This window comes from Cajanus cajan, chromosome 1, assembly GCF_000230855.2.
Source record: "Cajanus cajan strain Asha chromosome 1, NIPB_CcT2T_4, whole genome shotgun sequence".
Taxonomy (NCBI): Eukaryota; Viridiplantae; Streptophyta; class Magnoliopsida; order Fabales; family Fabaceae; genus Cajanus; species Cajanus cajan.
In genome coordinates, this window is record NC_138517.1 from 80,987,938 (window position 1) to 81,132,116 (window position 144,179).

Consider the following 144,179-nt stretch of genomic DNA (forward strand, 5'->3'; position numbering starts at 1 on the left):
CCTAGAGAAGTAAGCGATAAAATGTTTTAGGTACTTAAAATAAACATAGGTCCAGAAATTCCTAATATGGGTTAGCCTTTCAAACTACTGTTGAATTCATGGGTAGGCAAACGACAACTTAGTGAACTGAAACGTCTTAGTAGCTAGAGGAAAAGAAAGCAAAAGCGATTCCTGTAGTAGAGGCGAGTGAAATGAGAGTAGCCTAAACCTCTAACTGCTACCTTAGACATTTACTTAATAAATCTCCTATAAATTATCCTAAGAAAACTCTTAATTTTACTAATTGAATTAGGTATCTCTCACTTAAGAACAACTTCTACCTTAGATAGCTCTATGTTATACCTTCGCAAGAAATTACATAGCCTAGAACACTCACCTCATACAATCAAAATCATAATCTAGCTAAGTTTATCTTAGATATATCTTCACACTTAACTCTAATATGATGGTATCACATCCTAAGGTCAAAACCTCTCATTAACACACAAATATCCACTAATTGATCCATAAGGTCACATACTTGCATATCAATTCATATTAGAATACCTCTTTCACATATATCATCCCTAAATATGTATGAATTTATCACCATGAACCAATCATATCATTTGAATCAACCTTTCAGTGACCAGACCTTAAAACATCATCAAATCCATTTTTATCCTTGTTATGCCTAAAATCTCAAAAATATCATGATAACATATATCTACCTGACACATAGAGTTATACTCATCCAAATGATCTCAAACCTATCTCAAACGAAAGGTAAATGAATAAGCTACAATTCTTATGAAGGCATAAGATTTCAAAAAGATCACCTTCCTAACTAAAAATTCAGAAATCATTTCAAGTATATTCAGCTCTTATAACTAAACTTCTGATCACCAAAGTAGTCATAACTAAGGTTCTAGACCTCTGTTTTATCTTATTCTAGTTCCATTGGAAAAATAATATCCCAAGCCACAATTCTCATGAAGACCACAAAATCTGAGTCTGTCATATGATACTCATACTAGCACAACAGAATTTCAACGAAAATAATCCCCATATCATAAAGCAGTAGTGTACTAACATTTCACAAAATACCTCAACCATTTCAAATTCACTCCTTCCCACCTTAACTCATATTCAAGTTTTTCATTACAAATCCTAGACCAAAACAGCTCACAAAGGACTTAGAGAATAAAATTCACATACTACCTCAACCATAAAAGTTAACATGCAAGCACCAACACTCAAGGAACGTACCAATCTCTCATCAAAATATCAAAACTCCAATTCTCAAATACAACCTCCTTGGATTCAACCACTACTACTATAGATTCCTAACTTCCATTAACCGTAAACTATTGAAAAATCATCCAAATCTAAGGTCTCAATAATTTCTAGTTGATTATCAAGGCTTTGTCCGTACTATTGGTACATAAGCTCACCATACGAGTGATACTACTCAATCACTACTTCTTACGTAAGCAAAAAGTATCAAACAAATAAGCAATTATGAAAAGATCAATCAAAAATAGCATCATCAATTTATATCATGTCTATCAGACAAATCCTGAGAATACAATACATACAAATAAATAAATAAGAACATAATTAATCATCACATTAGCACATCAATCATCTCATCACATTATTAATCTACCAAACAAGCATAGTAGACTCATAACTCACGGCCGATTGGATCGGCCTGCTCTGATACCACTAAATGTGACACCCTCTACCCCAACATAATTACTTAATAAGCATTAACTATATTAAAAAAAATATATTAGAGTGATAATAAATATCATAAGGTAGAAGATGCACATTCGTAATTAACATTTATACCAAACTCAAGAAGTCATAATAAGATCAAAGATTATAAATTAATCCCAGTAAAGGTGGCAGTGCCTCCTAGTTAGGAATCAATTTATAATCTTTTTTATATCATACAAATATATTTAAATTTCAAAAGAAGGAAAATAAAACATTATTATCCCAGAAAGAAGCCTAGCTAAGCCCGATGTCACATCCTATCAGAGCATGCCCACTTAAGCCTCTAGACTTCATTACCAACATCCTCATGATTAAGATTACCTGCAACATAAATTTAAACATATACAAGAATAACAAGAGGAGTGAGAAACTTCTCACTTAGTTGCAGGTATAGAAATAAAAGTTAAATAGCACACACACATACAATATAATCAATATCATATATATATATATATGTACATTTATAAATCATGCAATGATTTTATTGACTCGACTCACAAAATGCATGCATGTGGCGCCATACGGAAGTTTCAGAATTTATCACTGGTGACCCAAAGGTACACCTATCACTGGTGTTCATACACCTCGTTAGCATGTTACATCACTGGTGTCCCGAAGGCACACCTATCACTGGTGTTCATACACCTTGTTAGCATCACTGGTATGCGGCCTCAGCGGCACACCTGGAATAATATATGCATATGATGCATGTCATACATTCATAGACTCAACATTTAGCATATTACACATATAAGATTCATATTTCATAATTATGATTTATTTTATTAATCCAACTTGAATAGTCCAATAGTCCAACGGTCCAATGGTCCAATCAGTCCAATAGTCCAACGGTCCAATAGTTCAACAGTTCAATGGTTCATTCATGGATCATAGGTCACAAGTCATGAGTACATATTTCATACAGTCATATCCTCATAGGTCCGCACAGGTCTCATATATACTTCATATACTCAAGTCATAATAAGATCTTCATAAGTTCGTATAGGTATTTTTATTTTAAAACTTATTCATTTTTAACATCAATTACATATTTATTAATTAATAGGAGGCTTAGCCTTCCATATCTTTATTAATAAACAATTTATTTATTTTTCTTTTATAAAAATAGTATAGTTATTATTTACTACAGACAAGAAATCAAGTAATATAAAAAGCAAAGCACATTAATAACAATATTTCATACAAACAACAGACATAAGATCGGGAGCCAATCTACAAACAACTATTTAACGATTACTCCCACACCCCCAAGCGAGGTTTCCCACTCCCCCCCTTACCTGGATATACAGAAATTTGGGCAGAATCTCGCTAAAACTTAGAGCAGAACTTCTTCCCCTAGGCTCCTTCAGTCTAAGCAGAACGTAGAGAGAAAAATTACAAGAGAAGAGAAATGAGAAGTGTTTTAGGGAGGTTCTGAAATGAAGAATTGAGGGGCTATTTATAGCCTTCAAAAGACATTAAAATATAAGGAAATTAGGTTTAGTGGATGAGTTAGTGGAGTAATATGAAATAGACCAGAGCTTCCTCCTATGGATTCCTCTTGGTCTTCAAAGAGAAGAAGAGGAAATGAGAGAGAGTAGAAGAGAAGAGAGAATGAGAATTGAGGGATGGTTTGCAATGGAGAAGTGAAGGGCTATTTATAGCCTTCATAACACATTAAAATATAAGTAAAATGGAGTAATATGAAATGAATTAGTGGAGTTGGTGGAGTTGGTAGAAGAATTAGTGGAGTTATTGGATGAGTTAGTGGTGCTGGTGGATGATTTAGTGGACACGTTCTTAAGCACGATGATTTAGACCTTCTAGATGGCAGAATTTGGTCAGGTGGTCTTCATGAAAGTTTTAGCCGTGGCTGTTATCTTTTCAGTCGTTTTGGAATCACCGAAAATATATAATAGTAAAGGTGGCAGTGCCTCCTAGTTAGGAATCAATTTATAATCTTTTTTATATCATACAAATATATTTAAATTTCAAAAGAAGGAAAATAAAACATTATTATCCCAGAAAGAAGCCTAGCTAAGCCCAATGTCACATCCTATCAGAGCATGCCCACTTAAGCCTCTAGACTTCATTACCAACATCCTCATGATTAAGATTACCTGCAACATAAATTTAAACATATACAAGAATAACAAGAGGAGTGAGAAACTTCTCACTTAGTTGCAGGTATAGAAATAAAAGTTAAATAGCACACACACATACAATATAATCAATATCATATATATATATAAATGTACATTTATAAATCATGCAATGATTTTATTGACTCGACTCACAAAAGACATATTCATTTACAGGCATATTCATTTGTCATATAACATCAAAAGACACATGTATGGACACGGACTACATTTTATCATGCATGTGGCGCCAGTCACTTATCACGTAGTATATTGCCGCTAGCAATACACAAAGAGTAGTCTAGGAGTACATGCCGGGACACAACCTCTGCGCACTCTCACTAGAAGGACATACTACCAGAGTCTCGTCGGGATAGCTAAGCCGCGCAAGATACATCCCATGCACACAATGGGCGAGACTGGGACTTCCAAACCGAGCCATCCCCAAGGACTGATCCCCACAGCTTTTACACTAGGGGGCCTTCTCTGGCGGCGTATTCCATATCGTACCCTTATCACTTTATGCAAATGATGCATGTCAAACAAGACTCTATGCATTCTCATATCACTTTATCACTTTCCATGGTCATTTCTCTTTATCACATTTCATATCTCATTGTCACATTATCACATTATCTATCTCATGGTCAATCATATCTCATGGTCATTTCACATCATATTTCATCATCACATCATATCATTAGAAACATCACATTCACATTATCATATCATATTCATAACTTTCACAATCATAATCTCAACAGAATTTCTATTCATACACACATATTAACCAAGCAATTAGAACATACAAACAATATAACATACAACAAACACAGGATTGGGGGCCAATCCCACTACCCAGCATACAATCCCACACCCAGAGCGAGATTTCTCACTCCCCCCCCTTACCTGGATAACAGGCACTGAAACTAAAGAAGAGTTTCCTCCTCTAGGCTCCTTCTACTAGGGTAGAACCACCTCCTATGGATTCCACATCACATACACATCACATATTATTATTATTATTATTATTACATAGTATTTGGTCATAATTTGAGGATTATCTTTTATTTCAATTGTAGCTAATTTACACTCCATTTATGATTAATTGTAGGTTTTAGAAAGATAGGTGTGTTATAATTTATACCAAACTCAAGAAGTCATAATAAAACAAAGATTATAAATTAATCCCAGTAAAGGTGGCAGTGCCTCCTAGTTAGGAATCAATTTATAATAATTTTTTATTTATATCATATATGTATTAATTATGTGTTATAATTTATGATTATTTTTTTTTTCTTAATTGTAGGTTTTATCACATATTTAACTCACGCTGGCAGCCTGACCCCTGTTCACTAAAACAGTCATATCTGGAGTTATAGATCTCCTTTTTCGGTGATTCCAAAACGATTGAAAAGATAACATCTTAAGCTACAACTTTTATGAAGACCTCGTGACCAAATTCAGTCGTCTAGAAGGTCAAAATGGGAGTGCCAAAGGACGTGTCCACTAAACTCCACTAACCATCCACCATCACCACTAACTCCTCCACTACCACCACTAACTCATCCACTAAACCTAATTTCCTTATATTTTAATGTCTTTTGAAGGCTATATATAGCCCCTCAATTCTTCATTTCAGAACCTCCCTAAAACACTTCTCATTTCTCTTCTCTTGTAATTTTTCTCTCTACGTTCTGCTTAGACTGAAGGAGCCTAGGGGAAGAAGTTCTGCTCTAAGTTTTAGCAAGATTCTGCCCAAATTTCTGTATATCCAGGTAAGGGGGGGAGTGGGAAACCTCGCTTGGGGGTGTGGGAGTAATCGTTAAATAGTTGTTTGTAGATTGGCTCCCGATCTTATGTCTGTTGTTTGTATGAAATATTGTTATTAATGTGCTTTGCTTTTTATATTACTTGATTTCTTGTCTGTAGTAAATAATAACTATACTATTTTTATAAAAGAAAAATAAATAAATTGTTTATTAATAAAGATATGGAAGGCTAAGCCTCCTATTAATTAATAAATATGTAATTGATGTTAAAAATGAATAAGTTTTAAAACAAAAATACCTATACGAACTTATGAAGATCTTATTATGACTTGAGTATATGAAGTATATATGAGACCTGTGCGGACCTATGAGGATATGACTGTATGAAATATGTACTCATGACTTGTGACCTATGATCCATGAATGGATCATTGAACTGTTGAACTATTGGACCGTTGGACTATTGGACTGATTGGACCATTGGACCGTTGGACAATTGGACTATTAAAGTTGGATTAATAAAATAAATCATAATTATGAAATATGAATCTTATATGTGTAATATGCTAAATGTTGAGTCTATGAATGTATGACATGCATCATATGCATATATTATTCCAGGTGTGCCGCTGAGGCCGCATACCAGTGATGCTAACAAGGTGTATGAACACCAGTGATAGGTGTGCCTTCGGGACACCAGTGATGTAACATGCTAACGAGGTGTATGAACACCAGTGATAGGTGTACCTTTGGGTCACCAGTGATAAATTCTGAAACTTCCGTATGGCGCCACATGCATGCATTTTGTGAGTCGAGTCAATAAAATCATTGCATGATTTATAAATGTACATATATATATATATATGATATTGATTATATTGTATGTGTGTGTGCTATTTAACTTTTATTTCTATACCTGCAACTAAGTGAGAAGTTTCTCACTCCTCTTGTTATTCTTGTATATGTTTAAATTTATGTTGCAGGTAATCTTAATCATGAGGATGTTGGTAATGAAGTCTAGAGCCTTAAGTGGGCATGCTCTGATAGGATGTGACATCGGGCTTAGCTAGGCTTCTTTCTGGGATAATAATGTATCACTGGTGATCATACACCTTGTTAGCATCACTGGTATGCGGCCTCAGCGGCACACCTGGAATAATATATGCATATGATGCATGTCATACATTCATAGACTCAACATTTAGCATATTACACATATAAGATTCATATTTCATAATTATGATTTATTTTATTAATCCAACTTTAATAGTCCAATAGTCCAACAGTCCAATAATCCAACGGTTCAACGGTCCATTCATGGATCGTAGGTCACAAGTCATGAGTACATATTTCATACAGTCATATCCTCATAGGTCCGCATAGGTCTCATATATATACTCAAGTCATAATAAGATCTTCATAAGTTCGCATAGGTATTTTTATTCTAAAACTTATTCTTTTTTTTTTTTAACATCAATTACATATTTATTAATTAATAGGAGGCTTAGCCTTCCATATCTTTATTAATAAACAATTTATTTATTTTTCTTTTATAAAAATAGTATAGTTATTATTTACTACAGACAAGAAATCAAGTAATATAAAAAGCAAAGCACATTAATAACAATATTTCATACAAACAACAGACATAAGATCGGGAGCCAATCTACAAACAACTATTTAACGATTACTCCCACACCCCCAAGCGAGGTTTCCCACTCCCCCCCCTTACCTGGATATACAGAAATTTGGGCAGAATCTCGCTAAAACTTAGAGCAGAACTTCTTCCCCTAGGCTCCTTCAGTCTAAGCAGAACGTAGAGAGAAAAATTACAAGAGAAGAGAAATGAGAAGTGTTTTAGGGAGGTTCTGAAATGAAGAATTGAGGGGCTATTTATAGCCTTCAAAAGACATTAAAATATAAGGAAATTAGGTTTAGTGGATGAGTTAGTGGTGGTAGTGGAGGAGTTAGTGGTGGTAGTGGAGGAGTTAGTGGTGATGGTGGATGGTTAGTGGAGTTTAGTGGACACGTCCTTTGGCACTCCCATTTTGACCTTCTAGACGACTGAATTTGGTCACGAGGTCTTCATGAAAGTTGTAGCTTAGGATGTTATCTTTTCAATCGTTTTGGAATCACCGAAAAAGGAGATCTATAACTCCAGATATGACTGTTTTAGTGAACAGGGGTCAGGCTGCCAGCGTGAGTTAAATATGTTGCGGTTTTTAGAATATTCAACATGGTAGATGAAGGAATTTGAAAATGGTTTCTTCATAAAAGTTATAGTATTTTATCTTAGCTTTCCATTGATATAAAGTTTGTATCATTTGGACAACCACAGACCGAGTTATGCCCCAAAAATCGAGGCTTGCCAGTCAGCCCAGCGAAAACGATTTTAACAAAAAAGAAAGTTTACAACTATCTAATTAAGCCTAACAATATACATATGTTTCTAAAGCCTATAATTAAGCATAAATAGAGTGTGAATTAGCTACATTTGGAATAAAAGATAACTATCAAATATAATAATAATAACCATTTTGGAAAACTGGGGTGTTACAATTCTCCCCTCCTTTTAAGAAATTTCGTCCTCGAAATTTACCTGAAAATAGGAATGGTAAACTCTTTGTATTCTTACTTCTAATTCTTATGCAACATCACTACCTTGTTGATGTACAACTTTTATCAATTTCCTCAAAGGATTTGCTTAGGGAAAGATCTTGACGAATTTATCCACTTAAACACAAACAAAATCAATTTCTTAAGCGTCTTAGACAAATCTTCCACTAGGGTCTATCTATTCACCATCTTACTTCCAAAATGGAGCATCTAAGTGCTACAAGATTCTTAAAAACTTCTAGTATGCTAACCATAAATATACAATTGCTTTACTCCTCTCTTCATCTTAGGTCACAAAATATCTTCTTAAGATTTTGGTACATCTTAGTAGTTTCTGAATGGATACTAAAGATACTCTTATGACCTTCTTCTAGGATTGCTTTATTAAATTCTAGCACACTAGGAATGCACAACTTATCCTTAAATCTCAAAACTCCATCCACTCCAAATTTAAACTCACTCTCCATACCTTGATTCAAGTTCTTTACTTCGCTTTCCATATTAGACCATCACGCTTCCCTTGCGCCACTCTGATACATTTTAGTAACTCTTAAATAAATGTTAAGAGTACTCTTATGTCCTTTCAAGTTTTATAACTAAACATCCAACTGTGTCCTTTCTAATCTCTTGCTTATTTGGGTCACTAATAAAGGATCTAACTCCTAGTTCCTCTAATCTCATCTATTAGTTACTTCCAACATAAATAATTCAATGCTACTATGGTAATCTTACACATCAAGCATAAGTTTCTAAATTCTGCAATCAAATTCAATCCTTAAATCATCAAAATAATAATTTGGTTATCATTGTAATCCAGATATTTGCCACAACATCAACACCTAAGCATTAGATACACATATCAGATCACTAATTTTACTACTCTATCTACAACCAATTCAAACTCTTCTATGATCAATTCTAAAGATCAGGTACCTAAGCATAATGTACACTCGGTATCCATATCAGTTCTCAAGTTTCACCATTTCATCTTCACCCAAGTCATAATCATATCCATCACCTTAACCTATAGCCTTATAACTTGTTACCAAAATAAATCAACTAATTATGCTCCTATAATTTTCTTCAACAATCCATTCGCTATTCATACTTAATCTCACAATACTAGAAGTAACCTTATAATCCAAACTTAAATTTCTAATTTAAGCCAAAAAGATTCATCTCTCTAATCATAATGAAAGATAAAGATTTCCTCAAAACATCAATCACCACAATGGCTTTAACCAAATAATAAGATCAAAATTTTACTCCTTAAGAAATTTCAACTATTTCTTTTATCTCGTATTCAACCCCTTTGGTCAAAATATATTTAAGGTTCTTATGATCACTAAATACCTCAACCATAGAATCATATAGTTAGTGTCTCCAAATCTTAGTATAAATGACAAAGTCGCTAACAAGGTTATGGGTAAGGTAATTTCTCTCATGAATTTTCAATTTCTTAGAAACATAAGCTACTATCTTTTCTTCTTGCCACAATATTCTTCCTAAACCTATTTTCAGAGACATATTTATATATCACAATAATCTTACTAAAATCTAGTAATATTAACACTAGTCAATCTTTCCTTAAGAGTTTGAAAACTACTTCCTCAATTGTTATCCCATACTAATGTAACTCCTTTCTAGTCAATTCAGTCAAAGGTAATAGTAAGTAATTCAAAGAAGTAAGCAACGAAATGATTTGGGTAGTTAAAAATATACATAGGTTCAAGAATTCCTGATATAGATTATCCTTACAGTTGATTCCAAGGGTAGGCAAGAAACAACCTAGTGAACTGAAATATCTTAATAACCAAAGAAACGAAGGCAAAAGCAATTTTTATAGTGAGAGCAGTTTAAACCATGAACAGCTGTTAAAAAAAAAAAAAAAAAAAAATTACTCACTGAATTTTCATATAAACTATCAAACAAGACTCCTGATTTTACTAATTGACTCAAGTATCTCTCATTTAAGTACAACTTAGGTAGATCTTCCTCCGCAAGAAATTTCATGGTCTAAAATACTCACCTCATACAATCCAAATTCATACTTAGACAATCTAGTTTAAATCTATACTCTAATATGATCATCTCACATCCTAAGGTCAAAAACATTTTATTATCACAACCCTACACTGATTGATCCATAAGGTCATCTATTATTATTTCTACATACATGTATATCAAATCATATTAGAATACCTTTTTCATAAATATCATTCCTAAGCATGTATGACTTGATCATTGCTTACATCCTATAGCATGTACAAGAACCAACTTTTACTACTTTGCATTATTTCATTTTAATAGACCTATCAAATACAAAACCTCAAAATATCATATTTAAATCTATTTTTATGCCTAACAACTCAAAATATCATGATAGCATATATCTACCTGACACACAGAGTTGTATTCATCCAAGTGATTTCAAACCTATCTCAAACGAAAGTTAAGTGAATAAGCTACAACTCTTTATGAAGACATAAGATTTCCAAGAGATCATCTCTTTAGCTAAAGATTCAAATATCACCACTAATAAATTCAGTGCTTACTAAATTTCTAATCACCAAGGCAGTCATAACTTGAAGTTCTAGATTTTTGTTTCATCTTATCCTAGTTCTATTGAAAAGATAATATCTAAAGCCATATTCTTCATAAAGACCTCAAAATATAAATTTTGTCGATATAATACTCATACTATCATAACAAACTATAATGAAAATATTTTCGACACCAAATAGCAATAATGTATCAATATATCTAATGCCACAAAATACCTCAACTTTTTCCAAATTCACTACTTAATTTCTCATTCAAGTCTCTCCTTACTTTTCTCAATCAAAACAACTCACATGCTACCTAAACCATAAATAATTAACATACCAATAATAACACTTAAGGGAATTAACATCATTTCGATCTCTCACCAAAGAGACAACCACCTTTAGATTCAACCTGCTACAACTATAGATGTCAGAAACTTCACCAATCATAAACTCTTAGTACACTCAATATATCACCTCCCATCCAAGGTTCTAATAATTCGAGTTGGCTAACACTATCATGATTATCATTCCTCTGATTACAAACTAACTTAACAATCTCAAACTCCACTAAACTCCACTAACCATCCACCATCACCACTAACTCCTCCACTACCACCACTAACTCCTCCACTACCACCACTAACTCATCCACTAAACCTAATTTCCTTATATTTTAATGTCTTTTGAAGGCTATAAATAGCCCCTCAATTCTTCATTTCAGAACCTCCCTAAAACACTTCTCATTTCTCTTCTCTTGTAATTTTTCTCTCTACGTTCTGCTTAGACTGAAGGAGCCTAGGGGAAGAAGTTCTGCTCTAAGTTTTAGCGAGATTCTGCCCAAATTTCTGTATATCCAGGTAAGGGGGGGGAGTGGGAAACCTCGCTTGGGGGTGTGGGAGTAATCGTTAAATAGTTGTTTGTAGATTGGCTCCCGATCTTATGTCTGTTGTTTGTATGAAATATTGTTATTAATGTGCTTTGCTTTTTATATTACTTGATTTCTTGTCTGTAGTAAATAATAACTATACTATTTTTATAAAAGAAAAATAAATAAATTGTTTATTAATAAAGATATGGAAGGCTAAGCCTCCTATTAATTAATAAATATGTAATTGATGTTAAAAATGAATAAGTTTTAAAATAAAATACCTATACGAACTTATGAAGATCTTATTATGACTTGAGTATATGAAGTATATATGAGACCTGTGCGGACCTATGAGGATATGACTGTATGAAATATGTACTCATGACTTGTGACCTATGATCCATGAATGAACCATTGAACTGTTGAACTATTGGACCGTTGGACTATTGGACTGATTGGACCATTGGACCGTTGGACTATTGGACTATTCAAGTTGGATTAATAAAATAAATCATAATTATGAAATATGAATCTTATATGTGTAATATGCTAAATGTTGAGTCTATGAATGTATGACATGCATCATATGCATATATTATTCCAGGTGTGCCGCTGAGGCCGCATACCAGTGATGCTAACAAGGTGTATGAACACCAGTGATAGGTGTGCCTTCGGGACACCAGTGATGTAACATGCTAACGAGGTGTATGAACACCAGTGATAGGTGTACCTTTGGGTCACCAGTGATAAATTCTGAAACTTCCGTATGGCGCCACATGCATGCATTTTGTGAGTCGAGTCAATAAAATCATTGCATGATTTATAAATGTACATATATATATATATATGATATTGATTATATTGTATGTGTGTGTGCTATTTAACTTTTATTTCTATACCTGCAACTAAGTGAGAAGTTTCTCACTCCTCTTGTTATTCTTGTATATGTTTAAATTTATGTTGCAGGTAATCTTAATCATGAGGATGTTGGTAATGAAGTCTAGAGGCTTAAGTGGGCATGCTCTGATAGGATGTGACATCGGGCTTAGCTAGGCTTCTTTCTGGGATAATAATGTTTTATTTTCCTTCTTTTGAAATTTAAATATATTTGTATGATATAAAAAAGATTATAAATTGATTCCTAACTAGGAGGCACTGCCACCTTTACTGGGATTAATTTATAATCTTTGATCTTATTATGACTTCTTGAGTTTGGTATAAATGTTAATTACGAATGTGCATCTTCTACCTTATGATATTTATTATCACTCTAATATTTTTTTTTTAATATAGTTAATGCTTATTAAGTAATTATGTTGGGGTAGAGGGTGTCACATTTAGTGGTATCAGAGCAAGTCGATTTTATCAACCGTGTGTGTTATGTGCTTATCATGACTCTGTTGTGTACTCTGACTATGTCTTGTTTGTTGTGTACTATGATGATGATGTTCGTCCTGTGTTGATATTGTTGAGTTTGAGATTGTTAAGTTAGTTTGTAATCAGAGGAATGATAATCATGATAGTGTTAGCCAACTCGAATTATTAGAACCTTGGATGGGAGGTGATATATTGAGTGTACTAAGAGTTTATGATTGGTGAAGTTTCTGACATCTATAGTTGTAGCAGGTTGAATCTAAAGGTGGTTGTCTCTTTGGTGAGAGATCGAAATGATGGTAATTCCCTTAAGTGTTATTACTGGTATGTTAATTATTTATGGTTTAGGTAACATGAGAGTTGTTTTGATTGAGAAAAGTAAGGAGAGACTTGAATGAGAAAATTAAGTAGTGAATTTGGAAAAAGTTGAGGTATTTTGTGGCATTAGATATATTGATACATTATTGCTATTTGGTGTCGAAGATATTTTCATTATAGTTTGTTATGATAGTATGAGTATTATATCGACAAAATTTATATTTTGAGGTCTTTATGAAGAATATGGCTTTAGATATTATCTTTTCAATAGAACTAGGATAAGATGAAACAAAAATCTAGAACTTCAAGTTATGACTGCCTTGGTGATTAGAAATTTAGTAAGCATTGAATTTATTAGTGGTGATATTTGAATCTTTAGCTAAAGAGATGATCTCTTGGAAATCTTATGTCTTCATAAAGAGTTGTAGCTTATTCACTTAACTTTCGTTTGAGATAGGTTTGAAATCATTTGGACGAATACAACTCTGTGTGTCAGGTAGATATATGCTATCATGATATTTTGAGTTGTTAGGCATAAAAATAGATTTAAACTAGATTGTCTAAGTATGAATTTGGATTGTATGAGGTGAGTATTTTAGACCATGAAATTTCTTGCGGAGGAAGATCTACCTAAGTTGTGCTTAAGTGACAGATACTTGAGTCAATTAGTAAAATCAGGAGACTTGTTTGATAGTTTATATGAAAATTCAGTGAGTAATTTTTTTTTTAACAGCTGTTCATGGTTTAAACTGCTCTCACTATAAAAATTGCTTTTGCCTTCGTTTCTTTGGTTATTAAGATGTTTCAGTTCACTAGGTTGTTTCTTGCCTACCCTTGGAATCAACCGTAAGGATAATCTATATCAGGAATTCTTGAACCTATGTATATTTTTAACTACCCAAATCATTTTGTTGCTTACTTCTTTGAATTACTTACTATTACCTTTGACTGAATTGACTAGAAAGGAGTTACATTAGTATGGGATAACAATTGAGGAAGTAGTTTTCAAACTCTTAAGGAAAGATTGGCTAGTGTTAATATTACTAGATTTTAGTAAGATTATTGTGATATATAAATATGTCTCTGAAAATAGGTTTAGGAAGAATATTGTGGCAAGAAGAAAAGATAGTAGCTTATGTTTCTAAGAAATTGAAAATTCATGAGAGAAATTACCTTACCCATAACCTTGTTAGCGACTTTGTCATTTATACTAAGATTTGGAGACACTAACTATATGATTCTATGGTTGAGGTATTTAGTGATCATAAGAACCTTAAATATCTTTTGACCAAAGGGGTTGAATACGAGATAAAAGAAATAGTTGAAATTTCTTAAGGAGTAAAATTTTGATCTTAGCCATTGTGGTGATTGATGTTTTGAGGAAATCTTTATCTTTCATTATGATTAGAGAGATGAATCTTTTTGGCTCAAATTAGAAATTTAAGTTTGGATTATAAGGTTACTTCTAGTATTGTGAGATTAAGTATGAATAACGAATGGATTGTTGAAGAAAATTATAGGAGCATAATTAGTTGATTTATTTTGGTAACAAGTTATAAGGCTATAGGTTAAAATGATGGATATGATTATGACTTGGGTGAAGATGAAATGGTGAAACTAGAGAACTGATATGGATACCAAGTGTACATTATGCTTAGGTACCTGATCTTTAGAATTGATCATAGAAGAGTTTGAATTGGTTGTAGATAGAGTAGTAAAATTAGTGATCTGATATGTGTATCTAATGCTTAGGTGTTGATGTTGTGGCAAATATCTGGATTACAATGATAACCAAATTATTATTTTGATGATTTAAGGATTGAATTTGATTGCAGAATTTAGAAACTTATGCTTGATGTGTAAGATTACCCTAGTAGCATTGAATTATTTATGTTGAAAGTAACTATCAGATTAATAGATGAGATTAGAGGAACTAGGAGTTAGATCCTTTATTAGTGACCCAAATAAGCAAGAGATTAGAAAGGACACAGTTGGATGTTTAGTTATAAAACTTGAAAGGACATAAGACTACTCTTAACATTTATTTAGAAGTTACTAAAATGTATCAGAGTGGCGCAGGGGAAGCGTGATGGTCTAATATGGAAAGAGAAGTAGAGAACTTGAATCAAGATATGGAGAGTGAGTTTAAATTTGGAGTGGATGGAGTTTTGAGATTTAAGGATAAGTTGTGCATTCCTAGTGTGCTAGAATTTAATAAAGCAATCCTAGAAGAAGGTCATAAGAGTATCTTTAGTATCCATTCAGAAACTACTAAGATGTACCAAAATCTTAAGAAGATATTTTGTGACCTAAGATGAAGAGAGGGGGAGTAAAGCAATTGTATATTTATGGTTAGCATACTAGAAGTTTTTAAGAATCTTGTAGCACTTAGATGCTCCATTTTGGAAGTAAGATGGTGAATAGATAGACCCTAGTGGAAGATTTGTCTAAGACGCTTAAGAAATTGATTTTGTTTGTGTTTAAGTGGATAAATTCGTCAAGATCTTTCCCTAAGCAAATCCTTTGAGGAAATTGATAAAAGTTGTACATCAACAAGGTAGTGATGTTGCATAAGAATTAGAAGTAAGAGTGCGAAGAGTTTACCATTGCAAAAATTTCGAGGACGAAATTTCTTAAAAGGAGGGGAGAATTGTAACACCCCAGTTTTCCAAAATGGTTATTATTATTATATTTGATAGTTATCTTTTATTCCAAATGTAGCTAATTCACACTCCATTTATGCTTAATTATAGGCTTTAGAAACATATGTATATTGTTGGGCTTAATTAGATAGTTGTAAACTTTCTTTTTGTTAAAATCGTTTTCGCTGGGCTGACTGGCAAGCCTCGGTTTTTGGGGCATAACTCGGTCTGTGGTTGTCCAAATGATACAAACTTTATATAAATGGAAAGCTAAGATACAATACTATAACTTTTATGAAGAAACCATTTTCAAATTCCTTCATCTACCATGTTGAAAATTCTAAAAACCGCAACATATTTAACTCACGCTGGCAGCCTGACCCCTGTTCACTAAAACAGTCATATCTGGAGTTATAGATCTCCTTTTTCGGTGATTCCAAAACGATTGAAAAGATAACATCCTAAGCTACAACTTTCATGAAGACCTCGTGACCAAATTCAGTCGTCTAGAAGGTCAAAATGGGAGTGCCAAAGGACGTGTCCACTAAACTCCACTAACCATCCACCATCACCACTAACTCCTCCACTACCACCACTAACTCCTCCACTACCACCACTAACTCATCCACTAAACCTAATTTTCTTATATTTTAATGTCTTTTGAAGGCTATAAATAGCCCCTCAATTCTTCATTTCAGAACCTCCCTAAAACACTTCTCATTTCTCTTCTCTTGTAATTTTTCTCTCTACGTTCTGCTTAGACTGAAGGAGCCTAGGGGAAGAAGTTCTGCTCTAAGTTTTAGCGAGATTCTGCCCAAATTTCTGTATATCCAGGTAAGGGGGGGGAGTGGGAAACCTCGCTTGGGGGTGTGGGAGTAATCGTTAAATAGTTGTTTGTAGATTGGCTCCCGATCTTATGTCTGTTGTTTGTATGAAATATTGTTATTAATGTGCTTTGCTTTTTATATTACTTGATTTCTTGTCTGTAGTAAATAATAACTATACTATTTTTATAAAAGAAAAATAAATAAATTGTTTATTAATAAAGATATGGAAGGCTAAGCCTCCTATTAATTAATAAATATGTAATTGATGTTAAAAATGAATAAGTTTTAAAATAAAAATACCTATACGAACTTATGAAGATCTTATTATGACTTGAGTATATGAAGTATATATGAGACCTGTGCGGACCTATGAGGATATGACTGTATGAAATATGTACTCATGACTTGTGACCTATGATCCATGAATGAACCATTGAACTGTTGAACTATTGGACCGTTGGACTATTGGACTGATTGGACCATTGGACCGTTGGACTATTGGACTATTCAAGTTGGATTAATAAAATAAATCATAATTATGAAATATGAATCTTATATGTGTAATATGCTAAATGTTGAGTCTAAGCTGATGGGTAGCGTGACCTTGGCACAGTATTATGTCAGGGGTGAGCACGGCCCTAGGCTACTAAAAAGGGTAGCGTGACCTTGGCACAGTGTTATGTCAGGGGTGAGCACGGCCCTAGGTTGGAAAAAGGGTAGCGTGACCTTGACATAGTGAAATTTGTGTGGATTATGAATGAATTGTAATGTTCAAGTGGATTGTGATGGATTGATGTAATTGTGAATTGAGATGTGAATATGATGAATGGTTGATAAATTATGATACACACACACACACACACACACATATATATATAGATAAATGCTTATGAATATTTTATTAAATAATGAGTTATTATGAGATTATATTGTGATGTGTTTGTATGTACTTTGCATATAGATATTTTCTTTTCTCACCGTATAAACTGTGGATATTTTAGGAGAAGAAGATCCAGCTACGAGTGGCATCTAGGATGCCAACAGTTAAAATTCTGGGAATGCTCTCATCGGGGCAGAGGATTTCTAGGATGAAATATTTATGTGTATTTGGCACTGTAATATTGTTTTGAAAACAATTTGTAAAACTCTTGTGTTTTATGTTTTATATCTCTATTAATGTGTTTTATTATAATCTTTGTTTTACTGGTCCCTATCTAAGAAGAGAAGGTTCTGCTCAAGTTACTATTCATCCAGGTACGGGGGAAAAGGGGATTATTTATATGTAGAGTACATGAGGGAATTGGGTAGAGGAAGAATTTCTTAGGATTATGATTTTATAATTATTTTATTTGAAGAATCATTAGTTCTATTGAAATTATGTGTTGAGGTCTATAGATATGCCAAATTGTAGGAATAATGATCTGGGAAGAAAGAAGAAATCATAAGTGCTGTGAACTAGAATTTGGAATAATTATGAGTTTCACTGTTATATTAAATTGATTATCTTATTGATTATTATAATTTATGAATATTATTGCTATATTACTCGTTAAGAATGGATGATCTTGATGTGAATTGCTTGAGGGGTGTGTAAACCCTCATTTTGTTGGGCTTATCTGTTGTGTATGTGATGTGTATGTGATGTGGAATTATGTACGTGATGTGAATTTGAGTTATGAAATGAGAAGTGTGGAATGTGATTGAGATGTGAATGAGATGTGATTATGGTACTGATGACCAGGGGTGAGCACGACCCTAAGCTGATGGGTAGCGTGACCTTGGCACAGTATTATGTCAGGGGTGAGCACGGCCCTAGGCTACTAAAAAGGGTAGCGTGACCTTGGCACAGTGTTATGTCAGGGGTGAGCACGGCCCTAGGTTGGAAAAAGGGTAGCGTGACCTTGACATAGTGAAATTTGTGTGGATTATGAATGAATTGTAATGTTCAAGTGGATTGTGATGGATTGATGTAATTGTGAATTGAGATGTGAATATGATGAATGGTTGATAAATTATGATACACACACACACACACACATATATATATAGATAAATGCTTATGAATATTTTATTAAATAATGAGTTATTATGAGATTATATTGTGATGTGTTTGTATGTACTTTGCATATAGATATTTTCTTTTCTCACCGTATAAACTGTGGATATTTTAGGAGAAGAAGATCCAGCTACGAGTGGCATCTAGGATGCCAACAGTTAAAATTCTGGGAATGCTCTCATCGGGGCAGAGGATTTCTAGGATGAAATATTTATGTGCATTTGGCACTGTAATATTGTTTTGAAAACAATTTGTAAAACTCTTGTGTTTTATGTTTTATATCTCTATTAATGTGATTGTCGAATTTTTTTATGTGAACCCTTTTACCAACTTAGAAAATTTAACCTTCTTAAATGTATTATAAATTTTTTTTTTCATATATGTGTTGGGGTAGTAAGGGTGTCACATTTAGTGGTATCAGAGCAGGCCGATCCAATCGGCCGTGAGTTATGAGTCTACTATGCTTGTTTGGTAGATTAATAATGTGATGAGATGATTGATGTGCTAATGTGATGATTAATTATGTTCTTATTTATTTATTTGTATGTATTGTATTCTCAGGATTTGTCTGATAGACATGATATAAATTGATGATGCTATTTTTGATTGATCTTTTCATAATTGCTTATTTGTTTGATACTTTTTGCTTACGTAAGAAGTAGTGATTGAGTAGTATCACTCGTATGGTGAGCTTATGTACCAATAGTACGGACAAAGCCTTGATAATCAACTAGAAATTATTGAGACCTTAGATTTGGATGATTTTTCAATAGTTTACGGTTAATGGAAGTTAGGAATCTATAGTAGTAGTGGTTGAATCCAAGGAGGTTGTATTTGAGAATTGGAGTTTTGATATTTTGATGAGAGATTGGTACGTTCCTTGAGTGTTGGTGCTTGCATGTTAACTTTTATGGTTGAGGTAGTATGTGAATTTTATTCTCTAAGTCCTTTGTGAGCTGTTTTGGTCTAGGATTTGTAATGAAAAACTTGAATATGAGTTAAGGTGGGAAGGAGTGAATTTGAAATGGTTGAGGTATTTTGTGAAATGTTAGTACACTACTGCTTTATGATATGGGGATTATTTTCGTTGAAATTCTGTTGTGCTAGTATGAGTATCATATGACAGACTCAGATTTTGTGGTCTTCATGAGAATTGTGGCTTGGGATATTATTTTTCCAATGGAACTAGAATAAGATAAAACAGAGGTCTAGAACCTTAGTTATGACTACTTTGGTGATCAGAAGTTTAGTTATAAGAGCTGAATATACTTGAAATGATTTCTGAATTTTTAGTTAGGAAGGTGATCTTTTTGAAATCTTATGCCTTCATAAGAATTGTAGCTTATTCATTTACCTTTCGTTTGAGATAGGTTTGAGATCATTTGGATGAGTATAACTCTGTGTGTCAGGTAGATATATGCTATCATGATATTTTTGAGATTTTAGGCATAACAAGGATAAAAATGGATTTGATGATGTTTTAAGGTCTGGTCACTGAAAGGTTGATTCAAATGATATGATTGGTTCATGGTGATAAATTCATACATATTTAGGGATGATATATGTGAAAGAGGTATTCTAATATGAATTGATATGCAAGTATGTGACCTTATGGATCAATTAGTGGATATTTGTGTGTTAATGAGAGGTTTTGACCTTAGGATGTGATACCATCATATTAGAGTTAAGTGTGAAGATATATCTAAGATAAACTTAGCTAGATTATGATTTTGATTGTATGAGGTGAGTGTTCTAGGCTATGTAATTTCTTGCGAAGGTATAACATAGAGCTATCTAAGGTAGAAGTTGTTCTTAAGTGAGAGATACCTAATTCAATTAGTAAAATTAAGAGTTTTCTTAGGATAATTTATAGGAGATTTATTAAGTAAATGTCTAAGGTAGCAGTTAGAGGTTTAGGCTACTCTCATTTCACTCGCCTCTACTACAGGAATCGCTTTTGCTTTCTTTTCCTCTAGCTACTAAGACGTTTCAGTTCACTAAGTTGTCGTTTGCCTACCCATGAATTCAACAGTAGTTTGAAAGGCTAACCCATATTAGGAATTTCTGGACCTATGTTTATTTTAAGTACCTAAAACATTTTATCGCTTACTTCTCTAGGTCGCTTAGTATTACCTTTGACTGGATTGACTAAGAAAAAGTTGCCTTTGTGTGCATAACAAAGGAGAAGGTAGTTTTCAAACTATTAAGGAAGAATTGGCTAGTGTTAATACTACTAGATGTTAACAAAGACTTTTGTGGTATATAGTTATGCTTCTAAAGATAGGATCAGGAAGAGTGTTGTGGCAAGAAGAAAGGTAGAAGCTTATGATTCTAGGCAACTGAAAATTCATGAGAGGAATTACTTTACCCATAACTTTGAGTTAGCAGTTTTAATATGAATACTAAGATTTGAAAACACTACGTATATGATTCTAAGCTTGAGGTATTTAGCGATCATAATAGCTTTAAATATCTATTAACCAAAAGAAATAGTTAGAATTCGTTGAGAAATAAGATTTTGATCTTATTGATTATTCGGCCAAGCCATTATGGCAACCGATGTTTTGAGTAGTAAACCTTTATATTTATCTTCCTTTATGATTAGAGAAATGGATTTTTTTAGATTACTCCTAGTAGTGTGAAACTAGGTATGACTCGAGTAACAAGTGAATTCTTGAAAGAAATTGGAAAAGCATAATTAGTTGATTCATTTGGTGATAAGATATGAGGCTATAAGATAAAGTGATGAATAAGAGTTTAACTTGGGTGTAAATGGAGTGGTGAAATTAGAGATCTGATATGTACATGTAGTGAACTTACGCTTAGGTGGTTAATCTTTAGAAATAATCTTAATATCGTGACAGACGCCTTAATTATGTTGATCTTTGATATATCACTTTTGATGATTTAAGGGTTGGATTTGATTGAAGAATTTAAGACTTATGATTGGTGTTTGAGATTATCCTTAGGAGCATTGAATTGATTATATTTAAAGTGACTAGTAAATTAATGGATAAGATTAGAGAAGCCTAGGAGTCAGATCCTTTCTTAGGGAATCAAATAGAGAAGATTGGTAGTAGTACGTATAATCATTTCTGAGTAGAATCAATATTGTTTTAAGGAGCAAATTTGAATGCTAAGTAAACTTGAAAGGACATAAGAACTCTTCAAATTTATTTAGGAGTTACTAAAATGTATCAAAGTGGCGCAGCAGAAGCGTGATGGTCTAAGATGAGAATAGAAGTAGAGAAGTTGAATTAAGGTATGGAGAGTGAGTTTAAATTTGGAGTGGATGGAATTTTAAGATTTAAGGATAGGTTATACATTCATAGTGTGCTAGAGTTTAATAAAGCAATCCTAGAAGAAGGACATAAGAGTATTCTTAGTATCCATCCAGAAATCACTAAGATGTACCAAAATCTTAAAAAGATATTTTGGTGGCCTTAAGTGTAGAGAGGAATAGAGGATGGTGTGTACTCATATTTAGTATAGTATAAGTCTGAGACAAAACATCAGAAGCCTTTAGGACTTTTGTAGCCTTTAGATGTTCCTATTTGGAAATGAGATAATGTGTCTAGACCTTGTTGTGGGTTTTCCTAGGAAGTTTAGAAAGAATCTTGAACAAGTCATAGTCAAACCTCTTCGTTGCGGAAATTCGAGGACGAATTTCTTAAAAGGGGGGAAGTATTGTAACATCCCAATTTTCAAAATGGTAATTACTATTATTATTATTATTATTACATAGTATTTGGTCATAATTTGAGGATTATCTTTTATTTCAATTGTAGCTAATTTACACTCCATTTATGATTAATTGTAGGTTTTAGAAAGATAGGTGTGTTAATGGACTTAATTAAATAGTTGAAAAACTTTCTTTTTGTTAAAATCGTTTTCGCAGGGCTGACTGGCAAGCCTCGGTTTTTGGGGCATAACTCGGTCTGTGGTTGTCCAAATGATGCAAACTTTGTATCAATGGAAAGCTAAGAGAAAATAGTATAACTGTTATGAAGAAACCATTTTCAAATTCCTTCATCTACCATGTTAAATATTCTAAACACCGCAACAGCTTTGACTCACGCTGGCAGCCTGACTCCTATTCACTAAAACGGTCATATCTGGAGTTATACACCTCCTTTTTCGGTGATTCCAAAACGACTGAAAAGATAACAGCCACGGCTAAAACTTTCATGAAGACCACCTGACCAAATTCTGCCATCTAGAAGGTCTAAATCATCGTGCTTAAGAACGTGTCCACTAAATCATCCACCAGCACCACTAACTCATCCAATAACTCCACTAATTCTTCTACCAACTCCACCAACTCCACTAATTCATTTCATATTACTCCACTAAGCCCATTTTACTTATATTTTAATGTGTTATGAAGGCTATAAATAGCCCTTCACTTCTCCATTGCAAACCATCCCTCAATTCTCATTCTCTCTTCTCTTCTACTCTCTCTCATTTCCTCTTCTTCTCTTTGAAGACCAAGAGGAATCCATAGGAGGAAGCTCTGGTCTATTTACAGTTCTGGTCCCTATCTAAGAAGAGAAGGTTCTGCTCAAGTTACTATTCATCCAGGTACGGGGGAAAAGGGGATTATTTATATGTAGAGTACATGAGGGAATTGGGTAGAGGAAGAATTTCTTAGGATTATGATTTTATAATTATTTTATTTGAAGAATCATTAGTTCTATTGAAATTATGTGTTGAGGTCTATAGATATGCCAAATTGTAGGAATAATGATCTGGGAAGAAAGAAGAAATCATAAGTGCTGTGAACTAGAATTTGGAATAATTATGAGTTTCACTGTTATATTAAATTGATTATCTTATTGATTATTATAATTTATGAATATTATTGCTATATTACTCGTTAAGAATGGATGATCTTGATGTGAATTGCTTGAGGGGTGTGTAAACCCTCATTTTGTTGGGCTTATCTGTTGTGTATGTGATGTGTATGTGATGTGGAATTATGTACGTGATGTGAATTTGAGTTATGAAATGAGAAGTGTGGAATGTGATTGAGATGTGAATGAGATATGATTATGGTACTGATGACCAGGGGTGAGCACGACCCTAAGCTGATGGGTAGCGTGACCTTGGCACAGTATTATGTCAGGGGTGAGCACGGCCCTAGGCTACTAAAAAGGGTAGCGTGACCTTGGCACAGTGTTATGTCAGGGGTGAGCACGGCCCTAGGTTGGAAAAAGGGTAGCGTGACCTTGACATAGTGAAATTTGTGTGGATTATGAATGAATTGTAATGTTCAAGTGGATTGTGATGGATTGATGTAATTGTGAATTGAGATGTGAATATGATGAATGGTTGATAAATTATGATACACACACACACACACACATATATATATAGATAAATGCTTATGAATATTTTATTAAATAATGAGTTATTATGAGATTATATTGTGATGTGTTTGTATGTACTTTGCATATAGATATTTTCTTTTCTCACCGTATAAACTGTGGATATTTTAGGAGAAGAAGATCCAGCTACGAGTGGCATCTAGGATGCCAACAGTTAAAATTCTGGGAATGCTCTCATCGGGGCAGAGGATTTCTAGGATGAAATATTTATGTGTATTTGGCACTGTAATATTGTTTTGAAAACAATTTGTAAAACTCTTGTGTTTTATGTTTTATATCTCTATTAATGTGATTGTCGAATTTTTTTATGTGAACCCTTTTACCAACTTAGAAAATTTAACCTTCTTAAATGTATTATAAAATTTTTTTTTCATATATGTGTTGGGGTAGTAAGGGTGTCACATTTAGTGGTATCAGAGCAGGCCGATCCAATCGGCCGTGAGTTATGAGTCTACTATGCTTGTTTGGTAGATTAATAATGTGATGAGATGATTGATGTGCTAATGTGATGATTAATTATGTTCTTATTTATTTATTTGTATGTATTGTATTCTCAGGATTTGTCTGATAGACATGATATAAATTGATGATGCTATTTTTGATTGATCTTTTCATAATTGCTTATTTGTTTGATACTTTTTGCTTACGTAAGAAGTAGTGATTGAGTAGTATCACTCGTATGGTGAGCTTATGTACCAATAGTACGGACAAAGCCTTGATAATCAACTAGAAATTATTGAGACCTTAGATTTGGATGATTTTTCAATAGTTTACGGTTAATGGAAGTTAGGAATCTATAGTAGTAGTGGTTGAATCCAAGGAGGTTGTATTTGAGAATTGGAGTTTTGATATTTTGATGAGAGATTGGTACGTTCCTTGAGTGTTGGTGCTTGCATGTTAACTTTTATGGTTGAGGTAGTATGTGAATTTTATTCTCTAAGTCCTTTGTGAGCTGTTTTGGTCTAGGATTTGTAATGAAAAACTTGAATATGAGTTAAGGTGGGAAGGAGTGAATTTGAAATGGTTGAGGTATTTTGTGAAATGTTAGTACACTACTGCTTTATGATATGGGGATTATTTTCGTTGAAATTCTGTTGTGCTAGTATGAGTATCATATGACAGACTCAGATTTTGTGGTCTTCATGAGAATTGTGGCTTGGGATATTATTTTTCCAATGGAACTAGAATAAGATAAAACAGAGGTCTAGAACCTTAGTTATGACTACTTTGGTGATCAGAAGTTTAGTTATAAGAGCTGAATATACTTGAAATGATTTCTGAATTTTTAGTTAGGAAGGTGATCTTTTTGAAATCTTATGCCTTCATAAGAATTGTAGCTTATTCATTTACCTTTCGTTTGAGATAGGTTTGAGATCATTTGGATGAGTATAACTCTGTGTGTTAGGTAGATATATGCTATCATGATATTTTTGAGATTTTAGGCATAACAAGGATAAAAATGGATTTGATGATGTTTTAAGGTCTGGTCACTGAAAGGTTGATTCAAATGATATGATTGGTTCATGGTGATAAATTCATACATATTTAGGGATGATATATGTGAAAGAGGTATTCTAATATGAATTGATATGCAAGTATGTGACCTTATGGATCAATTAGTGGATATTTGTGTGTTAATGAGAGGTTTTGACCTTAGGATGTGATACCATCATATTAGAGTTAAGTGTGAAGATATATCTAAGATAAACTTAGCTAGATTATGATTTTGATTGTATGAGGTGAGTGTTCTAGGCTATGTAATTTCTTGCGAAGGTATAACATAGAGCTATCTAAGGTAGAAGTTGTTCTTAAGTGAGAGATACCTAATTCAATTAGTAAAATTAAGAGTTTTCTTAGGATAATTTATATCTCTATTCGTTGGACTATTGGACTATTGGACTGATTGGACCATTGGACCGTTGGACTATTGGACTATTAAAGTTGGATTAATAAAATAAATCATAATTATGAAATATGAATCTTATATGTGTAATATGCTAAATGTTGAGTCTATGAATGTATGACATGCATCATATGCATATATTATTCCAGGTGTGCCGCTGAGGCCGCATACCAGTGATGCTAACAAGGTGTATGAACACCAGTGATAGGTGTGCCTTCGGGACACCAGTGATGTAACATGCTAACGAGGTGTATGAACACCAGTGATAGGTGTGCCTTCGGGACACCAGTGATGTAACATGCTAACGAGGTGTATGAACACCAGTGATAGGTGTACCTTTGGGTCACCAGTGATAAATTCTGAAACTTCCGTATGGCGCCACATGCATGCATTTTGTGAGTCGAGTCAATAAAATCATTGCATGATTTATAAATGTATATATATATATATATATGATATTGATTATATTGTATGTGTGTGTGCTATTTAACTTTTATTTCTATACCTGCAACTAAGTGAGAAGTTTCTCACTCCTCTTGTTATTCTTGTATATGTTTAAATTTATGTTGCAGGTAATCTTAATCATGAGGATGTTGGTAATGAAGTCTAGAGGCTTAAGTGGGCATGCTCTGATAGGATGTGACATCGGGCTTAGCTAGGCTTCTTTCTGGGATAATAATGTTTTATTTTCCTTCTTTTGAAATTTAAATATATTTGTATGATATAAACAAAAATTATAAATTGATTCCTAACTAGGAGGCACTGCCACCTTTACTGGGATTAATTTATAATCTTTGTTTTATTATGACTTCTTGAGTTTGGTATAAATGTTAATTACGAATGTTTGTTAAAATCGTTTTCGCAGGGCTGACTGGCAAGCCTCGGGTTTTGGGGCATAACTCGGTCTGTGGTTGTCCAAATAATGCAAACTTTGTATCAATGGAAAGCTAAGAGAAAATAGTATAACTGTTATGAAGAAACCATTTTCAAATTCCTTCATCTACCATGTTAAATATTCTAAACACCGCAACAGCTTTGACTCACGCTGGCAGCCTGACTCCTATTCACTAAAACGGTCATATCTGGAGTTATACACCTCCTTTTTCGGTGATTCCAAAACGACTGAAAAGATAACAGCCACGGCTAAAACTTTCATGAAGACCACCTGACCAAATTCTGCCATCTAGAAGGTCTAAATCATCGTGCTTAAGAACGTGTCCACTAAATCATCCACCAGCACCACTAACTCATCCAATAACTCCACTAATTCTTCTACCAACTCCACCAACTCCACTAATTCATTTCATATATCCCTAAAACACTTCTCATTTCTCTTCTCTTGTAATTTTTCTCTCTACGTTCTGCTTAGACTGAAGGAGCCTAGGGGAAGAAGTTCTGCTCTAAGTTTTAGCGAGATTCTGCCCAAATTTCTGTATATCCAGGTAAGGGGGGGAGTGGGAAACCTCGCTTGGGGGTGTGGGAGTAATCGTTAAATAGTTGTTTGTAGATTGGCTCCCGATCTTATGTCTGTTGTTTGTATGAAATATTGTTATTAATGTGCTTTGCTTTTTATATTACTTGATTTCTTGTCTGTAGTAAATAATAACTATACTATTTTTATAAAAGAAAAATAAATAAATTGTTTATTAATAAAGATATGGAAGGCTAAGCCTCCTATTAATTAATAAATATGTAATTGATGTTAAAAATGAATAAGTTTTAAAATAAAAATACCTATACGAACTTATGAAGATCTTATTATGACTTGAGTATATGAAGTATATATGAGACCTGTGCGGACCTATGAGGATATGACTGTATGAAATATGTACTCATGACTTGTGACCTATGATCCATGAATGGACCATTGAACTGTTGAACTATTGGACCGTAGGACTATTGGACTGATTGGACCATTGGACCGTTGGACTATTGGACTATTAAAGTTGGATTAATAAAATAAATCATAATTATGAAATATGAATCTTATATGTGTAATATGCTAAATATTGAGTCTATGAATGTATGACATGCATCATATGCATATATTATTCCAGGTGTGCCGCTGAGGCCGCATACCAGTGATGCTAACAAGGTGTATGAACACCAGTGATAGGTGTGCCTTCGGGACACCAGTGATGTAACATGCTAACGAGGTGTATGAACACCAGTGATAGGTGTACCTTTGGGTCACCAGTGATAAATTCTGAAACTTCCGTATGGCGCCACATGCATGCATTTTGTGAGTCGAGTCAATAAAATCATTGCATGATTTATAAATGTACATATATATATATATATATGATATTGATTATATTGTATGTGTGTGTGCTATTTAACTTTTATTTCTATACCTGCAACTAAGTGAGAAGTTTCTCACTCCTCTTGTTATAAGGTAGAAGATGCACATTCGTAATTAACATTTATACCAAACTCAAGAAGTCATAATAAAACAAAGATTATAAATTAATCCCAGTAAAGGTGGCAGTGCCTCCTAGTTAGGAATCAATTTATAATCTTTTTTATATCATACAAATATATTTAAATTTCAAAAGAAGGAAAATAAAACATTATTATCCCAGAAAGAAGCCTAGCTAAGCCCAATGTCACATCCTATCAGAGCATGCCCACTTAAGCCTCTAGACTTCATTACCAACATCCTCATGATTAAGATTACCTGCAACATAAATTTAAACATATACAAGAATAACAAGAGGAGTGAGAAACTTCTCACTTAGTTGCAGGTATAGAAATAAAAGTTAAATAGCACACACACATACAATATAATCAATATCATATATATATATAAATGTACATTTATAAATCATGCAATGATTTTATTGACTCGACTCACAAAATGCATGCATGTGGCGCCATACGGAAGTTTCAGAATTTATCACTGGTGACCCAAAGGTACACCTATCACTGGTGTTCATACACCTCGTTAGCATGTTACATCACTGGTGTCCCGAAGGCACACCTATCACTGGTGTTCATACACCTTGTTAGCATCACTGGTATGCGGCCTCAGCGGCACACCTGGAATAATATATGCATATGATGCATGTCATACATTCATAGACTCAACATTTAGCATATTACACATATAAGATTCATATTTCATAATTATGATTTATTTTATTAATCTAACTTTAATAGTCCAACGGTCCAATGGTCCAATCAGTCCAATAGTCCAACGGTCCAATAGTTCAACAGTTCAATGGTCCATTCATGGATCATAGGTCACAAGTCATGAGTACATATTTCATACAGTCATATCCTCATAGGTCCGCACAGGTCTCATATATACTTCATATACTCAAGTCATAATAAGATCTTCATAAGTTCGTATAGGTATTTTTATTTTAAAACTTATTCATTTTTAACATCAATTACATATTTATTAATTAATAGGAGGCTTAGCCTTCCATATCTTTATTAATAAACAATTTATTTATTTTTCTTTTATAAAAATAGTATAGTTATTATTTACTACAGACAAGAAATCAAGTAATATAAAAAGCAAAGCACATTAATAACAATATTTCATACAAACAACAGACATAAGATCGGGAGCCAATCTACAAACAACTATTTAACGATTACTCCCACACCCCCAAGCGAGGTTTCCCACTCCCCCCCTTAATCTACAACTTTCATGAAGACCTCGTGACCAAATTCAGCCATCTAGAAGGTCTAAATCATCGTGCTTAAGAACGTGTCCACTAACTCATCCAATAACTCCACTAATTCTTCTACCAACTCCACCAACTCCACTAATTCATTTCATATTACTCCACTAAGCCCATTTTACTTATATTTTAATGTGTTATGAAGGCTATAAATAGCCCTTCACTTCTCCATTGCAAACCATCCCTCAATTCTCATTCTCTCTTCTCTTCTACTCTCTCTCATTTCCTCTTCTTCTCTTTGAAGACCAAGAGGAATCCATAGGAGGAAGCTCTGGTCTATTTACAGTTCTGGTCCCTATCTAAGAAGAGAAGGTTCTGCTCAAGTTACTATTCATCCAGGTACGGGGGAAAAGGGGATTATTTATATGTAGAGTACATGAGGGAATTGGGTAGAGGAAGAATTTCTTAGGATTATGATTTTATAATTATTTTATTTGAAGAATCATTAGTTCTATTGAAATTATGTGTTGAGGTCTATAGATATGCCAAATTGTAGGAATAATGATCTGGGAAGAAAGAAGAAATCATAAGTGCTGTGAACTAGAATTTGGAATAATTATGAGTTTCACTGTTATATTAAATTGATTATCTTATTGATTATTATAATTTATGAATATTATTGCTATATTACTCGTTAAGAATGGATGATCTTGATGTGAATTGCTTGAGGGGTGTGTAAACCCTCATTTTGTTGGGCTTATCTGTTGTGTATGTGATGTGTATGTGATGTGGAATTATGTACGTGATGTGAATTTGAGTTATGAAATGAGAAGTGTGGAATGTGATTGAGATGTGAATGAGATGTGATTATGGTACTGATGACCAGGGGTGAGCACGACCCTAAGCTGATGGGTAGCGTGACCTTGGCACAGTATTATGTCAGGGGTGAGCACGGCCCTAGGCTACTAAAAAGGGTAGCGTGACCTTGGCACAGTGTTATGTCAGGGGTGAGCACGGCCCTAGGTTGGAAAAAGGGTAGCGTGACCTTGACATAGTGAAATTTGTGTGGATTATGAATGAATTGTAATGTTCAAGTGGATTGTGATGGATTGATGTAATTGTGAATTGAGATGTGAATATGATGAATGGTTGATAAATTATGATACACACACACACACACACATATATATATAGATAAATGCTTATGAATATTTTATTAAATAATGAGTTATTATGAGATTATATTGTGATGTGTTTGTATGTACTTTGCATATAGATATTTTCTTTTCTCACCGTATAAACTGTGGATATTTTAGGAGAAGAAGATCCAGCTACGAGTGGCACTCCATTTATGCTTAATTGTAGGCTTTAGAAAGATATGTGTATTATTGGGCTTAATTAGATAGTTGTGATTTTCTTTGTTAAAACCGTTTTTCGCTGGGCTGATTGGCAAGCCTCGGTGTTTAGGGAATAACTTGGGCTGTGATGGTCCAAATGATGCAAAATTGGTGTCAATGGAAAGCTAAGAGAAAAACGCACAACTTTTACAGAAATAGCCATTTGCAAAATCGGTCGTTTAGGAGGTCAAAATTGGAATTTGATTGATACAATTGTTTCTCGCTGGACTGATTGGCAAGCCTCGTTTTTTGGGGTATAACTTGGTCGGTGGTTGTTCAAATGATACAAACTTGGTGGCTATGGAAAGATAAGAGAAAATACTACAACTTTCATGAAGGAAATATTTTCAGATTCGGCTGTCTATAAGGTCCAAATCAGTAGCTAAAGTCGGTGAGGAAAAGAACATGGCACCAACTCCATTAATTCACACCAACTCCATTAATTCATCCCACCAACTTCTATAATTCATTCCACTAATTCATTCCACTTAGTTTTGTCTATCTTTTTCTCCATTATTTTACATTTTTTTAATGTGTTTTGGAGGCTATAAATAGGCCTTCACTTCTCCATTGCAAACCATCTCAAGAAACACTTCTCATTCTCATTCTCTCTTCTCTTATACTCTCTTCTTCTCCTCTTCTTCTCTTTGAAGACCAAGGAAAGTCTAGAGGAGGAGGTTCTATCCTAGTTTTAGCTCCGGTCCCTGTTTTAGACGGAAGAAGCCTTGGGGAGGCAGCTGTGCTATAGTCTCAGTTTCTGCTTATCCAGGTAAGGGGGGAGTGAGAGATCTCGCTCTGGGTGTGGGATTGTATGCTGGGTAGTGGGATTGGCCCCCAATCCTGTGTTTGTTGTATGTCATATTGTTTGTATGTTCTAATTGCTTGGTTAATATACGTGTATGAATAGAAACTATGTTGAGACTATGATTGTGAAAGTTGTGAATATGATGTGATAATGTGAATGTGATGATATGATATGATGATAATATGATATGATGTGATGATGAAATATGATGATGTGAAATGACCATGAGATAATATGAAATATGATTGAGACATGAGATATGAAATGTGATAATATGTTAATGAGATATGAAATGACCATGGAAAGTGATAAAGTAATATGAGAATGTATAGAGTCTTGTTTGACATGCATCATATGCATACAATACTCCAGGTGTGCCGCTGAGGCCGCATACCCACGATATGATAACCAGGTGTACCTTTGGGTCACCCACGATATGATAACCAGGTGTACCTTTGGGTCACCCACGATATGATAACCAGGTGTACCTTTGGGTCACCCACGATATGATAACCAGGTGTACCTTAGGGTCACCCACGATGATATGAGAATCTTCCGTATGGCGCCACATGCATGCATTTGTGAGTCTAGTCAAGAAAACCATTGCATGATATATGTGCAAATATGAGATATTTTTATTTTACGTATGTATTGTTTGTGTTTGGCTATCTAGTATATATTCCTACACTGTGAGCCGAGTGAGATGTTTTCTCACTCCCTTTTTCTTTGTGTTGTTTTTCTTTAACCGTTATACAGGTGATTATCAGCATGAGACTGAGGATGTTGGTGGTGAAGCTTAGGCTTCTTTATGGGCTATGCTCTGATAGGACATGTGACATCGGGGTATAGATAAGATTAGATTAGGTTGTTAATGTTATTTTAAATTACTTTGAAAACTTTGAGATTTATTTCTTTGTAATTTCCGCTGATTATGTTTGTTAAAAATGTGATACTCTGTAAACATGTTTGATTATTAAAGTTATATTATTTAAATTTATTGATTTATGATATGCGGGGTAGAGGGTGTCACATTTAGTGGTATCAGAGCAGGCCGATCCAATCGGCCGTGAGTTATGAGTCTACTATGCTTGTTTGGTAGATTAATAATGTGATGAGATGATTGATGTGCTAATGTGATGATTAATTATGTTCTTATTTATTTATTTGTATGCATTGTATTCTCAGGATTTGTCTGATAGACATGATATAATGATGCTATTTTTGATTGATCTTTTCATAATTGCTTATTTGTTTGATACTTTTTGCTTACGTAAGAAGTAGTGGTTGAGTAGTATCACTCGTATGGTGAGCTTATGTACCAATAGTACGGACAAAGCCTTGATAATCAACTAGAAATTATTGAGACCTTAGATTTGGATGATTTTTCAAGAGTTTACGGTTAATGGAATTTAGGAATCTATAGTAGTAAGCAATTGAATCAAAGGTGGTTGTATCTGAGAATTGGAGTTTTGATATTTTGATGAGAGATTGGAATGTTCCTTGAGTATTGGTGCGTGCATGTTAACTTTTATGGTTTAGGTAGTATGTGAATTTTATTTTCTAAGTCCTTTGTGAGCTGTTTTGGTCTAAGATTGTAATGGAAAGCTTGAATATGAGTTTAAGGTGGAAAGGAGTGAGTTTGGAATGGTTAAGGTATTTTGTGAAATGTTAGTACACTAATGCTATATGATATGGGGATTATTTTCGTTGAAATTTTGTTGTGTCAGTATGAGTATCTTAGTGACAGAATTAGATTTTGTGGTCATCATGAGAGTTGTGGCTTTTGATATTATCTTTCCAATAGAACTGTAATAAGATAAAACGGAGGTCTAAAACCTTAGTTATCACGGCTTTGGTTATCAGAAGTTTAGAGCTGAATATACTTGAAGTGATTTTGAAATTTTAATTAGGAAGGTGATCTTTTTGAAATCTTATGTCTTCATAAGAGTTGTAGCTTATTCATTTAGCTTTCGTTTGAGATAGGTTTGAGATCATTTGGATGAGTATAACTTTGTGTGTCAGGTAGATATATGCTATCATGATGTTTTTGAGATTTTAGGCATAACAAGGATAAAAATGGATTTGATGATGTTTTGAGGTCTGGTCACTGAAAGGTTGATTCAAATGATATGATTGGTTCATGGTGATAAATTCATACATATTTAGGGATGATATATGTGAAGGAGGTATTCTAATATGAATTGATATGCAAGTATGTGACCTTATGGATCAATTAGTGGATATTTGTGTGTTAATGAGAGGTTTTGACCTTAGGATGTGATACCATCATATTAGAGTTAAGTGTGAAGATATATCTAAGATAAACTTAGCTAGATTATGATTTTGATTGTATGAGGTGAGTAATTTCTTGCGAAGGTATAACATAGAGCTATCTAAGGTAGAAGTTGTGCTTAAGTGAGAGATACCTAATTCAATTAGTAAAATTAAGAGTTTTCTTAGGATAATTTATAGGAGATTTATTAAGTAAATGTCTAAGGTAGCAGTTAGAGGTTTAGGCTACTCTCATTTCACTCACCTCTACTACAGGAATCTCTTTTGCTTTCTTTTCCTCTAGCTACTAAGATGTTTCAGTTCACTAAGTTGTCGTTTGCCTACCCATGAATTCAACAGTAGTTTGAAAGGCTAACCCATATCAGGAATTTCTGGACCTATGTTTATTTTTAAGTACCCAAAACATTTTATCGCCTACTTCTCTAGGTCGCTTACTATTACCTTTGACTGGATTGACTAAGAAATAGTTGCCTTTGTGTGGGATAACAAAGGAGAAGGTAGTTTTCAAACTCTTAAGGAAAGATTGGTTAATGTTAATACTACTAGATTTTAGCAAGACTTTTGTGGTATATAGTTATGCTTCTAAAGATAGGTTCGGGAAGAGTGTTGTGGCAAGAAGAAAGGTAGTAGCTTATGATTCTAGGCAATTGAAAATTCTTGAGAGGAATTACTTTACCCATGACTTTGAGTTAGCAGTTTTAATATGTATACTAAGATTTGAAAACACTACATATATGATTCTAAGATTGAGGTATTTAGCGATCATAAGAGTTTTAAATACCTATTGACCAGAGGAAATAGTTAAAAGTCCTTAAGGAATAAGATCTTGATATTATTAAGTTATGTGGCCAAAACCATTATGGTAACCGATGCTCTGAGTATGAGACCTTTATATTTACCTTTTTTTTTCCTGATTAGAAAGATAGATCTTTTAGCTCAACTTAGAGATTTAAGTTTTTCTGATAAGGTTATTCTTAGTAGTGTAAGACAAAATTTAAATTGAGTAACGAAAGGATTGATTAGATGATTTATTTGGTATGAGGTTATAGGATAAGGAGGTGGATAAGAATTTGACTTGGGTATAGCTAGAATGGTGAAATTAGAAATCTGGTATATGTATCTAGTGAACCTATGCTTAAGTGCTTAATCTTTGGAGAAGGTCGTAGAAATAAAGCTATTATTCTAGCAGATACCTTGAGTAGGATGATCTTTCACCTACCATATTTGACGATTTAAGGGTTGTATTTGATTAAAGAACTTAGCGACTTAAGCGTGATGTGTGAGCTCACCCTTAGGAGCATTGAATTTAGTATGTTGAAAATGACTAATGAATTAATGGACGAGATTAGAGAAGCTTAGGAGTTAGATTCTTTCTTAGTGAACCAAGTGGAGAAGATTGGTAGAGGTATAAATAGCCCTTTATGAGTAGAAGTTGATGGTATTTTGGGGTTCAATGATAGGATCTATAGCCTAGTAATCTTGAATTTAGGAATATGATCTTAAAGGGAGTTTTAAGAGCTACTAAGGTGCATCAGAGTGGCGCAGCGGAAGCGTGGTGGCCTTAAGTAAAGAGAGGAATAGAGGATATTATGTACTTATATTTAGTATGGTATAAGTATGAGACAGAACATCAGAAGCCTTTTAGGACTTTTGTAGCCTTTAGATGTTCCTGTTTGGAAGTGAAATAATATGTCTAGACTCTGTTGTGGATTTTCCAAGGAAATTTAAGAAGAATCTTGAATGAGTCATAGTCAAACCTCTTCGTTTCAAAAATTCGAGGACGAATTTCTTAAAAGGGGGGAAGTATTGTAACATCCCAGTTTTCAAAATGGTTATTATTACTATTATTATTATTATTATTATTTAGTCATAATTTGGTGATTATATTTTACTTCAATTGTAACTAATTCACACTCCATTTATGCTTAATTGTAGGCTTTAGAAAGATATGTGTATTATTGGGCTTAATTAGATAGTTGTGATTTTCTTTGTTAAAACCGTTTTTCGCTGGGCTGATTGGCAAGCCTCGGTGTTTAGGGAATAACTTGGGCTGTGATGGTCCAAATGATGCAAAATTGGTGTCAATGGAAAGCTAAGAGAAAAACGCACAACTTTTACAGAAATAGCCATTTGCAAAATCGGTCGTTTAGGAGGTCAAAATTGGAATTTGATTGATACAATTGTTTCTCGCTGGACTGATTGGCAAGCCTCGTTTTTTGGGGTATAACTTGGTCGGTGGTTGTTCAAATGATACAAACTTGGTGGCTATGGAAAGATAAGAGAAAATACTACAACTTTCATGAAGGAAATATTTTCAGATTCGGCTGTCTATAAGGTCCAAATCAGTAGCTAAAGTCGGTGAGGAAAAGAACATGGCACCAACTCCATTAATTCACACCAACTCCATTAATTCATCCCACCAACTTCTATAATTCATTCCACTAATTCATTCCACTTAGTTTTGTCTATCTTTTTCTCCATTATTTTACATTTTTTTAATGTGTTTTGGAGGCTATAAATAGGCCTTCACTTCTCCATTGCAAACCATCTCAAGAAACACTTCTCATTCTCATTCTCTCTTCTCTTATACTCTCTTCTTCTCCTCTTCTTCTCTTTGAAGACCAAGGAAAGTCTAGAGGAGGAGGTTCTATCCTAGTTTTAGCTCCGGTCCCTGTTTTAGACGGAAGAAGCCTTGGGGAGGCAGCTGTGCTATAGTCTCAGTTTCTGCTTATCCAGGTAAGGGGGGAGTGAGAGATCTCGCTCTGGGTGTGGGATTGTATGCTGGGTAGTGGGATTGGCCCCCAATCCTGTGTTTGTTGTATGTCATATTGTTTGTATGTTCTAATTGCTTGGTTAATATACGTGTATGAATAGAAACTATGTTGAGACTATGATTGTGAAAGTTGTGAATATGATGTGATAATGTGAATGTGATGATATGATATGATGATAATATGATATGATGTGATGATGAAATATGATGATGTGAAATGACCATGAGATAATATGAAATATGATTGAGACATGAGATATGAAATGTGATAATATGTTAATGAGATATGAAATGACCATGGAAAGTGATAAAGTAATATGAGAATGTATAGAGTCTTGTTTGACATGCATCATATGCATACAATACTCCAGGTGTGCCGCTGAGGCCGCATACCCACGATATGATAACCAGGTGTACCTTTGGGTCACCCACGATATGATAACCAGGTGTACCTTTGGGTCACCCACGATATGATAACCAGGTGTACCTTTGGGTCACCCACGATATGATAACCAGGTGTACCTTAGGGTCACCCACGATGATATGAGAATCTTCCGTATGGCGCCACATGCATGCATTTGTGAGTCTAGTCAAGAAAACCATTGCATGATATATGTGCAAATATGAGATATTTTTATTTTACGTATGTATTGTTTGTGTTTGGCTATCTAGTATATATTCCTACACTGTGAGCCGAGTGAGATGTTTTCTCACTCCCTTTTTCTTTGTGTTGTTTTTCTTTAACCGTTATACAGGTGATTATCAGCATGAGACTGAGGATGTTGGTGGTGAAGCTTAGGCTTCTTTATGGGCTATGCTCTGATAGGACATGTGACATCGGGGTATAGATAAGATTAGATTAGGTTGTTAATGTTATTTTAAATTACTTTGAAAACTTTGAGATTTATTTCTTTGTAATTTCCGCTGATTATGTTTGTTAAAAATGTGATACTCTGTAAACATGTTTGATTATTAAAGTTATATTATTTAAATTTATTGATTTATGATATGCGGGGTAGAGGGTGTCACATTTAGTGGTATCAGAGCAGGCCGATCCAATCGGCCGTGAGTTATGAGTCTACTATGCTTGTTTGGTAGATTAATAATGTGATGAGATGATTGATGTGCTAATGTGATGATTAATTATGTTCTTATTTATTTATTTGTATGCATTGTATTCTCAGGATTTGTCTGATAGACATGATATAATGATGCTATTTTTGATTGATCTTTTCATAATTGCTTATTTGTTTGATACTTTTTGCTTACGTAAGAAGTAGTGGTTGAGTAGTATCACTCGTATGGTGAGCTTATGTACCAATAGTACGGACAAAGCCTTGATAATCAACTAGAAATTATTGAGACCTTAGATTTGGATGATTTTTCAAGAGTTTACGGTTAATGGAATTTAGGAATCTATAGTAGTAAGCAATTGAATCAAAGGTGGTTGTATCTGAGAATTGGAGTTTTGATATTTTGATGAGAGATTGGAATGTTCCTTGAGTATTGGTGCGTGCATGTTAACTTTTATGGTTTAGGTAGTATGTGAATTTTATTTTCTAAGTCCTTTGTGAGCTGTTTTGGTCTAAGATTGTAATGGAAAGCTTGAATATGAGTTTAAGGTGGAAAGGAGTGAGTTTGGAATGGTTAAGGTATTTTGTGAAATGTTAGTACACTAATGCTATATGATATGGGGATTATTTTCGTTGAAATTTTGTTGTGTCAGTATGAGTATCTTAGTGACAGAATTAGATTTTGTGGTCATCATGAGAGTTGTGGCTTTTGATATTATCTTTCCAATAGAACTGTAATAAGATAAAACGGAGGTCTAAAACCTTAGTTATCACGGCTTTGGTTATCAGAAGTTTAGAGCTGAATATACTTGAAGTGATTTTGAAATTTTAATTAGGAAGGTGATCTTTTTGAAATCTTATGTCTTCATAAGAGTTGTAGCTTATTCATTTAGCTTTCGTTTGAGATAGGTTTGAGATCATTTGGATGAGTATAACTTTGTGTGTCAGGTAGATATATGCTATCATGATGTTTTTGAGATTTTAGGCATAACAAGGATAAAAATGGATTTGATGATGTTTTGAGGTCTGGTCACTGAAAGGTTGATTCAAATGATATGATTGGTTCATGGTGATAAATTCATACATATTTAGGGATGATATATGTGAAGGAGGTATTCTAATATGAATTGATATGCAAGTATGTGACCTTATGGATCAATTAGTGGATATTTGTGTGTTAATGAGAGGTTTTGACCTTAGGATGTGATACCATCATATTAGAGTTAAGTGTGAAGATATATCTAAGATAAACTTAGCTAGATTATGATTTTGATTGTATGAGGTGAGTAATTTCTTGCGAAGGTATAACATAGAGCTATCTAAGGTAGAAGTTGTGCTTAAGTGAGAGATACCTAATTCAATTAGTAAAATTAAGAGTTTTCTTAGGATAATTTATAGGAGATTTATTAAGTAAATGTCTAAGGTAGCAGTTAGAGGTTTAGGCTACTCTCATTTCACTCACCTCTACTACAGGAATCTCTTTTGCTTTCTTTTCCTCTAGCTACTAAGATGTTTCAGTTCACTAAGTTGTCGTTTGCCTACCCATGAATTCAACAGTAGTTTGAAAGGCTAACCCATATCAGGAATTTCTGGACCTATGTTTATTTTTAAGTACCCAAAACATTTTATCGCCTACTTCTCTAGGTCGCTTACTATTACCTTTGACTGGATTGACTAAGAAATAGTTGCCTTTGTGTGGGATAACAAAGGAGAAGGTAGTTTTCAAACTCTTAAGGAAAGATTGGTTAATGTTAATACTACTAGATTTTAGCAAGACTTTTGTGGTATATAGTTATGCTTCTAAAGATAGGTTCGGGAAGAGTGTTGTGGCAAGAAGAAAGGTAGTAGCTTATGATTCTAGGCAATTGAAAATTCTTGAGAGGAATTACTTTACCCATGACTTTGAGTTAGCAGTTTTAATATGTATACTAAGATTTGAAAACACTACATATATGATTCTAAGATTGAGGTATTTAGCGATCATAAGAGTTTTAAATACCTATTGACCAGAGGAAATAGTTAAAAGTCCTTAAGGAATAAGATCTTGATATTATTAAGTTATGTGGCCAAAACCATTATGGTAACCGATGCTCTGAGTATGAGACCTTTATATTTACCTTTTTTTTTCCTGATTAGAAAGATAGATCTTTTAGCTCAACTTAGAGATTTAAGTTTTTCTGATAAGGTTATTCTTAGTAGTGTAAGACAAAATTTAAATTGAGTAACGAAAGGATTGATTAGATGATTTATTTGGTATGAGGTTATAGGATAAGGAGGTGGATAAGAATTTGACTTGGGTATAGCTAGAATGGTGAAATTAGAAATCTGGTATATGTATCTAGTGAACCTATGCTTAAGTGCTTAATCTTTGGAGAAGGTCGTAGAAATAAAGCTATTATTCTAGCAGATACCTTGAGTAGGATGATCTTTCACCTACCATATTTGACGATTTAAGGGTTGTATTTGATTAAAGAACTTAGCGACTTAAGCGTGATGTGTGAGCTCACCCTTAGGAGCATTGAATTTAGTATGTTGAAAATGACTAATGAATTAATGGACGAGATTAGAGAAGCTTAGGAGTTAGATTCTTTCTTAGTGAACCAAGTGGAGAAGATTGGTAGAGGTATAAATAGCCCTTTATGAGTAGAAGTTGATGGTATTTTGGGGTTCAATGATAGGATCTATAGCCTAGTAATCTTGAATTTAGGAATATGATCTTAAAGGGAGTTTTAAGAGCTACTAAGGTGCATCAGAGTGGCGCAGCGGAAGCGTGGTGGCCTTAAGTAAAGAGAGGAATAGAGGATATTATGTACTTATATTTAGTATGGTATAAGTATGAGACAGAACATCAGAAGCCTTTTAGGACTTTTGTAGCCTTTAGATGTTCCTGTTTGGAAGTGAAATAATATGTCTAGACTCTGTTGTGGATTTTCCAAGGAAATTTAAGAAGAATCTTGAATGAGTCATAGTCAAACCTCTTCGTTTCAAAAATTCGAGGACGAATTTCTTAAAAGGGGGGGAAGTATTGTAACATCCCAGTTTTCAAAATGGTTATTATTACTATTATTATTATTATTATTATTTAGTCATAATTTGGTGATTATATTTTACTTCAATTGTAACTAATTCACACTCCATTTATGCTTAATTGTAGGCTTTAGAAAGATATGTGTATTATTGGGCTTAATTAGATAGTTGTGATTTTCTTTGTTAAAACCGTTTTTCGCTGGGCTGATTGGCAAGCCTCGGTGTTTAGGGAATAACTTGGGCTGTGATGGTCCAAATGATGCAAAATTGGTGTCAATGGAAAGCTAAGAGAAAAACGCACAACTTTTACAGAAATAGCCATTTGCAAAATCGGTCGTTTAGGAGGTCAAAATTGGAATTTGATTGATACAATTGTTTCTCGCTGGACTGATTGGCAAGCCTCGTTTTTTGGGGTATAACTTGGTCGGTGGTTGTTCAAATGATACAAACTTGGTGGCTATGGAAAGATAAGAGAAAATACTACAACTTTCATGAAGGAAATATTTTCAGATTCGGCTGTCTATAAGGTCCAAATCAGTAGCTAAAGTCGGTGAGGAAAAGAACATGGCACCAACTCCATTAATTCACACCAACTCCATTAATTCATCCCACCAACTTCTATAATTCATTCCACTAATTCATTCCACTTAGTTTTGTCTATCTTTTTCTCCATTATTTTACATTTTTTTAATGTGTTTTGGAGGCTATAAATAGGCCTTCACTTCTCCATTGCAAACCATCTCAAGAAACACTTCTCATTCTCATTCTCTCTTCTCTTATACTCTCTTCTTCTCCTCTTCTTCTCTTTGAAGACCAAGGAAAGTCTAGAGGAGGAGGTTCTATCCTAGTTTTAGCTCCGGTCCCTGTTTTAGACGGAAGAAGCCTTGGGGAGGCAGCTGTGCTATAGTCTCAGTTTCTGCTTATCCAGGTAAGGGGGGAGTGAGAGATCTCGCTCTGGGTGTGGGATTGTATGCTGGGTAGTGGGATTGGCCCCCAATCCTGTGTTTGTTGTATGTCATATTGTTTGTATGTTCTAATTGCTTGGTTAATATACGTGTATGAATAGAAACTATGTTGAGACTATGATTGTGAAAGTTGTGAATATGATGTGATAATGTGAATGTGATGATATGATATGATGATAATATGATATGATGTGATGATGAAATATGATGATGTGAAATGACCATGAGATAATATGAAATATGATTGAGACATGAGATATGAAATGTGATAATATGTTAATGAGATATGAAATGACCATGGAAAGTGATAAAGTAATATGAGAATGTATAGAGTCTTGTTTGACATGCATCATATGCATACAATACTCCAGGTGTGCCGCTGAGGCCGCATACCCACGATATGATAACCAGGTGTACCTTTGGGTCACCCACGATATGATAACCAGGTGTACCTTTGGGTCACCCACGATATGATAACCAGGTGTACCTTTGGGTCACCCACGATATGATAACCAGGTGTACCTTAGGGTCACCCACGATGATATGAGAATCTTCCGTATGGCGCCACATGCATGCATTTGTGAGTAATGTGACACCCTCTACCCCAACATAATTACAATAGATATAAACCATCTATATATAAATTCTTTCTTAGTCTAATATAAAATAATTATCTCAAGTATCATTGGGTAAAAGATGCACATTCATAATTTTCAACTGTAAGTATCAAATTGTCAAGAAATAATAAAATAAAGATTATAGATTAATCCCAGTAAAGGTGGCAGAGCCTCCTAGTTAGGAATTAACTTATAATCTTTTAGTAAAATTATAATATGACAAAAATACACACTTTCAACATAAATAACATAAAAATTACAAAAGAAAAATAATAATAATTTAACAATAAGTCTAGCTAAGCCCGATGTCACATCCTATCAGAGCATGCCCACTTAAGCCTCTAAACTTCATTACCAACATCCTCATGATTAAGATTACCTGCAACATAAATTTAACATATACAAGAATAACAAGAGGAGTGAGAAACTTCTCACTTAGTTGCAGGTATAGAAATAAAAGTTAAATAGCACACACACACGCAATATAATTCACATATATAATCAATCTCACATATATGCTTATGTATAATGATTTTCTTGACTTGACTCACTAATGTATGCATGTGGCGCCATACGGAAGTTTCAGAATTTATCACTGGTGACCCAAAGGTACACCTATCACTGGTGTTCATACACCTCGTTAGCATGTTACATCACTGGTGTCCCGAAGGCACACCTATCACTGGTGATCATACACCTTGTTAGCATCACTGGTATGCGGCCTCAGCGGCACACCTGGAATAATATATGCATATGATGCATGTCATACATTCATAGACTCAACATTTAGCATATTACACATATAAGATTCATATTTCATAATTATGATTTATTTTATTAATCCAACTTTAATAGTCCAATAGTCCAACAGTCCAATAGTCCAACGGTTCAACGGTCCATTCATGGATCGTAGGTCACAAGTCATGAGTACATATTTCATACAGTCATATCCTCATAGGTCCGCATAGGTCTCATATATACTTCATATACTCAAGTCATAATAAGATCTTCATAAGTTCGCATAGGTATTTTTATTCTAAAACTTATTCTTTTTTTTTTAACATCAATTACATATTTATTAATTAATAGGAGGCTTAGCCTTCCATATCTTTATTAATAAACAATTTATTTATTTTTCTTTTATAAAAATAGTATAGTTATTATTTACTACAGACAAGAAATCAAGTAATATAAAAAGCAAAGCACATTAATAACAATATTTCATACAAACAACAGACATAAGATCGGGAGCCAATCTACAAACAACTATTTAACGATTACTCCCACACCCCCAAGCGAGGTTTCCCACTCCCCCCCCTTACCTGGATATACAGAAATTTGGGCAGAATCTCGCTAAAACTTAGAGCAGAACTTCTTCCCCTAGGCTCCTTCAGTCTAAGCAGAACGTAGAGAGAAAAATTACAAGAGAAGAGAAATGAGAAGTGTTTTAGGGAGGTTCTGAAATGAAGAATTGAGGGGCTATTTATAGCCTTCAAAAGACATTAAAATATAAGGAAATTAGGTTTAGTGGATGAGTTAGTGGTGGTAGTGGAGGAGTTAGTGGTGGTAGTGGAGGAGTTAGTGGTGATGGTGGATGGTTAGTGGATGTGGCATATATATATATATTCTCAATTCTTATATATATATATGTAAGGGGGGGAGTGGGAAACCTCGCTTGGGGGTGTGGGAGTAATCGTTAAATAGTTGTTTGTAGATTGGCTCCCGATCTTATGTCTGTTGTTTGTATGAAATATTGTTATTAATGTGCTTTGCTTTTTATATTACTTGATTTCTTGTCTGTAGTAAATAATAACTATACTATTTTTATAAAAGAAAAATAAATAAATTGTTTATTAATAAAGATATGGAAGGCTAAGCCTCCTATTAATTAATAAATATGTAATTGATGTTAAAAATGAATAAGTTTTAAAATAAAAATACCTATACGAACTTATGAAGATCTTATTATGACTTGAGTATATGAAGTATATATGAGACCTGTGCGGACCTATGAGGATATGACTGTATGAAATATGTACTCATGACTTGTGACCTATGATCCATGAATGGACCATTGAACTGTTGAACTATTGGACCGTAGGACTATTGGACTGATTGGACCATTGGACCGTTGGACTATTGGACTATTAAAGTTGGATTAATAAAATAAATCATAATTATGAAATATGAATCTTATATGTGTAATATGCTAAAAGTTGAGTCTATGAATGTATGACATGCATCATATGCATATATTATTCCAGGTGTGCCGCTGAGGCCGCATACCAGTGATGCTAACAAGGTGTATGAACACCAGTGATAGGTGTGCCTTCGGGACACCAGTGATGTAACATGCTAACGAGGTGTATGAACACCAGTGATAGGTGTACCTTTGGGTCACCAGTGATAAATTCTGAAACTTCCGTATGGCGCCATATGCATGCATTTTGTGAGTCGAGTCAATAAAATCATTGCATGATTTATAAATGTACATATATATATATATATATGATATTGATTATATTGTATGTGTGTGTGCTATTTAACTTTTATTTCTATACCTGCAACTAAGTGAGAAGTTTCTCACTCCTCTTGTTATTCTTGTATATGTTTAAATTTATGTTGCAGGTAATCTTAATCATGAGGATGTTGGTAATGAAGTCTAGAGGCTTAAGTGGGCATGCTCTGATAGAATGTGATATCGGGCTTAGCTAGGCTTCTTTCTGGGATAATAATGTTTTATTTTCCTTCTTTTGAAATTTAAATATATTTGTATGATATAAAAAAGATTATAAATTGATTCCTAACTAGGAGGCACTGCCACCTTTACTGGGATTAATTTATAATCTTTGTTTTAATTTACTAAAATGTATCAGAGTGGCGCAGGGGAAGCGTGATGGTCTAATATGGAAAGAGAAGTAGAGAACTTGAATCAAGATATGGAGAGTGAGTTTAAATTTTGAGTGGATGGAATTTTAAGATTTAAGGATAGGTTGTACATTCATAGTGTGCTAGAGTTTAATAAAGCAATCCTAGAAGAAGGACATAAGAGTATTCTTAGTATCCATCCAGAAATCACTAAGATGTACCAAAATCTTAAAAAGATATTTTGGTGGCCTTAAGTGTAGAGAGGAATAGAGGATGGTGTGTACTCATATTTAGTATAGTATAAGTCTGAGACAAAACATCAGAAGCCTTTAGGACTTTTGTAGCCTTTAGATGTTCCTATTTGGAAATAAGATAATGTGTCTAGACCTTGTTGTGGGTTTTCCTAGGAAGTTTAGAAAGAATCTTGAACAAGTCATAGTCAAACCTCTTCGTTGCGGAAATTCGAGGACGAATTTCTTAAAAGGGGGGAAGTATTGTAACATCCCAATTTTCAAAATGGTAATTACTATTATTATTATTATTATTACATAGTATTTGGTCATAATTTGAGGATTATCTTTTATTTCAATTGTAGCTAATTTACACTCCATTTATGATTAATTGTAGGTTTTAGAAAGATAGGTGTGTTAATGGACTTAATTAAATAGTTGAAAAACTTTCTTTTTGTTAAAATCGTTTTCGCAGGGCTGACTGGCAAGCCTCGGTTTTTGGGGCATAACGCGGTCTGTGGTTGTCCAAATGATGCAAACTTTGTATAAATGGAAAGCTAAGAGAAAATAGTATAACTGTTATGAAGAAACCATTTTCAAATTACTTCATCTACCATGTTAAATATTCTAAACACCGCAACAGCTTTGACTCACGCTGGCAGCCTGACTCCTATTCACTAAAACGGTCATATATGGAGTTATACACCTCCTTGTTCGGTGATTCCAAAACGACTGAAAAGATAACAGCCACGGCTAAAACTTTCATGAAGACCACCTGACCAAATTCTGCCATCTAGAAGGTCTAAATCATCGTGCTTAAGAACGTGTCCACTAAATCATCCACCAGCACCACTAACTCATCCAATAACTCCACTAATTCTTCTACCAACTCCACCAACTCCACTAATTCATTTCATATTACTCCACTAAGCCCATTTTACTTATATTTTAATGTCTTTTGAAGGCTATAAATAGCCCCTCAATTCTTCATTTCAGAACCTCCCTAAAACACTTCTCATTTCTCTTCTCTTGTAATTTTTCTCTCTACGTTCTGCTTAGACTGAAGGAGCCTAGGGGAAGAAGTTCTGCTCTAAGTTTTAGCGAGATTCTGCCCAAATTTCTGTATATCCAGGTAAGGGGGGGGAGTGGGAAACCTCGCTTGGGGGTGTGGGAGTAATCGTTAAATAGTTGTTTGTAGATTGGCTCCCGATCTTATGTCTGTTGTTTGTATGAAATATTGTTATTAATGTGCTTTGCTTTTTATATTACTTGATTTCTTGTCTGTAGTAAATAATAACTATACTATTTTTATAAAAGAAAAATAAATAAATTGTTTATTAATAAAGATATGGAAGGCTAAGCCTCCTATTAATTAATAAATATGTAATTGATGTTAAAAATGAATAAGTTTTAAAATAAAAATACCTATACGAACTTATGAAGATCTTATTATGACTTGAGTATATGAAGTATATATGAGACCTGTGCGGACCTATGAGGATATGACTGTATGAAATATGTACTCATGACTTGTGACCTATGATCCATGAATGAACCATTGAACTGTTGAACTATTGGACCGTTGGACTATTGGACTGATTGGACCATTGGACCGTTGGACTATTGGACTATTCAAGTTGGATTAATAAAATAAATCATAATTATGAAATATGAATCTTATATGTGTAATATGCTAAATGTTGAGTCTATGAATGTATGACATGCATCATATGCATATATTATTCCAGGTGTGCCGCTGAGGCCGCATACCAGTGATGCTAACAAGGTGTATGAACACCAGTGATAGGTGTGCCTTCGGGACACCAGTGATGTAACATGCTAACGAGGTGTATGAACACCAGTGATAGGTGTACCTTTGGGTCACCAGTGATAAATTCTGAAACTTACGTATGGCGCCACATGCATGCATTTTGTGAGTCGAGTCAATAAAATCATTGCATGATTTATAAATGTACATATATATATATATATGATATTGATTATATTGTATGTGTGTGTGCTATTTAACTTTTATTTCTATACCTGCAACTAAGTGAGAAGTTTCTCACTCCTCTTGTTATTCTTGTATATGTTTAAATTTATGTTGCAGGTAATCTTAATCATGAGGATGTTGGTAATGAAGTCTAGAGGCTTAAGTGGGCATGCTCTGATAGGATGTGACATCGGGCTTAGCTAGGCTTCTTTCTGGGATAATAATGTTTTATTTTCCTTCTTTTGAAATTTAAATATATTTGTATGATATAAAAAAGATTATAAATTGATTCCTAACTAGGAGGCACTGCCACCTTTACTGGGATTAATTTATAATCTTTGATCTTATTATGACTTCTTGAGTTTGGTATAAATGTTAATTACGAATGTGCATCTTCTACCTTATGATATTTATTATCACTCTAATATATTTTTTTTAATATAGTTAATGCTTATTAAGTAATTATGTTGGGGTAGAGGGTGTCACATTTAGTGGTATCAGAGCAAGTCGATTTTATCAACCGTGTGTGTTATGTGCTTATCATGACTCTGTTGTGTACTCTGACTATGTCTTGTTTGTTGTGTACTATGATGATGATGTTCGTCCTGTGTTGATATTGTTGAGTTTGAGATTGTTAAGTTAGTTTGTAATCAGAGGAATGATAATCATGATAGTGTTAGCCAACTCGAATTATTAGAACCTTGGATGGGAGGTGATATATTGAGTGTACTAAGAGTTTATGATTGGTGAAGTTTCTGACATCTATAGTTGTAGCAGGTTGAATCTAAAGGTGGTTGTCTCTTTGGTGAGAGATCGAAATGATGGTAATTCCCTTAAGTGTTATTACTGGTATGTTAATTATTTATGGTTTAGGTAACATGAGAGTTGTTTTGATTGAGAAAAGTAAGGAGAGACTTGAATGAGAAAATTAAGTAGTGAATTTGGAAAAAGTTGAGGTATTTTGTGGCATTAGATATATTGATACATTATTGCTATTTGGTGTCGAAAATATTTTCATTATAGTTTGTTATGATAGTATGAGTATTATATCGACAAAATTTATATTTTGAGGTCTTTATGAAGAATATGGCTTTAGATATTATCTTTTCAATAGAACTAGGATAAGATGAAACAAAAATCTAGAACTTCAAGTTATGACTGCCTTGGTGATTAGAAATTTAGTAAGCATTGAATTTATTAGTGGTGATATTTGAATCTTTAGCTAAAGAGATGATCTCTTGGAAATCTTATGTCTTCATAAAGAGTTGTAGCTTATTCACTTAACTTTCGTTTGAGATAGGTTTGAAATCATTTGGACGAATACAACTCTGTGTGTCAGGTAGATATATGCTATCATGATATTTTGAGTTGTTAGGCATAAAAATAGATTTAAACTAGATTGTCTAAGTATGAATTTGGATTGTATGAGGTGAGTATTTTAGACCATGAAATTTCTTGCGGAGGAAGATCTACCTAAGTTGTGCTTAAGTGACAGATACTTGAGTCAATTAGTAAAATCAGGAGACTTGTTTGATAGTTTATATGAAAATTCAGTGAGTAATTTTTTTTTAACAGCTGTTCATGGTTTAAACTGCTCTCACTATAAAAATTGCTTTTGCCTTCGTTTCTTTGGTTATTAAGATGTTTCAGTTCACTAGGTTGTTTCTTGCCTACCCTTGGAATCAACCGTAAGGATAATCTATATCAGGAATTCTTGAACCTATGTATATTTTTAACTACCCAAATCATTTTGTTGCTTACTTCTTTGAATTACTTACTATTACCTTTGACTGAATTGACTAGAAAGGAGTTACATTAGTATGGGATAACAATTGAGGAAGTAGTTTTCAAACTCTTAAGGAAAGATTGGCTAGTGTTAATATTACTAGATTTTAGTAAGATTATTGTGATATATAAATATGTCTCTGAAAATAGGTTTAGGAAGAATATTGTGGCAAGAAGAAAAGATAGTAGCTTATGTTTCTAAGAAATTGAAAATTCATGAGAGAAATTACCTTACCCATAACCTTGTTAGCGACTTTGTCATTTATACTAAGATTTGGAGACACTAACTATATGATTCTATGGTTGAGGTATTTAGTGATCATAAGAACCTTAAATATCTTTTGACCAAAGGGGTTGAATACGAGATAAAAGAAATAGTTGAAATTTCTTAAGGAGTAAAATTTTGATCTTAGCCATTGTGGTGATTGATGTTTTGAGGAAATCTTTATCTTTCATTATGATTAGAGAGATGAATCTTTTTGGCTCAAATTAGAAATTTAAGTTTGGATTATAAGGTTACTTCTAGTATTGTGAGATTAAGTATGAATAACGAATGGATTGTTGAAGAAAATTATAGGAGCATAATTAGTTGATTTATTTTGGTAACAAGTTATAAGGCTATAGGTTAAAATGATGGATATGATTATGACTTGGGTGAAGATGAAATGGTGAAACTAGAGAACTGATATGGATACCAAGTGTACATTATGCTTAGGTACCTGATCTTTAGAATTGATCATAGAAGAGTTTGAATTGGTTGTAGATAGAGTAGTAAAATTAGTGATCTGATATGTGTATCTAATGCTTAGGTGTTGATGTTGTGGCAAATATCTGGATTACAATGATAACCAAATTATTATTTTGATGATTTAAGGATTGAATTTGATTGCAGAATTTAGAAACTTATGCTTGATGTACATTATAATCAATATAATCAATATCAATAAAAGTTAAATAGCACACACACATACAATATAATCAATATCATATATATATATATATGTACATTTATAAATCATGCAATGATTTTATTGACTCGACTCACAAAATGCATGCATATGGCGCCATACGGAAGTTTCAGAATTTATCACTGGTGACCCAAAGGTACACCTATCACTGGTGTTCATACACCTCGTTAGCATGTTACATCACTGGTGTCCCGAAGGCACACCTATCACTGGTGTTCATACACCTTGTTAGCATCACTGGTATGCGGCCTCAGTGGCACACCTGGAATAATATATGCATATGATGCATGTCATACATTCATAGACTCAACTTTTAGCATATTACACATATAAGATTCATATTTCATAATTATGATTTATTTTATTAATCCAACTTTAATAGTCCAATAGTCCAACGGTCCAATGGTCCAATCAGTCCAATAGTCCTACGGTCCAATAGTTCAACAGTTCAATGGTCCATTCATGGATCATAGGTCACAAGTCATGAGTACATATTTCATACAGTCATATCCTCATAGGTCCGCACAGGTCTCATATATACTTCATATACTCAAGTCATAATAAGATCTTCATAAGTTCGTATAGGTATTTTTATTTTAAAACTTATTCATTTTTAACATCAATTACATATTTATTAATTAATAGGAGGCTTAGCCTTCCATATCTTTATTAATAAACAATTTATTTATTTTTCTTTTATAAAAATAGTATAGTTATTATTTACTACAGACAAGAAATCAAGTAATATAAAAAGCAAAGCACATTAATAACAATATTTCATACAAACAACAGACATAAGATCGGGAGCCAATCTACAAACAACTATTTAACGATTACTCCCACACCCCCAAGCGAGGTTTCCCACTCCCCCCCTTACCTGGATATACAGAAATTTGGGCAGAATCTCGCTAAAACTTAGAGCAGAACTTCTTCCCCTAGGCTCCTTCAGTCTAAGCAGAACGTAGAGAGAAAAATTACAAGAGAAGAGAAATGAGAAGTGTTTTAGGGAGGTTCTGAAATGAAGAATTGAGGGGCTATTTATAGCCTTCAAAAGACATTAAAATATAAGGAAATTAGGCACACCCATATATATGGCATGCTTCGTTCACCTTACTAGCCGATGTGGGACTTCACAATCCACCCCCCCTCGGGGAGCCCAGCGCCCTCGCTGGCACACCTGCCCGGGTCCCGGCTCTGATACCAAATGTAACAGCCCGCGCAACCCGCATGAGGATATTGTCCGCTTTGGCCCACGGCCTCACGGCTTTGTTCTCGGGAATGGCCAACACCACCCCAAAACGCGTCCTCAAGAGTAAGGTATCCACACCCATATATATGGCATGCTTCGTTCACCTTACTAGCCGATGTGGGACTTCACACTTATAGTCTACAATCTTAGAATTTAAAAGATTATGTATTACATGTTGGAGACATGGAAACAAATATTTTGGATGAATTCATTGTGAGCATTTGAAAGTTGAAAAATTATTGATAGAATTTATACTAATTTCTTTAATTTTTTTCGTAAAAAATATTCCTGCAAAATTTCTTACGAAAAAATTTGCAGGACTTTTCCTGCGAATTTTTTTCGCAAGAAATTTCGCAAGAAAATTTTCTTCGAATTTTAAAATTCGCAAAAAAATATTATCCACGAAGGTATTACCTGCAGATAAAATTTTGCAGGAAAATTTGCAAGAATAACGTTTCCTGCAAATTTTTATGAAAAATTCGCAGGAAAAATCGCATGTAATAAGAGAAATTCTAGTAGTGTGTGGATTTTTATTTAATTATTAAGGCTTGTAAAAATATATGTTTATGATATAAGTTATTTGAGAGAGATGTTTTTATTATGCTTAGTTATATTTTATTTTGATTATTAAGAAAAGGGGAGTTTTATGTTTAAAAAGGAGGTTATTAGAAAACTGATCAGTTATGCACTCCTCCTTTCACTCAATGATTCTTTGAAATCTAAGACCTCTAATGAAGAGAATGTAGAGACTACAAGAACACATCCCATAGATCTCTTTTCATTATTCTATCGAGGTAAAGAGGAATGAGTAATTTTATTATGAGACGTGGATGTGTGTTGGATAATGAGATTGACTCTAAATTAATCTCTTTCTCTATCTTATATGTTATATGAAGAAGCAATTCCAATTTTGGATTGTGGCTTGAACTTTTGTGCTCTATATGCTTATTTGCTTAGAATCATGAATTTGTAGGTTTTTATGTGAAACATGTGTAATTCTATATAATTGCTTAGAATCATGAATCTCTTCTCTTCTTACTCTCTCTTTCGTAAACTTTTCCATGATGATGGTCCCTTCCCCTTTCTTATTTATGGGGAAATTTGTAATAATTACTTTTTTTAATTAACTTAGTTAAAATTGAATTATACTTTACACTCCTAGTTATTAAGAGATAAACATAGTTATTTAAAGATAAAGTCCCGTATAATGCAACAGATAAAATCTGTTGCAGATTTTTTTTTAAAAAAATCAATTTTAATTTTTTTCCTCTTTTCTTATAACTATCTATATTATAAGAGATTATTTTTAAAAATAATTTTATTACTTATATTAAACTTTTAAAATTTAACATAATTAAAATATTATAAATAAGATTTTAAAATTTTATAATATAATTAAATATTATATAATTCCATTTTAGTTTATTGAAAATATTATAATAAAATTTTTAATGTATTATAATTATATAAAAATATTGTACTTAATCTCTATTTTAAAACTAGAAATTTAAACTATTATTTTAAAAATTAGATAACAATAATAAAATTGAGAATATTATAATATTGTATCAAAAATTTAGGATATTACACTCTTAAAATGAAGCAACCTGAAATGTGGGGCCATGATTCTTGTCGTAATCGAAATCACGAAAGGTTGACGCATGAATTAATTTTTAATGAAGTTGCCACCAATATTTTATTTTGAGGTAAAAAAAATTGGAAAATCCTTAGAAAGTGTTGTCATTGAAAACAAAGTTGGGTTTGTGACACCCTCTACCCCAACATTAATACACAATGAATGTAAACAATAATTTTTTTTCTTTTTTAGTAAATAAAATCTTTCATAGTTGACAACATCTTTCATGGATAAAACAATTGTCTCAAATATCATAAGGTAGAAGATTCACATTCGTAACTCATAAATCATAAAAAGTCAACATGTAAGTATTAAAACTCAAGAAATCATATAAAGGAAAATATAGATTAATTCTAGCAAAGGTGGCAGTGCCTCCTAGTTAGGAATTAATTTATAACTTCTAAATCATGTAATAAAATAATATGACAAAGATGCACATTTTGATCTTTTATCAAGAACGTTCAAAATTACAAAAGAAAAGAAAACTAAGGCTTTTAAAACAATAACATTCTAAACTAAGCCTAGCTATGCCCGATGTCACATCCTATCAGAGCATGCCCAACTGAAGCCTTTAGCCTCATCACCAACTGATGATCACCTGCAACATATTTTAAACATATACAAGAACAACAAGGGAGTGAGAAACATCTCACTCAGTTTCAGGTGCAAAAATAAAGGTTAGATAGCACACACAACAATCATAAATCATAAACACTAATCACATATAAACAATACCCATACATGATCAGTATCACATGTACACTCATTTATCATGCTATGATATCATGGACTCGACTCATAAAAGCATGCATGTGGCGCCATACGGAAGTTTCACATTTCATCACTGGTGACCCTAAGCTACACCTGGTTACATCACTGGTGACCCTAAGGTACACCTTGTTAGCTTGTTACATCATTGGTGACCCTAAGGTACACCTGGTTACATCATTGGTGACCCTAAGGTACACCTTGTTAGCTTGTTACATCACTAGTGACCCTAAGATACACCTGGTTACACCACTGGTGACCCTAAGGTACACCTGGTTACATCACTGGTGACCCTAAGGTACACCTTGTTAGCTTGTTACATTATTGGTGACCCTAAGGTACACCTTGTTAGCTTGTTACATCACTGGTGACCCTAAGGTACACCTGGTTACATTACTGGTGACTCTAAGGTACACCTTGTTAGCTGGTTACATCACTGGTATGCGGCCTCAACAACATACCTGGAGTTATATATGTATATGATGCATGTCATGCATTCATTATTTCATTGACTTATTACAGAATTTCATTTAGTACATCATGTCATCATTTTTCATATTCTCATAATCATAACTTGTCTCAATAGTCCATTCTTATGTCTCATGTTATTTGTGCATATTTCACATAATCATGTCATAATTATTCCTCATAAGGTCTGCACAGGAATCCACAGAGAGAATTTTTATTCATATTAAAACTTATTTATTTTTAACATTAATTACATATTCATTTATTACTTCCAACAAGGAACAAAGTAGAGCAAACAGAAAGTAAAATAGTACACATTCATACTTTGCATGTTCCTAGAAGCATGCAACAGGCAAGGGATTGGGGGCCAATCCGACAATCAGACTATCCAACAATTATTCTCAGACCCCCGAGCGAGGTTTCTCACTCCCCCCTTACCTTGATAAGCAGAAGTTGAAACTAGAGCAAAACCTTGCTAATCTCCTTCCTTAGATTCCCTCTTTCTTTTTCTCTCTCTTTCTTTCTCTTTCTCTTTCTCTCTCTCTCTCTCTCTCTCTTTCTCTCTCTAAGATTTTACCTTCTCAGTTATTTTTTTTTCACCCCATGCCTCCTATTTATAGGCATTCAAGGGTACCCAGAACGGCCCATTCTAAATCCGAACGGCCCGTTCTAGAGCCATTCGTTATATGCAAAATTTACAACTGGAACGACCCATTTCAAAAATCATAACGGCCCATTCTCAAAATTAGAACGGCCCGTTCTGGGGTTCATTTTAACACACATTGGCCATAATTGGAACGACCCATTTCCAACTAAGGTTTTTAGGCATTTTTTAGAATCTTAGAACGACCCGTTTCACTTTGGGAACGAACCGTTCTGGAATAACTCAAATGGGCCTCTTTACTAATTTGGAACGGCCCGTTCTGGTCCTTCAAAAATAGTTTACTTTCATCGTTTGGAACATCCCGTTCTACTTTTTGGAACAACCCGTTCTAGGCCTAAAAAAATAATTTCATATAAAAATTAATTTTTTATAAATATTTAAATTATTTAAAAAAAAATCTCTAAAATGTTCTATAAAATCCCTTTAATTAACTAAAATAACTATAAGAAAATGATCTTCATAAATATAAAAATAAATAATAATTAATATTGTATTAGTAGAAAATTCGGGGTGTTACAGGGTTCGGAAGTCAATTACGTGTAAGGGATGTATTAACACTGTAATATCCCAAATTTTATTAAATAAAACAGGTTATTTTGATTTTAAATATTTATTGAGATTATTAGAAAGTTTATCATATTTTTATATACGTATTTTACTATTTATATATACGTATTTTACTATTCACATATACATATTTACGTATTTATGAATAGTAAATATATTATTATTTTAATAAATAGTAATTTCCAAAAACAAGAACGTAAGCACTTACGTTTGTTTCAAATTATTATATTATTTTTTAATGAATAGTAATTTATAATATTATAATAATGAATAGTACATAGTAACTTATAATATTATTTTAATGAATAGTGCATAGTGCATAGTAACTTCAAAATTTCTATAAATAGGAGCCTAAGGTTTTGAAAATTCAGAATTCTAGAGAGAAGGTGTGACACCCTCTACCCCAACATCATTAATAAACATAAACTATATTTATAAAAGATTTTCATAGAATGATATAAAACAATAAGTATCATAAGGTAGAAGATGCACATTCATAATTCATACACATAAATATTAAACTCAAGAAGTTATTATAAAACAAAGATTATAAATTAATCCCAGTAAAGGTGGCAGTGCCTCCTAGTTAGGAATCAATTTATAATTTATTAAATTACACAAGAAAAGAAAATATTTTTAGAACAATAAAGACATAAGAGAAATCCTAGCTAAACCCGATGTCACATCCTATCAGAGCATGCCCCAAGAAGCCTTTAGGCCTCATCACCAACATCCTCATGATGATGATCACCTGCAACATAAATTTAAACATATACAAAAAAAAATAACAAGGGAGTGAGAAACATCTCACTCAGTTGTAGATGAAGAAATAAAAGTTAAATAGCACACACACATAATCATTATCATATATAATAATTATTTATCATGCAATGATGTCATAGACTCAACTCATAAATATATGCATGTGGCGCCATACGGAAGTTCACATATCATCATTGGTGACCCTAAGGCACACCTAGTTAGCATATCGTGGGTGACCCAAAGGAACACCTGGTTACATCATTGGTGACCCAAAGGCACACCTTGTTAGTCGTGGGTATGCGGCCTCAGCGGCACACCTGGAGTATATATGCATATGATGCATGTCATACAATCATAAACTTAACATTTCACATGTTACAGAATTTCCTATAATATACCATATCATAAGCATAATTCATACTTATATTATATTTTATTAATCCAATAGTCCAAAGGTCCAATAATTCAATAGTCCCATAGTCCAAAGGTTCAATAGTCCAATAGTCCATTGTCCAACAGTCCAACAGTTCAATAGTCCAAGGTCATTAAGTCAAGGGTCCAATAGTTCAAAGGTCTTTAGGGATCATATAATTTATATTTCCTGGTATAATTATATCCTTAAGTAAAATAGGAAGCTTAATGAAAATAAGGAGGCTCGGCCTTCCATTTAGATAATAAAGTCTAAATTTATAAGTTAATAGGAGACTTAGTCTTCCATTCAATGAATATTTTAGAATAGTAAAAGTGAAGTTATCCATTAATTATAATTATTAATTACCGCAACAAGAAAATCAAGTAGTACAAACAAAACACAGTAATAATATATATTCAAATAATCAAACAACAGACAAGGGATCGGGAGCCAATCCAACAAACAGACTATTTAACAATTATTTCTACACCCCCAAGCAAGGTTTCCCACTCCCCCCTTACCTGGATAAATAGGAATTTGGGCAGAATCTCCTCTCTTTCTCCTTAAACCGGAACCGGAACTAGAGCAGAACCTTCTCTATTCTCCTCCTCTTTTCACAACCTAGGCAGAACCTTCTCTCTTACTTTCTCTCTCTATTTCTCTAGAATTTCCTTCTCTCTAGAATTCTAAATTTTCCAAAACCTTAGGCCCCTATTTATAGAAATTTTGAAGTTACTATTCATAAATACGTATACATAAATAGTAAAATACGTATACATAAATAGTAAAATACATATACATGAATAGTAAAATACGGGAATAAAATACTTATTCACATAATAAATAACTCTTTTCATTTGAATAAAATTTTGGGATATTACAGAAGGAAATTCTGGAGAAATAGAGAGAGAAAGTAAGAGAGAGAGAAGGAGAAAGAAAAGGAGGTTCTGCTCTAGTGCCTTGTTTAAGGAGAAAGAGGAAGAGATTCTGCCCAAGTTTTTAGAGAGATATTGCACTAGTTTCAACTCCTACTTATCTAGGTAAGGGGGAGGAGAACCTTATCTTTTTAAAATTTTATATACTATTATGTATATTTATTTATGTCATTTACTTGATTATATTTATTTAGTGGGGTATCTCTAACCTCATCTATTTGCTTATATTTATTTAGTGGGGTGCCCCTAACCTCATTATTGTTATATTTATTCAGTGAGGTGTTACTAACCTCATCTAACTCCTTAACTTTTAATTACTTTATTTATTTATTTATTCAGTGAGGTGTTCCTAACTTCATCTAACTACTTAACTTTTAATTACTATGTTATTATTATAATTATTCAGTGAGGTGTTCTTAACCTCATTTAACTACTTAACTTTTAATTACAATGTTTATTTATGTTATTATTATATTTATTCAGTGAGGTGTTCCTAACCTCATCTAACTACTTAACTTTTAATTATTATGTTTATTTATTTACGTTATTATTTAGTGGGGTATTTCTAACCTCATATATTTGTTTAACCTTTAATTACTATTACTTATTCTATGATTATTCTTAAATCTATTTTGAGTAATTTTTTTTATGATTAATATAATTTGTTAAAATGTCTTTTACTCATTTTAAAGATAATTAATACTCTATGGCCATAGACGATAAAGTTTGAATTATTTGTAGCTGGAGGTTTAACCTTGGGGATTTAAATGAGTAAGAAATGGAGGTGGAATATCTTTTGGTTGGTGTTATAATGATGCTCATTTATCCTGACTAGTCACTACAAGTATAATTCAAATTTTATTGTATCAAGAAAATCTAATATTTAATCTGTATAAATATATATTTATATATATATATGTTAAAATTTTATTTATAAATAATTATGTTTATTCGTTCGAATTATTGTATTTATTGGATATTGTTCTTACTCCTTTCTTTTCTTTGTTTTTTTTTAATTAAATATATTATAAATAGATGGATCAACTTGAGATTCCAGATCATTTTGCTGTTATTGTTACTACTGTCCTACATGGAAGGAAATTGGAATACGGAGGCTATTTGATGGATCTGTTATAACTTTACTTGTCAATCATATTATTTTAATTGTAATTTTCTTTCTGTTATGAATATATATATTGTATTAAAAGAGTAAGGAAAAGGAATAATGTGTAAAATAATACGTTATTCTAAATATTTTAGAACGATATGTTATGTATTAAATTCACAAGATATTCTTTTCTTTACTTTTATTTTTATTAAATAAATATATAGATATTGTTAATGATATAATTGCGAAAATATTATAAAATTATATAATTTGGGTATTAGAATTAGGCGTTACATTAAATGGTATCAGAGCAACGTTCCATGTGTAACTTGGGGAAATGTGCTAACCATGTTTCTATTATAAACTGATCTATAAAATTACAGATGGCAGGAAGAAGGAATACCGAACTAACAGAGGCTGTACAAGCTATTAGGGACATGGCTGCCGCCTTGTTAAGGAATCAACCACCAGGAAGAACAGGAGAGTCACAAGGACTTGTAGAATTCAGAAGCAATAACCCTTCCCAATTTGATGGAGGATACAATCCTGAAAAAGCTGAATTATGGATTAAAGAAATAGAAAAAATATTTCGAGCTATGAACTGTCCTGACAACCAAAAAGTAAATTATGCAGTATTTATGTTAGTAGGAGAAGCAGAATATTGGTGGGATAGTACCAGGAGATTATTAGAAGGAGGGGGAATAATCATTACATGGGAAGTATTTAGAACCAAATTTTTTGAAAAATATTTTCCTAATGATGTTAGGAGGGCTAAAGAAATAGAATTTATGCAGTTAAAACAAGGGAATATGACAGTGGGAGAATATGCTTCTAAGTTTGAGGAATTGGGAAAATACTCTACTTTCTTTTATCACCCTGATGAGAGGATGAAGTGTATTAAATTCGAGGATGGACTTAGATCAGAATTAAGAAAGGCAGTAGGGATATTGGAAATCTCTGATTTTCCCACATTAATACACAAGTGTCGATTTTTGGAAGGTTTTGATCATAATAAGGATAATAGACCAAAATCTTTTGGCCCTCAATTTAGTAAGAAAAGGGATAATGAAAGAAAACCTTATGTTCGACCACAATGGAAACCCCAATCTTCTCAATTTGCAGGAAATTCCAGTAGGTCCATTAATAATCAAGCCAAGTGTTTTAAGTGTGGACAGGGTCATTATACTAAAGATTGTCATCTCAAAGGACCTATTTGTTTCAAGTGTGGAAAGCGTGGTCATGTATTTTCTGAGTGTGGACAACCAAAGACGCACGTGAATACTTCCGGATCCAAACCAAGACCTTCTACAACTGGAAGAGTTTACACCATGACCGGAACTGAAGCTGCTCAAAACAACGATCTAATACAAGGTAAATGTTTCATTAAAGGCAAAACTTTAAATGTACTGTATGATTCAGGCGCAACTCATTCTTTTATCTCCAATAATTGTGTTCAATACCTCCAATTACCAATTTCTTCTTTAGAGAATAATTTGATTGTTTCAACCCCTACAAACAAATCTGTAATTACCAATAAGGTTTGTTCAGACTGTCCTATTTTTATTGGCGATAAAAAATTTCTTGTAAATTTGATCTGCTTACCTTTATCACAATTAGATGTGATTTTAGGTATGAACTGGTTATCTTCCAACCACGTTCTTCTTAATTGTGCAGAAAAGTCTATAATATTTTCTGATCCTAAGGACCTATCGATTTCATTATCTAAACCAATAAACAAGTTTCCTTGGGGTAAAGTTCAAGGATATTTAATCTTATCCTCTATGGAAGCTAAAGAGGAAGTCAACTTGAAAGATATAGCTGTCGTTCAAAATTTTCCTGAAGTCTTTCCTAATGATATTCCTGGTTTGCCACCTGACAGAGAGATTGAATTTTCGATTGATTTAATACCTGGAACTGGACCAATTTCAATGGCACCCTATAGGATGTCACCTTCTGAATTAGCTGAGTTGAAGAAACAATTAGAGGAGTTACTTGAAAAACAATTCATACGCCCTAGTGTATCACCTTGGGGGGCTCCTGTTTTGTTAGTCAAAAAGAAAGATGGAAGCTTTAGACTGTGTGTGGACTATCGGCAATTAAATAAGTTTACCATAAAGAATAAATACCCTCTTCCTAGGATAGATGATTTGATGGATCAATTAAGAGGAGCCACTGTATTTTCTAAGATAGATCTAAGATCAGGATACCATCAAATCAAAGTGAAAGCAGAAGACATACAAAAAACTGCATTTAGAACAAGGTATGGTCATTATGAATATCAAGTAATGCCTTTTGGAGTAACCAATGCACCTGCAGTGTTCATGGAATATATGAATAGGATTTTTCGTCCGTATTTAGACCATTTTGTGGTGGTCTTTATAGATGATATCCTCATATATTCTCGAACTCATGAAGAGCATGAAGAACACCTTCAAACTGTTCTCCAAATCCTGAAAGACAAACAACTGTATGCCAAACTTTCTAAGTGTGAATTTTGGTTAAAGGAGGTTAAGTTTTTAGGACATGTGATTTCCAAAGATGGAGTGTCTGTGGATCCATCTAAGGTAGAAGCAGTTCTACTATGGGAACCTCCAAAGACGGTAACAGAAATCCGTAGTTTTTTGGGTTTGGCAGGATATTACAGAAGATTCATTGAAGGATTTTCTAAAATAGCTATGCCTTTAACTCAACTCACCAAGAAAGGACAACCCTTTGAGTGGACAGAAAAATGTGAGAATAGTTTTCAGGAGCTTAAGAAAAGATTAACTACTGCACCAGTCTTAGCCTTACCCAATCCTAATGGACAATTTGTCGTATTTTGTGATGCCTCAAAAATGGGATTAGGGTGTGTTCTTATGCAAGATAGAAGGGTAGTAGCATATGCTTCTAGACAGTTGAGAGCTCATGAAAGGAATTACCCAACCCATGATCTAGAACTAGCTGCCATTGTTTTTGCACTCAAAATATGGAGACATTATGTGTATGGTGGTAAGTTTGATGTTTTTAGTGATCATAAAAGTTTAAAATATTTGTTTGATCAAAAGGAACTGAATATGAGACAAAGAAGGTGGATGGAATTTTTGAAAGATTATGATTTTGAATTACATTACCATCCAGGGAAAGCCAATGTTGTGGCTGATGCACTGAGTAGAAAATCCTTACATGTCTCCTCATTAATGATTCAAGAGATGAATTTGATAGAAAAATTTAGAGACATGAGTTTATCAACTACGGTAAGTCAAGATAAAATACAATTGCATGCGGTTCAAATTACTAGTGACTTACATGGACAAATTGGTGAGGCTCAGGTAGTTGATAAATTCATTCAGAAGAAAAAGAGGTTGATAGGTCAAAAGGATGGTGAAAAGTTCGATTTAGATCAAAGAGGAGTTTTGAGATTTAATAATAGGATATGTGTACCCAATGATTCAGAAATTAAGAAAATAATTTTAGGTGAGGCACATAAGAGCAAGTTGAGCATACACCCTGGGGCAACAAAGATGTATCAAGATCTCAAAAGAATGTTTTGGTGGCCCAAAATGAAAAAGGAAATAGCACAATATGTGGCTACATGTTTGATTTGTCAAAAAGCTAAGATAGAACACCAAAAGCCGGCAGGAATGTTACAACCCTTAGATATACCTGAATGGAAATAGGACAGTATAGCAATGGATTTTGTAGTTGGTTTACCACGAACAATTCATAAGTTTGATTCCATATGGGTTATTGTGGATAGACTAACAAAATCTGCTCATTTCTTACCCATCAACATTAGGTATTCTCTAGAAAAATTGACTGAACTGTATATAAGAGAGATTGTAAGGTTGCATGGGGTACCATCTAGCATAATATCTGATAGGGATCCTAGATTCACTTCTAGATTTTGGGGAAGTTTACATCAAGCATTAGGAACTAAGCTTCATCTTAGCTCTGCATATCATCCTCAAACAGATGGACAATCAGAAAGAACCATACAATCCCTAGAAGATTTATTGAGAGCTTGTGTGCTAGAGAATTCTGGTAGTTGGGACAAATATTTGCCTCTGATTGAATTCACTTATAACAACAGTTTCCATTCTAGCATAGGTATGGCACCCTATGAAGCTTTATATGGAAGAAGGTGTAGAACTCCTTTGTGTTGGTTTGAGACAGGAGAGAATTTAATCTTGGGTCCTGAATTGGTGCAACAAACCACGGAAAAGATCAAAATGATTCAAGAAAAATTGAGAATGACTCAAAGCAGACAAAAAAGTTATGCTGATAAAAGAAGACGACCTCTTGAATTCCAGGAAGGTGATCATGTATTTTTGAAAGTTACACCAACAGCTGGTATTGGTAGGGTAATGAAACCAAAGAAACTCACTCCTCGATTTATTGGTCCTTATCAAATCCTTAGAAAAATAGGTCCTGTTGCTTACCAAATTTCTCTACCACCTTTTCTTTCTAATCTCCATAATGTTTTCCATGTGTCTCAGTTAAGAAAATATATTTCTGACCCTTCTCATATAATAATGCCTGATACAGTACAATTAAAGGATAACCTTACATTTGAAACAATGCCTGTACAGATCGTAGACAGGAGGATCAAGCAGTTGAGAGGCAAACAGATTGCATTGGTAAAAGTCATTTGGAATAAAGACACTGGAGATGCTACTTGGGAACTCGAAGAAGAAGTTAGAAAAAATTATCCTTATCTATTTTAAGCAATAAAAATTTCGAGGACGAAATTTCTGTAAGTAGGGGAGAATTGTAATATCCCAAATTTTATTAAATAAAACAGGTTATTTTGATTTTAAATATTTATTGAGATTATTAGAAAGTTTATCATATTTTTATATACGTATTTTACTATTTATATATACGTATTTTACTATTCACATATACGTATTTACGTATTTATGAATAGTAAATATATTATTATTTTAATAAATAGTAATTTCCAAAAACAAGAACGTAAGCACTTACGTTTGTTTCAAATTATTATATTATTTTTTAATGAATAGTAATTTATAATATTATAATAATGAATAGTGCATAGTAACTTATAATATTATTTTAATGAATAGTGCATAGTGCATAGTAACTTCAAAATTTCTATAAATAGGAGCCTAAGGTTTTGAAAATTCAGAATTCTAGAGAGAAGGAAATTCTGGAGAAATAGAGAGAGAAAGTAAGAGAGAGAGAAGGAGAAAGAAAAGGAGGTTCTGCTCTAGTGCCTTGTTTAAGGAGAAAGAGGAAGAGATTCTGCCCAAGTTTTTAGAGAGATATTGCACTAGTTTCAACTCCTACTTATCTAGGTAAGGGGGAGGAGAACCTTATCTTTTTAAAATTTTATATACTATTATGTATATTTATTTATGTCATTTACTTGATTATATTTATTTAGTGGGGTATCTCTAACCTCATCTATTTGCTTATATTTATTTAGTGGGGTGCCCCTAACCTCATTATTGTTATATTTATTCAGTGAGGTGTTACTAACCTCATCTAACTCCTTAACTTTTAATTACTTTATTTATTTATTTATTCAGTGAGGTGTTCCTAACTTCATCTAACTACTTAACTTTTAATTACTATGTTATTATTATAATTATTCAGTGAGGTGTTCTTAACCTCATTTAACTACTTAACTTTTAATTACAATGTTTATTTATGTTATTATTATATTTATTCAGTGAGGTGTTCCTAACCTCATCTAACTACTTAACTTTTAATTATTATGTTTATTTATTTACGTTATTATTTAGTGGGGTGTTTCTAACCTCATATATTTGTTTAACCTTTAATTACTATTACTTATTCTATGATTATTCTTAAATCTATTTTGAGTAATTTTTTTTATGATTAATATAATTTGTTAAAATGTCTTTTACTCATTTTAAAGATAATTAATACTCTATGGCCATAGACGATAAAGTTTGAATTATTTGTAGCTGAAGGTTTAACCTTGGGGATTTAAATGAGTAAGAAATGGAGGTGGAATATCTTTTGGTTGGTGTTATAATGATGCTCATTTATCCTGACTAGTCACTACAAGTATAATTCAAATTTTATTGTATCAAGAAAATCTAATATTTAATCTGTATAAATATATATTTATATATATATATGTTAAAATTTTATTTATAAATAATTATGTTTATTCGTTCGAATTATTGTATTTATTGGATATTGTTCTTACTCCTTTCTTTTCTTTGTTTTTTTTTAATTAAATATATTATAAATAGATGGATCAACTTGAGATTCCAGATCATTTTGCTGTTATTGTTACTACTGTCCTACATGGAAGGAAATTGGAATACGGAGGCTATTTGATGGATCTGTTATAACTTTACTTATCAATCATATTATTTTAATTGTAATTTTCTTTCCGTTATGAATATATATATTGTATTAAAAGAGTAAGGAAAAGGAATAATGTGTAAAATAATACGTTATTCTAAATATTTTAGAACGATATGTTATGTATTAAATTCACAAGATATTTTTTTCTTTACTTTTATTTTTATTAAATAAATATATAGATATTGTTAATGATATAATTGCGAAAATATTATAAAATTGTATAATTTGGGTATTAGAATTAGGCGTTACAAACACCCTTACAACGTCAATCAAAAACAATACTTTTCATTAATTGCGTAAAATTATACAACCTTACAAATACTAATTTTACTCCTAAGAAATGTATTTTTCCTTTAAAAAATCAGATGTGAAATAGGCTTTTTTTGTACTTTTATTTATAAAAAAAACTTGGATAAGAGTGTAAGCTAGCAAGAGGCTAGTCATTAAACTCTAAAATTTGATAACATTAAAGATAGAACTTTCTATTCAAATAATATTATCAATAATTATTATTGTTGATTTTTCGTAAAAGACAACTTTTATTTTACTTTATGCGTAAAAGCTTATGATATATAGTAGATGACTGTAATGTAGTGAGTAGATTTCAAAGTTTAGTTAATTCTAGGGAGAAGAGTATATAAGGGTTTCTATAAGAAGGGAACTTTATAAGTTCATTCTCAAGGAAACTTAGAGAGAAGGACTCTGGGTTTGTGAGCTCCTTTCTCTCCCAAATTTCTCTATTTGATCATATGATATGGCATGTGTATATGTTCATATGAGGATGATATTGATCATGATGGTGGATTGACCATGTATGATGTATGATACATTATTGCATGTGATGCCTTATGGCATGTGTCTAGCCTAGGACTTGAGGAGAGGAAAATATATTTTCGAACTGGAAGAGCTCACATAGAGTCTCTTGAGAGTGGTGCCTGGATAGGTGACTGATATAAATGAGAGTGGTGCTTATATAGGCCACTAGTTTTGGATGACAGTGGTGCTCAGGTAGGCCATTAGTTTGGGTGAGTCTCCTCTAAGTCCTTAGCTAGTGTTGAAACGGAGTATGAGGTTGAGGGTTATTCCCTTAACCAAGTACTGGGGAAGGTGCATGGTTCCTTGCGGATAGTCGGTGGACGAACTCCACAAGTGACTTGGTAATGCATGCCAAGGTCGCGGTAAGCCTGTACCCAGCTATGTTATACCTGATGGTGGAACTGGACTTCCAATTGTGTAAGTGACATCATCCGAGTAAACCCGAGTGAGGATTTATATCCTGTTTAACTGTGACCGAACGGGCGCATTGGGCGTGAAAATGGTTGGGGTTTCGGTAGGATTGGGATGTCACTTATACTACTCTGCTATTAGGGAGATCTCCTAGGGGTATGCGTGACGACGCATTTGATGATAGATATGCATTGATATCTTTATTGTGTTACTTAATCGCATGATTGTTGTTATGATGAAGTGTATGGTGTTTGACTTCATGATTTGATGATTTGATAGTTGAGTAGCATAGATATCATTATTATGCTTGTACGGTGATTTATTGAACTCTAGCTTACCCTTCTGTTTCCATGTGGTTGGACTGCGATGATCATACTTTGTATGGGAGAAAATCAGGGCTAGTTAGGAGTTAAGGTGACCGCTGCGCGAGATGATGAATTTTGTCCTAGTGTCAGAGTTACCTTCTTGGGTAACTGTTGTTTGTGCTTAACCGGTACTAAGGTTATATTATTTGGATGAATGTACATATTTAGTGTCGTATTTGTACATAGAAACATAGTTCTATTATATATATATACACACCTGTATGTATGAGTTATCCAATTTTAATATTTCTCCTAGTTCACTATTAGTAGTGCAATTCCACTAAGGGTAGGGACCATGGCGGGTCGTTACAATGATTATTCTACAAACTTTCATGACTCACGATATTAAAAGTAGAGGAATGTTACTCAACTAATATTGCAAACCATTGCAAAAATTAAAACAATTTATAGGTGGAATATGTTTTAATATTTTAGTTAAAGAAGCAAAATTTTCATAGGGATATGAGTTAGCAAATGACTAATTGATAAACCCTTGCAATAACATTAAACATAGAATTGTTATTCAATTAATGAAATTGATATTTATTTTTTAATATTATATTAAAATAAAACTTTCGTATTTGTACATTTTATTTTATTTTAGAAAAAAACTTACACAAGAAATTAAGTTAGCAAATGGTTAATCATTAAACTTGATGGAATCATGTCAAGGCCAAGAAGACCAATAGGTGATACATTGAAGGACCCAAGAGGAATGAGTTAGTCTTGAAGACCACAGGAGGATTGGGCCTACTTTTGGGTTAGTGGGCCTAATTAACTCACCTTGGGCTATGGGCCTCTAACTAATAAAAGCCCAATACCTCTCATATGATTATATATATATATATATATATATATATATATATATATATATATATATATATATAGTTGTCCATATTATAGGTATCATATATTTTAGCCTTGTATTTTGGGCACCTAGATTACGGTTTTTAGCCTAGTAGCCAATTTGGGCCTATTAGTGGGTTTCATGGGCTTTGGGCTTTTCATGGCCAATATTGGTCTTGTTTTGCTTGTCTTTTTATTTTAGACATGATTGTATAGGAATTTTAGACCATGTATTCATAGGTCTCTAAGTATAGGAGTTTTTAGGTTAAAGGGTTTTAACTTGAAGATAAATGTAATTTAGAGTGCATTTACATCTAATTTGAGTCATGCCTTCCATGCATGACCAAATTAGATGCAAAGGCAACCCAAATTACATTTATATATAACTTCAAATTTGGGTGAGTCGGGCGTGAATGAGAGAGCCAAGGAATTTGGACAACTAGAGTTTAAAGTGACCATACCATGGTTCACTTTAAACTCTAGTTAACCTAGCTTCTCCTACAAGCTTCCCCACTCTTATAAATACCCTACACACTTGTAGCTGACTACCTTTTGATGATATATGAATTTCACTTCAAAATTTTCTCACAGAGAGTCCTTAGAACCTTAAGGAAGTTCTCTATCCTTAAGCACCTTTACAAAGGAATCCTTCCTTTGTGCTTTGGAGCTTCTTCTTCCTTCTCCAGGAAGACAAAAACAGCCATGGATTTAGCTGCTTCTACACCATCTTTGGAGTTTTTTTTTCTACCATTGGAACCTCAAAGAAATATCTCATGGATTCGGAGGGAGCTAGGAGGAGCTCATTCTTCCACTTCTTCAAGTGTTCCTCCATCAAAACCCTTATAATAACATTAAAATAGAATTGCTACTCAATTAATTTTATAGATAACTATAACCATTAATTTTCTATAAAAGGCAATTTTTATTTTACCCTATGCGTGGAAGTTTATGATAGCAAATAACTATTCTATAAACTTTCATGATTTACATGATATTAAAGGGAGAAGTGTTATTCAATTAATATCACTAGTCATTGCACAATTGTTTTAAAACAACTTATACGTGAAATATATCTCTTTTTTTATTTATTTTTGATTAAGGAAAAAAATATTGCATAAGAATTTAAGTAAGCAAATGACTAATCATTAAAGTCTCATAACAATATTAAAGATATAAATGTTATTCAATTAACGTTATTAATTGTAGTATATTTTCATTTTTTAATATTTTGAAAGATAACAACTTTCACATTTTATGCATTTTTATCTAAAAGAGAATATGAATGCACAAAATTTTATGCTAGCAAATGGCTAATTAACAAATTCTCGCAATCAAATAGTGTTAAAGATAAATTGTTATTCAATTGACACTATTAATTATTATTTATTGAAATAAAATTTTAAAGAATATTTTTTATAAGAAAACAAACTCTATTTTACTCTATGCATAAAAATTAGCGATAGCAAATCGACTATTCTATAAATTCTTGTGATTTAAGTGATATTAACGGTATAATTGCTACTCAATCAATTTTACAAATATGCACGAGTTAAGGTAAATATTTAATTTAAAACTTTAAATACCATGATTGATTTTATATAATAGAAATACAATTTAAAATTTTAAAAATTGTGCTACTTTTGAATCAAAAAGAGTAAAAAGTAACAAAAAAAAATTAAAATCAATAAATAAAATAAATTTTTTTAATAGGCATCTCCCATTACTCACAACGTTAACAATTTTTCGCAATTATTTATTTTATTCCTAAAACATGCAAATAAAGCTATCTATTTGCGTGTTCGTATTTGTGATCATACATTTTTTTATTGTACTAAAAATTACTGTTCAGTATCAACAAATAAATTAACAGATTAGATTATTTATTGAATATATAGGAACAGTAGTTTAAAATTTAATGTTTGTTATTAAAAATTAATATGATGAATTCCAAAAAATGTTTTAAAGATTTTTTTTATTAAGGTAGAGGATTGGGTAAGAATCAATAAAAGCTTTTAGGAGCCCATTATTTATAGTATATAAGTAATTGATTTTAAGTCCCATATTAATCGGTGAAGTATTCATGTGGATGTAGGTAATCAATTTCAAAAAGAATAAAATAAAAAGAATTGGGGAAACTAAAATATATGCAGTGCTACAATTATTAAGTATGCAAAAAGAAATGTAATACTTTTACCTGACAAAATCAAATCATGGTTCAATGAAAAAGAAAAAAGGAATAACAGCTAAAAAAGAAAATTAAAACTTTAATAAACCTCGAAATGTATAACAGATTAATCCACGAATCATGCAATACCCACGTCTGCAAAACTATGAAATTGATTTGTTGTAGTCACCAGTAAACAATTGTACAGCAGAAACCCTAAACAATTGTACGTAATAGTTATTCGCTCAAAAGAAAACTTCTTTCCTTTGTATCCTCTCCAAATACGCGTTCAAAAAAAAATCCCCCTCCCTCACAATGTGTATCCCTTTTTATAATCCATTTTATTTGTAACCATTATCCATTATATGTAATCTTTCCATTTTTTTTGTTAACAAAATTTATTCATAATCTCCGTATTTCACTCTCTTTAATTAACTGAACTTATCCTTTTCTTTCTCTTTTACCCACTTAACTGTCTAATATTTTTTAATGTTCTCAGTTTTAAAATTTGTATTCATAGTTCCATTGTCATATTAATTCTTTTTATTATTGCAGCCTTTCTTCTGCTTGCTCCACTTTTCATGGTTCCTCTTTCACCACCAGGAATTCCTTTGCTTTTGGTCTTTCCAGTGGTTCTTGCTGCCATATTAACCTTTCTTATTGTATTCTCAAACTGATGTATCAGTTTGGTTATGTTTTTGTTGAGTAATAATGTTATTTAGGCCTTCAGTTTTTTATTTTTATTTTTTTTAATTATGCTTAGAATGATATATAGGAAAGCACAATTGTATGTTTAATATTTTTTGTGCTATTGTGAAGATTATTCTATATCAATTGAAGCATATTCTAAACAAATTCCTTTTCTCAATAGCTTCCAATGCAGTTGTTATATGCATATGCTATCCTTTTTCTGTCAATTTATTTTCTGCTGTCCTTGTTGTGGATCAATTCGTTGTTCTGTATCCTTGTCTCTCGCTTTTTCTGAAGTTTGAACTTGAAATGTATTAATTGATATTTTGCTCCGTGGAAAGCAACTACATCGTTCTCGTTTGGTATACAACAAAGTAAACCTTTTAATCTTAATTGGAAGGGAGTTTCAATTTAATACAATTACGTTTCATTAGTCTTCTTATTATATATGGTTGCAAACACAAACATTCACAGTGCCCCCATCGCTAGTTTCACGAGGAACCAAATCCCCAGAAAGATTTCCACTCCCCCTGCTTTGAATTATTCTTTGATTAATTAATCGTATCTTAGAATAGTAGATTTAAGCCTAACTCAATCTTACAAAACCCTAGCTTCTCATTTTCTTTGCAAGATTATTATATCAAGGTAATATTCTAATTTTTTTCTCATGGACTGTGTGTTGGTAAATTTTGAATTTGGAACGACCCGTTCTGCAATCAGAATGGCTTGTTCTGGTTGCAGCACGGCTCGTTCTGCGATCAGAACGGCCTGTTCTGGTTGTAGAACGGCCTGTCCTACAATCAGAACGGCCCTTTCTAGATGCAGTACGGGTCGTTCTGCAACCAGAACAGGCCGTTCTGATCATAGAACGTGCCGTTCTAATTGCAGTACGGGCCATTCCAGACTACAGTTTTAGGCCTTTTAAGGAAACTGGAACGACCTGTGCCAATTTAGAAGTCTAACTTTTAAAATCGGTTTATGCATGACCGATGTTAAAAGTCTTACTTTTAAAATTAGTTGATGCATCACTGATATTAAAAGTGCAAATTTTTAAAATCGGCTCTTTTAGAATCGGCCAGGGAACCAATTTTAAAAGTAAAAAATGACCGATTTTAAAAGTGTTTTTTTCACTAGTGGATATGAAAGTATAGTTTTATATGATCTAAGACTTAGATTATTAATGTAAGAAAAAAAAAAGACTTAGATTATTAATTACATGAATTACTGAATTTCAATGTGTTTTTTTTAATATCAGTTGCAGTTGGAATTTTTTTTAATATTATTGTATATCTTTACAATTGATCACTAACAAAAAAAAATTTGATATAAAAATTATAGGTTAAAATCCTTATTTGGTCCCTTATAATATTTTTTGTTTCAATTTAGTCCCACTTTAATTTTTGGTTTCAATTTAGTCCTCAATAATTTAAATTATTACAATTTGGGACTTCCGTCCAAATGATTTAAACGGAGTTAATTGTTGGCCACGTGGATGTTAGGTGTATGCCACATAGATGCAAACGTGGCTGCCAAATTTCATGAATACACATGGAACCAGAACGACCCATTCTGAAACCAGAACGGCCCGTTCTACTTGTACATGTTATGTGTTAATTTTGCAATTGGAACGATCCGTTCCAAATGCAAATTTAACACACCATGAGTGCACCAGAACGGCCCGTTCTGAAACCATAACGGGCCGTTCTGGTGTTAGAACGGGCCGTTCTATATTCAGAACGGCCCGTTCCAGAACGCCAACTTCGTTTTTCAAAATGTGATTCAAAAATTGAAATTAAAAATTCAAACATATCATAAATTCAAAGACAGAAACATGGTTCAGAAACTGAAAACAAAAATTCAGAACATAACATATACTAAAAAAGTTGAAAGAAATTACTGAGAAAGGAAATCATCTGGGTAACGCTGAAGGGAAACTCTAAACCACAAAAATTCAGGTTGTACCTCCTCAAGAACAGGTTGTTATTGTTGGTGTAACACCCCAGCAACCCGCATGTGGATATTGTCCGCTTTGGCCGCAGCCCTCACAGTTTTGTTTCTGGCAATGGCACGCATGCCACCCCAAAACGCGTCCACACAAGGAAGGTATCCACACCCATATATATGGCATGCTTCGTTTTCCTTCCTAACCGATGTGGGACTTCACAATCCACCCCCCTCAAGGGAGTCCAGCGCCCTCGCTGGCACACCGGCCCGGGTCCCGGCTCTGATACCAAATGTAACACCCCAGCAACCCGCATGTGGATATTGTCCGCTTTGGCCGCAGCCCTCACGGTTTTGTTTCTGGCAATGGCACGCATGCCACCCCAAAACGCGTCCACACAAGGAAGGTATCCACACCCATATATATGGCATGCTTCGTTCTCCTTCCTAACCTATGTGGGACTTCACAGTTGGGGTACATCGTCAATGACTTCAAGGGGAAACACCGTTTCGTTTCATCCTTGATTGTATAATGTCAATTTGATAGTATGTGGTTCACTCCAGTTTGACTAACAATAAAATAAAACCTGCTACCATCGTCCTTAATGATACACTGTATAGCCCAAATGTTTAACAATTGAAGTTATCAATCTCCATTGACAATATTACCAAATTTAGTGTTTGAAATGCTTTGTACCTTGGATCTTTTTTCGTGCACAATTTACAACCGTGAACGACAATTATCGACCATTCTGTAACCAGAATGGCCCGTTCTGAAACCAGAATGGTCCGTTCTGAAACCAGAACGACCCGTTCTGGTTACATTATTGGTGTGTTAATTTTGCATCTGGAATGACCCGTTCCAGGTACAAAATTAACACACCAATAATGCAACCAGAACGGCCCGTTCTGGTTTCAGTACGGGCCGTTCTAGTTCTAGGTGTATTCAAGAAATTTGACATCATCTATGTGGCATCCACCTAGCATCCACGTGGCCTACAGTTAACTCCGTTTAAATCATTTGGACGAAAATCCCAAATTGTAATAATTTTAATTATTGGGGACCAAATTGAAACAAAAAATTAAAGTGGAACTAAATTGAAACAAAAAAAAATATTATCAGGGACTAAATTAATAAGAATTTTAACCAAAATTATACAATCACAAAATTAAAAATAATTTGAGATATGTGATAATATTATGTTTAAGAACTTATCCGCGTGATGCGTAAGTCCTCAAAATATAACAAGTCCTTTTAAATAATTTGAAGTAACAGAAATTAATAAGTTTTTAAGTGAGAACAATTCGTGAGAGAATAATATAATAAAGGAAAAATGTGTCAAAGTCTTCAGTAAGTTATATTTACAAGAAAAACTACTTTCCTCCATAAATCCCTTATTCGTGGCATCTTGATACTTTCCTTCCCTATCTTCTTTCTAAGTCTCCTCTTATAGCTTTTGCTATTAACATTTCTCTTAATTGATTTTTTATTGTGTTGTAGCATATATATGTTTTTTTTTTCTTATTATCTTGACCGAACTTTCTTGCTTTAATCAAAAGATCAGCAAACTGATTTTAACATGTCATGATGAATGCTCCTGTTTGCTGAAATGGTTATATATTGAAAGAATATAAAGGGAAAAGAAAGACTAAAAGATAATTAACGAAATTAAAACATCTTGCAACAAAATAAAGGACTTTTATTTAACAACTTTCAGAAACAAGACGATGAACAAAGATAGCGGGGAGAGATAATATCCCCATATATATATATATGGGTGATAACAACATCAGCACAATATTGTATTATTGTATAGTACTCCATTATTCATTATTATCTATATATGGACGTTTAACGGTAACGTCCTAATTAACTTAAACACACAAACACACACCATGATAGACGATTGACAGAATACGTTGTTAATTGCAAATGAGGTTGGTGGTGTTGCGTCCACAAGCGTTGAATATAGCGATGAGGTTAATGTCAAGATTAATGGGAAGTCCAAGGATTCGGGACCTGAGTTGGTCGCAAATGCAAACCACTGCGTCTATGTCAGCAAGACCATCTAGGAGGGGGCAACAATCTGATGGGGACCCAATAATGTTGCCACCCAAAATATTTAAGCATAAACCTAACTCGGGACACTCCTCACCTTGTGCCGGAGGAGCAGCGGTTTGGGAGCTAACCATGGAAAAGAAAAAGAGGTTGAGAGAGAGAAGGATAATGGATGCAACACTCTTCGAACCCATTTCTTTAACTGATCGATACATGTTCAATTTCTTTACAATTCTTAATCAAACTGCTCTTGCTTCTGCTACAATATCAACTTTGCAAGAGAATTTATAGGCCAAGGATTTGTACTTTTTTCTTTTTGTTTGTTTTACTTTTTTGCTGAATGGGTTAATTTCTTAAATTAATGGAGGTTGAATCTTTAGGCATATATGTTTACGCAACTTGGTACCCCCCAAAATAATGAAAACAAGACAAGTATTATTTCTTTAATTGACTGGACCATTCCTTAATTTTAATCCTCCGGATTAATCCGGTTATGCATCATGAGTTAGATTAATTTATGTTACTTTATTTCAATATTTTAGTTTGTTAAAATGAAATGGATGTGTGGCAAATAATATTTACTAATGCATTCTATCTAAAGTTTCAGTTTATAACTACTTGTTTATTAATTATTAGTTTTTTTAAAAAAAATTTAAAATACACCTATTTATTTTGGAGAGATAAAATGAAAAAAAAATTGTATAGACTAAAACCATAATTAGTAACATATATTTTTAGTTCCTATATTGAAATTTGTTTTTAGTTGTTCTAAAAATAAGAGATTTACGCAGAGGCATAAAAAAAGGATTTTATAAGCAGGTGCATATAATTTAATTTACACTTTAATTTATGGTGTAAAAAGAAAAGAAAAAAAAAAAAACCATCTTCAATTTGTAAACACGAAAGTCGTTTACTTCATTCGCCCTATTTTAAATTAATTAAAGGACAGAGGAGAGTTTCGTTTCACTAGGTACTGGCTCCCGCTCCTCCTTATGCAGAGTCTCTGATATCACTTCAGAGAGAGCCTTATCGTCTACACCAGGCCTCAGTTTTTCCACCAAATACTCCTTCACAGAAACACCCTTGTCTTGTTCCACTTTGGACCTCGCATCCACACCAGCAACAGCAAGTTTATCTGTCAGATCGCTGATACCCTCTTCAAAAAATTGAAGTTTCCAAACACAACCCTCGCCTCAGCCGCCGACATTTCCGCCGCTGGATTTGACGGCAAAGACGAAACCACCTTCCCCCACGCCACTCTCTCGTACTTCGCAATCAACCGTTTCACCTTCGCATCGTGATTCAACACCCAATCGTTTTTTTCTATTGCGGTTCCGTCCCGGGTTTCTTCTTCTGCCGCATCCGCTACTGTACGGTTCTTCTGCTGTTGCCAAACTTCCGCTGTGCTAGAACGGCCCTTGAAGACTTCCATTGCCTTTCTTCCATGTGAAGGCTGATTCTCCATGCTCCTCCCACCCCTCCCTCAGCGCCGCCGCCTCCTCCTCCTCCTTCAAAATCTCCACCAGCAACAAATCCTCCAGCATACTAGGCACCCACCGTTTCCCTCGGTCCCGATCCTTGTAGATCCAGCTTCCCTCGGCTCCGATCTAGCTTTCCCTCGGTCCCGATCCATGTAGATCCAGCTTCCCTCGGTCCCGATCCATGTAGATCCAGCTTCCCTTGGCATGGCAGTCGGGAGGTAGGTTCAGAGCCGGTTTCAACGCTAAAAAAAAAAAAAAAAAAAAAATCTGAAGCGATATGGAATATCAACGGAGTAGAACTGCTGGACGACGTCATGGACAACGGCATGACAACAAGGAACTCAATGGTAGGTGTACAACCTTTTATGTTCAGAACTTTCCAGAAGAATATAATGAAATTGATTTGCGTAGAATTTTTCAAAGGTGGGGGAGGGTGTGGGAAGTTTTCGTAGTTAGAAAAAGGAATAGATGGGGCAACAAATTCAGTTTTGTTAGATTTCTAGATGTAAAAGATGTTAAGAGACTTGAACGAGAACTAGATAATGTTCGGATAGGAAGTCAAAAGTTGTTTGTCAATTTGCCTAAATTCCCAAGGAATGACTCCGTATTCATGCCTAGTAACAAAGAAAAAATTGTTAAGATGAAGATTTCACACAAGGACACAAGGAAGGTTTCATCTAAGATTGACAATAGGGGATTGAATGGGAAAGAATTACCAGTAGGAGATGATAAGAGGAAATCTTATGCTCAAATTGTAAGAGGAAGTGATAGAGGAAAAATTTCTCAAGTATGGAGAGTTAAACATTCGTCTAATCCTGAACAGTGGAATGGAATACATATCAATGTACCTGAATATGTAAATTCAGAGTGGATTAAGGAGTGTTGGGTGGGTAGACTGAAGGATTTAACTTTATTCGACAAAATACAAGAAGCTAGGATCCTTTGTGGAAGAGAACAAGCAAAAGTTCGGTATATGGGAGATGATATGGTCTTAATTTCTGGGGTGAATGAGGAGGTTTTGAACGATCAACTTGAAGTCTGGTCTTTCTTTCACTCTATTCAAAAGTGGGAACCAAACTTACTTCCTGGTAATAGGTTGGTATGGGTGAAGTGTAATGGTGTTCCTATTCATTTATGGAGTTATGAGTGCTTCTCAAAAGTCATAGCGACGATGGGCACCTTAGTTGCGATGGACGATCAGATAAACACCTTTTCTAGACTGGATGCTGCAAGGCTGTTAATCAAAACATCCTCTTTCAATTTGGTGGATTCACATTTCTCGGTGAAGATCAATGACATGGTCACTAAGGTTCGTATTCATGAAGAAAATGCAAGTGTAGCTAGTCAATGCAAATGCAGGTTGTGGTGCAATCAAAGCTCACTCATGTCATCGATAGGTAGTGAAAGAGAGGTAAATAAGATATCATCATCAGCAGAATGTTCAGAAGACAGTGTAACTGAGAAGGATGAGTTATCAGAGAATGAGGAAGACAGTGACGAATTTGTGGGGGAAAAAACATATGGGCCTATTGGGGTGTCGAACTTACGTGAAGAAGTGTTCAATGGTGTGTTTCCTCGTGCTCCATCTACATTTGAGCTTGGAGAATCAAGTTTCAGACAAGTCATAGTGAATAATCAGGATATTTGTGAAGGTGAATCTGGAAAGTCTGATAATGATTATAGGATTAGTCAAGCAGAGGAATATGTTACGGAGACTAATAATGTTGACTCCATCAAAATGTTGAATACACAAGCAGAAACATCAATTATAGGGGGTTCAAAATTCAATCCTTCAATATCAAAAAGTGGAATAAATAAATCACAGAAGGAGAGTGGAGAGGGAGGGATGAAGGATGACATTCTACCACAAAATGAAATACGATCCAAGGAACATCATCGCAACCGGAAAGCGGCAAGGAGTAAAGTGAGGAATGCAGTATCATCACTATGTAATTCTATTTCGGATGGGGATATAAATAATTGCAATAGGCTGTTTTGGATGAAGAATGATTTTGAGGAGGCCAAAAGGATTTGGGAAATGGGGAAACAAATTGGTATCACGTTCAATGGGGAAGAAGAACAGATTATCAAAACATTGATGGATTTAGAGGAGAGAGATAAAAAAGAGAGACAAGAACTAATAAATCAAAATAGGAAGGGGAATCTTGACGGTGATCCATGAAGCTGATATCTTTTAATGTCAGGGGGATGGGAGGTAAGGTTAAGTGGAGGGTTATCAGGAAGCTGATAGTAGAAGAAGATGCTCAGATAGTGTGTATACAAGAAACAAAAAAGGAAGACATTGATGAAAGATTGTGTAAATTACTATGGGGGGATGGAAATTGAGAATGGAGAGCTGTGCCAGCGATTAATACTGCGGGTGGATTGTTATGTCTATGGAATGGAGACAAATTCCAGGTATCTCAACACTTTGAAGGTGTATCTTATCTTGGATTGGAAGGGGTGTGGAAAGATAATGGGTTAAGGTTGAATATTGTTAATGTTTACGCGCCATGTCAAAGAGTTTCACGTATGAGAGTTTGGGAAGAGATAAAAGATAAAAGAAGACTTAGTTCAGTCAATCTTTGGTGTGTGGTGGGAGATTTCAACAGTATACGGTGCGAAACAGAGAGAGTGAGTATGAGACGAATGAATTGTAGTCAATCTGATATGCGTGCATTTAATGATTTCATTGAGAAGATGGAAGTTGAGGATCTACCGATTGTAGGGAGACGGTTTTCTTGGTACAAGACAAATGGTACAGTAAGGAGCAGGCTAGACAGGATTTTGGTCTCCAGGGAATGGTTCTTAGCATGGCCAGGTAGTATACAAATGATCATGGATAGATGCATTTCAGATCACTGTCCAATTAAACTACAAGTTTCAAATTCAGACTGGGGACCGAAACCTTTTCGCTCGCTCGATCACTGGTTTCAAGACCCTTCTTTCAAAAAATTTGTTGTTGATACATGGAAGGAATTGTGTGTTCATGGATGGGGGGCCTATGTATTGAAAGAGAAACTTAAACTTCTCAAACAAAAGTTAAGAGAATGGAATTCTGTCAAGTTTGAGGATCCAGTGTCGTCACAGAAAAGGATTGTGAATATTCTTAGTAGTCTGGATAAGAAGGAAGAGGAAACAGGATTGAATGAAACTGAACGGTCGGATCGACTAGAACTTCAAAATAAGTTTTGGGAGGTGGCTATTAGAAATGAATCGATTCTAGCTCAAAAATCAAGGGTTTCGTGGCTCAAGGAGGGAGACATGAATACTAAGTTTTTTCACTTAATGATCAACTGGAGAAGGAGAAAGAATGAACTGAAGGGGTTATTTATAAATGGGGTGTGGTCAGATGAAACCATGGTGGTCAAAGACCATGTAAGACAATTTTTCAAACAAAGATTCCAAGAACAGTACCAACATAGACCTGTACTAGATGGTGTCCGTTTCAAGGTCATATCCTCAGAACAAAATAACTTGCTTATTGCTCCTTTCACGGAAGTGGAGATTAAGTCAGCAGTATGGGAATGTGGTAGTTCCAAGTGTCCAGGTCCTGATGGTTTTAGTTTTAGATTCATAAAGGAATTCTGGGATACATTGAGTGGGGATATCTGTCGATTTATCAGAGAATTTCACAATAATGGAAAATTACCCAGGGGATCAAACTCTACATTCATCACTCTAATCCCAAAGAGAAATGATCCTCAATGCCTCAGTCATTATAGGCCTATTTCTCTAGTAGGTTGTATGTACAAGATATTATCAAAGGTCCTTGCAAATAGATTGAAGTGTGTCTTGCCAAGTGTTATTGATGAGAGGCAAAGTGCCTTTATTGGGGGTAGAAATATTCTTCATAGTGCATTGGTTGTAAATGAAGTTGTGGATGAGGCTAAAAGATTGACTACAATTCATTCGTCCCATACTCACTCTCTCTGTTTCGCACCGTATACTGTTGAAATCTCCCACCACACACCAAAGATTGACTGAACTAAGTCTTCTTTTATCTTTTATCTCTTCCCAAACTCTCATACGTGGAACTCTTTGACATGGCGCGTAAACATTAACAATATTCAACCTTAACCCATTATCTTTCCACACCCCTTCCAATCCAAGATAAGATACACCTTCAAAGTGTTGAGATACCTGGAATTTGTCTCCATTCCATAGACATAACAATCCACCCGCAGTATTAATCGCTGGCACAGCTCTCCATTCGCAATTTCCATCCCCCCATAGTAATTTACACAATCTTTCATCAATGTCTTCCTTTTTTGTTTCTTGTATACACACTATCTGAGCATCTTCTTCTACTATCAGCTTCCTGATAACCCTCCACTTAACCTTACCTCCCATCCCCCTGACATTAAAAGATATCAGCTTCATGGATCACCGTCAAGATTCCCCTTCCTATTTTGATTTATTAGTTCTTATCTCTCTTTTTTATCTCTCTCCTCTAAATCCATCAATGTTTTGATAATCTGTTCTTCTTCCCCATTGAACGTGATACCAATTTGTTTCCCCATTTCCCAAATCCTTTTGGCCTCCGCAAAATCATTCTTCATCCAAAACAGCCTATTGCAATTATTTATATCCCCATCCGAAATAGAATTACATAGTGATGATACTGCATTCCTCACTTTACTCCTTGCCGCTTTCCGGTTGCGATGATGTTCCTTGGATCGTATTTCATTTTGTGGTAGAATGTCATCCTTCATCCCTCCCTCTCCACTCTCCTTCTGTGATTTATTTATTCCACTTTTTGATATTGAAGGATTGAATTTTGAACCCCCTATAATTGATGTTTCTGCTTGTGTATTCAACATTTTGATGGAGTCAACATTATTAGTCTCCGTAACATATTCCTCTGCTTGACTAATCCTATCATCATTATCAGACTTTCCAGATTCACCTTCACAAATATCCTGATTATTCACTATGACTTGTCTGAAACTTGATTCTCCAAGCTCAAATGTAGATGGAGCACGAGGAAACACACCATTGAACACTTCTTCACGTAAGTTCGACACCCCAATAGGCCCATATGTTTTTTCCCCCACAAATTCGTCACTGTCTTCCTCATTCTCTGATAACTCATCCTTCTCAGTTACACTGTCTTCTGAACATTCTGCTGATGATGATATCTTATTTACCTCTCTTTCACTACCTATCGATGACATGAGTGAGCTTTGATTGCACCACAACCTGCATTTGCATTGACTAGCTACACTTGCATTTTCTTCATGAATACGAACCTTAGTGACCATGTCATTGATCTTCACCGAGAAATGTGAATCCACCAAATTGAAAGAGGATGTTTTGATTAACAGCCTTGCAGCATCCAGTCTAGAAAAGGTGTTTATCTGATCGTCCATCGCAACTAAGGTGCCCATCGTCGCTATGACTTTTGAGAAGCACTCATAACTCCATAAATGAATAGGAACACCATTACACTTCACCCATACCAACCTATTACCAGGAAGTAAGTTTGGTTCCCACTTTTGAATAGAGTGAAAGAAAGACCAGACTTCAAGTTGATCGTTCAAAACCTCCTCATTCACCCCAGAAATTAAGACCATATCATCTCCCATATACCGAACTTTTGCTTGTTCTCTTCCACAAAGGATCCTAGCTTCTTGTATTTTGTCGAATAAAGTTAAATCCTTCAGTCTACCCACCCAACACTCCTTAATCCACTCTGAATTTACATATTCAGGTACATTGATATGTATTCCATTCCACTGTTCAGGATTAGACGAATGTTTAACTCTCCATACTTGAGAAATTTTTCCTCTATCACTTCCTCTTACAATTTGAGCATAAGATTTCCTCTTATCATCTCCTACTGGTAATTCCTTCCCATTCAATCCCCTATTGTCAATCTTAGATGAAACCTTCCTTGTGTCCTTGTGTGAAATCTTCATCTTAACAATTTTTTCTTTGTTACTAGGCATGAATACGGAGTCATTCCTTGGGAATTTAGGCAAATTGACAAACAACTTTTGACTTCCTATCCGAACATTATCTAGTTCTCGTTCAAGTCTCTTAACATCTTTTACATCCAGAAATCTAACAAAACCGAATTTGTTGCCCCATCTATTCCTTTTTCTAACTACGAAAACTTCCCACACCCTCCCCCACCTTTGAAAAATTCTACGCAAATCAATTTCATTATATTCTTCTGGAAAGTTCTGAACATAAAAGGTTGTACACCTACCATTGAGTTCCTTGTTGTCATGCCGTTGTCCATGCCGTCGTCCAGCAGTTCTACTCCGTTGATATTCCATATCGCTTCAGACTTCTTTTTTTTTTTTTTTTTTTTTTGAGCGTTGAAACCGGCTCTGAACCTACCTCCCGACTGCCATGCCAAGGGAAGCTGGATCTACATGGATCGGGACCGAGGGAAGCTGGATCTACATGGATCGGGACCGAGGGAAAGCTAGATCGGAGCCGAGGGAAGCTGGATCTACAAGGATCGGGACCGAGGGAAACGGTGGGTGCCTAGTATGCTGGAGGAGATTTTGTTGCTGGTGCCGGTGGAGATTTTGTTGCTGGTGGAGATTTTGAAGGAGGAGGAGGAGGCGGCGGCGCTGAGGGAGGCGTGGGAGGAGCAGAAGTGATGAGAAACCAATTGATCTATCTCCGTTTCATCTCTTTTTACACAAAGCAAGTTTCTTGAGCACCGTGGAGATTCAATTCCTAATGTCAGAGCGGCGGACTTGATAGTGGCAGTTTAACTCAATATATTTAGTTCTTTTATCAAATATAAGATTAATTAGATGTAATATGTAAGGTGACTTGATAGTCGTGGATCAATGACATTTGCATTGTTTCTTCAAATTTGATATTTTTGAGGAACTACCTCAATAACCAAATTAGCTCATAAGTCACTAAAGTCACGACCATTGTAGTCTACTCGGTGTTTGATCTTGTTCTACAATATTTTATTTCTTGCTATTCTAGGATATACAACTCACTAAAAAGGGAGATAATATAGCCTGAGATGGGAGAAATATATAAGAGATAAAGAAGAAAGGAGAGAGAAAGCACAGAGGAGATAAGAAAACAAAAGGGAAAGAAGGGGAAAGATACGAGAGAACAGAGATAAAGACAAGATAGAGGGAAAAAAGGAGAGAAAAAAATGAGAAATGTATAAATGAAACAAAAGAGAAAATAAGAATGAAGAATTTTAAATTTTTAAATTTTTTAGGAATTTGATAGTAAATAATATAAAAAAAAACCTTTATAAATTACTCGAATTTCAATTTCTTTCTAAATTTCCTAACAAACACAATATTTCACTCCAATACACTTTAAATTCACCTTAAAAAATAATTTACTCTTTTAAAATTCTCTATCCAAACGCAATGTAAGGTATAAAAACTTACGTTTTCTAAAAATAATAAAATATATTTTTCAATGATTCTTTTCTTAATTTGAAATCCAAGACCTCTAATGAAGAGAATGTAGAAGTTGGAAGAACACATCTCAGAGATCTTTCTTCATTATTAAGCGTCTATTAAGGTAAAGGGAAATGAGTAGTCTTATTATGAGACATGGAATGTGTGTTGGATAATGAGATTGACTCTCAATCTCTTTCTTTTTCTTATATGTTGTATGAGGAAGCAATCCCAATTTTTGGATCGTGGCTTGAATTTTTGTCCTCTATATGCTTATTTTGTATTCTAATTGAAGTAATTGGTAAGTAATCATGTGTAATTCTATATAATTGCTTAGAATTATGAATTTGTAGGTTTTTATGTGAACCATGTGTAATTCTATATAATTTCTTAGAATAATGAATATGTAGGTTTTTATGTGAACTCTAAGGATAGAGTAAACTAAATTAGTAAGGAATAATACAAATGTGGATTTAAATTAATGACTTAATTATATATTAAGCTTAATTTGAGATCTTACTAATTGGATTTGGATTGAAGGTGTTAAAGAAGGGTGGAAAGAAGGTTAGAAACCTATGAATAGTATAATATCGAGTTCTAGACAATCATAGCTAACTCAAGTAACCATAGACTTGCTAAAAGAAAATTTAGGCTCATTCAAGTGACCTTAGGCTCACTCAAGCAAGTTTGTGATAAAGAGTTTCTAGCAACTCACTACGAGTCAATTGACTCTTGCTTAAGTGAATGATTGGCTCACTCAAGTGAGTAGATGGCGGATTTTTCTTTATTGGCCTTCAAAAAAGTTGTAGCCTTAAATATTAGCTTTCAAATATCGTTGGACTCACCTAAAATTGAGGTCCAGAACTCAAGTTATGATCAAATTAGTAAGCGGTTGTCAAGCCGTCAAATTTAGGTTAAAATGTAATTTTTTAATTTTTTAAAAAAGTAGATGGCAAAAACACCCCAGTTTTTATAAATTATAATATGTTTTATATATTTTAATGATTAATGTGTTTATAAGAAGGATTTTTTATATTATTTATCTATTTTATATATGAACTATATTTTAATATAAAGTATAATTTTTAATTAGTATTTTGATTATTTGATATACTATATATTTTTAGGAATTTGATATTTTAATTGTTTTATAAAAAGGAAAAGGAAGGTTGTTATGGTAACTTTTTTTATTATTAATTATTATTTTAAGTAAATAAGGCTTCAGGGGTTATTTTACATTCTCACCTTTCTGCTCATTTTCTCTTCTACATGCTCTGAAGACCTAGGAGAAGGAGATCACCAAGGAACCACACATGCGTCGTCTTCTACTCATCAAGATAAAGGGGGAGTGAGAAACCTCACTCGAGATGCAGGGATAGTTGTTGGATAGTAGGATTGGTCCCTAATCCTTTGCCTAATGTATGCCTATAGGAACAAATACTTAATGAATGCTTTTTGTTTTACTTTCTATTTTTCTTTTGCTTTCCTTATTTGATTCTAAGTGTGGATGTGTTCAATTTCAATAATTGATATGTTTGATAACAAGATTAAGGGGCTAATCTTTTGCCTGATATATTCCTATAGGAGCGGGTACTTAATGAATATTTTCTGTTTTGCTTTTTGATTATTTTGTTACGTTCCTTGTGTGATTCTGAGTGTGGATATGTGTTCAATTTCAATAATTGATATGTTTGATCTAATTTAGAGTGCTCTATGAGTTTCTATGGGAAATCCTATGGGAAACTATTAAGAATATGATTAATTGGCATGAATTGACGTGTTTAAGACTAAATTGAGTGTTGATTCGTATTTTGGATGTATATTGGAGTATTTGTACCGAATAAGTTGTGTGATTATATGTATAAATGTGAAAATTGTGTAATGTCATAAAGTGATGAATAACATGAAGTGATGAGTCCGTGACATTGTGATTATGTGACATGCATCATATGCATTTGTGTGCGGGGTACGATGTGGAGTACACCATTAGAGAAGGCCCTCCTTGTGTAACAACTTGGGGGAGTCCTAGGGGATAGTGTCGTTTGTATGTCCCAGTTTCGCCTGTTTGTGTGCGTGGGACGTAACTTGCGTGGCTTTGCTATCTCGACGAAATCCTAGCAGTACATCCTTCTAGTTGAGTGTAATTAAAGGGTTGAGCCCTGCATGTCCTTCTAGACTACTCCAAGTGTGTTGCTTCGGCAACATACCAGTGATATGTGACACATGATTGGCGCCACATGCATGCATTTGTGAGTCGAGTCCATGACATCATTGCATGATAATTGACTTGTGGGTATGTTATTGCTCTATGTTAACTTGTGTATGTGTTATTGTTCTATGATTGCTTTGTGTGTGTAGTTACCTAGCGATTATTTCCATACTTTGAGACTAAGTGAAATATTTCTCAATCCCTTGTTTATTTTGTGTATGATTTTAATTGTGTTGCAGGAGGCTATCAACATGATGATATTGATGATTAAGTTTAGGCTTCAATGTTGGGCTTGCTCTGATAGGATATGTGACACCAAGCATAGCTAGGATTAGTTTAGGATGCTATTTTCATTGAACTATTGGAAAACTCAGTTTTATTTCTTTGTAATTTTACTGACATGTTATTTGGATTAAGTTTATGAATGTGAACTCTTTACCCTTATGTGGTTGGAGATTTGGTTTTTAATTATGAAGAATTTTATTTTTATATTTACTGTATAATTATGTATGGAGTAAAGGGTGTCATAGAAACAACTCTTGAAATCAACAGAAGAGTCGTAGATAATTGTATAAGATTTCTAACAAAATTGAGATCAACTTGATATCATAAGTATAACTTCATATATCATGTTTATACCCCGCAAAGAAAAGACCGTTTGTGAGTTGTAATGGTGAGTTGCTTTACCCTTTAAGTAATTAATCTTAGAAATATTTTGAGAAACTTATATTAATGGTTAAGAAAGAGAAAAGGTGAAAAGGGATATTTCTGAATGTGTTATGATGAGAATACAAAATTATGTTTGAGACCTTGTGCGTGAGGCTTTGTGTTTGTATGTAATATGAGATGTTTCTACGTAATGTGCATGATATGAAATGTTTATGCATGCCAAGAGGATTTCATCTATAATAGGTGATGATTATATATGATGTGATATGAGATGATTATGCGTGATATCATTTGAGATATTTGTGCCTATGAGTTATTAAACCAAGTATGCATAGGAGTTTTTGTGATGTTAATGACATGAGTATGTGATGAGTTATGAGTATGGAATTATGTTTATAAGACATTGTTCCTATATAAGATATGAGATGTTTCTATGTGATGTGGGTAATATGAAATGTTTATGCATGATACGAGAACTTTATGTGATAGGGGATGATATTGTGTGATATGAGAATGACACAATAATTATATGTATGCATGATATTGATGAGATAATGATGTGTATGCATGAGATTGACATGAAGATGATGTGTTAAGCGAATAATACGAGTATGAGTTGAGTATGTGAGATGAAATGATGCATATAAAGTCTGGCGTAAGTAACATACATAATGTGTTAAAATGTTTTAATAATTGCATATGAGTATTAGCCTTCGAGCAACCATGCATGAGTAATAATTGCACATGTGTATTAGCTTTTGGAAAATCGTACATGAGTATTAATTACACACGTGTATTAGTCTAAGGGCAATTGTACATGAGTATTGACCTTCGGACAATCATACATGAGTCTTTGCCTTCGAGAAATCGTGCATGAGTATTTGTCTTTGGACAACCATACATGAGTATTAGTCTCGAGCAATCGCACACGAGTATTGATCTCTGAACAAGCGTATATGAGTTTTACTTGCGCCACATGTATATAGATCTAGATAAATTAGTGTCATGTGTAAATTGTAACTACTCATGATTATGTGGTTTAAAACATCTTTGTTGTTCCTAGTATTTGATATATTATTTACATTCTCGATATTAATTGTATATGTTGTATATATGTTATGTTACATGTGTGGCTACCCGACCTTATTTCACATTGGGAGTCAAAGTGAGACATATCTCACTCCCCTTTTTCTACTCATTGTTCTTATGTGTGTTTTGTAGGAGGTCATCTAGATGATGATGGTACTAATGTTGAAGCTTAGGCCTTAGTGTGTTTATGGGTGAAATTTTGATAGGATGTGACATTGAGATTTATAACTTAGGTTTTGTTATTTTGTTTACTTGGTTTTTTCCACCTTGTTTAGGAACAATGTTAGTTATTGAATTCATCTATTATTTTTGGATGACTATTACGGTCTAATCATTGTTTTGGAGACAATTATGTTTTGAACTTGTTCCATTTTGAACCAAATGTGAATTCTCTACCCTCAAAGGTATTTTTATGAACTATTTATTTATTTCAAAAACAAGTTTTATTATGGCTACATCTTTTGTCACGCATAACTCTAAAAGAATGATTTGTAAATCTTTAAATTGTGTTCCAATCTCTTTAGGTGATATAATATATTTTCCTTTTTTATTATATATGATAGTCTTTCTCATTGTTTGTAAATATATATGGTTTCTTCTTGGTTATTGTTTTAAAGATCTTGTTATAGGTTTTAGAAGATCTTGATTTTTTTTTGTTCTGACAAGTGATTATGTGTAGTTGTAAAGATCCTAATTGTTAATAAGAAAAATATGAGCTAATTTAGCTAATACTAGATATAGATCATATTAATGGTGATCGAATCAAAATAAATCATAGCTTATTTCTTCTTTATCACTTTCTCTTTTTTGGTTTTTTAGATAATTATTGATACAAGGTTAAGTACATCATAGGTTTATTTTAAAAGCATTAATCAAAGATTGCATAATTCATCCTTAATCACCTCTTAATCATCTGAAGTCAATTGTTGACTAAAACTTTTGTGAATAAAAGTAACTTTGACCTAAATCATGAGTCACCTCCTTTTAGATTCCTTACCTTTTGCCCAACATTTGAATCCTAACTTCTTGTATAGGTTATAGACTTTTCATTTAGGATTTTTCTATCACTAGTGCAAAAAAATACTTTTAAAATTGTTTATTTTGGGTTTTAAAATTGATCAATTTTTCATTTTTGTATCGGTCGATTAGTAGGTATAGATTTTTAAAATTGAGTGAAAATCAATTTTTAAAGTCCTTCTAAAATCAGTTATTCATAATTGACTTTGTATGTGTTTCACATACAAAAATTGATTATGGACTAACCTCTTAAGACAAAAAACAATCTTGAATCCCTTAAACTTTTAAGTTTTGATGTTAACAAACAAAATATTTTTCTAAGAGAAAATATTTTTTGCAAAATACAAATAAGATGAAACATAAGATGTATAACATTTAGACAAATGATGTGTCATCATATGAAGCATACACTCTGACATTATAAAGTCTTAAATACATATCATTTACAATGACTACATATTGCATGTCTAACTGATTTCTTAATAGCCCAAACTAAGAAAGCTCTTTAGAACTCATAAATCGGTTAAAGTGAATGAAGTCATACTTTGTGCAAAAACCAAAGACAAGAGGATCCCTAAAATTATGGAGAAAGTCAGCAAAAGTTAATGCAAAACATGTTTCTTGTTGACACATGCTACAGATAATCTATTTGGTATCCCAAAAGTTGATAAGTAATTTCCTTGATCAACTAAAAAGTGACAATTTGGTAAAATACATTTAATGCACAAAGAAACACTTTTTACCTCAAAAAAACTTAATAACGAAGACAAATGAAGTAAGCTTGTGAGAAATCCTCAAGGTTTTGTAACAATCATCTTCATTCAAGCTACTATATAAGAATTTTCACGATAAAAAAGAAGATAAAACTCTTTTGGAAAAACATTTTGTAATAAACATATTCAAATTCTTCATGTAAAGCTCTTTGTACTTAAAATTTTGTATCATGTCTTGATAGAAAGTTGAAACAACTTGTAAACCTTAGTGACTCTATGTTTAAGGTTGAACTTGGAGAGGTTTATCTGTAAAAGAATATTTATTTGATCCTAGGAAGGCTTGTCTATTAAAAAAAGACTTGTTTGAGCCTAGAGAGGTTTGTCTGTAAAAGAATATTTGTTTAAGCTTATAGTAACTTGACTGTAAAAGAATACTTGGTATTAAAGCTTGGAGAGGCTTTGTGTGAAAAGAGTACATGGGTAGATATTGCTTGAAGAGGCAATTCAAAGAGCACTTAGATTTGAGCTGGAAGTGACTTGTTGAAAGAATACTTGTGTCTTGTTTAAGATAGTGAAACTCAATTTAGTTGGATTAAGAACTGGACATAATCTTGGTGTTTGATATGAACTAGTATAAAAATACCATGTATTTTGTCAGCCTCGTCTTCAACACTCTTTATTGTTAGCGTTACTACTTCACTACTTGAAAAGTGTGAGTTTTTGACACTATTTAACCTCTTTCTTGTGTTTGTCTTTTTTTTACATAACCAATCTTTTATATAATAACAATAGCAACAAAACCCTCATCCATGGGATTTTGAGTCATTGGATTCAAACTATATCACCCAATTATACACAAATGAAACACCACAAGTTATGGGCGGTTCTTTGACATATAATGATCACAACCACATTAGTCATCCTGTTGGGCAGAAAAACAAAATCAATTCCAACTTCCTACAACCCTAAGAAATCGCTCCAAACCTTGCATAAAAAACAAGCCCTTCAGTCTCCTCCCTCGAATCCATAAGGAAAACTCGATGCTTGTGAAAGTCCTTGCAAGTTGCAACCATCACTTAAATATCTTGAGTAAATATTCCCATCAACGTAGAATTTTAATGGTTCTAGGGGATGTCAAACCTACATCATGGGGAATGCAAGCTCGAATTGGATCTTTGACTAGTTGTGCAATTGTAATCCTTCAAATTTTAATTGAATAATTTTAGTTCATTAAGTATTGTGTGAATTTGTTCTTGCAATTTTTTATAGAGTAACTTTAGTCCCTCAAGTACTACAATTGTGTGCAATTTTAGTTTCTTCCAATAAACATCTAATATCAATATTTCTAATTAACTTTCTTTTAATATATTTATATATATTCTTGTAAAATTATACTAATATATACTAATTTATATTTATAAAATTATTAATATATCTATAAATATATTAATAACATTATTAATATTAATTTATCAATAATATCATAATATTAGTAATATATAAATTTGTTTATTGATAATAAATATATATCATTTGATATATGAATGAAAATTATAATATATGTAATTTAAATAGGCCAACAGTTGTACTCTTTCTGGTTCTTATCATAATACACATTTTAACCAAACCATATAGACCAATACAAATAGTTATGTTAGTTGATTTTATTGAATTTATAAAAAAATTCATAATGTAGCAATTTTATCCATCTTATTTATAATTAAATTTTCATTAAAACGGTGCATATCAAAGCTTACACACCAATAGATGTAAAATTGGTAAATTACAATCGAAGAGATTAGGACGTGAGATAAAACATTTATTTCTCAAAACTTAAGCGGATACTTTCACAATATTTAATAGGAATAAAAGATGAAAAATAAAATTAATGTTGTATGAAAATTATAAAGTGCCTTATAAAAAAGATCAAAAGGGAGTATATAGTATTAAAGACATATATATGTGTGTGTTAGAAAATAAAAATAATGTATAGAAATTATAAAGTATCTTATATAAAAGATTAGAGAGAGTATAATATTAAAACATTATGTGTGTATTATATATTTGTGTGTGTGTATGCGATTGTCTGTGTGTAGAAGAATCTACTTACTCCAAAAGTATATTTTAGTAAACTTGTTTAACTTAATAACTCATTTTTATATCAGATTCGAACAACCTTTAAATAAAAAGTTTTTAATGTATAGATTAAGTCTACAAATTTTTAAAAAAGTTTAAAAACTATCTGATACTTTATTTTATTAATTTAAATTGATGAATAATTATAAAAGTATTGTATATGTTAATTTGAATCTATATAACAAAATATTATATGATTTTCAAATTTTTTAAAATTTTGTAGACTTGATTTATACATTAAAATTTTTAATTCAATATGGTTGGATTATTAATGTTTGATATAAGACATGAGTTATGAAGTAGAATAAGTCTATATGATACTTAAGGGACTAAAATTACTCAATTAAAACCTTGAAAATCAAAATTGCCCAACTACACTACTTGAAGGATAAAAACTTAATTAAACATAAAAAAGTAGGATTTAAATGCACATTTATTATTTGAATGAAGGATAATGAGATCTAATGTTGTCATTAATGAATATTTAAATTAATACATCCATTCATTAGTTGTGTTACATTAATTTATTATATTTACAAATTTTAATTTCTTAAAAATAAAAGAAAAATAAAAAACTAATGATATTAATATATAATTTTTATTTGTAATTATTTTTTGAAAAATTATTAATATATAATTATAGCTAATATCATTTTCGCGGGACTTCATTGAATTGAAGAGAAACGTCAACTATATTATTTACAACGAATAGTTTAATGTATTACTACTATACATTTGTTATAAGATCCAAATACTTAATTTATTAAGATTAAAAAAATAATGAATTTAATTGATAATAATAATTTTATTTTATTTTAATATTTTTTAAAATAATTTTTATACTATTTTTTTCTCTTAATTAATACTCAGTTTTCTTAATTAGTTAGAGTACATATTTTATACTAATTCTTTCACATAATTAATATTGCTTACTCTGCTAATCAATTAGAGTACTCACATTTTAAAGAGTTTATAATTAATGTATTTCACCAAGGCAAGAGAATATATGTTAATTAGAGATATTTTAGTCTAAAATTAATTAATACATCAAACACTATGAATTGAGTCTTAAATAAAAGAAAAAAATTGTTGTAAGTTGATACTTATAAATAGAAACAAAGATAGTATATAATATTATAATCAATTAAATTATTCTTTAATATGTGATTTTGTTTATTTTCTTTGATGTAATTAATTAAAAAATAACCAATTAAATAATAAAAAAATATCAAAAGAAAATTTAACCTTTTTCTATTTTTTTGATAAAAAAATTTATTTTTAATTTTTTTTACTTATTTTTCATTCATTTATTTTAGGAGTGACTAAATAGACTAGAGTTTGACTTGTTTAGACTTGTTCAACTAGAAACAAGGTGGGGTTTGGTGGGTAGCCCATTTGTTAAAAGAGATTTGGAAATCTTGGTGTGTTGCGCTCAAAGACAGGTTGGCAAGTTAGTGGGGCCGGGTGCTAAAATATTTACATACTAGACAATAGACATGGACCCAAGCGTTGTGGGGTTTATTGAAATTTCTTATTTTTTATATAATATTTTAGCATATGTAAATTAAAATTTTGTAATATAATAATTATTATTTTGGAATATAAAGATATAAAATAAATATATGAAAATTGCTATATATTATTTTTTTTATAGATTATATTACAAATTTGTGTTCACACTTCTACATTAAAAAAATCATTAAAAATAAGTATTGACATTATGTACAAAAATAGATATTACGTAAAATTAATTTTGTAAGAGTGAAATTGAGGTGAATATAAATAAAGATAAGAATTTATTATTGAAGGCAAAAATTGATTATAAAATAACAAACCACCAATGAAACAAAATGATATTAAAATGAATACAAGTCATTATTTAGATGGATATTTGATAATTTTCTTTTCCGGTGTTAGGTTGTTGAATTTTTTTTTTCTTTGGTTATTTTTCTTTAAACTTTGAATTAGAATTGGCTCTTCATCTGAAGAATTGTCAACAATTTGTATAGATGATTTTCTCCTTGAATGAGCATTTTTATTTGATGATGATACATCTTTTGACTTCTTAGGTAATTGTTTGTTTGTACTTACAATAGGTTTTTAATCCGAGAAAGAAATTACTTGTAGTGATTTAGGCTCCTTGTTTGAATCTAAAAAAAATAATTAGTGAATAATAATATTGAGATTCTTTAAGATAAGTTTTAAAGGATATAAGTTTTTTATTTATTTTTAATTTTAGTATTAAAAGAAAGGGACATGACATTTCATATATTCAATAAAATAAATATTAGGAGACCAAATAATGGAGAAATCAAATTACTTATTCGTTCTCATTACCACGAATCCAGTTTATTCTAAGAATAGTTTAATTATTAGTTTATTATTGCTCAATTTTATTAAAATATAATTACATTCCAATAGTTCAATTGATAAAAAGGAGACCAAATAATGGAGAATAATATTACAGTACAAGATCCACCTTTATAATTTAATTATTAAGACTATTAATTAATTAATTTAATTTAATTATTTAATATAAAATAATAAAATGATTTTTAAGCATAATCTATTTGAAATTTTAATTTTCAGTTTCAATTAAAAATTGTGCATGTTATATTACTAATTGTAACACCTTATTTTTATAAAACATAATATATGTATTTTATTAATAATTTTGATACTTTATTTTTATTAATAAGAGTTGTTTGATATTTTTTTATTATTATATAATTGTGATAATTAAATATTTTAAATTTAGTAACTATTGGTAATTATTTTATATGAATATATATATATATATATATATATTTATTGTGAGGTTTTATTATTAAGGGTTATATTATTTAATTATCTATAATAAGGGAAGGGAACTTATTTTTGATAACTATGGTTAACATTTTTTTACTAAAGGGTTAAAGGGAGGTTAAGTTTTAAAAAGAAAAAAAAAAGAGAAAAAAACTGATCAATTTTACATTTTACATTTTTCTCACGTACGCGTTTTCGCTTCAGAACTCAGAGAATCGGAAGGAGGAGGAAACCACCCTAGATTTAACCATTCATATTTTTCTACTCAACAAGGTAAGAGAGGAGTGAGAAACCTCGCTCTGGGTGTGGGAATGTATGTTGGGTAGTGGGATTGGCCCGAATCCTATTATTGTTGTATGCTTATATATGAAAGGTTTTCCCTAATTATGTTTGTTTCATCTGTTGTTCTTCTTGTATGTAATTAATTATATGAATCACTTGAATGAATGATTAATTTCAGTTTTAGAATTGTAGTGGTATGATTTGAGATCTCTATGGGTTCCTATAGGAAACCCTAAAGGAATACATTGGGAGTTATATGAGAAGATTGTTTGAAGATGTAATTGTATGAGTAAATTGTATTATTTTGAATGTTTATCACATGATTTAGAACGTTTTTACCGATTATATGAAAAGATTAATGATTTGGATACAGAATGCAAAAAATCGTAGATCTGCAGAGTTCTGATCGCAAAAACCATGTTAAGCGTCATTTTTGGTGCTAAGCGTCAAGGTGATAGAAAGTTGATAATGTTGTCTGTGATCCTCAGGCTAAGCTTGAGCCTAAGGCTTAGTGTGGCTCGACCAGAGAGTTAAAATTACTCTCTGGAAGCCTCGCGCTGAGCGCCCATTCTAGGGCTGAGCGTCAATTTCTCTGTTATGCTTCTTTCCTTTTTTGTTTGGTGAATTTTATTGGTGCAATGTGAATCTTGTGTTACTTCTCGCTTGTGATCTATGAAATGCAATGATGTGAATTTCTTGTGTTATTCAATGTTATCCTTTATTGAATATAGTTGATGTGTATGTGATGTGAGAAAAATTGATACAGTGGAATGACATGATAATGTTATATGATAAAAAGACATGATAATGTGATATCAGAATGCATAGAGTCTTGATCTACATGCATCATTTGTATAAATGTTTTAAAGGGTACGATATGGAATACACCGCCAGGAAAGGCACATTGTGTAAAAGCTTGGAGATTAGTCCTTGGGGATAGCTTGGTTTGTAAGTCTTAGTCTCGCCTATTATGTGCATGGGATGTATCTTGTGCGGCTTAGCTATCCCGACTAGACCCTGGTAATATGTCCTTCTAATGAGAGTATGCAAAGGGTGTGACCTAGCATGTACTCCTAGACTACTCTACGTGTGTTGCTAGTGGCAATGCACCATGTGATGTGTTACTGGCACCACATGCATGATAATATATAGTTTATGTCCATTACATGTGCATTTTAATATTATATGTTAGTTGATTTATGTCATGGATGAGTGGGGTGTGATACTGTTATTAATCTATCTATGCTATGTGTATATATATATATATGTCTTGTTTGTGTTTGACTATCCAGTGAGTATTCCTACACCGTAAGCCAGAGTGAGATGTTTCTCACTCCCTTTTCTTTTGTGTTATTTTCCTTTGATTATTATACAGGTGATCATCAGTATAAGACTAAGGATGTTAGTGATGAAGCTTAGGCTTCAATGTTGCGCTTTGCTCTGATAGGACATGTGACATCGGGGCGTAAATAGGATTAGATTAGGATGTTATTTCTATTAAATTATTTTGAAAACCTTATCCTTATTTCTTTTGTAGTTTTCATCGATTATGTTTTTTGTTTAAGTTATGGATGTGGTGCTCTCTATCTGAACACGTTTGGTATTTTAATGATGAAAGATTAAGTTACTCAGATTTTATTAATTATGTGTTTATGGTATGCAGGGTAGAGGGTGTCACAGTAATTAACATGTATATATTTGTATTTACTAATTTAATACATCATCTTTTTTAGTATATGGTTCTTCATAACAAACTAAATAAATTAGAAATCAAATTATTTATTCGTTCTCATTACCTTAAATCCAGTTTATTCTAAATTAACATGATATATATATATATATATATTGAAATTTATGAAAATAAGAATAATTTAATTATCCGTTCTCTTGTTGATCAGGACAACCTGCTGCATGTCTTAATCTTTATTAAGTTGTCAACATTAGTATCTCTAGTGGTTATGTGTAGCAGCTTCTAAATTTGGTTTTTAATGGTGTTCGCTAATTACTTTTGGTTTGGTTTTCTTAGTTATACCTTGTAGGTTACTTAAGAAACTAGATTTGTCTATCTAGTTTTAGTTATTTTTTTGTAACTGTTTATGATTTGGAGTACCCCTTGTACTCCCATTTAATATATTTCATTTTGCCTAGCAAAAAAAAAGAATAATTTAATTATCAGTTTATTACTGTTTAATTTTATTAAAATATAATTATATTCCAATAGTTCAATTGATGAAAATGACATTTTATATATGTGACACCCTTACTACCCCAACACATATATAAAAAATTTATAATACATTTAAGAAGGTTAAATTTTCTAAGTTGGTAAAAGGGTTCACATAAAAATTCGACAATCACATTAATAGAGATATAAAACATAAAACACAAGAGTTTTACAAATTGTTTTCAAAACAATATTACAGTGCCAAATACACATAAATATTTCATCCTAGAAATCCTCTGCCCCGATGTCACACTATCAGAGCATTCCCAGAATTTTAATTGTTGGCATCCTAGAAGCCACTCGTAGCTGGATCTTCTTCTCCTAAAATATCCACAGTTTATACGGTGAGAAAAGAAAATATCTATATGCAAAGTACATACAAACACATCACAATATAATCTCATAATAACTCATTATTTAATAAAATATTCATAAGCATTTATCTATATATATATATATATATGTGTGTGTGTATCATAATTTATCAACCATTCATCATATTCACATCTCAATTCACAATTACATCAATCCATCACAATCCACTTGAACATTACAATTCATTCATAATCCACACAATTTCACTATGTCAAGGTCACGCTACCCTTTTTCCAACCTAGGGTCGTGCTCACCCATGACATAACACTGTGCCAAGGTCACGCTACCCTTTTTAGTAGCCTAGGGTCGTGCTCACCCCTGACATAACACTGTGCCAAGGTCACGCTACCCATTAGCTTAGGGTCATGCTCACCCCTGGTCATCAGTACCATAATCACATCTCAATCACATTCCATACTTCTCATTTCATAACTCAAATTCACATCACGTACATAATTCCACATCACATACACATCACATACACAACAGATAAGCCCAACAAAATGAGGGTTTACACACCCTTCAAGCAATTCACATCAAGATCATCCATTCTTAACGGGTAATATAGCAATAATATTCATAAATTATAATAATCAATAAGATAATCAATTTAATATAACAGTGAAACTCATAATTATTCCAAATTCTAGTTCACAGCATTTATGATTTCTTCTTTCTTCCCAGATCATTATTCCTACAATTTGGCATATCTATAAACCTCAACACATAATTTCAATAGAACTAATGATTCTTCAAATAAAATAATTATAAAATCATAATCCTAAGAAATTCTTCCTCTACCCAATTCCCTCATGTACTCTACATATAAATAATCCCCTTTTCCCCCGTACCTGGATGAATAGTAACTTGAGCAGAACCTCCTCTTCTTTTTCCTTAAACGGTAGTCAAAATTCGGGCAGAACTTTCTCTTCTCTCTCCTTAAATCGGGACCGGAACTAGGGTAGAACCTCCACCCCTAAGCTCCTTCCATCAACAGTAGGAAGTAGAGAGAGAAAGAAAAGAGAGAAGGGAGAGAAGATGAGAGGTGTGAGGATTTGAGAGGGAGGAGGGGCCTTTTTATAGGCATTTTCGCGGACCTATCCGGAACGGCCGTTCCGAAAAGTGGAACGCCCGTTCTGGACCCTTCAAATCTACGCAAAATTTTCAACTGGAACAGCCTGTTCTGAAATCAGAACGGCCCGTTCCAAAACCCAGCAGAACGCCCCGTTCTCCTTCTGGAACGGCCCGTTCTGCAAGGAGAACGCCCCGTTCTCCTTTGGAGAACGGCCCGTTCTGGGCCCGTTCTGGACGTCCCAAAAATACACAATTTTATCATTTGGAACGGCCCGTTCCACATTTGGAACGGCCCGTTCCAGAAACCAAAAATACCCCAAAAACTTTAACAAAATTACGAGAATGCCATTAAAAATTACGAAAATGCCATTAATAATAAGTTTACAAAAATACCCTCATTCCTTTATTAAAATTACGAAAATACCATTACTAATTACGAAAATGCCATTAATACAAAAATACTCTTTATAAAAAAATTGGGGTGTTACAATTCTCCCCTCCTTTTAGAAATTTCGTCCTCGAAATTTTGCAATGGTAAATTCTTCGCTTCTTACTTCTAATTCTTATGCAACCTCACTACCTACAACTCTATTCATTTTACCAAGGAAATCTAAGGGTAACACAAGTAAATTTTAAGGAATCTAAATCAATCTCTTAAATGTCTCAAACAAACCTATAATTAAGGTCTATCCATTCACCATCTTACTTCCAAAATGAGACGTCTAATTGCTACAAAATTTGTAAAGATTTCTTGTATACTAAACACGAGTATATGATTTCTTTTCTCTTCACCTTAGGTCATTACACTTCCGCTGCGCAACTCTGATACATCTTAGTAGTTCGTAAATATATTTCAAGAACACTCGTATGTCTTTACTCTAAAATCATCTTTCTTAATTCAAGGTTACTAAACACCCAAATTGGTTCTTGCTCCTCAAAACAACATTGATTTCTACTCAGAATTGGTTATCTATATTTCTACCAATTTTCTCCACTTGGTTCTAAGAAAGGATCTGACTCCTAAGCTTCTCTAATCTCATCCATTAATTCACTAGTTACTTTCAACATAATCCATTCAATGCTTCTAAGGGTAATCTCACTCATCTAGCATAAGTCTCTAAATTCTTCAATTAAATCCAACCCTTAAATCATCAAAATGATATATCAGAGGTTATCATAATCGAGGTATCTGCTACAATATTGGTTTTACTTCTATGGTTATCTCTAAAGATTAAGTACCTAAGTGTAAGTTCACTAGGTATACATATCAGATCACTAATTTCACCACTCCATCTACACCCAAGTCAAATTCTTATCCATCACCTTATCCTATAATCTCATATCTTGTTATCAAATGAATCAACTAATTATGCTTCTCCAATTTCTTTCAACGATCCACTTAGTATTCGAGTCATACCTAGTTTTACACTATTAAGAGTAATCTCATAAGTCAAACTTAAATCCCTAATTTGAATCTCTAATCATAAATATAAAGATCTCCTACTCAAAATATCGGTTACCACAATAGCTTTACTTAATTAACAACTAAGTTTGAAATATTTATCCTCTAAAAATTTAAGCTATCTCTTTTTGTCTCATATTTTAACTTCTTCAATCAACAAATAATTAAGGCCCTATCGATCAATAAATACCTCAAGCTTAGAATTATATAGGAAATGTCTCTAAATATTACACCTGTAAACTTAAGTCATAAGGTAATCTCCATGATGAGTTTTTAATTGTCTAGAATCACAAGCCACTATCTTTCCTTCTTGCATCAACACTCCACTCAAACCTATTTTAGAAGCATGATAAATCATGATTTGATATGTATCTTTTCCTTTAATTTAGCTATTTTACATTCCATCCATGGCTAATTATAGGATTTAGATAGATATGTGTGTTGTTGGGCCTAATTGGATAGTTGGGAATTATTATTCTAAATTTTGCTGTTTTTGGGCTGATGAACATGTCTCGGTTTTCAGGCCATAACTTGGGCTGTGGTGATCCAAATGGAGCAAACTTGGTGGCCCTGGAAAGCTGAGACAAAGACCTAAAACTTTGCAGAAGGCGCCGTTGGCAACTTCGATCATCTAGAAGGCCAAATTCGGTGATCAATAATCGGTGCGGAAAAGAATATGGAATCCAACTCATCCCACCAACAACACCAAATCATCCCACCACCTACACAACTCATCCCATTTCGTTTTGTCTACACTTTTTCCCATTATTTTACAGTTTTTATGTGTTGTATGAAGGCTATAAATAGGCCTTCATTTCTTCATTGCAAGATGTCCCAAACACCTTCAAATAAGTTACTCTTGGGTGTTCTTCTACCTCCCTTTCTTCTTCTTCTTCTCAATTTCTTCTTAGTCTTTCTTGTTATTTAATGTTATAATGTCTTTTAATTTTATGGATAGCTAAGTTTCTAATTCAGCTTGTGGTAATAAGGTCTAATGGATTTTGAGGTTTGAAGAAAATTTTGTGTATCCTCAACTCTTAATAATTGAATTTATCTTTATCTTTCTATCTTGTTTATGCTTATATAATTGAATTTGAATTGATCACTTAAATTCATTACATAAGATGTTCTCATTAACTCCTTGAACTAAGACCTATGTGATGCTTACTTACATTGGACTTAAGAAGGAATGCAAGACCAAGAATTATGTGACGCTTGTTTACATTAATTTTGAGAAAGACAAAGGAATATTCATGGACTTAATTGATTGACTCATTAATTGTTTGCCGATTCAAGGACTTAGAGTTTAACTAGGGATTAAATGTGAATGAATAATTCTAACCTTGTTAACTCGAATCATGTTTGCTTAAACATTTGAAGAATCTCCTAAATTAATTGACGCTTGATTGGTTAACTTTGGGACAAGCAAGAATTGATTAATTAAGTTCTCCAATGGATGGCTTGTTGGATTCTTGGACTTAGAGACCAAATAGGGATTAAAATTGGACGCTTGATCCTAACCTAATGGACTCAAATAATGTTCGCTTGAACTTTGGAAAGAATCTATTTAAGTTTTGTTGGTGCTTAACTAATTGAACTTAAATGCAAGAATTTAATTATTATTTGAGATTGAGATTTTGAACCAAGGATAAATCCAAAGAACGAAAATCCACAAGTTGAAGTTTTTATCATCTAAGTTTATTATTCAACTTTTTGTTCTAAAAATTATATCAAACTCCAAACCCCCCCCCCCCTTTTTTCCAAAATTTTGTTAATACTGCTAATATAATAAAAAGAATTTCCTTTGATCCTCGAGAGACGACTTTGGGGCACTACTGTGCTACAAGTTTAAACTCATTTTACATTTGTGTTTGATAGAGGCTTCGACAACCTCTCGTCAAATTGGCGCCGTTGCCGGGGATTAAAGGTGTCATTTTGTTATATTAGATATCTTTCATTTTTTTTTATTTTCATTTTCTCTTTGTATTTTTGTATAGTGTATGACAAGATCTTCTATTAGTCCTTTACTTGATTTGGATCCTGAAATTGAAAGAACACTAAGGATAACTAGAAGAAGACTTTTTAGAAATACTTCTAATAATCAAAACAATAACATGGCTGATAATAGGACACTAAAACAATTGGCTGCACCTGATGTTTCAAATCCACCTTTATGCATTCAATTTTCTGCTGATGAGGATGACTGTGAACTAAAATCAAGTTTAGTTCATTTGTTACCCAAATTTCATGGACTTTCAGGTGAAGATCCCCACAAGCACTTGAAAGAGTTTCATGTTGTATGTTCAACCATGAAACCCGCTGGTAGCAATGAAGAAAGCATAAAGTTGAAAGCATTCCAGTTTTCACTAGTTGATGCAGCCAAGGAGTGGTTGTATTATCTCCCTCCTAAAAGAGTCACATGGGATGAAATGAAGAGACTGTTTCTAGAAAAATACTTTCCTGCTTCTAGAACTGCAGCCATAAGAAAGAGCATATGTGGCATCAAGCAAATGAATGATGAAACACTACATGACTATTGGGAGAGATTCAAGAGGCTATGTGCAAGTTGTCCACAACATCAAATCAGTGAGCAACTTCTAATTCAATACTTTTATGAAGGTCTCCTACCAATGGATAGAAGCATGATCGATGCTGCTAGTGGTGGTGCTCTAATGGATAAAACTCCTGCTGCTGCCAAAGACTTGATTGCAAATATGGCAGCCAACACACAACAATTTGGTGCAACAAGAGGAACTAGTTCAAGGTCAGTAAATGAGGTACAATTATCTAGTACTGAACATCAAAGACTAGAGAATAGATTAGATGATATGACCTCTTTGGTGCGAGGATTGGCCATGATGAAACAAGCGCCTGCTAAACTCTGTGGCATTTGTGCTTGTCCCTCTCATCCAACTGATGCATGCCCTCAGCTACAAGAAGATAATCCTGAAGAAGTAGCTGCTGTAAATAACTTCCCAAATTCCTCACAACCAAGAAATGACCAAGCCAGAAATAACTTCAATCCCAGATACAATGATCATCCTGGTTTCAGATGGAGCAACAACAACACATCACAACAACAACCATTTCCAAATAGGCAACCTTTCCAACAAGCTCCAAGGCAGTCAATGCAACAACCACAACAACAACAAAATAACCCTTCCTTGGAGGACCTTGTAAAACAAATGGCTATGCAAAACTTGCAATTCCAACAAAGAACTGATGCTAGCATTCAAAACTTGGAAAAGCAAGTAGGACAAATGGCATCTTCCATAAGCCAACTTCAAGCACAAGGATCAAGTAAGTTGCCTTCTCAAACTATTCCTAATCCTACAGGAAATGTTAGTGCCATCACACTTAGATCTGGAAAGACTGTGGAAGTTAAAAATGATGTGAAACCTGCCACTGCATCTGAGAAATCTAAAAACAAGGAGAAGCAATCTTTCCAGTCAAAGGATGAAGAGCCAAGCATTCCACTACCCTTTCCACAAAGAGTTTTACAAACTAGGAAAGCTGAAGCTGAAAAAGATAAAGAATTGCTTGAGACTTTCAGAAAGGTAGAAGTAAACATTCCTCTGCTAGATGCAATCAAACAAATCCCTAGATATGCCAAATTCTTGAAGGAAATGTGCACCCATAAAAGAAGGCTGAAAGGGAATGAAAAAATAAGTCTGGGAGAGAATGTTTCTGCTATCATTCAACCAATGCCTCAGAAATGCAAGGATCCAGGTACGTTCACTATCCCTTGTACAATAGGTAATTGCATATTTGAAAATGCCATGTTAGACTTAGGTGCATCTATCAATGTCATGCCTATGTCTATCTTTAAATCTTTGGGGCTTGGTCCTTTAATTCCAACTGGTGTGGTGATTCAACTTGCAAATAGAAGTAGTACTTACCCTTCAGGATTAATTGAAGATGTCTTAGTTTGAGTAGGAGAACTAATTTTTCCTGCTGACTTTTATATCCTAGAGATGGAGGGTGAAACTACAACTAAGGTACCAATCATTTTAGGTAGACCTTTTCTTAAAACTGCAAAAACAAAAATAGATGTGCATGCTGGAACTCTTTCCTTAGAGTTTGGTGATAATATAGTCAAGTTCAACATTCTAGATGCCATGAAACACCCTAGGGAAGAACACTCTGTATTTCACATTGATTTGTTGGATGACTTGGTTGATTGTTATGCACATGACCATTTATGCATTGAATTTCCTGACATACATGATCTTGATGATACCATAAATTGTCATTCATGCATAAACAATAAATCAGAATGTGCTGCTTGTACTGAAATAGAAGAATTTTTAAGCACTAACAATTTTGCTGAGGAATATAAAAAAGAAAAATATGCAGAAATTTTAGCTGCAGAATTGATAACAACAAACAGAATGTTGCCCTCCATTGTGCAACCACCAACGTTAGAGCTAAAACCTCTTCCTGATCATTTGAAGTATGCTTACCTTGAAGAAGGTTGTAAACTTCCGGTCATTGTTGCAAAAGACTTAGATGCTGAACAAGAAAGGATGTTGTTACAAGTTTTGAAGGACAACAAAAAGGCAATAGGGTGGACACTTGCAGATCTCCCTGGAATCAGTCCTTCTACCTGTATGCATCGGATTCTCCTTGAAGAAGATGCTAAACCAGTAAGGCAACCTCAAAGGAGACTTAATCCTCAAATTTTGGAAGTAGTAAAGAAAGAGATATCTAAGTTGCTCCAAGCAGGTATCATATATCCTATCTCTGATAGCAAATGGGTAAGTCCTGTTCAAGTTGTTCCAAAAAAATCTGGAGTGACTGTAGTAGCAAACAAAGACAATGAACTAATTCCAACGAGAGTGCAAAATAGTTGGAGAGTTTGCATTGACTATAGAAAATTGAACCAAGCCACAAGAAAAGATCACTTTCCGTTGCCATTCATTGATCAAATGCTTGAACGATTGGCTGGGAAATCCCATTACTGCTTCTTGGATGGATACTCAGGATACTTCCAAATCCACATAGCACCTGAAGACCAACATAAGACCACATTCACTTGTCCTTTTGGAACTTTTGCATACAGAAGGATGCCATTCGGCCTATGCAATGCTCCTGGTACTTTTCAGAGATGTATGGTAAGTATTTTCTCTGAATTTCTAGAAGATTGTATGGAAGTTTTTATGGATGATTTCACTGTCTATGGGTCTTGTTTTAAAACATGTCTAGATAATTTATCCAAGGTGCTACACAAATGCATTGACTCTAATCTTGTCTTGAATTTTGAAAAATGTCATTTCATGGTAAAACAAGGCATAGTTCTAGGTCATGTCATTTCTGAAAGAGGTATTGAGGTAGATCCTGCTAAAGTAGAAGTTATTTCTAGTTTATCTTACCCCGCATGCGTGCGGGAAGTGCGTTCCTTTCTTGGTCATGCAGGATTTTATAGGCGCTTTATCAAAGACTTCAGCAAGATAGCATTGCCACTGTCTCGCTTGCTACAAAAGGATGTTGAATTCAATTTTGACCAAAAGTGCAAGGAGGCATTCCATACACTGAAGAAAGCTTTGACAAGCACGCCTATAATACAACCACCATACTGGACACTCCCTTTTGAACTGATGTGTGATGCATCCAACTATGCTCTGGGAGCAGTTTTGGCCCAAAGAATGGGCAAGGCACCTCATGTCATATATTATGCTTCTAGAACTTTGGATGCTGCACAAGCCAATTACACTACCACAGAAAAGGAACTTTTGGCTATTTTTTTTGCATTAGACAAATTTCGATCTTATTTGCTAGGTTCCAAGGTGATAGTGTTCTCTGATCATGCTGCTTTGAAGTTCCTACTAAAAAAACCAGATGCAAAACCTAGGTTACTACGGTGGATGCTTTTACTCCAAGAATTTGATTTGGAAATAAGAGATAAAAGTGGAGCTGAAAACTTGGTTGCTGATCACTTGAGCAGAATTGAACAACCACTTGATCCGATACCCATACATGATACTTTTCCTGATGAGCAATTGTTGAAAGTTCAGACAATCATTCCATGGTTCGCCGATTTGGTAAACTTTCTTGTTGCTAATGTTCTGCCTAAAAAAGCATCTAAATCTTACATTGCTAAATTAAAGAGTGATGCAAAATATTTTGTATGGGATGATCCTTATCTTTGGAAATATGGTAGTGACCAAATAATTAGGAGATGCATACCTAATCATGAAATTCACTCTATTCTTAGCTTTTGTCATAATCATGCATGTGGTGGTCATTTTGGTCCCCAACGAACAGCTAGGAAAATTTTGGAATCAGGATTTTATTGGCCTACTATTTTCCATGATGCATATCAATTTTGTAAAACTTGTGAACAATGTCAAAGGACTGGTAATATAACTCGAAGGAATGAGATGCCCCAACAACCTATGTTATTTTGTGAAATTTTTGATGTTTGGGGTATAGACTTCATGGGTCCATTTCCCACATCCTTTGGTTTTGTTTACATTTTACTTGCTGTTGATTATGTATCCAAGTGGGTGGAAGCTAAAGCCACTCGAACTGATGATTCAAAAGTTGTTGTGGATTTTGTTAGGTCTAACATTTTCTGCAGATTTGGCATTCCAAGAGCCATCATCAGTGATCAAGGGACGCATTTTTGCAACCGCAATTTGGAAAGCCTCTTGAGAAAATATGGTGTTGTACATAAAACTGCTACACCGTATCATCCTCAATCAAATGGACAAGCTGAGGTGTCAAATCGAGAGATAAAACAAATTTTGGAGAAAACAGTCCAACCAAACAGAAAGGATTGGAGCAAGAGACTTGAAGATGCTCTGTGGGCTTATAGAACTGCATACAAAACACCAATTGGGATGTCACCTTTTCGATTGGTCTTTGGTAAAGCATGTCACCTTCCAGTGGAAATTGAGCATAAGTCATATTGGGCAGTAAAACAATGCAACTTAGCTTATGACAAAGCTGGCATGGAAAGAAAGTTGCAATTACAAGAACTTGAAAAGATTCGCTTAGAGGCTTATGAGAACTCAAAAATGTACAAAGAGAAGACCAAAATTATCCATGACAAAATGATATCAAGAAAGGAATTCTCTGTTGGACAAAAAGTTCTTCTTTACAATTCTCGCCTCAAGCTCATGCCCGGAAAGCTTCGTTCCAGATGGATAGGACCTTTTGTAGTTACTGATGTGTTCCCTCATGGAGCAGTAGAGATCAAGAGTGAATTATCACAAAATAAATTTAAGGTCAATGGCCACAGACTAAAAATTTTTCATACAAGTGAAGGATACCAAGAGCAAACTGTTGAGGAACTCAGCTTGCATGATCCATTCCAACCTCCATAAATGAGGGAGTTTCTTTATCCTCTCCTTTTATTTCACTTGTCATAATTTACATTGCATAACATTGAGGACAATGTGAGATTTAAGTGTGGGGGGGATTATTCGTTATATGTTTTTGTTATTTTGGGTTTTATGTTTGGTTGTTATGTAAAGTTTTGCATGTTTCTCTTTGATTTCTGGGTTTTGATAGTTTTTAGGCACTTGCTTCACTCTAAGATATGAGTTACTTGATGTTACATGGATTGAAATCCCTGTCTTTCTATGCTTGTAAAGTTGATTATGAGGTTTGAGAGGTTGAATTGAAGGTGACAGATATACCCTGTGTGAGGAATTAAGCCATTCTCTATTCTTTCTTGTGTGATATGCCTCTTGATTACTTGCACAGTTGCCTTGTCTTGACTCTATTTGATACTTCTTGATTCACATGCATGTATGGATATGATTAAGGCATTTTTGTTCCTATAAGCCTCTAGCCAAATAAGCCTACCTTGAATTAACTCCTTTGATAACCCCTGCTAAGCCTATTTACCCTTCTTTGTTTGAAGCTCATTACAAGCCTTAAGTGAAAAACCAAGATCACCTTAACCTTAGGGAATTTTGGAGCTTTGGAATAGTTTTGGGAATAAATTCTTGAATAAGTAAGGGATGTATCATTGGTTATTAAATTTTGGCTAGTTAATTCTTCCTGTTGTATATGTCTTAGTGTTTCATGATGTGTGAAAAAAAAAACAAAAAAAAAAAACAAAAAAAAAACAAAAAAAAACAAAACAAAAAAAAAACAAAAAAAAAAAAATTGTTTGAGGAAAAGGAAAATAATTGGTGTTGGAGGTGTATTAGCAATTTTTGGGTTTGCTCTTATGCTTATTTCATACTTATTCCCCATTGCTCCTATAGTTCCTCTGGTTTATAGCTACTTATCCTAAATTTTATCCCACCTTGTCCTTATTACAACCCTGAAAAGACCTTATGATCCTTTTGTGCATGTTTATTGGGCATTGATTTTAGAGGCTTGCCAAATCTATCTGTTGCTTGTTTTTCATGAGTGCTTTGAGAGTATACAGTTGCCTGGACATTTGAGAGATACAGTAATATAGTGCATCTTGTGAGGTTCTATTGCTTTTGATTCACCTCTTGAGCTGATTAATTATCTTGCCATGCCTTGAAATGCTTGGATAATTTCCATAAGTGTCTAGTTTCTCTGACTCTTTTTGTGTTTGATATTGTCTACTCCTTTTCTTTTCCCAGGATTCATTGAGGATTCTGTAAATCTGTTTGTTTTCTTGTGTGTATTGATGTCTATATTTCTTTCTATCTTTGGAATTGTTCTCTACTTTGCTTTCATGATTTTGCCCAGGAGTGCAAAAAGCTAAGTGTGGGGGTATTTGATAAATCATGATTTGATATGTATCTTTTCCTTTAATTTAGCTATTTTACATTCCATCCATGGCTAATTATAGGATTTAGATAGATATGTGTGTTGTTGGGCCTAATTGGATAGTTGGGAATTATTATTCTAAATTTTGCTGTTTTTGGGCTGATGAACATGTCTCGGTTTTCAGGCCATAACTTGGGCTGTGGTGATCCAAATGGAGCAAACTTGGTGGCCTGGAAAGCTGAGACAAAGACCTAAAACTTTGCAGAAGGCGCCGTTGGCAACTTCGATCATCTAGAAGGCCAAATTCGGTGATCAATAATCGGTGCGGAAAAGAATATGGAATCCAACTCATCCCACCAACAACACCAAATCATCCCACCACCTACACAACTCATCCCATTTCGTTTTGTCTACACTTTTTCCCATTATTTTACAGTTTTTATGTGTTGTATGAAGGCTATAAATAGGCCTTCATTTCTTCATTGCAAGATGTCCCAAACACCTTCAAATAAGTTACTCTTGGGTGTTCTTCTACCTCCCTTTCTACACTACAACATTTGTTGTCTATGACAACAATAAAAAATCGTTGTTGAAAGCCAAAAAAACCGTTCCTGAAAGTTTAGGGAACGGTTTGGCAACGGTTTGTCAAGCGTGGATTTATCAATCGTTGCCTATTCCAATATGCAACGGTTTTTTGGCATATACCCACGATGTCAAAAAAAACCGTTACCTAAACTTCCTGGAACGGTTTTCATGATCTTCATTGGCAACGGTTTTTTTTTTAATTTAAGGCAACACTATAAATTTTTAAAGAACGGTTTTAGAAATGTAGTCTTTTTTTATAGGCAACACTTTTATGACCATTGCTAGTGACATTAGAAATTTTTTTTAAGGTTGTCTATGAGATAATATAGGCAACAATTTAGACTCAAATTTAAGCTATAATTTTGTAAACGTTGTCTAAATAAACGTGCAACGATTATTTTTATATTGACTTATAATATTGGTAATAACACACCATTATTTAATCAATAATCTTCACCATATACTACTTTTAAATGGTTATGAATGTAATATATATATATATATATATATATATATATATATAATAAAGAATTGATTTCATCCTCAAAAAATAATAAAATAAATTATAAAATAAAATTCAAACACATGTAAAATTCACTTGCATTAATTAGTTCCAAGTATATGACAATTCAAAAGCATAAAACTCCAAATAAAATCATCCAAAGATGTCAAAGTTTACATAAAATTTCTAAATTTCAAAATAAAGTGTCATCTAGAAATATTATGCATAGCTAGTCATCCATCCATGTAAATAACATCATTCAGTCTCTTCATCATCATAAGGTTGATCTTCATCAAGTCTTTCATCATCAAGTCTTTCCTGCATATAAATATATTTTTTCACTTAGAAAACTTATAAAATTAATCCCCAATCAATCTCCAACAATTAACATAAGTTAAAGCTAGTTATACTGAAAAAAATTTCATAACTGGTTTGGTATATGCAAATGAAATGAATTAAAATATAATTTAGAACTCGACAAAGGCATAAATTATACCTTACCATGACCAGGACTATGGGTTGAGGCAGAAGAAGGTGTCCCAGTAATACCGCTTGTGACACAAGACAATTAATCAAAATCATAAAGAGAACTAAACCTATATCTGTCAAACCTCTACAATAATTTATCAAACAAATACACTATTACATTCTAAAGTAATCTATGAAACCAATAGCATTGTTGAGAGCACACAAATACCTTAGGAGGCCGTGCAACAACAAAGGCATGGCCATTTCCCAGCATTTCCATATGAGCCTGAATTATGTAACAAAGATTTTTGCAGTCACCAGGATCTTGAAAAGGTTGAAAACACATGGTATCACCCATTAAAACCCTGACCATACGAATTAAAACCCTGGCAAGTAGCCGTGAACATTTGCTGCACCACCAACAAATTGAGTTTAGTAATTTGACCAAAGGATAAGAAAATCTAAAGTTCTAGAAGCTGCAAATTGAACCTGCATGATTTTGAAAATAGAGTCTCGTAGCTGCAAATCCAGTGCTACAAAAAAAAGGCAGAAATATAAGAAAACCTAGTGTACATCTAGAATTAATACCTTCTAATCAAAAGAAGTTCCACGATTTGAAAAAATAAAGAAAATTACAGTACCAAAACAGAATACAGACACGTTTCAGTTTGGTTCCCAAGAAAATACTGCAAAGCTATCGCTGCATACTCCTGCAATGTAAAACAAAAAGGATCTATAATAAGAAAGACTTTAAAGAGTAACTAAAAGAATCAAATGAAAATAATAAGCAACAAAGACTGTTACCGTGATAAGTTTAAACACATGATGAATAGAAAAACCCCTTGCATGCACATAGCTTTTGCTTTGTTAAGTAGCGCACAGTTAAATACACTAAGCCAGATGTATTAAGGAACTATAAAACTGGAATATGTAAATGTAAAGTTCAAGCAAATTTATTAAGAAATAACAAATTTAAGTCTCCTTATTATTATCATTAAAAAACAAGTCATATACACATTCGAGAGAAAATAAGTGAAGAACAACTAGGGAATAAGACATTCTCCAAAATCAAGTAAAAAGTATGAGAACACCATCTGTCTCTATTAAATCAGAAATAGAAACTCCCTTGAAACAGCCATGGGCTGGGCACCAAACCTACCATCATCACAAGATTCCCAACACAAAGCTACCAGTGGAAAAGTGGGACTGTAACCATTTGACCATTTTCTTTTTTAAACGGAACCTAAAAATCCACAAAAAAATAAAAGGATATCAACCAAACATCCACATATAACAATACAAGTTACTATGATGCAACGAAAATCTGATCTATTGAAAAATCAACTGCATAAGTTACTTTCTTATTAATTAATTTCTTGGTTAAGCTTACCAAAATAAGTTACTTTAGTTTATTTCAATAAGTTTCATGGTTAAATTTATGAGATGAGCTCTCACATTAAACAATCTTATTAATTAATTACTTGCTATCATGCGAATAATACTCAGTTGTCAAAAGTTTTAAACAATCTTGGACAAAAATAGTAGAGTATACTTTATTGACCAAAATGTCAAAGAAAACAAATTAATCATGGTTACAACTATAAAAATGAATCCATAATAACCAGGAACATTCACAATTATTAACAATAGCTTCTAACACTAATTAAAGGTTCAAACTATCATGAAACAGAAAATACATGGAAATCAAATTTGCTTAGAGAGCTTAGCTTATGCCCTGTAAGCAGTTTTGGGTAAAAGTCATATCCAGGCACAGTCAAGTTAGAAATTAAATCTTCTTTAGCTAGGATAACACACTTTGAATAGAATCTGAAATCACTTTGGATTTGTGCAAATTAGGGGCAGAGTTATGTGGAAAAAGAACTAAAATGTCATGTTTGTTAATTAGGTATGCAAAATCTAAAACAAATCCTTGTATGCAAGGAAGAAAGCATTTTAAGTTTTGTCCCAAGTGAAAAACAAGAAAGAATGAGATGGAATAGACCTCTTGGAGCAAGGAACCATCGAGGGTGTTGAAGAGCCTAACGAGGGTGCCCTTGGAGCTGGCGGTGGCAAGCAAGTGTCCATCGTGAGTGAAGGCGAAGGGTCCTCTTGGAGGCGTAATGCTCAACCCTAACCTGGCCCTTCTACAGGCCAGGGCACACCAACACCATGGTGGCGGAAACGTGAGAGAGGTTGCAGAGGCCCTTAGGGTTAGCAATAGTCTCAATCTTGTGGGCCAGGACCACCGCGATGCGGTCACGCCAGAGACGGACGCCCTTCACCTCCGACCGGAAGGAGAGCTCGTCAATGCACCGGGACTGGTGGTCATCCCAGACCATCACCTTGTTCGGAGCCGCCGCCCACGAAGGCGAGGATGTTGCATCGAAAGAGCATGTGGACCAGGCCCATGCCGCCGTCGGGGCCGAAGTCGCGGCGGAAGATCTCGCGGAAGGGGTCGCAGTTGTAGATGCGGAAGTCGTGGTTGGTGGCGGCAGCGAAGCAGCCGGAGTCCTGGTTGAAGGAGAGGTGGAGGAGGGTGGAGAAGTGGGAATCGAGGGTTTGGGTGGCGGTGGTGGTGGCGGTGGCGGTGGCGGTGGCGGTGGGAGGAGCTACCTCGTTGGAATCTAGGGTTTGTAGCGGTGTAGGAGTGGAGGAGGGTTTGGGGATTTGAAGAGAGGGAGAGGGGGTTGCTGATGAGTGAAAGGGCAGCGTGTAATATTTTTGGAATTAAAGGGAGAAGTTTAATTTTTTTAATTAATATTTCCCGCAAGCACGAAAGGGTGGGTATAATATTAAGCAACGTTTTTTATTGTGTTGCATGATATAAAATAAGCAATAATTTATAAATTGTTGCCTAATATCAATTTTAAGAACGGTTTTTAAACTGTTAGGTAGAAAAGTGGCCACGATTAGAAATTTGTTGCTTGTTTCATATTTCAAGAACAGTTTTGTTAATATTGAAAAGAGAATAGTGCATGCTTTGATCAAGTGTTGCCTATATGTGCTTTTAGGAACGGTTTTATAATTGTTGTCAAACAAAGTGCCAACAGATTACAAAGTTGTTGCCTATTCCATATTTCGAGAACACTTTTTTAGGCGTTGCCTAAAAACTCGTTGCCTAATATAAAAAATGTTGTAGTGTCTTCTTCTTCTTCTCAATTTCTTCTTAGTCTTTCTTGTTATTTAATGTTATAATGTCTTTTAATTTTATGGATAGCTAAGTTTCTAATTCAGCTTGTGGTAATAAGTTCTAATGGATTTTGAGGTTTGAAGAAAATTTTGTGTATCCTCAACTCTTAATAATTGAATTTATCTTTATCTTTCTATCTTGTTTATGCTTATATAATTGAATTTGAATTGATCACTTAAATTCATTACATAAGACGTTCTCATTAACTCCTTGAACTAAGACCTATGTGATGCTTACTTACATTGGACTTAAGAAGGAATGCAAGACCAAGAATTATGTGACGCTTGTTTACATTAATTTTGAGAAAGACAAAGGAATATTCATGGACTTAATTGATTGACTCATTAATTGTTTGCCGATTCAAGGACTTAGAGTTTAACTAGGGATTAAATGTGAATGAATAATTCTAACCTTGTTAACTCGAATCATGTTTGCTTAAACATTTGAAGAATCTCCTAAATTAATTGACGCTTGATTGGTTAACTTTGGGACAAGCAAGAATTGATTAATTAAGTTCTCCAATGGATGGCTTGTTGGATTCTTGGACTTAGAGACCAAATAGGGATTAAAATTGGACGCTTGATCCTAACCTAATGGACTCAAATAATGTTCGCTTGAACTTTGGAAAGAATCTATTTAAGTTTTGTTGGTGCTTAACTAATTGAACTTAAATGCAAGAATTTAATTATTGTTTGAGATTGAGATTTTGAACCAAGGATAAATCCAAAGAACGAAAATCCACAAGTTGAAGTTTTTATCATCTAAGTTTATTATTCAACTTTTTGTTCTAAAAATTATATCAAACTCCAACCCCCCCCCTTTTTTCCAAAATTTTGTTAATACTGCTAATATAATAAAAAAAATTTCCTTTGATCCTCGAGAGACGACTTTGGGGCACTACTGTGCTACAAGTTTAAACTCATTTTACATTTGTGTTTGATAGAGGCTTCGACAACCTCTCGTCAAAGCATCACAATAAACCACAAAAGTCAAGCAATACTAAAACAGGTGTACTAGTCAACTTTTCCTTAAGGGCCCGGTAAACTATCCTTGCATTTACTATCCTATACAAACACAACTCCTTTCGTAGTCAAACTTGTCAAGGTAATGCTAACTTGGAGAATCCCTCTATAAATTTTCTATAGTATTCAGCCAATCCAAGGAAGCTCCTAATTTCACTAGCTAACTTATAGGCAAACAAATTAAGTCAACCATGAATTCTCTACCATCAATAGTCAAGGGACACTTTGGACAAGCATCAGAAGTGATCACTGAACCATTAGTGGGTGTCTCTACTATTAGTTCAGAAGACAAGGAAAAAAAAATAGGTAATTTAGACATACACGTGATATAAAAGAGTGAGTCGCACCAGTCATATAAAACAATTAGAGGGGTTCCATTGATGAAACACATACCCTGGATGAAATCTTTGGATTAAGTAGCTTCAACACCACTCAAGGCAAATACTCTCCCTGTGGCTCTAGGCTTGCTAGCCCTCCCTTCAACCTCTGTTGTTTCTTTCTTATTCTTGGGGCACTCCCGAGCTTTGTGTCCCTTCTCGTAACAGTTGTAACATGTTATCACTCTTGGTACCCAACACTCATATGCCTTATGACCTGTCTTCCCACAGTTGAAGCAATTATCGCGTGGAACAGAACCCTCACTCCCCCCTTTTGATGTTTGTCCAACCATTGGAGATTGACTCTTTCGTTGCATCGAATCTTGATTATTCACCTTAGAACTTGAATTCCCAGTAGACTTGGTGTAAGGTTTACTTTTACCTAAAGCACTAGAATTTGTGGTACGCATAGGACCTCCAGCTCCCTTGTAATAGTCAGCACGTGCACGATTGTCACGGTCATAAATTCTACTCTTGTTGACAAGAGTCGGGTAGTGATAAATTTCTTGATAATTGATTGCTATTTTTATCTCAGGGCGAAGGCCATTCACGAACTTAATACACTTAGCCCTTTCGCCATCCTCACCATGGTAATGAGTACAGTAGCGAACCAAGGCATCAAATTTTGCAGCATACTCTGCCACTGTGTCATTCCCTTGCTTTAGTTCAAGAAATTCAACTTCCTTCTGGCTTCTTACATCATCCGGGAAATACTTCTCAAGAAAAACTGTAACATCCCAGTTTTCAAAATAGTTATTATTACTATTATTATTATTATTATTATTATTTAGTCATAATTTGGTGATTATATTTTACTTCAATTGTAACTAATTCACACTCCATTTATGCTTAATTGTAGGCTTTAGAAAGATATGTGTATTATTGGACTTAATTAGATAGTTGTGATTTTCTTTGTTAAAACCGTTTTTCGCTGGGCTGATTGGCAAGCCTCGGTGTTTAGGGCATAACTTGGGCTGTGATGGTCCAAATGATGCACAATTGGTGTCAATGGAAATCTAAGAGAAAAACGCACAACTTTTACAGAAATAGCCATTTGCAAAATCGGTCGTTTAGGAGGTCAAAATTGGAATTTGATTGATACAATTGTTTCTCGCTGGACTGATTGGCAAGCCTCGGTTTGTGGGGTATAACTTGGTCGGTGGTTGTTCAAATGATACAAACTTGGTGGCTATGGAAAGATAAGAGAAAATCCTACAACTTTCATGAAGGAAATATTTTCAGATTCGGCTGTCTATAAGGTCCAAATCAGTAGCTAAAGTCGGTGAGGAAAAGAACATGGCACCAACTCCATTAATTCACACCAACTCCATTAATTCATCCCACCAACTTTAATAATTTATCTCACTAATTCATTCCACTTAGTTTTGTCTAAGATTTTTTCATTATTTTCCATTTTTTTAATGTGTCTTGAAGGCTATAAATAGCCCTTCACTTCTCCATTGCAAACCATCCCTCAATTCTCATTCTCTCTTCTCTTATACTCTCTTCTTCTCCTCTTCTTCTCTTTGAAGACCTAGAGGAATCCATAGGAGGTGGTTCTATCCTAGTAGAAGGAGCCTAGAGGAGGAAGCTCTTCTTTAGTTTCAGCGCTTGTCATCCAGGTAAGGGGGGGAGTGAAAAATCTAGCTCTGGGTGTGGGATTGTATGCTGGGTAGTGGGATTGGCCCCCAATCCTGTGTTTGTTGTATGTTATATTGTTTGTATGTTCTAATTGCTTGGTTAATATGTGTGTATGAATAGAAATTCTGTTGAGATTATGATTGTGAAAGTTATGAATATGTTATGATAATGTGAATGTGATGTTTCTAATGATATGATGTGATGATGAAATATGATGTGAAATAACCATGAGATATGATTGACCATGAGATAGATAATGTGATAATGTGACAATGAGATATGAAATGTGATAAAGAGAAATGACCATGGAAAGTGATAAAGTGATATGAGAATGCATAGAGTCTTGTTTGACATGCATCATTTGCATAAAGTGATAAGGGTACGATATGGAATACGCCGCTAGAGAAGGCCCCCTAGTGTAAAAGCTGTGGGGATCAGTCCTTGGGGATGGCTCGGTTTGGAAGTCCCAGTCTCGCCCATTGTGTGCATGGGATGTATCTTGCGCGGCTTAGCTATCCCGACGAGACTCTGGTAGTATGTCCTTCTAGTGAGAGTGCGCAGAGGTTGTGTCCCGGCATGTACTCCTAGACTACTCTTTGTGTATTGCTAGCGGCAATATACTACGTGATAAGTGACTGGCTCCACATGCATGATAAAATGTAGTCCGTGTCCATACATGTGTCTTTTGATATTATATGACAAATGGATATGCCTTGAATGAGTAAGATGTGATATTGTTAATCTATGTTATATATGTTTTGTTTGTGTTTGGCTATCTAGTATATATATTCCTACACTGTGAGCCGAGTGAGATGTTTTCTCACTCCCTTTTTCTTTGTGTTGTTTTTCTTTAACCGTTATACAGGTGATTATCAGCATGAGGCTGAGGATGTTGGTGGTGAAGCTTAGGCTTCTTTATGGGCTATGCTCTGATAGGACATGTGACATCGGGGTATAGATAAGATTAGATTAGGTTGTTAATGTTATTTTAAATTACTTTGAAAACTTTGAGATTTATTTCTTTGTAATTTCCGCTGATTATGTTTGTTAAAAATGTGATACTCTTTAAACATGTTTGATTATTAAAGTTATATTATTTAAATTTATTGCTTTATGATATGCGGGGTAGAGGGTGTAACATTTAGTGGTATCAGAGCAAGTCGATCTAATCGACCGTGAGTTATGAGTCTACTATGCTTGTTTGGTAGATTAATAATGTGATGAGTTGATTGATGTGCTAATATGATGATTGATTATGTTGTGTGCATTGTGTTCTCAGGATTTGTTTGATAGACATGATATAATTTGATGATGCTATTTTTGATTGCTCTTTTCATAATTGCTTATTTGTTTGATACTTCTTGCTTACGTAAGAAGTAGTGGTTGAGTAGTATCACTCGTATGGTGAGCTTATGTACCAATAGTACGGATAAAGCCTATTGAGACCTTAGAATTAGGAGAGACATTAATTTGTCAAAAGTTTACGATTAATGAAATTTAGGAATCTATAGTAGTAGTGATTGAATCCAAGGAGGTTGTATATGAGAATTGGAGTTTTGATATTTTGATGAGAGGTTGAAACGTTCCTTGAGTATTGGTGCTTCATGTTAACTTTTATGGTTTAGGTAATATGTGAATATTATTCTCTAAGTCCTTTGCACTAAATATGTGAGCTGTTTTGGTCTAGGATTGTAATGGAAAGCTTGAATATGAGTTTAAGGTGGAAAGGAGTGAGTTTGGAATGGTTGAGGTATTTTGTGAAATGTTAGTACACTATTGCTGTATAATATGGGGATTATTTTCGTTAAAATTTTGTTGTGCCTGTATGAGTATCATATTGACAGAATCAGATTTTATGGTCTTCACAAAAGTAGTAGCTTTGGACGTTATCTTTCTAATGGAACTGGAATCAGGTAAAACGGAGGTATAGAACTCTAGTTATAGCTACTTTGGTGATCAAAGGTCTAGTTATAAGCGCTGAATATATCTGCTGCGGTTTTTGAAATTTGTAGCTAAGAAGATGATCTTTTTAGAATTCTATGTCTTCGTAGGAGTTGTAGCTTATTCTCTTATCTTTATTTTGAGATAGGTTTGAGATCATTTGAATAAGTATAACTCTCTAGGTATCATTTTCTTTAAACATTGTTGAAGGGATATGTATGGTTTCATGATATTTTTGAATCGTTAGGCAATGCAAGGATAAGAATTGATTTTGTTTTGGGGTGTTTGCATAAGGATTGAGAGGTTGTTTAAAGGTTGTATAATGCTATGTGATAAAGTTTGTTCATGTACATGCTTATCGATGGTATATGTGAAGGTTTAAAGTTGGTATTCTAATATGATTTAGTAAGCATGTATGTTGATATGTGGATAGATTACCTTAGGGATCAATTGGTGAATGTCGTGTGGTTAGTGAGATTGATCTTAGGGTGTGATATGATCATATTGTAGTTGAAGGTGGAGATATATTCAAGACGGTTGTATGTTAAGTATTACTATTTTATTTTATCTTATTTATTGATTGATTGATTTATTTATTTATTATTTTTATTGTATAAGATAAGTTTTCTAGTTCTTGTAAATTCCAGTTAAGGTAAACATGGATATGTCTCAGGTAGAAGTTGTATTTAAGTGGGGAGATATCTAAGCCAATTAGTGAAGATAAGAGTTTTATGATGTTAGCTTATTATTATTGGAGATTTATTGAAGGAATTTCTAAGATAGCTTTGCCCTTAACTACATTCACTAAGAAGAGTATTGTCTTTATGTGGGATAGTAAGTATGAGAGTAGTTCCAACTCTTAAGGCAAGATTGACTAGTGTTAATACTACTAGATTTTAGTAAGTCTTTTGTGGAACATAGTTATGTTTCTAAGATAAGATTGGATAGAGTGTGGATGCAAGAAGGAACAGATAAGTAGCTTATGATTCTAGAAAATTGAGAATTTATGAGAAGGAATTACCTTACCCATGACCTTGATTTGAAGACATTACCTATATGATTCTAAGCTTGAGGTATTTAGCGATCATAAGAGTTTTAAATATCTATTGACCAAAAGAGATAGTTAGAAATTTTTAAGGAATAAGATTTTGATCTTACTGGTTATTTGGCCAAAGCCATTGTGGTAACCAATGTTTTGAGTAGGAAACCTTTATATTTTTCCTTATGATTAGAAAGAAGGATCTTTTTAGGGATTTAAGTCTGACTTGTGAGATTACTCCTAGTGGTGAAAAACTAGGTGTGACTCGAGTAACAAGTGGATCATTGAGATAAATTGGAGAAATACAATTAGTTGATTCATATTGGTAACAAGATATGAGACTATAGAATAAGGTGATGGATAGGGGTTTGAATTGGTTGAAGATGGAGCAGTAAAATTAGTGATTTGATATGTATAACATGCTTAGGTGCTTGATCTTTACAGATGATCATAGAAGTAATATCAATATTATGACAGATGCCTTGATTACGATGATCACTAATATATTTAAGGATTGGATTTGATTGGAGAATTTAGGGACTTATGATTGATGTGTGAGACTACCTTTAGGAACATTGAATTGACTATGGTTGAAAATAACTAGTGAATTAATGGATGAGATTAGAATCTTTTCTAGTGAACCAAGTGGAAAAGATTAGTAGGAATATGATTAAAATTTATAATAAAAAAAAAAAAATGGAATTGATGTTGTTTTGAGGTGCAAGAATAAATTTGGGTGCTTAGTAATCTTGAAATTAGAAAGATGATCTTAAAGGGAGTTTTAAGAGCTACTAAGGTGCATCAGAGTGGCACAGCGGAAGCGTGGTGGCCTTAAGTAAAGAGAGGAATAGAGGATATTATGTACTTATATTTAGTATGGTATAAGTATGAGACAGAACATCAGAAGCCTTTTAGGACTTTTGTAGCCTTTAGATGTTCCTGTTTGGAAGTGAAATAATATGTCTAGACTCTGTTGTGGATTTTCCAAGGAAATTTAAGAAGAATCTTGAACGAGTCATAGTCAAACCTCTTCGTTTCAAAAATTCGAGGACGAATTTCTTAAAATGGGGGAAGTATTGTAACATCCCAGTTTTCAAAATAGTTATTATTACTATTATTATTATTATTATTATTATTTAGTCATAATTTGGTGATTATATTTTACTTCAATTGTAACTAATTCACACTCCATTTATGCTTAATTGTAGGCTTTAGAAAGATATGTGTATTATTGGACTTAATTAGATAGTTGTGATTTTCTTTGTTAAAACCGTTTTTCGCTGGGCTGATTGGCAAGCCTCGGTGTTTAGGGCATAACTTGGGCTGTGATGGTCCAAATGATGCAAAATTGGTGTCAATGGAAATCTAAGAGAAAAACGCACAACTTTTACAGAAATATCCATTTGCAAAATCGGTCGTTTAGGAGGTCAAAATTGGAATTTGATTGATACAATTGTTTCTCGCTGGACTGATTGGCAAGCCTCGGTTTGTGGGGTATAACTTGGTCGGTGGTTGTTCAAATGATACAAACTTGGTGGCTATGGAAAGATAAGAGAAAATCCTACAACTTTCATGAAGGAAATATTTTCAGATTCGGCTGTCTATAAGGTCCAAATCAGTAGCTAAAGTCGGTGAGGAAAAGAACATGGCACCAACTCCATTAATTCACACCAACTCCATTAATTCATCCCACCAACTTTAATAATTTATCTCACTAATTCATTCCACTTAGTTTTGTCTAAGATTTTTTCATTATTTTCCATTTTTTTAATGTGTCTTGAAGGCTATAAATAGCCCTTCACTTCTCCATTGCAAACCATCCCTCAATTCTCATTCTCTCTTCTCTTTCTTCTCCTCTTCTTCTCTTTGAAGACCTAGAGGAATCCATAGGAGGTGGTTCTATCCTAGTAGAAGGAGCCTAGAGGAGGAAGCTCTTCTTTAGTTTCAGCGCTTGTCATCCAGGTAAGGGGGGGAGTGAGAAATCTCGCTCTGGGTGTGGGATTGTATGCTGGGTAGTGGGATTGGCCCCCAATCCTGTGTTTGTTGTATGTTATATTGTTTGTATGTTCTAATTGCTTGGTTAATATGTGTGTATGAATAGAAATTCTGTTGAGATTATGATTGTGAAAGTTATGAATATGTTATGATAATGTGAATGTGATGTTTCTAATGATATGATGTGATGATGAAATATGATGTGAAATAACCATGAGATATGATTGACCATGAGATAGATAATGTGATAATGTGACAATGAGATATGAAATGTGATAAAGAGAAATGACCATGGAAAGTGATAAAGTGATATGAGAATGCATAGAGTCTTGTTTGACATGCATCATTTGCATAAAGTGATAAGGGTACGATATGGAATACGCCGCCAGAGAAGGCCCCCTAGTGTAAAAGCTGTGGGGATCAGTCCTTGGGGATGGCTCGGTTTGGAAGTCCCAGTCTCGCCCATTGTGTGCATGGGATGTATCTTGCGCGGCTTAGCTATCCCGACGAGACTCTGGTAGTATGTCCTTCTAGTGAGAGTGCGCAGAGGTTGTGTCCCGGCATGTACTCCTAGACTACTCTTTGTGTATTGCTAGCGGCAATATACTACGTGATAAGTGACTGGCGCCACATGCATGATAAAATGTAGTCCGTGTCCATACATGTGTCTTTTGATATTATATGACAAATGGATATGCCTTGAATGAGTAAGATGTGATATTGTTAATCTATGTTATATATGTTTTGTTTGTGTTTGGCTATCTAGTATATATATTCCTACACTGTGAGCCGAGTGAGATGTTTTCTCACTCCCTTTTTCTTTGTGTTTTTTTTTTCTTTAACCGTTATACAGGTGATTATCAGCATGAGGCTGAGGATGTTGGTGGTGAAGCTTAGGCTTCTTTATGGGCTATGCTCTGATAGGACATGTGACATCGGGGTATAGATAAGATTAGATTAGGTTGTTAATGTTATTTTAAATTACTTTGAAAACTTTGAGATTTATTTCTTTGTAATTTCCGCTGATTATGTTTGTTAAAAATGTGATACTCTTTAAACATGTTTGATTATTAAAGTTATATTATTTAAATTTATTGCTTTATGATATGCGGGGTAGAGGGTGTCACAAAAACCCTCTTGAAGTTGTCCCAATTCAATTGCATTTCTCCATCAATCATCCTTTGAAGTGCTCCTTCCCACCAAAAATGGGCATCAACAGTCAACATGAAGGTAGCCAACCTCACTTTTTGAGTGAAAGGACACTCCATGGCATTGAAAATCTTTTCGATTTCCATTAGCCAATTCATCGCAACATCTGGGTCATATCCTCCTTGGAAAGTAGGTGGATTATTTCGTTGAAATCGCTCTAACCAATTAGGAGCGATTTCAGTCCTATGGTTGTTACTTACAGCTTGTGCTAATGCTTGAAGAGCATCAGCAATTGCACGATCATTCCTACCAGCCATAATCTAAGAAAATAGTACACAATCAAATAAACAACAGACATAAGGAATTATCATACTAGCATTAGTGTACTAACATTTCACAAAATACCTTAACCATTCCAAACTCATTTTTTTTTTCTACCTTAAACTCATATTAAAGCTTTCCAAAACAGCTCACAAAGGACTTAGAATAAAATTTACATACTACCTAAACCATAAAGTTAACATGCAAGCACCAATACTCAAGGAACATTCCAATCTCTCATCAAAATATCAAAATTCCAATTCTCAAATACAACCACCTTTGATTCAATTGCTTACTACTATAGATTCCTAAATTCCATTAACCGTAAACTCTTAAATCATCCAAATTTAAGGTCTTTTTACGTAAAAAAAAGTATCAAACAAATAAGAAATTATGAAAAGATCAATAAAAAATAGCATCATCAAATTATATCATGTCTATCAGACATCTTGAGAATACAATGCACACAAATAAATAAATAAGAACATAATTAATCATCTTATTAGCACATCAATCAACTCATCACATTATTAATCTACCAAACAAGCATAGTAGACTCATTACTCAAGGCCGATTGGATCGGCCTGCTCTGATACCACTAAATTGGACACCCTTACTACCCCAACACATATATAAAAAATTTATAATACATTTAAGAAGGTTAAATTTTCTAAGTTGGTAAAAGGGTTCACATAAAAATTCGACAATCACATTAATAGAGATATAAAACATAAAACACAAGAGTTTTACAAATTGTTTTCAAAACAATATTACAGTGCCAAATACACATAAATATTTCATCCTAGAAATCCTCTGCCCCGATGTCACACTATCAGAGCATTCCCAGAATTTTAATTGTTGGCATCCTAGAAGCCACTCGTAGCTGGATCTTCTTCTCCTAAAATATCCACAGTTTATACGGTGAGAAAAGAAAATATCTATATGCAAAGTACATACAAACACATCACAATATAATCTCATAATAACTCATTATTTAATAAAATATTCATAAGCATTTATCTATATATATATATATATATATATATATATATATATATATATATATATGTGTGTGTATCATAATTTATCAACCATTCATCATATTCACATCTCAATTCACAATTACATCAATCCATCACAATCCACTTGAACATTACAATTCATTCATAATCCACACAATTTCACTATGTCAAGGTCACGCTACCCTTTTTCCAACCTAGGGCCGTGCTCACCCCTGACATAACACTGTGCCAAGGTCACGCTACCCTTTTTAGTAGCCTAGGGTCGTGCTCACCCCTGACATAACACTGTGCCAAGGTCACGCTACCCATCAGCTTAGGGTCGTGCTCACCCCTGGTCATCAGTACCATAATCACATCTCAATCACATTCCATACTTCTCATTTCATAACTCAAATTCACATCACGTACATAATTCCACATCACATACACATCACATACACAACAGATAAGCCCAACAAAATGAGGGTTTACACACCCTTCAAGCAATTCACATCAAGATCATCCATTCTTAACGGGTAATATAGCAATAATATTCATAAATTATAATAATCAATAAGATAATCAATTTAATATAACAGTGAAACTCATAATTATTCCAAATTCTAGTTCACAGCATTTATGATTTCTTCTTTCTTCCCAGATCATTATTCCTACAATTTGGCATATCTATAAACCTCAACACATAATTTCAATAGAACTAATGATTCTTCAAATAAAATAATTATAAAATCATAATCCTAAGAAATTCTTCCTCTACCCAATTCCCTCATGTACTCTACATATAAATAATCCCCTTTTCCCCCGTACCTGGATGAATAGTAACTTGAGCAGAACCTCCTCTTCTTTTTCCTTAAACGGTAGTCAAAATTCGGGCAGAACTTTCTCTTCTCTCTCCTTAAATCGGGACCGGAACTAGGGTAGAACCTCCACCCCTAAGCTCCTTCCATCAACAGTAGGAAGTAGAGAGAGAAAGAAAAGAGAGAAGGGAGAGAAGATGAGAGGTGTGAGGATTTGAGAGGGAGGAGGGGCCTTTTTATAGGCATTTTCGCGGACCTATCCGGAACGGCCGTTCCGAAAAGTGGAACGCCCGTTCTGGACCCTTCAAATCTACGCAAAATTTTCAACTGGAACGGCCTGTTCTGAAATCAGAACGGCCCGTTCCAAAACCCAGCAGAACGCCCCGTTCTCCTTCTGGAATGGCCCGTTCTGCAAGGAGAACGCCCCGTTCTCCTTCTGGAACGGCCCGTTCTGCAAGGAGAACGCCCCGTTCTCCTTTGGAGAACGGCCCGTTCTGGGCCCGTTCTGGACGTCCCAAAAATACACAATTTTATCATTTGGAACGGCCCGTTCCACATTTGGAACGGCCCGTTCCAGAAACCAAAAATACCCCAAAAACTTTAACAAAATTACGAGAATGCCATTAAAAATTACGAAAATGCCATTAATAATAAGTTTACAAAAATACCCTCATTCCTTTATTAAAATTACGAAAATACCATTACTAATTACGAAAATGTCATTAATACAAAAATACTCTTTATAAAAAAATTGGGGTGTTACAATATAAAATATTAATAATGTGATAGATGCAATGTTTGAGCGGAGGTAATGTTTAATTTTGCAAAATATCAAAGCAAATTGAATGTTATTATGTAAATTAATCGAAATGAAATGTTGATTGTTAAAATGTTAGTTATAGAAAATAATAAATAATATTCAAATATTATTTATTAAAATTAATGACATAGGAAGTAAAAGAGAGGAATTTGTAGTTATTATACAAAGGTAATTCAGAATGACACATTAGTAATTTTGTTGACATCAACATATTAGAGATATTTTAAATTGATGTGTCAACATAATACAAAGTAACTTGGCTTTTATATTATAAATAGATAGATATATTACCATTAATTCATATTAAAAATTTATTTTTTAACAACAATATTTGACAAATTTAATCAAAGAACTTATGATAGAAGTTGATCTTTTAATTTTAAAACTAAAACACAATAATAATAAATCTAAAACACAAAAATAATAAAGTACAAATTATTACTATATTAATATTCTTTAAATAATACAAAATTATAATATATCTTTTTTATTTTATTACATAAATAAAAAACCTCAAAGGCAGAGAAGGGACTTAACACTTAACAGCATCGAATCACATCTTGAACAAGGTGATACAATTTTATATAATGGTAGAAATAGACTTTCCTATTGTATCCGAAAAATTATTAAGAAGGTGTATATCATCAAATAGTCTAAATCAATTATTATATATCACATTTAAATTTTTAATTTATAATAAAAAATAATTACACTTAATTATATATTATGTATATACTAATTAAGAAATGTGTATTATATGATAATCTAATAATTTCTCTTATTCTGCACCCTAAAACAAAGGGCTTTTGTTGAACAACCTCGACTAACAAGACGATGTATAAAGATAGCGAGGAGCAAGATAGGAGACGGATGGATCGAGAAGAAAAACAAGAGCAGAATTAATTATATTAGGAAAGTATTATTAATTTCCAGTAGCAATATGCAGGTGCATAGAGAAAGTAATTAACAGAAGAGAATAAGATGAGAGATGGATGTTGTGCATGTTGTTAATTGCATTCGAAGTTTTTCAATTTGCGTCCACAGTTGTTTAATATTAGGTTAACTAAAAGGTTTAGTCGAATGTGGATTATTTCGCCAATGTTGGCACTGAGTACGGCGCAAAGGCACAGAGCGGCATCAAGGTCAACAAGACCCTGGATGAGGGGGCAGCAATCTTTGCCTCCTAGTAAAGGGGGCAACAGGCAGATACTCAACTCCGGTCGGCACCGGTTGTTGTTAATGGAGACTGCAGGGACAGGGACAGGTTCATGGCTGGCGCTAACCATGGAAAACAAAAGCAGGTTCAACCACAGAACTAGGGCAACAACACTCTTCCAACCCATTTTCCAAACAGATCAATACAACTGTTCACCCAGTTTCTCTTTCAAGGTGAACTACTGCTCTTGTGCTACCTAGCTCAAACTTGTGAGAGAATTTATAGCATAAGGATGGAGAAATTATTAGATGGATGTGGAACACGTTAATATGTTTTCCTCCTTAATATGATTAATTTTTAAAATGTTTTAAAATTTAATTTATTTTTATATCTTTAAATTTTGAATTAAAGAATACAAGCCATTTTAGACATTTTATTAAAAATGTTTTAAAATCTCTCACTCTTTTCCAAAATCTTCCAATATTGGAAGAGTTAAAATTAGATTAGAAGTGATTTTGTTCTCTCTTATTCCTCTCATTCACTCATAAAAATTAAACTAAACACAAAAAATTTATAAAAATTTCCTTCTCTTCATTTTTCTCAAACCAAACACTATGTTAATGTAATATTCGTACAAATATATAAATAAATAGATTGTTTTTATATTAATTGTATTAATTGTTGTATTTATTATAGACGAAATATAAATAAGTATCATAATATCACTAAATACTATATTTATTGAATACTACAAAATATTTATTAAATTTAATAAACGTCTTTTACAAATAGGTTGATGAATTATAAAAATTATTTATATATATATATATAGAGAGAGATTCACACATATTCCAAAAATAAGTCTTGATAGACATCACTCAATGACTCGTGATTTACATTCATTTTCAAATTATTTAACCGTCATATTAAATGTTTTTTATGAATAAATCAAATATATAAATTTAAAAAAAATTGAAAAGTATTTTTTATTCATGGGAATTAAAATGAGTACGAGGGAGTTTAAAACACTCACATACCTTGCTCAAACTGATCGAGTACTTAGACTCTTTTGGTACTTTAAAATCATTTGATACTTTATTTCATTAATTCAGATTGATACATAATCATAAAATTATTTTATGTGTGGTTTAAATTTATATAATGAAATATTAAATAATTTTTTATATTTTTAAAATTTAGTTCACTATTTTTTAAAAAATTAAAAATTATTTGATACTTTATTTTATTGATTCAAGTGATCGATAATCATAAAAATATTTTAATATTTTGATTTGAATCTATTTAACAAATTATCATTTAATTTTAATTTTTTTATTAAAGTTTTTTAAAACATTATTTATATACTAAAAACATTTAATTCAACAATTAAATCATTGAAAATAAATGTAAAATATAAAACCATTGAATGAAGCAAGTCTGGAAAGACTTATATGAAAAGGAATCCACTACTTACTCTAAGAGGAAGATTTTGTATACTTATTCTATTCGATAACTCATATTTTATATCAAATTCTAATGATCTAAGTATTTAATTAAATATTTTTAATATAAAGACCATGTCTACAAAATTTTTTTGGAAACTTATACAATACTTCATTAGATAGATTTCAAACAACATATAAAATAATTTTATGATTATTCATCAATTTGAATTACTGAAGCCAAATGTTAAATAATTTTAAAATTAATTAAGTAGATTTGATCTATGTATTAAGAACTTTTAACTTAACAATTGAATTATTGAAATTTGATGTAAAATTTAAGTTATTTAACAAAGTATGTCTACTAAAACCTACTCCTGGAATAAGTGAATCTCTATCTATATAGGGATGTGCTAACTTGCACTCACTTGTTATTTTTTAAATTGAGTAAGTAGAGGTGTAAGCGGGTTGAGTTGGGCCAGGTTTGAAAGAACCTCTTACTCAGCCCAATCAAAATTTAATGAGTTGGGTTGGATTTGATTTGTGCAATTTAAAAAAAAAATTGAATCCAACCCAACTCAATCACAAATGGGTTGGATTGAATTAATCAGGTCAACATAATTAAATTTATTTATTATAAAAATTAAATATTTTAAAATATAGGTAAATCATTTGTTACATTGTTGCAAATATAATGTTATCAACTTATAAAGCAAACAATCATACAAATTTAATTTCAAAATAAATTTATTAATTTACTACATTATTATCAACTAAAAATATCAACATTATTTTTTTTAGGGGAAAATATCAACATTAATTAACACAAAATAAAAATATTATATTGTTACAATTCTACTAACCTAAAACACAAAATTCGTTACTATACAAGAGTAATAGTGAGTATTGTCCTGAATAAATGATCATTCAAACATAATAATAATAACAATAGTTATTATTATTATTATTATTATTATATTATTATTATTATTATTATTATTATTATTATTATTATTATTATTATATATGACGGGTTGGGACAAGTGACGGGTTGAAAACACAAAACCCGTCACCCAACCCATATAGTGTCAGGTTTTGGTCGGGTTGGGTTGAATTTGACTTAAATTAACATACACTCACTTCTTTTTAGAAGAAGTAGATTAGCAAATTATAATTATAATATATTTTAAAATGTATCCAAGTGTAGTTAACTAACTTTTTCTATAAAAAAAAAAAGGTTAAAAACCTCTTTTGGTCCCTGATAATATTTTTTTGTTTCAATTTAGTCCCACTTTAATTTTAGGTCTCAATTTGGTCCCTAATAATTTAAATCATTGCAATTTGGGACTTCCGTCCAAATGATTTAAATGGGGTTAACTCCTGTTGACGTGGATGTCAGGTGGATGCCACGTAGATGCATAGGTGGATGCCAAATGGCATGAATACACCTGGAACTAGAACGACCCGTTCTGAAACTAAAACGGCTCGTTCTACATGCACATTTATGTGTTAATTTTGCAACTGGAACGGGCCGTTCCAAATGCAAATTTAACACAACATGAGTGCAGCAGAACGGGCCGTTCTGAAATCAGAACAGGCCGTTCTGCTGTTAGAATGGGCCGTTCTGAATTCAAAACGACCCGTTCCAGAACGCCAACTTCATGCTTTTTATTGTATTTTTTTTTATTATATCTATGTTAATAAAAATATAATAAATGAAAAATACAATAAATTAATATTTATTTATGAATAAAACTAAAAAAAAAAAGAATCAAATAAAATAAGACCTTCCAAAATCCTTCTTTGATTTGAACTTATCCAGTTCAAAATGTTGATTAAAATGTCGCAATGTGATTCAAAAATTGAAAATAAAAATTCATAATATATCATAAATTCAAAGACAGAAACATGGTTCAGAAACTGAAAACAAAAATTCAGAACATAACATATACTAAAAAATTTCAAAGAAATTATTGACAAAGGAAATCATCTGGGTAACGCTGAAGGGAAACCCTAAACCACAAAAATTCAGGTTGTACCTCCTCAAGAACAGGTTGTTATTGTTGGGGTATATCGTCAATGACTTCAAGGGGAAACACCGTTTCGTTTCATCATTGACTGTATAGTGTCAATTTGGTAGTAAGTGGTTCACTCTAGTTTGACTAACAATGAAATAAAACTTGTTACCATTGTCCTTAGTGATACACTGCATCGTCCTTAATGATACATTGTATAGCCCAAATGTTTAGCAATTGAAGTTATCAATCCCCATTAACAATATTACCAAATCTAGTGTTTGAAATGCTTTGTACTTTGGTTTTTTTTCACGAAATTCTGGAACCAGAACGACCAATTTTGAAACCAGAACGACCCATTCTGGTTACACTGTTGGTGTGTTAATGTTGCATCTGGAACGGCCCGTTCCAGGTGCAAAATTTACACACCAATAGCGTAACCAGAACGAGCCGTTCTGGTTTCAGAACGGGTCATTCTGGTTCCAGGTGTATTCAAGTATTTTGGGATCCACCTACGTGGCATTTACGTGGCATCCACCTGGCATCCACGTGGCCACCAGTTAACTCCGTTTAAATCATTTAGACGGAAGTCCCAAATTGCAATGATTTAAATTATTGGGGACTAAATTGAGACTTAAAATTAAAGTGGGACTAAATTGAAATAAAAAAATATTATAAGGGACCAAAAGAGGTTTTTAACCTAAAAAAAAAAAGTGTATGTATAATTTAGCAAACCATTAAATTTATAAATAAAAAAAATAATTGTTATATATATATCGGAAAGGATGCATTTATTCAAAGAGTAACTTTTAGTAGAATTACTTCACTCAATAATTTATGATCTATATTAAATTTCAATGATTCAACCGTTAAATTAAAAAAAAATTATTTGATGTTTGGTTATATAAATTTAAATTAATGTATAATATACTTATGAATAATGTTAATTTGAATTAATGTAATGAATTATCAAGTAATTTACAAATTTTATGAAAATTTGTAAACTTAATATATTTATTAAGAACTTTTGATTTAATAGTTGTATTGTTAAAATTTCATGTAGTCCATCAATTACTGAATGAAGTAACTCTATCAAGAGTTAGTCTTAAAATAGAATTTTTTATTGAAATAAATTTTTTTAAAAAAAATTTACCAAAACAGCACCTGTTCCAATTTATTTATAGAAGTAGCACCTTTTACTGTTCACACTCAGAATTCGATTCCCGGAAAACCGAATTCTGAGCTGTTAAATTATTTTTTTTTTGCTCAGCCGAATTCTGAGTAGTGTTTAATTTTTTTTTCTTTTCTGTTTGTAATTCGGGTTGTGTGTTAATGTTGCAACTGGAACGGCCCGTTCTCCAAGAAGAACGGGCCATTCTGCTTGCACGCGTAGTATGTTATTTTTGAAACTGGAACGTCCAAGCAGAACGGTCCGTTTTGATCCATTCGTCATGTGTGCATTTTTGCATCCGGAATGACCCGTTCTAAAAGGAGAACGGGTCGTTCTGCAAGGAGAACGGGCCGTTATTCTTTCAGAACGGGCCGTTCCCGATCCAGTTTTACACCATGCTCAAATCCAAAAATGCAAAAAAAAATAATAAAATTTTTTTTAACAGCTCAGAATTCGGTTTCCCGGGAACCGAATTCTGAACGTGAACAGTGAAAGGTGCTACTTGGGTAAATAAAATGGTACAGGTACTTTTTTGGTAATTTTTTTTAAAAAAAAAAATTATTTTAGCAAAAAATTCCTTAAAATAAGTGAATATCTTTCTCATAAAATATTATAAATAAAGTTATTATGTAACACCACCAAGGATAATGACCTCTATCACTGTCATTGTTACTACTATAATTATAGTTGTCATTATTATCATTATTGTCACACTAGCATTTTCAACAATACCATCATCTACACAACCATTACTATCATTATTATTGTCATCACACAATCATTACTAACATTGTTGTTGTCACCACCATTATCATAAGCAATGGTGATAATAAAAGTAATGGTGATAGTAGTCAAGGTGGTAGTGACAATAATTCCAATGACAATAGTGAAAATGAGAATGATAAAAATTATTTTGATAATGCGATACTTAATAATTTTAATTTAAATTATTTGTTTTAATTTAAGAGTTAATTTTAAATATTTTCATTCTTATAAAAAATATTCCCGTAATATACCCTCTCTCTATATATAATAATAATAATTATTATTATTATTATTATTATTATTATTATATATATATAACATTTTAATTATGAAAAAAAGATATTACTATTCTATCAACAAATTTATTTATTTTTTTCGTTTTACCCCGATCCCAGCAATCCTTGGGCGGGAAAAAATATGACACCCGTCTGAACCATGAATTTTATCTAATGGTGGAAAGGGGCTTTTCCATGGTGGGAGACCTCCACCCTTAAACAAATTAAGCGCTTTTATTAAAGAACTTCCGATAATTAACAAATAATAATAAATAAAAAAAGATAGCGATCGAGGAACAATATAATTATAAGGCACCGATTCACGAGAACAGCGACCAGTATTGTATTTGCATAGTATTATTCAATTTCAACTAGCATTAAACAGGAGCATACAATACAAAGTAACAGAAGAGAATAAGATGATGGATGTGATATTATTAACTGCATTTGTAGTTTTTCAGTTTGCGTCCACAGGTGTTCAATATTAGGTTGACGAGAATGTCTAGATTAAGGCCGATTGCTCGGCCGATGCCGGAGTCGACGGCGGCGCAAAGGCACACGGCGGCGTCAAGGTCAATAAGACCCTGGATGAGGGGGCAGCAGCGTTTGCCTCCTAGTAAAGGGGGCAACAAACAAATACTCAACAGGGGACACTGTTTCTTGTTGGAGACTGCAGGCACAGGGACAGGTTCATTGGCGCTAACCATGGAAAGCAAAAGGAGGTTCAAGGACAGAACTAGGGCAACACTCTTAGAACCCATTTTCCAGACAGATCCAACTGATCACTTAGTTTCTCTTCAAGGGTCAGCTAGGGCTCTTGCTTGTGCTGGATAGCTCAAACATGCTGGAGAATTTATAGCAAAAGGATGGAGGAGTAAGTATTAATTAGATGGATGTGTGGAAGATCCTTAATTTATTTCTAACTGATATATAATTAAGCATTTTTTTTTCTGGTGGGTTGAAAAATTCAAATACATACTTTTTTGTTTCATTATAAGTGTAGTTTCAAGATATTTTAAATAATTTTTTTTAAAAAAATTAATAAATAGATGAAAGAGAATTATAATTTATTAAATTATTTTTTTTTTAAAAAAAGGATGTAACATATATTAATCATTTTTAAAAAAAAATTATTAAGATATAAATAAAAAGAGATAATTAATTAATACTATATATATAAATTAATATGACACTTAGTTTGTGATAAATTTTTCTTATAATACGATATTTATTAAAATAAAATAAATATTATATATATAGTGATATTGTTTGAGATTATGGATCTATTTGAATAAATTTATCTTTGTAACACCCAAATTTTTATTATTATTATTTTTTTAATGGCATTTTCGTAATTTTAATAAAGTTATAGGGGTATTTTGGGTTTCGAAACGGGCCGTTCCAAAAGTGGAACGGGCCGTTTCAAATGTTGAAAATGTGAGGTTTTTGTAGTCCCAGAACGGCCTTGGAACGGGCCGTTCCGGAAGGAGAACGGGCCGTTCTGCTGAGATTGAGAACGGGCCGTTCTGGTTTTTTGGGAACGGGCCGTTTCAATTTTGGAACGGGCCGTTCCAGTTACAAATTTTGCCCAGATTTGAAGGATCCGGAACGGGCCGTTCCGAAATCAGTACGGGCCGTTCCGGGTGCGTCAGATTGCCTATAAATAGGGGCAGGGGGTGAAAATTTTTATACAGAGGAAGAAAGTGAAATTTTAGAGAGAGAAAGAGAAGAGAGAGAGAGAGAGAGAGAGAGAAAGAAAGAGAAAGAAAGAGAGAGAGAAAGGAAGAGGGAATCTAGAGGAGGAGGCTCTGCCTAAGTTTCAGCTCCACTTATCCAGGTAAGGGGGGGAGTGAGAACCTCGCTCAGGGGTGTGGGGATAATTGTTGGATAGTTATTTGTCGGATTGGCCCCCAATCCCTTGCCGTTGTTCTGTCCGATTTTCTATTTATTCTACTTTGTTCTTTGTTGAAAGTAATAAATGAATATGAAATTAATGTTAATAATAAATGAGGTTTAATATGAACAAGAATGCTCTCTGGATCTCTGTGAATTCCTGTGCGGACCTTATGAGGAGTATTGATGACATGACCATGTGAAATATGGACAAATGACATGAGACCTAAGAATGGACTATTGAGACAAACTATGATTATGATACTATGACAAATAATGATATGATGTACTAAATGAAATTATGTAATAAGTTAAATGTTGAGTTAATGAGATTATAAATGTATGACATGCATCATATGCATATATTACTCCAGGTGTGCCGCTGAGGCCGCATACCCACGACTAACAAGGTGTACTTTATGGTCACCCACGATGTAACATGTTAACAAGGTGTACCTTATGGTCACCCACGACTAACAAGGTGTACCTTAGGGTCACCCACGATGTAACATGCTAACAAGGTGTACCTTAGGGTCACCAGTGATGTAACCAGGTGTACCTTAGGGTCACCAACGATGAATTGTGAATCTTCCGTATGGCGCCACATGCATGCATTTATGAGTTGAGTCCATGACATCATAAGCATGATAAATGAGTATATATATGTGATATTGACTATTTATGTATTGTTTACATGTGACTTATATATGTTGTGTGTGTGTGCTATCTAGCAGTTATTTCTGCACCTGAAACTGAGTGAGATGTTTCTCACTCCCTTGTTGTTTTTGTATATGTTTTAAATTGTGTTGCAGATGATCAGCATCATGGGGATGTTGGTGATGAGACTTAAAGCTTCAGTGGGGCATGCTCTGATAGGATGTGACATCGGGCATAGCTAGGCTTGTTTTTTTTAGGGATGTTATTGTTTTAAAAGCTTTAATTTTCTCTTCTTATGTAATTTTGAACGTTCTTGAAAAAAGACCAAAATGTACATCTTTGTTATATTTATTATTATATGATTTGGGAGTATAAATTAATCCCTAACTAGGAGGCACTGCCACCTTTACTGGGGTTAATTTATATTTCCTTTATTATTATTTGTATATATATGATTTCTTGTTTTTCACTAAATTGTATTGAAAATCTTAACTTCTTTTCTTTTATAATTTTTACATTGGAGTTATGATTTATGAGTTACGAATGTGAATCTTCTACCTTGTGATATTTGAAATATTTGTCAACTATGAAAGATTTTATTTACCCAAAAAGAAGAAAAGAAATATTTTATTGTTACATTTGTTGTATATTAATAATGGGGTAGAGGGTGTCACAATCTTAAAACACTTATAGAAGAGAAAAATAGGAAATATTTAAAATAAATTTTATTTTAAGTTGAAATTAATTTATATATAACTTAATTTATAGAAGTTTTCAACTTTTTTAAAATTTTTTTTTAAAATTCATATATAAATTAGTTTTAGCTTATAGAGAAGTATATATTTCAATTTTCTTTCATATTTCTCTCTCCCAAAAGGTTTTATAGAGAAACTTATTCAACCACATGTCTTATGGGCATTTGTGATCCTTAATTTACTATCTAATAATTTCTCCAAACGAATGTGTTTTTGTTATGTGTATTTTAGGGAATCAAAAGAAAAAAAGAAAAGAACTTTTTTTTCATAATCTAAAATTAGTTTATTCATAAATTAATTTATAAAAATTCTCTCATGTTAACTTCTCCAAAAATATTTTTTAAAAAAATTATGCATAAGCTAATTTTGACTTACGAAATTTTTTTTTCATATTTCTTCCCTATTTTCTTGCAGAAAAGCTTATGGAAAAGTTTCTTTAAGTGTCTTATTTTTCACAATTTCATATAAAATATACTCTATAATTCCTAAAATATATTTAATCACATTTACTATATATAGATATAGTTTTCCAATTTATTGTCTTAAGGGTACTTTCAAAATAAAAAAACATTAAATAAAATTGAATTAATAGAAATTTGTATTATTATCATGATGATATTTAAAGGAGTATCTATCAACTATTCATCAGAAATTAAAATCCCTCAAAAAATTTGTATAAAATATTTTTTTATTTATTATCTTAAGGGAGTATTAAACTAAACTTAAGAATAAATCTTAAATATAGCATTTAATATTATTAATTTTGTATTCATAAAAGTTATATTTTCTCCATCTCAAAAAAAATGTCGTCTTAAGTTATTTTATACAAATAAAATAACTAATAAATAAATGAAAAAGAATTAATTTCAAAAAAATAATTATATGATTAATTTTTTATTAGAAATGATATGCAACACAATAACCACTCCCTAAAAAATATAATAAGAGATATAATTAAATAATAATAATTACTACTATATTACAAAACTAACGTAACGTCTTTTTTTTATCATTGTATTAATTATGATATTTATTAAATATAAAATATAATTAATCAAAATAATGTCATTAAATACTATATTTATTGAATACAACAAAATACTAGTTAGTAAATTTAATAAGTGTTTGACTTTTCATTCAATTTAGATTTAATATATTTTTTCAACCTTTGGACTTTCTTAGTGTTAGAAATTTTATTTCTAATAATTAATATGGATTACATATATTATTTGTAGTATTTATATTATCTATTTACATTTAGTTGAACTCAATAAAAGTAATCTAATTTTAGTGAGCCTTTAGATTGCTAATAGAAAACACTAATATGGACCCAAATAAGTGAAAATCAAAATTTGTTCCGTTAGGGGTTAATGAGAATCTTAACAGGTTTAAAATTGTAAAGATGGATATATTCTCCAATATACTAAATCAGAAGCACACGTCTGTCTGCCTCCCCATCAGAAGAAGAACATCAAGTCCCATTAAGAAATCCAATGATTTGGCTGAGGAAGATCATTACACCAAAAAACTATTTTACTTCAATTCCTTACTAGAGTCATTATGGGGAGAAGCGCTTAAGACTGCAATTTATATCCTAAATAGGGTACCAAGTAAAACAGTTAACAAAGCTCCCTATGAGTTATGGACTGGTAAAAGGTCAAGTCTAAAGCATTTATACATTTGGGATTGTCCAGCTGAAGTACATCCATATAGGTCGCATGAAAGCAAGCTAGAATCAAGGACAGTTAGTTTTTATTTTGTTGGTTATCTTGAACGTTCTCGAGACTATAAATTTTACAATCTCACTGCTAGATTATTCTTTGAGATGGGAAATGCAAGATTTCTTGAGGATGTTGAGTTTGAGAAGAAAAAGAACATAAGAAATGTTGTCTTTCACTACAAGAAAAATTAGGATTATCTACGGAAAAAATCCATAGATAAGCATGAAAATCCGTGGGTAAGTGTCAATTATCTACGGAAAAAAATCCATAGGTAATAAGGTCGTAGATAACGTTACCTACGGAAAATTTTCCATAGATAACGTTACCTATGGAAAATTTTCCGTAAATAGCCCATGAAAGTTGTTTTCTACGGATTTTTTTCGCAGATAACCTTCGAAAAAAATTTGTTTAATTTTATTAAATTTATTAATGTAATAACCCTCATATTTGACCTCTCAAGGATGTTATTTCATGACACGTCACTTTTCAGCGTGTTTTGTCCTTACTGTACATTTTCTGGGAAACTTCCCAGAAGGTCACCCATTCTTATATTACTCCAAGTCAAGCATGCTTAACTGTGGAGTTCTGATGAGATAAGCTATCAAAAAACAAATGCATGTTATCAGTATAAGTAGTACAAATTAATTCATTTAAGTCATCCTCAACTATACAATCTCATACTTATACTATTTTTGGATCCCTCTCATTTTGGTATGTCCAGACTGCTATAAGGGCTATAATAACACTAGTTTAACTTTTACTAAGTATTACACTACTCAATAACTTTATATTAAATTTGAATTTTGTAAATCTAACCGTTAGATTGAAAGTTCATATCACTTTATATGTTTTATCAAATTTTGTTAAAATTGAACAACAACTTTAAGGTAATCAAAGTGTTCATATTTTAGTATATTTTGAAATGTATATATTACGTCAATTTTGTTTTACAAGAATGAAGTATCAAATAATCTTGAATTAATATAAAATTTTGTATATATGAGCTAAGACTGAAAAACTTTCAATCTAACGGTTAAATTTATAAAATTCACATTTAATATAAAGTTATTGAACGATGTAATACTTAGTAAAAGTTACACTGGTGTTATTATAACCCTTCTCTTTTAAAATATTATTTTTATAAATTAAATTTTAACATTTTAAATAAATTATTAATTAACTTAATATATTTATTCATCTTAAATCTAAGATATAAAATTCAAAAAATGTATTTATTCTTGTTTTATTTTCTAATTATCAATCATTAATAAAATATTATTTTAAAATCTTATCTAATTATATCATAATATTTTCATATCAAATTTAAAACCAGATATTAGTATGTTATTTTTTATCATCATTAATTTATAAATATAAAAAATTTAAAATGACAATTTTTAATATTATTTATTTTTTACTAAATATTCTTTACATCACTTAGAGCATAAATTTTTTTTCCTACATCCTACCAAGGTTATCTATGAATTTTTCGTAGATAACCCACAAGAGTTATTATCTACGAAAAGTTTATTCGTAGATAACGTTATCTACGTACTACAAGAGAAATACAAATTTCTAACGGGCATAATTCGTCGGAAATAAGGAAAATCCCTCGCAAAAAAAATGGGCATCGAAAAAAAAAATCCGTCGAAAAAAATTTAATCCGTAAAAAATTTCCTACGGATATATCTTTCAGCGTGTTTTGCCCTTACTGCAGGTCACCCATCCCTATATTACTCCAAGTCAAACATGTTTAACTGTGAAGTTCTGATAAGATAAGCTACAGAAAGGCAGATGCATGTTGTCAGTATAGGTAGTACAAATTAATTCATTTAATTCATCCTCAACTATACAATCTCATACCTATACTATCTTTGGATCTCTCTCATTTTGATGTATCCGGACCATTATAAAAATATAATAATATATATAATTATTATATTACCAATGATAATAATTATATTATATTTAATTAATCTTTATTTATATATATATATATATATATATATATATATATTTACTTTATGATTAACAATCTACTTATTTGTATTTAAAATTAATATTATGATACAATTTAAATGATTTATTATAAATTTAAAAGTTTAAATAATAATTTATATATTTTAAAATAGAAGGATTATAATAACACTGGTGTAACTTTTACTAAGTATTGCACTGCTTAAAATATACTAAAATATGAACATTTTGATTACCTTCAAGTTGTTGTTCAATTTTAACAAAATTTGATATAAACATATAAAGTGACATGAACTTTCAATCTATCGGCTGGATTTACAAAATTCACATTTAATATAAAGTTATTGAGCAGTGTAATACTTAGTAAAAGTTACACCGGTGTTATTATAACCCTTCTCATTTTAAAATATATAAATTATTATTTAAACTTTTAAATTTATAATAAATAATGTAAATTGTATCATAATATTAATTTTAAATAAAAATAAGTAGATTGTTAATTATAAAAATAAGTATATATATCAATAAGGATTAATTAAATATAATATAATATTTATTATTGGTAATATAATTATTATATTTTTATAATGGTCTGGATACACCGAAATGAGAGGGATTAAAGATAGTATAAGTATGAGATTGTACAGTTGATGATGACTTAAATGAATTAATTTATACTACCTAAACTGACAACATGCATCTGTTTTTCGATAGCTTATCTGATCAGAACTTCATAACTAAGCGTGCTTGACTTGAAGTGATATAAGGATGAGTGACCTTTTGGGAAGTTTCCCAGAAATTGTGCAATAAGGGCAAAACACGCTGAAAAATGAAGTATTGTAATATAGAATCCTTGAGAGACCAAATATGAGGGTTATTATATTAATAAATTTATTAAAATTAAACAAACATTTTCCGACGAATAATTATCGACGGATACATCCGTTGAAAATTTTCAACGGATTTTTTTTTTCTGACGCCCCTTTTTCCGATGGATTTTCCTTTTTACCGACGGATTATGTCTGTAAAAAATTTGCGTTTTTCTTGTAATGGACAAATAAAAAATACACATCTTTCTGTCTCCTCATCAAAAGAAAAACATCAATTCCCGTTAAAGAATCCAATGATTTGGTTGAGGAAGATCATTGCACCAAAAGACTATTCCATTGCAACTTTTTGGTCAACGTCAATGGATACAAGTATGTGTTATTAACCTTATTAATTTTATAATTTGAGACAACAGTTCTTAATATTAATTAATAAAAAATTATTATTTGGCTTGAGAAATTTATTTCAACACTTAATATTCTTAAAAAGGTCTTTGAACTCTAAAAATTTGTAATTAGATCTGTAATTTTCTAAATTATTGTAATCATATCCTACCGATAATAACCTAATCATAAATCGTTAACTTACGTTCATATATCTAATTACAAAAATTAGAAAATATTGAAGGCCAAGTTTGAAAACCAAAAAAAAATTAATATGAAAATTTATAATGTTAAAGCTATATTTTATTTTATTTTGAAATAGAAAAATGATATTTTCTATAATAATTACATGTAAAATACAAAAATAAAATTGGAAAGATATAACCTTTTATAGAGAAAGATTTACTTACTTCAAGAATGAGTTTATTTAGACTTACATCACTCAATAACTCATAATTTACATCAAATTTTAATAATTCAATTGTGAGAGAGATTTACTTACTTCAAGAGTGAGTTTATTTAGACTTACTTCACTCAATAACTCGTGTTTTACATCAAATTTCATTGATTTAATTGTTAAATTAAAAGTTCTTAATGTATAAATCAAGTCTATAAATTTTTTAAAAAGTTGAAAACTATTTGATATTCTATTTTATTAGTTCAAATTTTTGGATAATTATATATGTATATGTATATATGTGTGTGTATATATATATATATAAAGAGAGAGAGAGAGAGGGAGATATCTGCTTATTTCAAAAGTAAGTCTATTTAGACTTACTACACTCAATAACTAATGTTTTACATCAAATTTTAATTATCAAACCATTGAATTAAAAAATTTTAAAGATCAAGTTTAGAAATTTTATAAAAAAAAATTAAAAAATATTGATATTTCATTTTATTAATTTAAATTGATAGATAAATATAATAATATTTTATACGTTAATATGAATTTATATAATGAATGTTAAATAGTTTTTTAATTTTTTAAAAATTACAGACTTAATTTATATATTAAAAACTTTTAATTCAAGGGTTAGATTATTAAAATTTAATGTAATATATGAGTTAATTATTAAGTGAAGTAAGTTTAAATAAATTTACCCTTTTAGTAAGTAAATCCTTCTTTTTTTTTTTTTTCTCTCTATTCTTTATGTTAATCATTTGTCTTGACCATATATATTTTCATGCTATAAATTGTTTTTTTGGATAAAATATTGGCTAATTAATTTTTTAATCATTTGTTAGCAAAAAGTATCCACTTATTTTTAATGATGATTAATTTTTAATAAAAAAATTTGATTAATCATTTTTAATAAAGTCTTCTCTCTTAATTTTTTTTCCTTCATAAGATTCAACTCTAAAAGACTGAGAGACCTTGAATTCAGTTCTACTTAAATAATGACTTATTAGTATTTAACCGTCTTAACATGTTACAAGATCAGTTAATATATACTTGAGTTTTTATTTTTTTATTGCGGTTTTACCCTATCCCAGCAACCCCTCGGCGAGATATACCGACAGATTACCATGCTAAAAATGACACCGTTTCGCAGAAAAGTAATAAAAAAGAAAAAGAAATGAAAATGTGAACCATTGATTTTAACAAATTAAGAACTTTTATTGAACAACTTTGAGTAACAAGACGATAATAAGATAGTGACGAAGGAGCAATAAGACACCGATCCAAGAGAATTGTATTGGCATAGTAACAGAAAAGAATAAGATGATGATGGATGCGATATTGTTAATTGCATCTGTAGCTTATCGGTTTAATATTATGTTGATGACAAGGTCTAGGTTCCGCCGTCGTTGGCCTTGAGGGCGGCGCAAAGGCACGCAGCAGCAACGATTTCCTCCTACCAATAATGGGGGTGGCAACAAGCAAAAATTCAAAACGGGCCCGGATGGATGTGCCATTAATCTTTACATCATATATAATCAAGTGCTATAAAAGTTAATTTAAATTATTTTATGCACAAATTATAAAAGATTTTTATATTAATGTAACACTATATTATCTCTAATTGTTTTATCGTGTTAATTAAGTTGAGTTGTTAAGAGGTTTAGGGGTTTGAAAATCCCTTTAGAACTTCAATGATGTTGAGAGAGGGTTTTTTTGGAAAAAAAAATCTAAATTAACCTCAAAGGAAAGAATATATAGGGTTTTTATTTTAAACAGAGCCTCATAAATTCATTTTTCTCAGCTTTCTAGAGAGGATTTTAAAGAAAGGGTCTCTAGTTTGTGAGCTTTTTTTCTTTCAATCTTCATCCCTTTTTTTTTCAATTCTTTTCTAAGTTGTGCTGTTGTGATTTAGGTGGTGAAAACCTTGAATCAAGTCACTCATCTCGTGCAAAAGTTTCGTTCTTTTCTTCTTCTACCTTGGAATCGAGTTATTCAAGGTAAAGGAAGTTGGATTCTTTGCTTTTAATGAAGTGTTGTGTGACACCCTTCTACCCCAACATTAATATACAACAAATGTAATAAAAAAAAATTTCTTTCTTTTTGAGTAAATAAAATCTTTCATAGTTGACAAATGTCTCAAATATCACAAGGTAGAAGATTCATATTCATAACTCATAAATCATAATTCCAATGTAAAAATTACAAAAGAAAAGAAATTAAGATTTTCAATACAATTTAGTGACAATAAGAAATTATATATATATATATATATATATAATAATACAGGAAATATAAATTAACTCCAGTAAAGGTGGCAGTGCCTCCTGGTTAGGAATTAATTTATAACTTTCAAGTCATATAATAAAAATAATATGACATAGATGCATATTTTGGTCTTTTATCAAGGGTGTTCAAAATTACAAAAGAAAAATTATAACTTTATTTACATTATTTCTTTGCTAGAAAATACAAAAGAAAACAAACTAAAGTTATTAACACAATAACATATTAAACTAAGCTAGCTAAGCCCCGATATCACATCCTATCAGAGCATGCCCAACTGAAGCATTAAGCCTCATCACCAACATCCTCATGATACTGATCACCTGCAACATAATTTAAACATATACAAAAATAACAAGGGAGTGAGAAACATCTCACTCAGTTTCAGTGCAGAAATAAAAGTTAAATAGCCCACACACACAACAAATATAAGTCACATGTAAATAACATAAATAATCAATATCACATATATATTCATTTATCATGCTATGATGTCATGGACTCGACTCATAAATGCATGCATGTGGCGCCATAAGGAAGTTTCACATATCATCACCGGTGACCCTAAGGTACACCTTGATAGCAGGTTACATCGTGGGTGACCATAAGGTACACCTTATTACATCGTGGGTGACCATAAGGTACACCTAGCATGTTACATCGTGGGTGACCCGAAGGTACACCTAGCATATTACATCGTGAGTGACCCGAAGGTACACCTAACATGTTACATCGTGGGTATGCGGCCTCAGCGGCACACCTGGAGTAATATATGCATATGATGCATGTCATACATTCATAATCTTATTGACTCAACATTTAACTTATTACATAATTTCGTTTAGTACATCATATCATTATTTGTCATAGTCTCATAATCATAGTTTGTCTCAAATAGTCCATTCTTAGGTCTCATGTCATTTGTCCATATTTCACAAGGTCATGTCATCAATACTCCTCATAAGGTCCGCACAGGAATTCACAGAGAACATTCTTTTCCATATTAAAACTTAATTTATTTTTAGCATTAATGACATAATCATTTATTATTTCCATCAAGGAATAAAGTAGAGCAAATAGAAAATCAGACAGAACAACGACA

At 32.9% G+C, this 144,179-nt stretch overlaps 2 protein-coding genes, 12 long non-coding RNA genes and 1 pseudogene across 15 annotated transcripts; 8 read left to right on the top strand and 7 right to left on the bottom strand.

Annotated features, from left to right (window-relative positions):
• Positions 1-1,795: 1,795 nt before the first annotated feature.
• On the bottom strand, positions 1,796-3,273 carry LOC145952134 (uncharacterized). Its single transcript, XR_014429850.1, has 2 exons — positions 3,060-3,273; positions 1,796-2,082 (listed from the first exon to the last, which is right to left on the bottom strand). It is a non-coding gene; the product is annotated as an uncharacterized LOC145952134 (long non-coding RNA).
• Positions 3,274-11,475: 8,202 nt separating this feature from the next.
• Positions 11,476-12,960, top strand: LOC145952138 (uncharacterized). Its single transcript, XR_014429851.1, has 2 exons — positions 11,476-11,696; positions 12,674-12,960. It is a non-coding gene; the product is annotated as an uncharacterized LOC145952138 (long non-coding RNA).
• Positions 12,961-13,575: 615 nt separating this feature from the next.
• LOC145952149 (uncharacterized) lies at positions 13,576-27,055 on the top strand. The gene is made up of 2 exons (XR_014429854.1): positions 13,576-16,875; positions 26,787-27,055. It is a non-coding gene; the product is annotated as an uncharacterized LOC145952149 (long non-coding RNA).
• On the top strand, positions 18,072-26,780 carry LOC145952144 (uncharacterized). Of its 2 annotated transcripts, none has more exons than XR_014429852.1 (3): positions 18,072-18,122; positions 19,040-23,505; positions 24,423-24,625. It is a non-coding gene; the product is annotated as an uncharacterized LOC145952144 (long non-coding RNA). The 2 variants fall into 2 exon arrangements; XR_014429853.1 differs by adding an exon at positions 26,463-26,780 and having other exon boundaries at positions 18,078-23,505; positions 24,423-26,401.
• Positions 27,056-28,623: 1,568 nt separating the features above from the next.
• LOC145952151 (uncharacterized) lies at positions 28,624-44,385 on the bottom strand. Its single transcript, XR_014429855.1, has 2 exons — positions 44,118-44,385; positions 28,624-28,891 (listed from the first exon to the last, which is right to left on the bottom strand). It is a non-coding gene; the product is annotated as an uncharacterized LOC145952151 (long non-coding RNA).
• Positions 31,276-38,120, top strand: LOC145952154 (uncharacterized). Its single transcript, XR_014429856.1, has 3 exons — positions 31,276-32,012; positions 32,805-37,076; positions 37,869-38,120. It is a non-coding gene; the product is annotated as an uncharacterized LOC145952154 (long non-coding RNA).
• LOC145952158 (uncharacterized) lies at positions 42,910-44,106 on the bottom strand. Its single transcript, XR_014429857.1, has 2 exons — positions 43,307-44,106; positions 42,910-43,174 (listed from the first exon to the last, which is right to left on the bottom strand). It is a non-coding gene; the product is annotated as an uncharacterized LOC145952158 (long non-coding RNA).
• A 1,300-nt stretch (positions 44,386-45,685) lies between the features above and the next one.
• Positions 45,686-48,290, top strand: LOC145952162 (uncharacterized). Its single transcript, XR_014429858.1, has 2 exons — positions 45,686-47,025; positions 48,004-48,290. It is a non-coding gene; the product is annotated as an uncharacterized LOC145952162 (long non-coding RNA).
• An 8,154-nt stretch (positions 48,291-56,444) lies between these two features.
• On the bottom strand, positions 56,445-57,895 carry LOC145952165 (uncharacterized). The gene is made up of 2 exons (XR_014429860.1): positions 57,687-57,895; positions 56,445-56,742 (listed from the first exon to the last, which is right to left on the bottom strand). It is a non-coding gene; the product is annotated as an uncharacterized LOC145952165 (long non-coding RNA).
• Positions 57,896-70,604: 12,709 nt separating this feature from the next.
• LOC109788054 (uncharacterized) lies at positions 70,605-72,098 on the top strand (the record flags this gene model as incomplete). Its single annotated transcript, XM_083067663.1, has 1 exon — positions 70,605-72,098. A coding segment is annotated over one exon (228 nt), but the record flags the coding sequence as incomplete, so codon positions are not given.
• Positions 72,099-96,919: 24,821 nt separating this feature from the next.
• On the bottom strand, positions 96,920-98,410 carry LOC145953927 (uncharacterized). The gene is made up of 2 exons (XR_014431165.1): positions 98,094-98,410; positions 96,920-97,188 (listed from the first exon to the last, which is right to left on the bottom strand). It is a non-coding gene; the product is annotated as an uncharacterized LOC145953927 (long non-coding RNA).
• A 3,482-nt stretch (positions 98,411-101,892) lies between these two features.
• Positions 101,893-103,710, top strand: LOC145955870 (uncharacterized). Its single transcript, XM_083071195.1, has one exon. The coding sequence runs from the start codon at positions 101,893-101,895 to the stop codon at positions 103,708-103,710; it is 1,818 nt and encodes a 605-aa protein (XP_082927321.1).
• Positions 103,711-109,649: 5,939 nt separating this feature from the next.
• LOC109790620 (autophagy-related protein 18a pseudogene) lies at positions 109,650-112,760 on the bottom strand (annotated as a pseudogene).
• Positions 112,761-115,563: 2,803 nt separating this feature from the next.
• LOC145952171 (uncharacterized) lies at positions 115,564-118,172 on the top strand. The gene is made up of 2 exons (XR_014429862.1): positions 115,564-116,244; positions 117,129-118,172. It is a non-coding gene; the product is annotated as an uncharacterized LOC145952171 (long non-coding RNA).
• A 5,165-nt stretch (positions 118,173-123,337) lies between these two features.
• LOC145952174 (uncharacterized) lies at positions 123,338-125,220 on the bottom strand. The gene is made up of 2 exons (XR_014429863.1): positions 124,538-125,220; positions 123,338-123,606 (listed from the first exon to the last, which is right to left on the bottom strand). It is a non-coding gene; the product is annotated as an uncharacterized LOC145952174 (long non-coding RNA).
• Between the last annotated feature and the right edge of the window lie 18,959 nt (positions 125,221-144,179).

Bases quoted from the DNA above. Each gene is read 5' to 3' on its own strand.
- LOC145955870 (XM_083071195.1), top strand. From the start codon at position 101,893: ATGGCTGATAATAGGACACTAAAACAATTGGCTGCACCTGATGTTTCA.